At 38.0% G+C, this 142461-nt stretch overlaps 10 protein-coding genes across 14 annotated transcripts; 3 read left to right on the top strand and 7 right to left on the bottom strand.

Annotated features, from left to right (window-relative positions):
• Positions 1 to 20769: 20769 nt before the first annotated feature.
• si:ch211-76l23.4 (uncharacterized) lies at positions 20770 to 24269 on the bottom strand. The gene is made up of 5 exons (XM_017453074.3): positions 24119 to 24269; positions 22108 to 22211; positions 21874 to 22003; positions 21285 to 21524; positions 20770 to 21185 (listed from the first exon to the last, which is right to left on the bottom strand). The coding sequence occupies exons 2-4, from the start codon at positions 22208 to 22210 to the stop codon at positions 21320 to 21322; spliced, it is 438 nt and encodes a 145-aa protein (XP_017308563.1). The 5' UTR covers position 22211; positions 24119 to 24269; the 3' UTR covers positions 20770 to 21185; positions 21285 to 21319.
• A 941-nt stretch (positions 24270 to 25210) lies between these two features.
• On the top strand, positions 25211 to 52694 carry flr (fleer). 4 transcript variants are annotated; one of them, XM_017453060.3, is made up of 19 exons: positions 25211 to 25399; positions 25580 to 25645; positions 31299 to 31508; positions 34035 to 34091; positions 35201 to 35336; positions 36802 to 36906; positions 37311 to 37439; positions 37936 to 37985; positions 41190 to 41342; positions 41547 to 41612; positions 41792 to 41845; positions 42931 to 42984; positions 43686 to 43756; positions 43865 to 44075; positions 45707 to 45778; positions 48041 to 48144; positions 48905 to 48983; positions 51279 to 51408; positions 52242 to 52694. In XM_017453060.3, exons 1-19 carry the CDS (start codon positions 25346 to 25348, stop codon positions 52376 to 52378), a joined length of 1938 nt encoding a protein of 645 aa, XP_017308549.1. In that variant the 5' UTR covers positions 25211 to 25345; the 3' UTR covers positions 52379 to 52694. The 4 variants fall into 4 exon arrangements, with proteins under 4 accessions (XP_017308549.1, XP_017308539.1, XP_017308531.1 ...); XM_017453050.3 differs by having other exon boundaries at positions 43680 to 43756; XM_017453042.3 differs by having other exon boundaries at positions 42931 to 42996.
• A 1598-nt stretch (positions 52695 to 54292) lies between these two features.
• Positions 54293 to 59949, bottom strand: c2h16orf89 (chromosome 2 C16orf89 homolog). The gene is made up of 8 exons (XM_017453103.3): positions 59388 to 59949; positions 58678 to 58830; positions 57344 to 57494; positions 57139 to 57256; positions 56884 to 57046; positions 55064 to 55168; positions 54879 to 54956; positions 54293 to 54632 (listed from the first exon to the last, which is right to left on the bottom strand). Exons 1-8 carry the CDS (start codon positions 59557 to 59559, stop codon positions 54529 to 54531), a joined length of 1044 nt encoding a protein of 347 aa, XP_017308592.1. The 5' UTR covers positions 59560 to 59949; the 3' UTR covers positions 54293 to 54528.
• A 3358-nt stretch (positions 59950 to 63307) lies between these two features.
• On the top strand, positions 63308 to 69448 carry alg1 (ALG1 chitobiosyldiphosphodolichol beta-mannosyltransferase). Its single transcript, XM_017453087.3, has 13 exons — positions 63308 to 63610; positions 64244 to 64321; positions 64423 to 64526; positions 64604 to 64752; positions 64870 to 64959; positions 65348 to 65458; positions 65792 to 65910; positions 65997 to 66035; positions 66124 to 66183; positions 66272 to 66382; positions 68403 to 68517; positions 68669 to 68744; positions 68830 to 69448. The coding sequence occupies exons 1-13, from the start codon at positions 63337 to 63339 to the stop codon at positions 68965 to 68967; spliced, it is 1464 nt and encodes a 487-aa protein (XP_017308576.1). The 5' UTR covers positions 63308 to 63336; the 3' UTR covers positions 68968 to 69448.
• On the bottom strand, positions 69141 to 72796 carry eef2kmt (eukaryotic elongation factor 2 lysine methyltransferase). The gene is made up of 8 exons (XM_017453115.2): positions 72564 to 72796; positions 72425 to 72484; positions 72228 to 72308; positions 72033 to 72134; positions 71253 to 71386; positions 69752 to 70002; positions 69433 to 69576; positions 69141 to 69282 (listed from the first exon to the last, which is right to left on the bottom strand). Exons 1-8 carry the CDS (start codon positions 72645 to 72647, stop codon positions 69176 to 69178), a joined length of 963 nt encoding a protein of 320 aa, XP_017308604.1. The 5' UTR covers positions 72648 to 72796; the 3' UTR covers positions 69141 to 69175.
• Positions 72797 to 75824: 3028 nt separating this feature from the next.
• On the bottom strand, positions 75825 to 80927 carry noa1 (nitric oxide associated 1). Its single transcript, XM_017483648.3, has 7 exons — positions 79568 to 80927; positions 78066 to 78230; positions 77706 to 77914; positions 77494 to 77625; positions 77156 to 77272; positions 76795 to 76912; positions 75825 to 76631 (listed from the first exon to the last, which is right to left on the bottom strand). The coding sequence occupies exons 1-7, from the start codon at positions 80811 to 80813 to the stop codon at positions 76417 to 76419; spliced, it is 2202 nt and encodes a 733-aa protein (XP_017339137.1). The 5' UTR covers positions 80814 to 80927; the 3' UTR covers positions 75825 to 76416.
• A 343-nt stretch (positions 80928 to 81270) lies between these two features.
• Positions 81271 to 92386, top strand: polr2b (RNA polymerase II subunit B). The gene is made up of 25 exons (XM_017492029.2): positions 81271 to 81421; positions 82128 to 82200; positions 82313 to 82463; positions 82587 to 82699; positions 83149 to 83368; positions 83451 to 83609; positions 83699 to 83863; positions 84341 to 84537; positions 85096 to 85215; positions 85306 to 85492; positions 85719 to 85862; positions 85976 to 86115; positions 86298 to 86409; positions 86496 to 86650; positions 86799 to 86997; positions 87093 to 87261; positions 87392 to 87488; positions 88488 to 88582; positions 89449 to 89699; positions 89793 to 89882; positions 90169 to 90276; positions 90373 to 90486; positions 90628 to 90788; positions 91013 to 91208; positions 92119 to 92386. The coding sequence occupies exons 1-25, from the start codon at positions 81403 to 81405 to the stop codon at positions 92206 to 92208; spliced, it is 3525 nt and encodes a 1174-aa protein (XP_017347518.1). The 5' UTR covers positions 81271 to 81402; the 3' UTR covers positions 92209 to 92386.
• Positions 92387 to 94337: 1951 nt separating this feature from the next.
• igfbp7 (insulin-like growth factor binding protein 7) lies at positions 94338 to 102886 on the bottom strand. The gene is made up of 5 exons (XM_017492053.3): positions 102394 to 102886; positions 100625 to 100734; positions 98994 to 99101; positions 97815 to 97941; positions 94338 to 95016 (listed from the first exon to the last, which is right to left on the bottom strand). Exons 1-5 carry the CDS (start codon positions 102824 to 102826, stop codon positions 94994 to 94996), a joined length of 801 nt encoding a protein of 266 aa, XP_017347542.1. The 5' UTR covers positions 102827 to 102886; the 3' UTR covers positions 94338 to 94993.
• A 173-nt stretch (positions 102887 to 103059) lies between these two features.
• On the bottom strand, positions 103060 to 116432 carry LOC108278588 (cytochrome c oxidase assembly protein COX18, mitochondrial). 2 transcript variants are annotated; one of them, XM_017492036.3, is made up of 7 exons: positions 116275 to 116432; positions 114826 to 115225; positions 110606 to 110706; positions 109988 to 110154; positions 109423 to 109538; positions 108562 to 108669; positions 103060 to 105691 (listed from the first exon to the last, which is right to left on the bottom strand). In XM_017492036.3, the coding sequence occupies exons 1-7, from the start codon at positions 116292 to 116294 to the stop codon at positions 105524 to 105526; spliced, it is 1080 nt and encodes a 359-aa protein (XP_017347525.1). In that variant the 5' UTR covers positions 116295 to 116432; the 3' UTR covers positions 103060 to 105523. The 2 variants fall into 2 exon arrangements, with proteins under 2 accessions (XP_017347525.1, XP_017347534.1); XM_017492045.3 differs by lacking the exon at positions 108562 to 108669.
• Positions 116433 to 119805: 3373 nt separating this feature from the next.
• cpxm1b (carboxypeptidase X (M14 family), member 1b) lies at positions 119806 to 141719 on the bottom strand. Its single transcript, XM_017484896.3, has 14 exons — positions 141301 to 141719; positions 140280 to 140402; positions 138492 to 138601; positions 136742 to 136881; positions 136298 to 136382; positions 134316 to 134466; positions 128511 to 128599; positions 126243 to 126366; positions 123242 to 123438; positions 122870 to 123049; positions 122439 to 122733; positions 121834 to 121973; positions 120905 to 121007; positions 119806 to 120289 (listed from the first exon to the last, which is right to left on the bottom strand). The coding sequence occupies exons 1-14, from the start codon at positions 141626 to 141628 to the stop codon at positions 119994 to 119996; spliced, it is 2361 nt and encodes a 786-aa protein (XP_017340385.1). The 5' UTR covers positions 141629 to 141719; the 3' UTR covers positions 119806 to 119993.
• Between the last annotated feature and the right edge of the window lie 742 nt (positions 141720 to 142461).

Below are 142461 nucleotides of genomic sequence, written 5' to 3'. Positions count from 1 at the left end.
CATAAATTGTTCCTGCAAGCTTTCCAGACTCTGATATACCTCTTCCTCTGCACCTGAATCAGACCGAGTTCCAATAATGGTCATGGCAAATAAACTAGCAGGTGACTCAGCTCTGACACCAAGACTTAATGAAACACTCACCTTGACTCCGGCAAAGCCGACATTAACACCTAGAGTGTGTCATTCAGAGGAGATTATTATTCCATCAAATGTGCTTATGCGAGAACTTCCACATATACACGAGACTACACACACACACACACACACACACACACACACACACACACACACACACACAAACACACAAACCCATGCTAGCTCATCCTCAAGGCCCCCCTCGGCAGGAAGCATCTGCTTGGCTCAGAGCTGCAGGTGCTAAAATATGACATGAGCCACCTGGCAGCCTGAAGTACACATACAGTGGCCACCATATTGGCTCATGATATTAAACACCTGCTGGATTGACTCAGTTAGAGGACATTATCTATTGCTGCTATTCTAAATCCATCCCATTTCCAACAATACAAATATCACGGGGAAACCAAGTAATAAGAAAACACTTGGGTGTTATTGTGTAGTAAATCCTCTGTGATAAATTATACACGTCACTCAGATGTAACAAAGTTGGCCTTCCTTCCACATAGCTACAATAAACATACTTGAACTTTGTTGTCCTGTTTTAAAGGAGCTGTTTATTACTTTCAAAACATTCTGCTGTCTGTGAGCTGAATTAGAATCACAGTTAGAAGGGTAAAGTTTGTAAGCAGACTTTGTGTTGGCTCAACCCAGCCTGCTAAACACAGTTAAAGAGCTGATTACGAGCTAAATACACCTGATTAAGTGATGAGACAGTGTTTTCTTGTTATTGAATTTAGAATGATAAAACATTAAATGGTTAAATGTACTTTCAACTTCAATAGCATTGTGTATAAAACTTATTAATATGTTAAAGGTTAAAACATTATCGTCTTGAAGCTGATGACAGACATCATCTTTAAACTTCTTTAAATCATGACCCTGCACTAAGTTGGCAGTTTAAACACATAGTAAACAAGTAACTGAGTCTACGTGCTGGAGCTGAGGTCAGAAGTGCAAACATGCGTCCCGTGGGAAGACCAGATGGCTTTCTGGGTTCACACATGTCACTAATGGCAGTGTCCACGATCTCAGCACATGACTATGCCCACATTCTGTGTAGGAGGCACTGAGGCCTGGCTACCTGTGTAACCCATACGCTCCTGTACTGGAACAGTGTGTTTCAGCACCAACATAGTAACTGTAAAGCGAGAGCACAGCAGGAATGTTGTAGAGAGCTAAATAAAAAACAAGAGTGTACAGTATATTACCTCATCGTTCACTACATACCAACGTTCATGTGTTTGGAAAATCTTATTTCTGTAGTGCTTTTGAATCCTCGAATCTGGTTGGTCAGAAGGCATGCATTCATCATTTTGTAGACCAGATGTTCCATGTGAACGTTAAGAAAATATGTGTAATTAAGATTAGCAATTTTTAAAGTTTTACATTTGACCTCAGAAGGGGTTCTTGCGTTTGTATTTTTAAATGATGAACAATCCCAGACAAAAGAAAAAATAATAAAACAAGTAAAAGGTTAATTAGGTTTGCCAAAGCTAGCTGCTCAGTAGGAAACTAGCAGTGTTGTTTTTGTTGCCTTATTTTACAAAGATCAATAACAATTTGGAGAAAAAATATCCACCATGCTTTTCCGAGTAAAATTCCCCCTGGTTCACGCTAATGCACAGTTCCCATATGCCGCTCACACAGCTCAGCATCCTCCCATCAGCATCTAATCGGCTTCTGCTCAGCTTGTGCTGTAATTAAAGAAGCCAGACGGAGACCAATAAAAGAGGATAAAGGCGAAGAACTGCACTCCAACTCCAGGCCAGAGAATGTAATGAAAAGGCAGAATGCTAATCACTGAGGTGTGAAAGCATCTCTGGGCTGAGGCAGAGCCCGATCTCGCTGCCAAAAAAGAAAAAAACTCCAGCGACTCCTGCTTCAGATCCGTGACTGGGTTATGAAAGTGTGTGAACGTGTGCCACAGGGCTGTTGACAAGGCAGACAGGTAGCCATATGTATCAGTGTCCTTCAACTAAAATTTGCTAATTAGCTAAAGTGCAGCTTGTTCTGGTTCCAAATAATGTATTCACAAATAATATTTATACTCAAATTTTATATTCATGTGCTCTGTTTTCTGAATATATTATTACTTAGGAGATATCCCATCAAATCAGCTTCTCACACATTTTTTAAAACTGAGTGTGCTATTTATTTATTTATTTATTTATTTATTTATTATACCACAGCGCTACTGAATACTCGATTCCGATTGGTCAGAAGAGGTTGATTAATTTTATATAACAGCAGCTCTGATAGTGAGTTTACTGTATAATAGTACGCTTGTTCTAATACGTTGTCATTTCTATAGTAACAGCTCATTAGGTTAAGCAGATTAAAAATGATGTTTTCTTTAAGGAGATGTTTATTTAACATTTATGGAAGGAGTCTCCAGTGTCAGTGTTTGTCTTTACCAAGAGACGGCAAAGTGTAAACACCTCTATCCTGAACAGTGTCGGAAATGAGCTGTTTTTATAGAAACTATGACATATTACAATGAGCGCATTAATATAAACATGTGATTCACAGTTGCATTACTGTCAGAGCTGTCAATCCACACCTTCTGACCAATCAGAATGGAGAATTCATCAGCATTAGTGGAATAAGACAAAAATAGCAACTGGCAAAGGACATAGTTGCATCTGAATGAACACTGTGCCCTCAGACTGTGTTTGGTTTTAATTTTTTATGCAGACTAATGGCACAGACAGAAGAAATCCCACACCAGTCTCTGTCTGTGTCTGGCAGCCAATTTAATGAACAAAGATTAATTTAAACTGCTGCACGCTAACTTAATGTGCTGCATGGAATTATTAGAACAACTTCAAGATGTTTACTACACAAACCCTGGTCTTTCTTACCTTTACCAACCAGTGTGTTTGTCTAATGTGTATAAATATATGATATATGATCGGAAGGTCAGGGGTTCAGGTTGCCACTGTTGGTCCCTTGAGCAATGCCCTTAACCCTCTCTGCTCCAGGGGCACTGTATCATGGCTGACCCTGCTCTCTGACCCCAGCTTCCTGGAATGCTGGGGCATGCAAAGAAAAGAATTTCACTGTACTGTATGATCAATAAAGACTCTTTATCTCATTATCATTATCATTAAAGTGGCGAATGCTGACTGACAGGTGCAGCACGCTCCCTCAGTGGGACAGATTTTATTTTCCGTCTGTGTTTTTTTTTTTTTCCCAGGCAGAACCCGTTGATTGAGCTCCATGACCCCCTGCCTCAATCCAAAAATGAATCAGTACACACTGTCTTCTGTGTTTCTTTCTGTAACTGGAAAAGGTCGCTTGAAATTGCATCAGCGGCGTGGCTACATCTGTTGGTCTCTGAGAATATTAGATCATCTTCTCTATGTGATATTGCCTGATTTACTGCAGGGTCCGAAAAAATCTGAGTCCATGATAAAAATTAATTCATTATTTGTTGAATCCTATCATTTATTGAATATTTATTGATTTATGGAGAAATTGATTAAATTGAAATATACTGTATGTCAGACTATCCTGCTTGTAGAGCATTTGTTTAATTTCTAGTATTATTTTAAGTGTTAATTATTGTTGTCCTTACTGCTGTGTAAATATACAGTTAATAATACCATACATTTTGTAACAACATGATTTAATGATGTAATAAGCACTGTATTAAAACCTGTCTTACCTGACTGTGTTCACCTGTTCTGTGTTTTACCCTTGATTATTTTGTCTATTTAAACTTGGATGTTTCAAAGTCTTAATGAATTTTTCTCATGCATTTATGCGTCTTGCTGCTTATTTATTTATCTTGTTCTTCACCCCCCCCCCCCCCACACACACACACACACACACACCTGTTTTCCACTGTTTTACAATTGTGAACTTTGTCAACAATACCTAATAAGTACTGCGCTGAGTTTACGTACATGCATCCTGCCTCATCTAACTACACATCAAACATATTCACTATGGACCACAACCAAACTGTATGTCACACTGCTCTCCATCTAAATTTAGCTTTTTGTTTGAGGAATTACACAGTATGATATCAGAACTGTGTTGTGTATTTCAGGTGTTTATCAAGTCTGACTCAGAATGAGCTCCATCTAAACACCAGGATTAGCTGAGCATCTCTCTTTGAGCCTCCTGCTGTTCTGTGGCATCACTAAAGTTCTGTCATAATGAGTTATGGAGGCATCGCCTGCAGATCCTGATCTTTCACACACACACTGATTCATATTTTTCCCAACACCCAGCACTGCAAATGTGGAGATGTTTATAGATGATTTTTAAACACATCTTTGAAATTGGTAGCCATGGATGCACAACAAATCCCAGCAGGAAGCATACTTCCCACTGTCCAGCCAAATCAAGAACAGAACTGACCCTACTGTTTCTGCATCTAAGAAGATTTTGAGCAAGTACCCTTCATTGCAGAACCAAAAGTCCAGGGGGTGGAGTTTGACCTGATTCAGTCCCTCCCACCTCAGGGGTACAGTTAGACCTGATCCAGCTTCCCTTACATGGATAGCAGAAACAGTCCTGATGTAGCTTCTCCTACCTGGGATATGGAGTTAGACCTGATCCAGCTCCTCCTACTGAGGAAGTGGGGTCATTCCTGATAAAGCTTGGTACCTGAGCAAAATTGAACCAAAATCCAGGGGATGGAGACAACTCAGCAAGTTTCAGGCTGGATAAATGTGTTGTCAAGTGTGTAGTTCTGTGTTGTAGAGCGGCTCATAGGTTAGGGGTTAAGGCTTAGGGTTTTATCAAAAGTTAGATCAGGTCTAGCTCCAGCCCCTGGACTTTTGATTGTCGAGGTGAGGATGATCTCTTTTGAAGTCCTGATTCATAGTCATTTTGTCAAATGAAACATCATAAATTACAGAGAAGAGTGGGAAAATGGTGTCCACTATGCATTTTGGATTACATCCATAACTTCCCAATCTCATCCTGTGGCTTCCATTCCAATATTTTCCTGTGGGTTTGGGAAATGAATAAAAATATCACTCCACCCACAAAACATACACATTTTGTAACCTTAAGGTTCCTCCGAGGAAACATTTAAACGGAGTGTTTCTCCATCAAAAAGAATTCCAAGTAGAACCCTCTTAGGAGACCAAGAACCCTTCATTACCCAATGAAGCCTTAAAGAACCATTCATGAAAACAATTTTTTTCTAAGATTCTACCAAATAACTAGCACTCAAGGTATTAAAGTGCACCTATTATGGTTTTTCAAATATTACCTTTCATGTAGTGTGTTATGTAGCTGTTTGTGAATGTAAAAAGTCTGCGAAGTTTCAAAAATTTAAGCACACAACAAACGGAGTTATTGACTCACAAAAGAAGGAAGCGATTCTGAACAGCTGAAATGAGTCATTAGTAATTCCAGACTTACTTTCTGCACAAACTTACGTAGGTTTGCCTCTGGCCTTCATTAGCTGCTCGCAAACAGATAGAGCTGAAACTTGTCATGGTAGTGGGCATTTCCTTTTTGAAATACTCTGACAGTGGTAGACCAATCACAACAGACTGGGACATCTGACCAATCAGAGCAGAGTATGCTCTCTGAAAGGAGAAGTTTAGAATGAATTCTTTAGAACAGATCATTTAACGAGTCATTTTTGATACTGGGAGAAAAAAGCTAATGCTGCAATTTAAATTATGAGTACATTAAAGTGTATTTTGACCTTGGATGCATGTAAATCTGTTATATGAGACCTTTAAAACAAAGTTAGGCACGTTTCAAAACCATAATAGGTGCGCTTTAAGAGGAAGATACTTCCCAATTATTTGGAGTTTGTAAAAGGGATCTTCAAGGAGTCTTCATTTAAGAGTTGGTAGCTTCTATTTGTTATGAGAGTCCTTTCTGATTAGAAGCAGCTTATTGTAGGGTTCTTTCTTTTGAGGTACACTCCTTTGAGTGTTCCTTGGTTGTCCCTTTTTGCATGGGACATGTAAGGATTGCATGTACAACTCTACAACCCTTCCTATAAAAAATACAAGCTATGAGTCCTTAATTCTTCCAGCGAACAGTTAAAGAATCCTTGAAGAACCCTCTTTTCTCCAAATTCTTGGTAAGTATTATCTTAATACCACCTAAGCAAAAGAACCCTTAATTATCCAAGGTGCCCTTAATGAACACTTTTTTCTAAGAGTACAAAGATGTTAAGATGTTTTAGATATTAAAAAGAAAAATGCAAGATCAATTATTTGGAGTTTCTTCCAGACACTCACCCAGTTAATACATGCACTCTTAGATAGGGTTCATTGGATAATTAAGTGTTCTTAGCTTCCAGAAAAGGGTTCTAATTGTGTTATTTTTTTATTTAATCATGCTGTGTATGTACTATCTTTCCACTTAATGTTCTTATATGCCTAGTATAAATATCTGTTTTTTGTTTTTTTTTTAATGTCAGTGCATTTGTATACTGGTTTATTATACTTCATTATTTTTTGCATTATTACACTATTTGCTTTTATTTATAACTAGCCATAACTTAGTTTTGTGTTTATTTATTTTTTTTTCATTTTGTGTTTGGTTTAAGTCTGGGTAATGAATTGTCATGTCTACTTCGTAACAGACACAATTATCAACTAGTTACACAAATCCTAACTGTTATAGGAACGTTTTTAATCCTATTTTAAAGGGGTCCTAACTTTTATTTTTATAACACATATATAACACATCTCCAAAAATGCAAACACATCTTCTTGGTTTCCAATCCTTCACCGTGAGGTCCTGTCGTGGTACAGAATCAGTTTACACCGAACGGACAGGAGCAAGTGCTACTGGAAAATTGGAAACAGGCAGAGCAGATAAGCAGACTGAATCTCTGTGGCCTCTTGGGGCTAAAAATCTATTAGCAATGCCAGGAAGTTAAGTACAAGCCTCCTCGGTGAATGCTCCGAAGCACTGGCAGCATTTTTAATGAAACATTTGAAATCTTAGCCAATTTGTTTGTACTTTCACCTTGACTTTCTCTCTTGGTTATTTCGTTATAAGATTCCTTGCGGCAGGTTTTAACATGACGTGTTATATTTCAAGTTCAGAAGACCTAAAATGTGTCTAAAAGATCTTCTCTGTGTCAAATTAATCACTTCCTCACTTCCCTGTGTCGCTTAGTTCAAGCTTCATTACTGACACGTATAAGGACGTATTGATTCTGTCAGGTGGCAAATGTTTTTAGAGGACTAGCCGAGGAATTATATTTTCTATGCAGTCAGCCTTTTAAAAAAGGAGAATATAAAACCGAAGTCTAGAACATTGAACTATTAGACATAAAGACAACGGCAGTTTCAATTATGCAGTTTTTTCCCATCAAGTTTGATGGATTTCCAACATGTTGTTTTTTGTTTTGTTTTTTTTCATTTTTACTACAGCGGAGATACACCTTCTTTTTACAGCATTTATAGTGGTTTATAAGAAGACTGTAGGGTATGTACTGTATAACAAATAGCTATTGTTTTGGTTTTTAATAAAATTTAGTTTAGGTATAATTATATTTGTAATACTTCCATACTTCTATATTTTTAACCTTATTCCATATTTTTTTCTAAAGAAAAGACAATACAGGAAGCAATACATAGACAAATATATTAGGATAAGAACCAAAAAGTAACAAATAAGAACACAGCATCAATAGTCATTGATTTTCATGATGAGATATTATGTGCCAATTTTTCTTATGATGTAAAATTGATTTAAAGTTTTGTTGTAAAGAACCAGAAGACTAATAAAACGTTTTATGCAATGGTTGGTGATTGGTGAATTCTGCCAACTTTTTGATGTTTTTTATACTATATTGAGTTGCTGCGACACCGAGGACACATAGGGTTTCTTTAGCTTAGTGGTGATAAAAACACTCCATATTTTTACACAACATTTGATAAATGTAATTAAATATTGAACTGTTTTTGGCTCACAGTGCAAGCAAGCGCCTCACACCAACGCACAAGGTCATAGACATCACACTATCTTGCTGTCGATGAGGGTTTTTTTTTAAAAGCTGCCATGACACCTTTCTATTTCCATTTCTCCATTCCATCCATATCTGATTTGTTGCCTCATTTTTATCTTGCTATGACTGCGAATGTAAACAATACGATGACTGGAAGTATGTAACAAGCATCCACTATGAAGCAGATAGAAAATGGTGGATACTGAGGTTAAAATAAACAGTTTACAGTTTGAGTTTACTTTTTCCAATACTATTTAGCGGACAATATATGCACTCTGTAGTGTAGTTTTGGCACAATTCCTTCCTCAGTCATAAAACTCTCCATAATCTCTGGGAAAAGTCAGTACAACTGTGTACTGCAGATTAATCTCTTGCTTTCACAGCATTAAATAGTAATGAAAGAATTCTTGCTCAAGTTTTTTGAAACAGCACCAGGTTATAAAAGGCTAATTTTGGTAAGACATCTTGCTTGTATAATTGGGTGTCAGTTTCATGAATATTAATGACTTGTAGAATGTCAAGGAATCGGCCTGGGGGTATAGGAGAAGCCTGAAAAGTACTTTTTTAAATATATATTTATATATATATATATTTTCAGAGTAAAAATCACTTGACATGTTTCTTAGACCACAGTCAGAGTGGAATGTCCTAGCCAATCACATTAAAGCATACAAATAAAAAGATATATCACCTTTAATATGTATTATTGAAGATTTTTGTGTTACAAACTCTTATAAGGTACTATCTACTATATCCCTGTCCTGTCATTGTTTTGTTATAACTCTGTGTTCATCTGTTTTGTATTAGCCCTTATTAAGTTTCTTTATTTATACCATGCTGTTTGTGTTGCGAAGTTGGGGGAGGGGGGGGGGAGGGGGGGGGGGTGTTATGGTGGCAGTATCACTAAGTAATGCTATAATCAAACAAACTCGAATATTCAGTTTGAGTAGGACTTCCACATAGAAAACTGTTCATAGAGTTCATTTCCAAAGTTGTTAATTCAGGCCCCCAGTGCAGTTATATACCCCAGGCAACTCATAATGCCTGGTCTCACCTGTCAATCAAGGCAGCTGATTTTTTACCCTTTCCCACACACCGTGCCATGCTAAGATGTCAGTGTATCAGGAGAAAGACTTCAGGGATAACCTTTATTTCCAGAGAGAGAGGATTGTGCCTGCCGTGTATTTTTGATAACAGATACCCCATCGTTCACGGCAGACGAGTTTCCATCAGCGCGAGAAGAAGCAGCAGTCAGTTTTGGAGTGATATGACAGGCGCCTAGCCACTCGCCTGAGCCCAAGGGAGGCTGTGCTGCTACTCTCTGACAAACCCGGTAAGTAGCAGCGGGATGCCAATGGGATGATGGAGAAAGGGCTGTGCTATCTCACAACGGGATCAGAGCCAGGTTTTAGACAAAAAGACTTTACTCAGCTCAGGGACAGCAATGAGTCAAAAATGAACTACATCTGGAATGAGATTGTTAAATCGACTTTTACAGGGAGCATTGAACTACAGCGAATTAACTCAGCAGAAGTTTTAGTCAAACAGCATTACTTTAGACTGCATTACTAAACAGTAGTTTATTATTATAATGTCTCCGTGGTGCATCGGTGTCAGAATATCTGACAATTTGTATAATATTCAAGCAATAAATAAATGATCGCGAAAAACATTATAGCTGTAGATCTTCGCAGTCGATGTTATTCATGATAACACAACCTTGTGTGTCCTATTGCATTTATACAACAGTTTGCATCACAAGGGGAAAATGTCAAGCAAAGAAAAAATGAGCATTGTTTCTAATTTCTGCGTTTTTTAATTTCTACATTCCTTTCCCCACAAAAAGTAGTTCCACCATGTGGTTTGTTGCTAAGCAACAAAGTATTGTAGAAGTGCAAATAAATACATTTGTTGAGCCTGTAAACTAACGGCTAGTCTGGAAGCTCCATTAGCCGTCTGCTCAGCTCGTAACAGATAATATGGTAACGTGTTTTGTAACATGTTGTTTACCAGTGAATGAAAGTGTATTGCTCTTATTTGGCACTTTTGTCCAAATCTGCCCAAACTAGGCTGAGTTGTATGTATGTCTTTTAGAGTGCTTTTTAAAATCTTTTCTAATTTTCATGGTTTGTGAAACAGCTTGGAGTAATCGTGACAGTTACTTAGCTTGGAATCAGTAAAATGTTACAGATTTAGTGGGGAGAAAATGTAGAGCGTGCAGGAATGCGTTTCAACTTGTTTATATGCCAAAATTTATTGACAACACATAAGTGATAAAAGGTTTTGCTGACATAAAACATAACTGTAAATGACTAAAACTGTAAATTAATAAAAGGTATACCATTTCATTCCTTAATATAAAAAAAATGTATTTATGGTTGTGATTTAAGAGTTAAAAAACAAGTTCTGTTACAGGAAATATTCAACTGTGGGGTGATAACCTTAACTCCTTCACATTAGACTGCATCATTTCTTAGGAATTCTAAGAGGAGAATGTAATTCTTGATCTATGGATATATTTCTATAACACACACACACACACACACACACACACACACACACACACACACACACACACACACACACAACTGCCATCAGGCTTTTCTGTGATTGCTTCCATAAATATAGTTTATAATGTGCATCACTGAATTGAGTGTGAATTAGTTCAGAGGATGTTGCAGATTTATGCCTTGTGTCAAATGGTGCTACATTTTCGAAATCACCACAGAGACGTTTCAGTCACGAAAAATTTGCTTATTCCTAATTATTCCTAATTTACCGTACTGTGCAAAAGTTTTAGGATCAAGAAATGCTGTAGAGCAAAGATGCCTTCAAAATAATGAAATTAAATGTTTCTACATTTTAAAAAAAACACCATACAGAGCAGTAAACAGTAGTAAATAAAACAAAATCAATATCTGGTGTGACCAAAAAAAAAAAAATAGTAGTCTCAGGTAGAATTTGTGCAGTTTTATAAGGAAATGAGCTGTAGCTTTTATTGAACATCTCACTGAATCAGCCACGGTTCTTCTGGAGACTTTAACTGTTACACTCGTTTCTTATTTTTGCAGCAAAACCCAGCAGCCTTCATTGTGCTTTTTGTCTGAAAAGTGTTCTCTTACATAATTTGCTGTTTCTTTAATGACATACAAACATTTTCTGTAACATTTAATTTTGTACTGGAAAACTAATGTTTGGAAATCAAAAACAGTATTTTGTACTGACTTGATAATGTAGAAATCATAAGATAAAAAATCCATAACAAAGTTTGTACAAAAAAAATAGGGTGCCTAAAACTTTTGCACAGTACTGTATATCATAATAATGTGATATACTGTATATACAGTTCATGCATTAAATGAAGCAAAAGCAAAACTAACAAACATTAAATGAATAGATTACACCTGTCACGACTTCCCCTTTAAGCAGCATGCTGAAGAGCATGTGAATGCATGCTGCTGTGCACGGTGCCCGAGCACCTGCTTTCCATTGTTGACAGTAGTGACATTTGGACACGTGTGTTTGTTTATGTTTCTGTCATGTCTCCTCCCTGTTCTGTCATTGGCTGGGATTTTCACGTGTGTCTGAATCGCCCTCAGCTCTGAGCATTTACGACAATGATCATGTCCGCTTATATACGGCGCGCCTCCCAGCACGCAACGCGGAATATTACAGTAGCTTAGTTTAGTGTCCTTACGATAGTCATAGTCATAGTCATAGTCATAGTCCATGTTTAGAATCATAGTCTTAGTTCATGTGCTATTTCATGTTTAGGTTCATTTGTTAAGTTGACGCTGGTTTCTCCACTACCAGTCCCTCGCTGTTGTTTATGTTCCATGTTTGGTATATCGACCCTGTATCCCGTGACCACGACTTTGATTCCTGCCTTGCCTCGTTTATGCCTGTTTGCCGATCGCCTGAACCTTGCATGTTACTGGATTACGTTTGTGGATCACGTTTTGGATTTGTCTGCCTGTCTCTCTCTTAAATAAAACTGTTCATACTGCGATTGCATCCTACCTTATCTCCGTTACTTCACGATACGTGACAACACCGGGCATCTTCAATCTTATCCACAAAGAGCTGGTGTGGCTCCATGTTTTTTGTTTATCCAACTGACATAGGAGACATGCTTAATATCCAAGATTGACTAATTAAACAAAGATAATTATGCGTGACTCTTGTTTCGACTCTGTTCTGCAGCCACACCAGCCCTTTTAAGATTGAAGATCTGAGCTTATATAAATCAATACAGAGTCCTTTTAGTGTCTGAAGGCAGTTTTATGTTTTACAGAATATTATTAATATATAGAATATAAATATTAATATGACATTTTACTACCACAGTGCTGTGGATTCTCAAATCTGGATTGGTCAGAAGGTGTTGATTTTCCTATAGTTTTTTGTTTTTTGTATTGTAACAATTTATTCAGGCTTTTGTATGGTGGATGCACTATATTAGGTTTTAACAATGAAAAACATATAACTGTAGCACTGATGAGGTTTTCTGTACAGACATGTTTATTTAACATTTATATAAGGAGTCTCCAGTGTCAGTGCTTTGTAACAGTCAGAGATAAAGCTGTAAATTTATGTGTAGTCTTATGACATGGCGAAGGTCTTCAGGTCAGTTGCGGTTTCCCAGTAACTAAATTGTTTCAAGAATGTTCCACAACATTGAATGTAACAATAAAAGGATTCAAAACTATAACATATCACTTTTAAATAAAGAAAGAATTGTAATCATTGGCAAATTGTTGCGTTATAAAAGGAATAAAATGCCTTGGGATGTTCTGGCATAGATTATGTTTGTTCTAAAATAGCACATCCAAAAGTGTATGAATTATAGATTAAAACATAGAAATAGTTCTAATTTTCAAAACTTGAATTCTTTCATTGAGGAAACATAAAAATTAAAATGAAAGAAAATAAATTTTTGTAGCAATTTTTCTAACAATATTACAGTAATAAAATTTCAGTGTGGTTTCTTTTCTTCTTTTTTTGCAATTTCATTCGAATTTTTCTTTTTAATTTTGAACTTTAGGTCTTCCTTACGATACACTTTTTACCTCAAACCACCTTTATGAGACAACTGAGAAGTAAAAGCAGCATATACTTTTTATGCATATATTAATCATTTTATGTAAAACATACTGCTTTTGGATGCAAAAATGAAAAAATCACTGAGTACCAGTGTCTATGGAGTATTTATTAAAAGTAGTAGTAGCTAGGCTATCGAGTGGAGCAACAGGTAATGATGCAAGAGTCCAAGAGAGCAAAACTTTCTTGCTCTCCGGGTGTGAGGAGCATATTCTCTCTACCCTGTCAATCACAACAACACCAGTCAATCACAAGTTCATGCACGTGGAAGAGGGCAAATTCCTTTAGTGTGTTACGCAGCCCTGTGATGCAGCATGACCAGCAGTTAGAAGAGATGTAGGGGTTGGTTACTTTTCACGATTCTGGGTTGCTAGCTGTCATATTATAGAGGAGAGCTGGCTGGTGGGTTGGAACTGGCCATAAACAAGTAAATGTAGTATGTAATGTAGTATGTAATTTTTGTTCAATTGAATATCATACAAAATGGCACATAATTAGCTTATCAAATGTACAACATTTACTGTATATGTCTTTATAAAGTCAATCTGCAATGATGGAGACACTTCAGCTTCCCCTCATGTCACTTCCCCTCACAACTGCTTTGCCGTTCACCTTTCTGTTATGTGGCATTTTGGTGTCACCTTTTTGTTTCTGAAACGCAATGTCAAACATCTCAAAAGAAAAGAGGACTCTCACAGAATATTAACAAGACCGCTAAGATGTGAAAATATCATGATGTGACAGGTTATAAATACTGAGGTGCAACTGCTCTTACCAATATTTCTAAATCTTATGACAGCTAAAGTGTCTTAAATATGCATACTTCAGATAAATCATTTAAAACATTAATTAAACAGTATTTTTCTGTCTCTTCCAGCACATTATAATTACACCCTACCTTCAATTCTAATCATTAAAATGCTTTAGAAATCATATTAAAAAAATAATTAATGCCTGAATATCAATCTTGAAACATCTTTTAGATGATTTGTCTATTATAAGTTATGAAAAATGCTTATTTTAGTTTATTCACTCTATGAAATGTTAGTTAATCACCCCTATGAAATAGTCCCTGTGGAATGTTCAACAGGAAGTTGCATCATCCAGATTTCCTGAAGATTATGTGAAGAAGAAATGTATGCTCTCTCATTCTTTTTACTATATTTTCAATGATATTGTGATATTGGCTTTAAGTGAGATTATTTTGCTTTGAACCTACAACTCTGTTACCTAATATATATATATATATATATATATATATATATATATATATATATATATATATATATATATATATATATGCCACCCCAGTGGCAACGTCTTGTAGTCTGATTACCCCTGTCTTGCTTACATTTAATAACAGTATTCCTGTTTCCTTTACTCAGGGAACCAATTTCCCCTTATGTCTTGCTCTAAATTGTTTCTCCTAATGTGCGGGCTAGCAGACTTTCACTTAACATCACGTCAAACGGCGCTAATCCTTAGAAAACAGAATGACATTGTAGAAGTCGAGAGCTGTGAAACACACTGGGGTGGGGGGAGTGGGTCTGGGACCACTTAATCGCCTTTTCTATCTCTCTTTTATTCGATTAATCCTCGCCACAGCTGTTTGAGACACAGTTCGCTTGTCTAATGGACGTCCTTCCCTGCTGTGAGCTGTAATTGAAAAATGAAGGTTCACACCCTGTTCTTCCTGGCTGCCGTGTGTAGGGCAAATAAACTGTTCTCAAACTGCTGCTTGTCTGTTTATGTTTTGTTTCAAAAGTGATGATTTTTTTTTTGTCTGAAAATAGAATTAGCACAGATGTGGTGTCTGAAATCTGTTTGTTTAGTTTGTGTGTGTGAAGTATGACAGAAAACAGACAAAAAGGAAAGTCGCAAAGTTAAAATCTGTCATAGCAGCCATTTTGAAGCCTTTCTTTCTTTATCTGTCACTCTGAAACACTGTTACTATTTTTCTTTCCCCTAATTCTTTTGACTTTTACTTTCTACATTACAAAAAAAAAATCCTTTACGTAATCCATTTTCAGTGGAATAATATATTTGTAACATCACAAGGCTTTTTAACAGATGTGACAAGAATGAGATCTGTATCTCATCAATGCAATCTGCATTGAATTCTGGCAGCTAGTGATTATCATGCTAGCTATCATTTTATCATGCTAGTTATTATATTATCATGCTAGCTAACATTTTATCATGTTAGCTATTATATTATCATGCTAGCTAACATTTGAGAGATTAGGAATAAAACTATTGGTAGATAGCCTTATCTAATGTTTTCCCATGTTCCTATATTTCCATTCAGTTTAAGTTTATTTAATCATTAGGGAGGCATTTAATGAGTATTTGTGGAAGGAGTCTCCAGTGTCAGCACTTTGTAACAGTTTTTGTAATATGACAAGCTGCATTTTTTTGTCCTATTAACTTCAAGAGAGAGAGAGAAAACAGATAGGCTGGTGAAGGAACTGTTTATAGCTGCTATAACGTAAGTGAGACCAGGTACGAACTTGTCTCCTGGCTGTTCCACAACATTAAATGCAACTATAAACAGATAAATCTAGCATGTGTTGTATGTTTCAGGAGTAAAATAATCAACTGTCGGGTGGTAACAGTAACTCTGCTTCATACACCACCCCACTGTTGTGCTTTTCTGTGACATTTTTTAATGTGCAAATGGTACTGATCTAAGCAACATCAGTAGCTTCTATTACTTTCTTATAAACTGGCAAAATTAAACTTGTATAAAACTAAAGGAGCGAAAGTAAGACATCAAACTTGGCTGAACAACTACAATTTCCGAAAGAGGTCCACTGTGTCCAAAAGATTTTTGACCAAAGTGTTCACTGTTTAGTTACGCAAACAAGCCATTTTTGTAGAATATGTATTTTAAATTAAAATGCATACTCATGCACTTCCTCTCACTGGATTCTATTCGAAAGCATTATTGCTTGTCTGTGTATTGCCTATTTTTCAGCAAATGATATTTTTCAAAACCCTTCACATGAACCCCTCTGTAATTGCAGCTCTTGTTTTTAGACAAATTATAATTATAAGTTATAATTAGAGTGTCGAATTAACCTCTAAATGATCAATTGCTCAGAGTAAACTGTAACTGCTTTTTTAAAAAATATAAAATATGCTTACAAATGTTAGTACAGGAACAGTTATGTCAATAAGAGCCAAATCAATTTGCATTAATCTGCTCCCTTGCAGGGGGGAAAATCTATGCAGATTATTTAAACTTCATTAAACGAATGCGTTTCATATTATAGAGCTAGTCAGTAATGGATGAGGCTCGTTTTTATGCAACAGATTCATTTTTGAATTCTCTTTGCATGCGATATTAAAATATTACAAACACAAACAAGTAATTAAATGCAGCTGGGTTTGTGCAATAAAAAATAATGCCACTTCAGTTAAGCATTCTTTACTTACAAAGATTTCCTTTTCATACAGTGCATTCAGAAAACATTGTGGTCATTTTTCTTTATTCTTTTTTGTTTGTCTAACAATAAAAAATAAAATAACTTACTCAGTAATTTGTTGTGTGTGTTTTTTTTATTGAAATCTACAGTAACTCTGCTTCATACACCACCCCACTGTTGTGCTTTATTGTGATGTTTTGTGCAAATGGTATTACTGATCTAAATAATATCTTTTTTAGACATTCAGTAGCTATAAGCTTCCATTATTTTCTTATAAACTGGCAAAATTAAACTTGTAGCTCCTATACAAAATTAAAGGAATGAACATTAGACATCAAACTTGGCTGAACGACTACAATTTCCGTAAGAGGGCCACTGTGGCCAGTTTGTTACAGTCTGAACCCATCTTGGGTTGATGCCACAAGCTTGTCACAGGCTGAATAGGGAACCATGCTGTAATGCTATTTTCAGGTCTCTCCAGATCTTTAATCAGGTCTCTGGCTGGGCCGCTCATTCACATACTCATCTTAACGTTATTCATAGCTGTATATTTTTCCGTCATTATCATGTTGGAATCTAATGTCCTACCTGCCCTAGAGCATGTTTCTTGTTCACTCAAGTCCCTGTACTTTGATCTGCTGCAGTCTCAGCTGGTGAAAAACATATCCACAGCATGATACTACAACCACCATGTTTCACAGTAGAAATGTAATGCCTGGTATTCAGGGAAAAGTGTTCAACATTGGTTTTATCAGATCATAGATTCTTGTTTGTCGTGGCCTGAGAGTACTTTTGGTATTTTGTATAATGTCAAATGAGCTGTGATGAGGGCTTTTACCTGAGAAGTGCCTTCCGTCCGTCTTCTCTTCCAGACATGCTGCAGAAAAGGTTGTCCTTTTGGCAGGTTCTCACATCTCCACACAGGACCTCTGCCATTCCATCAGAGGGAACTTTCTTCATAGCCACTTCCGTGACTAAATTCCATATTCCTGTTTACTCTAGGAAAATACTGGATGGTTTAGCACTTGTTCCTTTTAAGAATTATGGAGGCCACTATGTTCTTCAGGACCTTCAAAACTGCAGAAAATTTTTAACCTTTTCCCAGATCTGGGCCTTGACACATTTGATATAAAAGTTTTATTGGCAAAAATACAAGGAATTAAATGGGAAAACAGGCAAAAAGTTCAATAACAATGAATCAAGTAGAGCCAAAATGACCAATCCAAAAGGGAAACCCAAGAAAGCAAATATTGATAAAGAGCTGGTGATTCTAGGAGTTTAGGTTCATGGTGATCTGAGAGTTTGTAACAGTGGGATGTACTCTAGCACAAGCCTGATTGTCATCTGGAAAGGTTCAGATTGGATTATTTGTCAGAATACAAAAAAGTGTTACTACAGGGAACTGAATTCTTTCTGAATACACAATAGATATATCCACGTTCTGAATTCTGTGTAATTATTCTACTGTGAGAGCCAGATTAACATCCAAAATGCTTATTTTTGGGGATTTTTACAGCATTGGATTTCAACAATACTTAATTATTTTAATGCATTTTACTGTCATGCAGTAATGTAGAAATGTCTCCCATAATTCATCGCACTATTCCTCTTTGGCAGTCTCAGCAAGTTGGAAAACTGCCAATTTCCTTGGATTAAATCCTTCCAGCTTTAAGAGCTTGTTAAATCTTTAATCAGGATCGGCGCTTTTATCGAGACCGAGTCAAGCCTCAATTAAGGCCTGTCGCTCTTCTTCTGCTACATGTTTCTCCTCAGATTTAGAGAAGTGACTGCAATGTGGACCGAGTTATGTAAGGATTTAAGAAAGAAACAGTTGCTCTGGCAGCTGACAGTGATGAATTACCTCATGCTTAAGTAATTCTGTGAGCGTGTTGTCTTTCTCAGAGTTATGAAGAGTTACAATCCGCCCACCCCCACCTCCACCAGCCTAAAACAAAACTTCTGAAACTTAATATGAAAGTGGATATTTATAAGTGATATTTACAATGCTGTTCAAAGGTTTGGAACAATGTACTGCTGGAGGTCTGATTGGTCAGATGTTGATTAATTTACTATAACAGCAGCTCTGACAGTAGTGCAGCTGCAGATCACAGGTTTATATTAATGCGCTTGTATATTAATACCTTATCGTTTCTATAGTAATGGTTCATTCACAAGGACTTGTACGGTTGATGCTCCAGATAACCGTGTTAAATACTATGTTTTTTGTGATTGATGATATGGCAAGGTTGTCTATGAGGAGATGTTTATTTAACATTTATGGAAGGAGTCCCCAGTGTGAAAAAACAGCCTGCCAAGGGGCAGATTATTTAAAGCTGCTATAACATAAATGAGAACAGGAACTTAACTTATTCTGAGGGATGTTCTGCAACAATAAGTGCAGCTTCAGATGGAAAGAATTTACATGTTGCTGTGGTGTAAGAGGAATAAAACACTTCAAGTAATTGAAAGAAAAGCTGACTAGCAAAGAGAATGATTTTTGTGTGGAAAACGGAGCTAAAATACTAAATCGAATATGTAAAGTACCTTCTTAATTCTGGTTTGCTATTACTTAGGGCTGCATCGTAAAAACTGGTATTGCATTTCTTGGGAAACACAAAGGATCTGAATAAATCTAAGGAAAAAATCTCTCATGTTTATAATTTTGGGATGAATTGCAACAAACAAATAATGATAACATGAGGATTTCAGGGTTTCGGGGGGTTTTTTTCCCCCATGATTGGGATATTTATTATGATATTTATGTATTTGTTAGCTTGTTGAATAATATGTAATGGAATCCTGTTTAAATTATAAAATGTCTTTTTATTAAATGATTAAACAGTTCCTGACACTCCTGAGTTATGAAACCTAGGAAGCCGGGCTAATCTGATTCATCCTCGTAATTTTCTGGTGGGTTTAAATCATGTCATAGCCTTGAACTGATCGCTGTACTATAAGTAACTCACTCACAATGATGGGATAACAAACATCCCCACACCATGTTAAAGGTCCGGATGTGTTGGCCATGACTCCTGCTTTATCATTTATAGAGACAAAGATGACAAAGCTGTTGATCTCCCCCTGGTGGTGGTGGTGGTTTAGTGGTGGATGACTTGTATACCAAACTCTCAAATTCAGTTTGTTTTTAGTTGTGCTGGATGAAACCCAGTGCTGTAGTTCTTACTGGTATGTAAAACCTTGTCAAAGTAATGACAAGAACTTACACGTGAGCTTTTGAAGACAGGGTTCAGTTAGGATTTTGGACGTTGAGGAAGCTTCGTTCATGTGCCAACAATATGGACACAGCCCCACTCAATTCATGTGTTATTGATAAGTTTCATAGCATTGTCTCTGTATCTCAATTCTGAAGGTCTCTAGTTTGTGTCATGATGTACTGGAACCAAACAGTTTTCTGTTCTTGGAATGTGTTGTTTTGAGCATTCCTGATCACCCCGCCTTTTGCCCTCACTCACTCTCTCTTGGTTCTTCTTCTTTGTCTCTGGTAGAATAGACATCTTTAGTTCTTATATCACTCGAACCTATGTAAAATATGTTTTGATTTTATCTGTGACTTGCTCCAATTGACATTTATCATTCTTTATCATTATTTCTGTGTGTATATACACTATGCTTTCTGAATATTAAATCTAAGAAGCTTTCACTGAATGATGGTGTCGGTGGGACTTCTTCCTGGTACCAGACGAGAGGAAATCCGCCAGAGCAGGGTTCAAATTCTGGTTCTGTGACTGGTATTGGGCATGAAGTTAACAGTTATTAAATGGACTTCTCAATATTTTTATATAGAAATCTGCTCAAAACAAGTTTTCTTGCCTAATTCAACCCATAAATTTCAGATTTCTATTAAGTGGAATGTTAATCAGCTGAAGACATTACACTCTACATTATTACTGTAAATTTAAATGAATGCAATTGTTGGCAATTTGCCGTGATGTATAAGGAATATGAAACATGGTGCAGAATGCTGTTACAGGAAACTAATCAACTTTGGTGACTCTTTGGTAGCATCACATCACGCCAAAATTGATTATTTTCCTATAACAGCACGACCCAAAATGTTTTATTAGCATCACCATCACATAGCAAATGTCTCATGGTACATTCTCTTTTCATAAAACATCACTCACAGATCATACATCATACATGCAAATGTTAGATTTTATTCGTAGCTTAGATCAGCTCATGAGCCAAAAGAAATAAAGAGATATGTGCTAGATATGATATGTCCTGATTACAATGGGTCATGGCACCAAATCCATATGCATTTAATCCAGTAGTGAAAGATAAAATTCTATATAATGATAGGTGTGTGTGTGTGTGTGTGTGTGTGTGTGTGTGTGTGTGTGTGTGTGTGTGTGTGTATGTACAGCATAATCAATATTTCAAATCCAATGAATCTATGAATCTAGATCTATAATTAGCCTAGATGTGTATGTACTGTATATTTGCTATTTTCTTACAAATTGTTGCAACCCGAAACCACAAAACGGGGGCGATTTGGCTTGTTCAGCATTTTGTGTATTACTTGTTTCCCAGCAACATGCAGTTACAAGATGCTAAAAAGAAGAAGAAGAAAAGAAAAATGCTACGTAAGTGCATACTGTGGTGTTTGTTTTATATAGATATATTTCTATGTATGATTTTGCAGAGAGTACCAGCTCTAAAGGAAAGTTCTGGAAGCTCAACAGCTTCATGAAGCTGGAGTTCGAGTCTTGATGGGTCTCCTTCGCACTGGAATGACAGGCGGAGTGGCAGCGGCATTGGCTTTTTCTGTCTTCAGCTCATCAATGAAGGTCTCGATAGGAGTGAACTTATCGGTCAGCTCGCCAAGGTGGGCCTTCAAGGCATTGAACTCCTTGTACAAGTCATCCAAAGCCTCAGACAGAGGCTGGATCCTGGAAAAACAAAAGGAAAAAGAAAAAAACAAAAATGTAACTGATATGACCACTAGCGAGTGTAAATATCCTTGACTTGTATACAAACCATACTAAGTTAACCATCCAGGAAGTTCCTGATTGAGCATGTGGCATTTCCAGTAGCCATAATGACACGGTCTGCTCTGAAATAAATCCAGGAACTTGAGTTCCAGGCTTTGCTGCAAACCCCAAACTAGCAATTTTCATTCCGAATATAGATTTTTCTCTACTCAGAGAATGTTTATGGTCTGCTAACTTGATGATGGGATGATGGAAAGTAAAGAGGTGATGGGGGGGGGGGGGGGGGCACAACTTGACATCACGCTACCTGGAGTAATCAGGCAGCAAGGTCTGGTGGTCATTCTGCAGAAGGTTCTTCACTTGGTTCAAGATATCAAATCTCCAGTCATCCAGAACTTGAGTCAAATTCGCCACACCTCGTATGTTCACTTTCTCAGCTGGAAAGGCATTTTAATTAAATTAAATGATAAAAGGTCATGTCAATGTTTTGGGGTTTTTTGTCCTACATATTTGTCGTTCTTGATTACAGAAAGTAACTCACATCCATCACGATAGTTCCATTCTTTACTAGCAGGGCGTTTCTTTTGGCCGAACACAACAACCACGGCTAGAGCGAGGAGGAGCAAGCTCACCCTGAATCCCATCCTGGCAAGCAAAACATAAAAACACAAAAATGGGTGGAGGAACATAAACTCTGAGATGTTTAGATGTTTCTATCCCACTGCAGGAACATTCCGTACCCACATCCTTATCCCAGATCCCATTTGGAATAAAGTGGCTATTGCTTTCTGGATAAGTGCATTAAGATGAACATAAACAGCAAATGTATGTATTTCCATACATTTTATCAAAGTCTCCCAAGAGTTCATTAGGTCCATATGAACCACCTTAAATTTACCTTCAAAATCAACTGCCTTACAAATAATCAGTAATCTTCACATCTATAGCCTGAAATAGCTGCATAGATATATGCTCTAATTGAACTACCTTAAAAATATTACATAACCAGTTTATATGTTTACTATATTTTGAGATGTTTTGTCTCAAATTCACATTTTCAACATTTTCGAGCTGTAAATAGTTCCATAAATTTACTACTTTAAAAATCCTGTGTAATCTTTACTTTTACAGCTTTCAATTTTGGCTTAATAAATTTACTCTAGAGATGAACTGATATAAGAATCATGAAAATTAACTTTTCCAACATTGTTGAGCTCTAAATGGCTCCATAATTTTACTTTGGAGATCTTTTTTTTTTTTTTTTTTTTTTTAAAAAGATCTTTTGAAAAATTTTGAGATTACCTTTAAAAAAAATTCTTTAATCCTTAAATAATCTTTACTTTTACATCTTGACTTCTGTCTCAAATCTTTATCTTTCCATCTTGAAGTGCTTCTCAAATTCACTTTACCAACATTGTTGAGCTCTGGCTCCATAATTTTACTTTTACAGATCAGCTGCCTTAAAAATTCTGTTTAATCTTTACTTTTCCATCTTTAAGCTTTATTTCAAATTTTCAATTTTCCTTTATATTTACATAATGAGTTCTGTCCCAAATTCATGTTTTACAATTTATTGATCTCTAAATGGCTCCATGAATTTACTCTGAAGAATAACAGCCTTCAAAACTCTGCACAATCTTTATCTTTCCATCTTGAAATTTTGCTTCAAATTCACTTTTCCAACATTTTTTTTTATCTCTAAATGGCTCCACAGGTTTACTCTACAGAACAGCAGTCATATAAATCCTGCATAATCTGTACTTTTAGATCTTTTAAATTCCGTCTCAAATTTGAGCGGTAATTGGCTCCAAAAATTTGTTTTGCGGATGAACTAGCTTCAAATCCCAACATTTCTAAACTCTAAATACTTTCATAACCAATTCTGGACAATAACTGACTTAAAAAATGTGCATAATCTTTACTTCTACATCTTTCAATTCTGTCTCAAATTCACTTTATTTCTATGTTTGACCTCTAAATCACTTTATAATTTATTCTAGGCTTTAACTTTCTTAAAAATCCTGCATAATCTTTACGTTACATCTTTAAATTTAGTCTCATATTCAATTATTTTTCCTTTTTTTTATTTTTTTTTTAGCTGTAATAGGGTTTTTAAAAAATCCTGCATAATCTTTCCTAGTAACTTTTAAGCTTTGTCTAAGAAAATATTATTTCCCCTTTCTGAATGCCTCCAAAATTTAACTTAAATCATAAATTGTATGTTTAAAAACAACATAAATTAACTGTGTTAAACTGTGTTCTGCATAATTGTTACTTTCACATCTTCAAATTTGGTCTCAAATTCATGGGTTGTTTTGTTTTTTGTTTTTGAGCTGTAATTGGCTCCATAACTTTACTCTAGAGATCTTAAAAGCTCAACATTTTTACCTATTGCTCCATAACCTCACACTGGAGCTCAAATACCTCAGAATCCTGCATGTGCACACCACATTTAACTCTCAGCCCGTATAAAGCACATAGATATATTTAAAAAAAAATTATGAATTGCAATATTCATGTGCATAATAATAAGCTAAAAGAATTACAAATACCTGTTAGTAAGTATGGCTGTGTGCTCTCAGTAGTGCGCCTCAGTAGTGTCCAGACAGAGTCTCCAGCCTCAGTACATAGCACACGCTTTAGAAAGCACTGAATATACAAAACACACACCCTCTCATTTCCTTTCCATCATCTGAGCTGCCACACACACACACACACACACACACACACACACACACACACACACACACACACACACACATAAGCAAGTATAAGCAAGTCGTTGTGATTTGTATTGGATTTTCACCTGCAGGTTCATAACATTCTTCAAGTGAAAATAAAAAGTTCAAGTTGTGGCAGATAGAGGCCATGAAAAGAGAAAGGTTGTTTTTTTGTTGTTTTTTTTAAATGGAGTAAGTAAACAAAAACAGCTAAAAATGCACAATGATGTAGCATAATATAGATATATATGGTGTTATGTGTTACTTGCCTTTTTTTTTTTTTTTTTTTACATTTACTCATTTCACAGTGAAAAAAAAAAAAATTCCATCAGTAGAAAAATGTTTTCATTTTTTTCATTATGTATTCAGTCCTGTATGCAAATTAGACTAAATTGTCACAAAAATGTCACAAAAACTTATTTCATTAAAATTTTTTTGAGTTTCACAGAACAATTAATCAGAATATAGTTGTTGTTGTTGTTGTTGTTGTTGTATTTATTTATTCAAATTTTACATCATTATGTCATTATTATTATTGTTGTTATTACTAATAATGTTTATATTAATATATTTATTATTATACAATTATTATAGTAATTATTTGTTAGTAATTCTTATTTTTTGACAATTAATTAAACATATAGTTCTATTGTTATTTTATTAATTCATTAATTTATTTTAAAAAAGCTATAAAAGCATGACGTATGATAATGAAGCAGTGTTTTGCTTATTATCAGTCTTTTGCATAATGAACTTCAACATCAAATATAAAAAACACGTTTAAAAACGAACAGAAAATATGTATAAAATCTATATTTGTAACATAAAACTTTAATATATTTACACGATTTATTTTATGTACAGCAAAAAAAAAAGCTATAGGGCTTTTAATGCGCAAACCGGAAGTGATTTCCGGTTCCGGTACTGTTGCTAAGTAACGGAATCTTGTATGTCGCTGTACAGGCTATGATGCTGCTTAGCATCTAAGTAGCTCGTGAGAGATAATTTCGTGCTATAATTGTATTTATTTTAATTAATAAATGAATAAAGTGTTTAGACATGATGCTGACTCCGATTAAAGACGGCGAATTCACCGCTACGGTTTATAAACTGGTGAGTTTTTGCTAACTTTAAGGCTTGTTAGCTTAGCTACCTCGCGCGCTACGATAATGTCACAACACTGTTTTACACGCCATTAATAAGTATTTTATTGTGTTGTGTATTTTTCTCTAATATTTGTGTGGTTTTTTTTTAAATAAAGCGTGTATTATTTATTATTAATTTTATTTGAAGATTAAAGATGGACGTTATGGAGACGCTATACACATCCTCAGCAATGAACTTCAAAAACACATAAAGGTAAGTCACATTTCTTTCTTTCTCAGTGTTTGGTTATATTAGGATAATTAATGTTGTAATTGGAAATAATTTATAATAACCGATACATTATATTATATTACGCACTGATTTCTCACGAGCCATCTAGATGCACGTGACCACAGATGTTTGCACCCCCCTGTTTTTTTTTTTTTTTTTTTTTTTCACGTGTCTTGAAAACTGTGAAAACTTGTCAGATGTGCACATTTACAAGTGTTTAGTTGTGTTCATGGGGGAAATGATTGTATTATCATAAAAAAAGTAATAAATGTGCGTCTTAACACCGGCCCATTCTTTCAGTTATCTAATCAGACAATCATGTGGCAGAAGCAGTGCATAAAATCATACAGATATGGGTCAAGAGCTTCCATTAATGTTCAGGTCAGAATGGGGAAGACATGTGATCTAAGTGACGGACGGTGGCATAGTTATTGGTACCCGTTTGAGTATTTCAGATACTGATGTATTCCCGGGATTTTAAAACATAAAAGTCTCTAGAGTTCACACAGAATGGTGTGAAAAACAACAAAAACAAACCACTCAGTGAGTGTCAGTTCTGTTGTTGATGATAGAGGTCAGAAGAGAATAGCCAGATTGTTTGAGCTGAAGGGAAGGGTACATTTATTCAAATAACCACTATTTACAACAGCAGTGAGCAGAAAAGCATCTCAGAACATGTCAAACAGTGAGGCAGATGAGCAACAACAGCAGAAGCCCACATCTTGCTCCTTGACACATTGCCTAAATGTAAATATTTAAAATCAGTAAACTTGCAGTCTGTACATGCTGTGAGTGTTCTATAATAATCATAATAATACACTTTATTTTATAGAGCGCCCTTAAAAGCAGCTTCTCAAAGCGCTGTACACAAAATAAGCAGTACACTGAAAAAATAAAAAAAATTTAAAAGATAATAATAATAATAATAATAATAATAATATAAGTAGACCTCAGCAGTCAAATGCAAGTTTAAAAAAGTATGTCTTGAATTGAGCGTTAGAAATGCCAAAGGTCTGAGCTTCCCTAAGTTCAAGAGGAAGAGAGTTCCAAAGGGATGTAGCATAGACAGATATGTAATGAGGAGCCAAGTCATGTAATGCTTTGTATGTCAGCATCATAATTTTAAAATCGACACGGAACCAGACCAGGAGCCAGGAGTCAGTGGAGGGACTCCAAAGCAGGAGTAATATGATTGTATTTCCTGGTGGAGTGTTCTATGACTGTTCCCTAGAGCTGTGAGTGTTCTATGACTGTTCCCTAGAGATGTGAGTGTTCTATGACTGTTCTCTAGAGCTGTTAGTGTTCTATGACTGTTCTCTAGAGCTGCGAGTGTACTGTGACTGTTCCCTGGAGCTGTGACTGTTCTATGACTGTTCTCTAAAGCTGTGAGCATTCTCTGACTGTTCTCATCATGCTGCTAGTGTTCTAAGACTGTTCCCTGGAGCTCTTAGTGTTCTATGACTGTTCCCTAGAGCTGTGAGTGTTCCGTGACTGTTCCCTAGAGCCATGAGTATTCTGACTGTTCTCTAGAGCTGTGAGTGTTATATGACTGTTCCCTAGAGCTGTGAGTGTACTATGACTGTTTCCTAGAGCTGTGAGTGTTCCGTGACTGTTCTCTAGAGCTCTGGGTGTTCCGTGACTGTTCTCTAGAGCTCTGGGTGTTCTATGACTGTTCTCTAGAGCTCTGCGTGTTCTATGACTGTTCTCTAGAGCTGTGAGTGTTCTGTGACTGTTCTCTAGAGCTGTAAGTGTTCTATGACTGTTCTCTAGAGCTGTGAGTGTTCTATGACTGTTCTCTAGATCTGTATGTGTTCCGTGACTGTTCCCTAGAGCTGTGAGTGTACTATGACTGTTCCCTAGATCTGTGAGTGTTCCGTGACTGTTCCCTAGAGATGTGAGCGTACTATGACTGTTCCCTAGAGCTGTGAGTGTACTATGACTGTTCCCTAGAGCTGTGAGTGTTCCGTGACTGTTCTCGTCATGCTGCTAGTGTTCTATGACTGTTCCCTAGAGCTGTGAGTGAACTATGGCTGTTCCCTAGAGCTGTGACTGTTCTATGACTGTTCTCTATAGCTGTGAGTGTTCCGTGACTGTTCCCTAGAGCTGTCAGTGTTCCGTGACTGTTCCCTAGAGCTGTGAGTGTACTATGACTGTTCTCTAGAGCTGTGAGTGTTCTATGACTGTTTTCTAGAGCTGTGAGTATTCTATGACTGTTATCGTCATGCTGCTAGTGTTCTAAGACTGTTCCCTGGAGCTCTTAGTGTTCTGTGACTGTTCCCTAGAGCTGTGAGTGTTCCGTGACTGTTCCCTAGAGCTGTTAGTGTTTTGACTTTTCTCTAGAGCTGTGAGTGTTCTATGACTGTTATCTAGAGCTGTGAGTGTTCTATGACTGTTCTCTAGAGCTGTGAGTGTTCTATGACTTCCCTAGAGCTGTGAGTGTTCTGACTCTTCTCTAGAGCTGTGAGTGTTCTATGACTGTTCCCTAGAGCTGTCAGTGTTCTATGACTGTTCCCTAGAGCTGTGAGTGTTGTATGACTGTTCCCTAGAGCTGTGAGTGTTCTGACTGTTCTCTAGAGCTGTCAGTGTTCTATGACTGTTATCTAGAGCTGTGAGTGATCTATGACTGTTCTCTAGAGCTGTGAGTGTTCTATGACTGTTTTCTAGAGCTGTGAGTGTTCTATGACTGTTCTCTAGAGCTGTGAGTGTTCTATGACTTCCCTAGAGCTGTGAGTGTTCTGACTGTTCTCTAGAGCTGTGAGTGTTCTATGACTGTTCCCTAGAGCTGTGAGTGTTCTGACTGTTCTCTAGAGCTGTCAGTGTTCTATGACTGTTCCCTAAAGCTGTGAGTGTTCTATGACTGTTCCCTAGAGCTGTGAGTATTCTGACTGTTCTCTAGAGCTGTCAGTGTTCTATGACTGTTATCTAGAGCTGTGAGTGATCTATGACTGTTCTCTATAGCTGTGAGTGTTCTATGACTGTTTTCTAGAGCTGTGAGTATTCTATGACTGTTATTGTCATGCTGCTAGTGTTCTAAGACTGTTCCCTGGAGCTCTTAGTGTTCTGTGACTGTTCCCTAGAGCTGTGAGTGTTCCGTGACTGTTCCCTAGAGCTGTTAGTGTTCCGTGACTGTTCTCTAGAGCTGTGAGTGTTCTGACTGTTCTCTAGAGCTGTGAGTGTTCTATGACTGTTATCTAGAGCTGTGAGTGTTCTATGACTGTTCTCTAGAGCTGTGAGTGTTCTATGACTTCCCTAGAGCTGTGTGTTCTGACTGTTCTCTAGAGCTGTGAGTGTTCTATGACTGTTCTCTAGAGCTGTCAGTGTTCTATGACTTCCCTAGAGCTGTGAGTGTTCTGACTGTTCTCTAGAGCTGTGAGTGTTATATGACTGTTCCCTAGAGCTGTGAGTGTACTATGACTGTTTCCTAGAGCTGTGAGTGTTCCGTGACTGTTCTCTAGAGCTCTGGGTGTTCCGTGACTGTTCTCTAGAGCTCTGGGTGTTCTATGACTGTTCTCTAGAGCTCTGCGTGTTCTATGACTGTTCTCTAGAGCTGTGAGTGTTCTGTGACTGTTCTCTAGAGCTGTAAGTGTTCTATGACTGTTCTCTAGAGCTGTGAGTGTTCTATGACTGTTCTCTAGAGCTGTGAGTGTTCTATGACTGTTCTCTAGAGCTGTGAGTGTTCTATGACTGTTCTCTAGAGCTGTGAGTGTTCTATGACTGTTCTCTAGAGCTGTGAGTGTTCTATGACTGTTCTCTAGAGCTGTGAGTGTTCTATGACTTCCCTAGAGCTGTGAGTGTTCTGACTGTTCTCTAGAGCTGTGAGTGTTCTATGACTGTTCCCTAGAGCTGTGAGTGTTCTGACTGTTCTCTAGAGCTGTCAGTGTTCTATGACTGTTCCCTAAAGCTGTGAGTGTTCTATGACTGTTCCCTAGAGCTGTGAGTGTTCTGACTGTTCTCTAGAGCTGTCAGTGTTCTATGACTGTTATCTAGAGCTGTGAGTGATCTATGACTGTTCTCTATAGCTGTGAGTGTTCTATGACTGTTTTCTAGAGCTGTGAGTATTCTATGACTGTTATTGTCATGCTGCTAGTGTTCTAAGACTGTTCCCTGGAGCTCTTAGTGTTCTGTGACTGTTCCCTAGAGCTGTGAGTGTTCCGTGACTGTTCCCTAGAGCTGTGAGTGTTCTGACTGTTCTCTAGAGCTGTGAGTGTTCTGACTGTTCTCTAGAGCTGTGAGTGTTCTATGACTGTTATCTAGAGCTGTGAGTGTTCTATGACTGTTCTCTAGAGCTGTGAGTGTTCTATGACTTCCCTAGAGCTGTGTGTTCTGACTGTTCTCTAGAGCTGTGAGTGTTCTATGACTGTTCTCTAGAGCTGTTAGTGTTCTATGACTTCCCTAGAGCTGTGAGTGTTCTGACTGTTCTCTAGAGCTGTGAGTGTTATATGACTGTTCTCTAGAGCTGTGAGTGTTCTATGACTGTTCCCTAGAGCTGTGAGTGTACTATGACTGTTTCCTAGAGCTGTGAGTGTTCCGTGACTGTTCTCTAGAGCTCTGGGTGTTCCGTGACTGTTCTCTAGAGCTCTGGGTGTTCTGTGACTGTTCTCTAGAGCTCTGCGTGTTCTATGACTGTTCTCTAGAGCTGTGAGTGTTCTGTGACTGTTCTCTAGAGCTGTAAGTGTTCTATGACTGTTCTCTAGAGCTGTGAGTGTTCTATGACTGTTCTCTAGAGCTGTGAGTGTTCTATGACTGTTCTCTAGAGCTGTGAGTGTTCTATGACTGTTCTCTAGAGCTGTGAGTGTTCTATGACTGTTCTCTAGAGCTGTGAGTGTTCTATGACTGTTCTCTAGAGCTGTGACTGATCTGTGACTGTTCTCTAGAGCTGTGACTGATCTGTGACTGTTCTCTAGAGCTGTGAGTGTTATATGACTGTTCTCTAGAGCTGTGAGTGTTCTATGACTGTTCTCTAGAGCTGTGAGTGTTCTATGACTGTTCCCTAGAGCTGTGAGTGTACTATGACTGTTTCCTAGAGCTGTGAGTGTCCCGTGACTGTTCTCTAGAGCTCTGGGTGTTCCGTGACTGTTCTCTAGAGCTCTGGGTGTTCTATGACTGTTCTCTAGAGCTCTGCGTGTTCTATGACTGTTCTCTAGAGCTGTGAGTGTTCTGTGACTGTTCTCTAGAGCTGTAAGTGTTCTGTGACTGTTCTCTAGAGCTGTGAGTGTTCTATGACTGTTCTCTAGAGCTGTGAGTGTTCTATGACTGTTCTCTAGAGCTGTGAGTGTTCTATGACTGTTCTCTAGAGCTGTGAGTGTTCTATGACTGTTCTCTAGAGCTGTGAGTGTTCTATGACTGTTCTCTAGAGCTGTGAGTGTTCTATGACTGTTCTCTAGAGCTGTGACTGATCTGTGACTGTTCTCTAGAGCTGTGACTGATCTGTGACTGTTCTCTAGAGCTGTGACTGATCTGTGAGTGCTCTCTATAGCTGTGAGTGATCTATGGCTGTTCTCTAGAGCTGTGAGTATTCTATGACTGTTCTCAAGAGCTGTGACTGATCTGTGACTGTTCTCGTCATGTTGTGAGTGTTCTATGACTGTTCCCGACATGCTGTGACTGTTCTTCTGCTGTGTTATTTCTTTTGCAGTCCAGAGCCGCTCTGTCTCTCCTGGGTTACTGCTATTATCATGTGCAGGACTTCACCAATGCAGCAGATTGTTACGAGCAACTCATTCAGCTGCACCCAGAGGTGGAAGACTACAAACTGTACTACGCCCAGTCCCTGTACGGAGGGTGTGCTTTCCAGGACGCAATGAAAGCCACTTTTCTTCTGGACAGCCCTACAAGTCACACAAAGGTCATATGATCCACCCTAATGCAGGAGAAAAATGTCTCTCAAAATGTTCTTACAGTGAATCTGGGGTTTATAAATGAAACCCACTGTTATAGTTAAGGTATTGTAGATGCTTAACAACATCTGTCAACTCCAGAATGGTTGATGATGGTTAAAGTGATTTAGATGTACAGCTGTGAAAGTGATCCACTAGAAAATATAAACTGAAATTAGGCTTTATTTTGATTTCTAGTTCCAGATTTCCAGTTCGATTTTTGGTTTCCATTTCCAGAAATACATTTGTTGTCCAGAAACCAGAAAAACAGTTCCAATATTTGCCATTTGTTACAGGATCTGATGTCCAATATGATTTTTTATTTCTTCTGATATCCGTTCCGCTGGTATCATCTTGGCCCTGATACTGCTTATTATTAGATCAGTGCCGTCTCTATTTATGATGCTTCTTTTAACAGTTTATAAGCAATGCTACAAACTGTAATGCCTTTTTCATAAATAATTATAACGATGTGTATAATGCCTTACAAATACATTATAACATGTGAAGGTATTCGTAAGTGTCACTCTGTAATTGATGTAAATATGACTGCAGTTATAAACTGATCGACACAAAACAGAAAGCAAATGGTACGTGATTTTAAAAAAAAATCCATGAGTCTTTTCTATTCCAGACAAAACAGAATTGATTCAAGTATCTGTTTAAATTATATATATACAGTATCTCACAAAAGTGAGCACACCCCTCACATTTTTGTAAATATTTGATTATATCTTTTCATGTGACAACACTGAAGAAATGACACTTTGCTACAATGTAAAGTAGTGAGTGTACAGCTTGTGTAACAGTGTAAATTTGCTGCCCCCTCAAAATAACTCAACACACAGCCATTAATGTCTAAACCGCTGGCAACAAAAGTGAGTACACCCCTAAGTGAAAATGTCCAAATTGGGCCCAATGTGTCAATATTTTGTGTGGCCACCATTATTTTCCAGCACTGCCTTAACCCTCTTGGGCATGGAGTTCACCAGAGCTTCACAGGTTGCCACTGGAGTCCTCTTCCACTCCTCCATGACGACATCACGGAGCTGGTGGATGTTAGAGACCTTGTGCTCCTCCACCTTCCGTTTGAGGATGCCCCACAGATGCTCAATAGGGTTTAGGTCTGGAGACATGCTTGGCCAGTCCATCACCTTCACCCTCAGCTTCTTTAGCAAGGCAAAAGTCATTATCATGCTGGAATACTGCCCTGTGGCCCAGTCTCCGAAGGGAGGTGATCATGCTCTGCTTCAGTATGTCACAGTACATGTTGGCATTCATGTCTCCCTCAATGAACTGTAGCTCCCCAGTGCCGGCAGCACTCATGCAGCCCCAGACCATGACACTCCCACCACCATGCTTGACTGTAGGCAAGACACACTTGTCTTTGTACTCCTCGCCTGGTTGCCGCCACACACGCTTGACACCATCTGAACCAAATAAGTTTATCTTGGTCTCATCAGACCACAGGACACGGTTCCAGTAATCCATGTCCTTAGTCTGCTTGTCTTCAGCAAACTGTTTACAGCTTTCTTGTGCATCATCTTTAGAAGAGGCTTCCTTCTTGGACGACAGCCATGCAGACCAATTTGATGCAGTGTGCGGCGTATGGTCTGAGCACTGACAGGCTGACCCCCCACCCCTTCAACCTCTGCAGCAATGCTGGCAGCACTCATACCTCTATTTCCCAAAGACAACCTCTGGATATGACGCTGAGTACGTGCACTCAACTTCTTTGGTTGACCATACCGAGGCCAGTTCTGAGTGGAACCTGTCCTGTTAAACCGCTGTATGGTCTTGGCCACCGTGCTGCAGCTCAGTGTCAGGGTCTTGGCAATCTTCTTATAGCCTAGGCCATCTTTATGTAGAGCAACAATTCTTTTTTTCAGATCCTCAGAGAGTTCTTTGCCATGAGGTGCTATGTTGAACTTCCAGTGACCAGTATGAGGGAGTGTGAGAGTGATGACATCAAATTTAACACACCTGCTCCCCATTCACACCTGAGACCTTGTAACACTAACAAGTCACATGACACCGGGGAGGGAAAATGGCTAATTGGGCCCAATTTGGACATTTTCACTTAGGGGTGTACTCACTTTTGTTGCCAGCGGTTTAGACATTAATGGCTGTGTGTTGAGTTATTTTGAGGGGACAGCAAATTTACACTGTTACACAAGCTGTACACTCACTACTTTACATTGTAGCAAAGTGTCATTTCTTCAGTGTTTTCACATGAAAAAATTTAATCAAATATTTACAAAAATGTGAGGGGTGTGCTCACTTGAGATATTGTGTGTGTGTGTGTGTGTGTGTGTATATATGTGTGTGTATGTGTGTGTATATATATATATATATATATATATATATATATATATATATATATATATATATATATATATATATATATATATATATATAATATTTTACAGCCAGAATATTAAATCATTGACACAGTGCTAATTTAGATTCCTCAATCCGTTCTCGGTCACCCACAGATGATAAAACTTCAAGCTGCTATAAAGTACGGAGAGGAAGACTTTCCAGCCGCAATGGTGAGTTCATGTTTCTAAAGCTAACAACTTTAAATGCCACAGCAACAGTGTTTTCTGTCAACGTTTGTTTTGTTCCTTCTTTACAAAATGGACAACTCTGATTTCAATGAACAGTCCAGCATCTCCCAATCTGTGTGTTTCCACAGACAAGAATTTTGACTGTTTTGATGCAAACAGCTGTTACCGAACTTTTTTTACCACAGCAAGTTTGAATTCTGGAATCTGATTAGTCAGGAGGTGTTGATGCACTTGTTCTAATTCGTTATCATTTTTATAGCAAAAAAAGTGCTGACATTTTCTGTAAGAAGATGTTTATTTAACATTTATGGAAGGAGTCTCTAGTGTCAGCAGGTAAAACTGTAACTTTATGTTTTTTGACATCCTCAAGACAGTCGCGTTTACGTTTTGGAGTTTCTCAGTAATGTGACAAGGAGTGGTTTTTTGTTTTGTCTTATTAATTTGGAGAGAGAAAAAAAGAAGGAATGAGTGTTTATAGCTGCTTTACCATAAGCGAGAATAGGAACTAATTTGTTTCTAATTAAATGTAAGTATAAATGGAAAGGAAGTATGCCGTGACATTCTTTAATAAATTAAATTGTATAATTGTTGGCCATTTGTTGTGGAATAAGGGGAATAAAACACTTTGTAACACTGTTATAGGAAAATAATCAACTTCAGGGTGATAGCTTCATTGCACCACCTCATCCCATCATTGATAATTTTCTTTTAACAGCGTTTCTTTAAGTGATGTATTCCTGATTTCAACAAGTAATTACAGTTACCTGGAGGTTTTGTTGTATCCATACACCATAAGAGCCGCACAACTGCTCTGGAAATAGTATAATAACCGCCGCACTACACGGACTACACTTAAGTTTGCATTAAAAGTGTGTTTGGAATTGGTTTGAAATGTAAACATTCTTGTCCATCATCTGTAGAGATGTAAAAGTAATATTAATGTTCTATTTATACTAACTATTTCCTCTTTCGCTGTTAAGATATGCTGTTATACTGTTGTGTCGTCTCTGGTTTACTGACCACTACATGCAGCTGGAAGTAGCTGATTTGTTGTTTTGGCAAAAATAAAAGTACAAAAAAAATCGTTCCAGGCTTTGGTGGAGCAGTTGCCCATGGATGACCCGGACACTGAAGTGGATCAAGGCTGCTTGCTGTATAAGCTCGGAGAATACGAGAAGGCCTGCGCCAAGTTTACAGGCACCATGCAAGTGCTGGGATACCAGCCAGGTGAACAAGCCAGAGCTTTTTTATTCTTACACACACACACACACGCACACATACACACACATATACACACACACACATACTCACACACACACGCACTCATACACACACATATACACACACACACATACTCACACACACACGCACTCATACACACACATATACACACACACACATACTCACACACACACACACACACACACACACACACACACACACACACACACACACACACACACACAAACACTTCAGTCCACACACTCAGTCAGTTTTATTTGAATGGTTAAAACGACTTACACAGTGAAGATGTTATATATATTCTTTATATAATGAACACATCTTTAAATAATGAACACATATATATAAGGAATAAAACACTCTGTGTCACGATGTTTTAAGAAAATAATCCACATCAAGGTAGTGTGATGAAGCTGAGGTCCTGCTACCAGCCTGAACTTGATTATTTCCCCCTAACAACACATCCTGAAATTTTTTATTTCTTTTACACTACAGCGTTAAGATTAAAGAAGGACACATTATACTTTCTATCCGTTAATAATTACGTTTAATGTGAAATGAGTCAGTGCCTTTTCTTACTTATGTTACAGCAGCTTTAAACAGTCATTCCCTCAGTGGCCTCTCTGATAAGGCATCGGAAAGTTACAGCTTTAAAGAAACGTCTCCAATAACAGCACCTCTTAAGGTTCTGGGATTTTATTCCTCTTACACCACAGTGATTTGCCAATAATTAATGTTTTATTTATTAAAGAATGTCACATTGTCCTTTTTTTAATCTCTTTATAGTTACACTATAGTTACACCATTATAGAGTGCTGAACCTGGAGACTTCACCATAACAACAATTGTTTGATTGAAGGTTTTAATTTATCTATATGTTGCGTCCCTGCTTTAGGTGTTACTTCACAAAGGATAACATATTTGAATGAGCATGTTAATAGAAACAGTGATTTGTAGTCAGAGTTCTGTGCTGTGGTATAATATATTTAAAAATAATTCAGATGCCCCTTTATTAATTAAGATAACTATTCATATCTTAATCTTGAGGTAGTGCAACACACTAATTGTTATGATTGACTTGTTATGAATTCACATCTGTCGTCCTCATTTTGTTGAAAGGGTACGCAAACGTTTGCACTCAAATGCACTGTATATGTACAATTTTAGCACCAAGACACTAAAGAGTGGTATTTAATAGTATGTTTGGCCACATATTTTCTCTGCGAGGGAATCGATGTTTTTATATGTATATATATATATATATATATATATATATATATATATATATTTCCATACGAACAGGAAAAGTGATATGACATGAAATGGTATGTTTACGTTGGCAGGACAAGCCAGCGGCCCTCAGGGTAGTAATTTAGTATTTTTATGGATGTGGTTGTGGTACGGGAGATCTTCATCTTTCACAGTGTTTCATCTGTTTTTCTCATTTCAGATTTGGCCTACAACATCGCTCTCTGTCACTACAGCCTCAAGCAGTACGCTGCAGCGCTCAAGTACATCCGGGAGATCATCGAGCGCGGGATAAGGGAGCACCCAGGTTTACATCCATTCCCCTTCTTGCTTTAAAAATAAGTGGTTGGTTCTTCCACATGGGTGTAACCTTTATTTTCCGTTCCAGCATGAAGCTCTGGGCTTGGCTCTGCTTCTCCAATGAAGTCATTTTTCAAAAATGAGCTTATATAACCGAGATTATGTTCAGGCCAATTTAACCTCAGAAGAAAAACATGATTTCAGTCCCAGATGTCTTTATTCACCTTTATTCACCTAATAGAAATTGCCTGTATTACCAGCAATTAAGATGCAGATAATTGATTAGAATAGATTTTTTTTTTTTTTCAAAAACCGTTGAAATGAAACCTGACCCAAGAAGCACACTGAACAGAAAAGGGTTTATATTCTATTTCTTAATACTCAGCTCTGTGGGGGGTTTTTTATGCACAGAACTCGGAGTCGGCATGACAACCGAAGGGATTGAAGTAAAAAGTGTGGGAAACACGCTCGTGCTGCACGAAACGGCCTTGATCGAAGCCTTTAACCTGAAAGCAGCCATCGAATACCAGCTGAAGAAGTGTGAGTACAAACTACGGACAAAATAACACCGCACTTGTTCTTGAATTCTGATTTCTAATTGGTTAGAAGGTCCTGTATGGTAGCGCATTCAGTGGTATCGCCAAATACCGATTCGTTGTCTTAAGAATAAAACTGAAGTATCATCAAATATTAATAAATTTGTAGCCTTATGAGTTGCAATCACATCATATTCTGGGGAAGCAGATTTCAGTGGTATTGTCAAATATGGAATTGTTGCCCTATGCATCGAAATGGTATCATATTGTATTGTAGCAGATACATTGGTATCGCCAGACATCGAATCACTGACTTAAGAATCAAAATTGTATCATACAAAATTAAGTGGTATCATCAAATATGGAATTGTTTCCTTATGAATGCAAATCGTATCATATCGTGTGGGAGCTTGAGGGTTATACCCCTGTTATAAAACATACAGCTTGTGAATAAAATGAATTTGAGTCACTTGATTTTGTCCTGTTTTTGACCTCTACAGATGATGATGCTCAGGAAGCGCTGACTGATATGCCACCCAGGTCAGAAGAGGTACTTGTCATTTATTATTTTTTCCACGCACTTTTCCATATTTTTGACCTCCGTCTCCATCAGTAACTTGAATAACTTTGCATGTTGAGCTTGTCTTTGCAAGCAGAAGCTCTCAGATCAGCCACATGCCTGTCAGCAGAGAGATTTTTCCTTTTTTTCCAGCAGGCGTGCTCGCTCATGTATGCGACCTTTTTTCTGAGTTCATCAATGAACCTTTTTGGTTTCTGAACAGTGAAATCATGGTAGAATGACTCGAGTTGAAGGTTTTACACACTCACTGGTGTGGAATGAAGGTTCCTCTGTGAATCTGATGGGAGTTTAAGGCTTGTTGGCTGTGGATAACACACATACACACTCGCTTGTGTAAACTGATGAAAAGCTGCAGAGACATGCTTTCTTTCCCATCACCTGGGGAGAAATAATAAACTCAAACACTGGCCCCTTGACTTATGCAAGCTCTCGTCCCAGCCCTGCGGGAAACGTAGTTAGGAGTACTGAGATGTGTCCAGCCGAGTTAGACCCAAGAAAATCAACGAATTGCAACATAAACGCCAAATGTTTATGTGTACGGGTTTGTCTAGAGGTTACAACATTACACGAACAATTATCCGTATTAGGTGAATTTTTATTCATGATTATTTAAAGCTAATTATTGTAAACAAGCAAATATGTGAACATTTTGTTTACAACAGAAGGTTCGTTTGTGCAAAAGAACTAAGTGGATTGGAAGTTAAAGCGGTGTGTTTAGTTTTTTGCTTCCCTCTAGTGCCAAACAGCGATATGGTTACTGTGAAATATGTTTATTATAGGTACAAACTGCGATTTCTCTTGGGAATTATTAACATAGCTTCGTACCATGCATCACATTTCACGTCTATAGTAATTTGAGAAACCCCAGAATAGCAATGTTATATAGCAACGTTAGACATTATACTATTCGGAAATAATATTTTGTTTTAAGAAATATTTTTTTAAATATAGCTGAATATGTTTTAGGCAATATTTTTAAAATACAGCCTATGCCTGTTTTGACAAATATTATTTAAGGAAATATTGTAAAACTATAGCCTGCGTTTGTTTTAAGAAATATATTTTTAAAAAATATATAGCCTTTGTTTGAATTAAGAAATATTGTTTAAAGAAATATTTAAAAATCTATCCAATGTTTGTTTTAACAGGGTTTATACAAGGTGCTTGAAGTACTTAAATTTGGCTTTTTTGAAATTTAAGCCCCTCCAATTTAAACTTGGCCCCTCCAACCAGCATTCATCACTATTATGTTATAGATAATCTGACACCAACCAAAAATGTCAATGTAAACTTTTGTATTTATTTCAAATGTTCACATTAGTACAATTTTCAAACTATAAATGCAAAGAACACTAAAAACTTAAATAAATAACTTCAGGTCAAAAGACCATTAAAAGTTGTGAATAAAAATATAGAGCAAAATATAAATATATAGAACGCTAAAGCATTGCAAAACACTTAAAATAAAAACAATATAAACATAGTACAAACTATATATCTAAAAACTGTTTGTTTGTTTTTTTTGTTTGTTTGTTTTGTTTTGTTTTCTTGGAGAACTAAACCTACATTATAAGGCCAGTGCTCATCAACACCCTTTAAGCATTAAAGATTCTACAAATGCTGCTTACAGGCCTTGGCTAGCGCAAATGCTGTGTTGTCTTATTGAAGGCGGAGACATGATTTCTGTGAGCATGTGCTATGTGATGAATATTTGCAGTGCTGTGGTTTAATGTGAATGGCAGAGAGAGACAACGTTAATAATTGTCTCTCGACTCGGTCACAGCAGGCAGAGTTGGACCCGTGCTCCAGACTGGAGTCTCCACTCCGGAGACCAGAGTATTTTTCATCAGTTACAGAAAACAGTTGTCATTATCCGATCCACTTACCACTGTCTTGTCCTGACAGAAAAGTCCTCTTCATTTTCCTTCACTGGTGTTGTTTTTTGAAAATATCACCGCCGAAAAGTCGATGGGAATGACCTTGGGCCCCTTTCAGGAGGTTTCTGACTGTCATCTTATTGCAAGTCATCCATTGTCACTTCTGTTACCACATTTTTGAGACATTGCAGTGGAGCAAAATATGTCCGCTCTTGAGGGCACCTAACGGCCTGGGGCCCCAAGCAATTGCCTGTTCACAAGCTGCACCCCTGGACATATCTAGCGACTTTTTGGACAAACCTTTACTTTCTGTAGAAGAGAGTGGCCAGTACTGCCCCGAGAGAGATGGTCCTATGAGGTCCTATGCTGCAATGTAAATTATGAGAAAATTAAAGTGTTTTTGAGTTTGGATGCATGTAAACCTCAAAAACGAATATGGGCACATTTAAAAAGCATAACAACTTTAATCAGTTCAGTCACTATTTCATACTCGTTGTCAGTCACTTGGAGTATATTGACATTATGGTGAAGATGCCTGGGAAATGCACATTTAGTACATCATGGCTGGGAAATGGTTCTATATCAAAATAGGTTGTGTTTTTATTATGATTAATAATATATATTTTTTGGAATTTAAAAAATAGAAATAAAGAATATGTTTGATGGCATCTCTTGTATAGTCCTTGAAAACAAAAAAAAAATAGTGCTTGAAAAATCCTTGAAAGCCCTGGAATTTCATTATGAAGCATCTGTATGAACCCTGTTTTAAAAAATATTGGTTCAAGAAATATTTTTTTTAAATATAGCCTACGCTTGCTTTAAGAAGTACTTAAGAAATATACCTTGTATTTGTTTGAAGAAATATTGCTTTAAGTACCAAGTTTCCAAACCAAATAATTTAATACTTTAACTGCTACTGCAATGTTATATGGAATTTGAATAGCTGTATTTCTTCATTTCAACCTTACATATTTCTGGCCCTGAAATTAGCCTGCCCACAGCTGTACCAGAGCTGATCAGCTTTGCTGCTTATTTAGTTATTTATTTATTTATTTATTATACAAGCATATGCAGTTTCAGCATAAGTGGTTGAGATGAGGTGGGGGAAGGGAAAAAATATGTTCAGTGCAACATTACAAATTGCTATTTTAATGATATCTTGTGAACATTTCTCTTGCAAATCTGCAGAGAGAACAAATGGTGAAATGTGTGAAATTTGATTGAGATGATAATACTATCTTCGACAAATTAGCCAGATCCTTCACATTAGCATTAATGCTTCATTTTCTGATCACAGGAGCTTGACCCCGTCACACTTCACAACCAGGCGCTCATGAACATGGACACCAAGCCGACAGAAGGCTTCGAGAAGCTCGCTTTCCTCCTGCAGCAGAGCCCTTTTCCTCCCTCCACCTTCGGCAACCTGCTCCTGCTCTACTGTAAATATGAGGTGTTACTCATTTGCAAGTTTTAGCTTTAATAATTCACTTGATTTATTTATTGCTTTCTCCGTGAGCTGAATTTTGGGTGGTTATGTAATACCCTGAGGAAGGATTTTATATAGAGAACTAACCTATTTCTGCTGTGAATTTGAGTCTGTGCTGTGTTTAAATATTCCTTTTTTTATTTTTTTTTTTTTTTTTTTTACTTGCAGTATTTCGACATGGCTGCTGATGTGATGGCTGAAAATGCACACCTCACCTACAAGTTTCTTTCGCCAGTAAGAAAAATGTTTAAGCATTTAATGTTAAAGATTATTTAAGGAGGCTATAAATATGAAAACATATTCAGTGCTAATGATGTAGAATTCAGTGCTTAATTTTTATTATGACTGACTGTCAGTGTGTTGCTTTTGTTTGTTTGTTTGTTTGTTTGTTTGTTTGTTTGTTTCTGCTTCAGTACCTGTATGAGTTTCTGGATGCCATGCTGACGAGTCAAACCGCTCCAGAGGAGGTAACACTCATCTTCACCCTTATAGTTGGACTCATTCTTAATATGCGATAAAAACATTACACTGAAAAAAAATATATAAGTAAAAAAATATCTTGAATATAGACAAATCGTGATCTGTTGAGTTTAATGTTGTATTCATTCCTGTAATACAAAGGTCAGGATCTAAGAGTTCTAATATTGGGATTAAAACAAATGTAAAAATCATTATTATTATTATTATTATTATTATTATTATTATTATTATTATTATGATTATTATTTTCCACTTGAGATGATTGTTGTTGATGTTTTTTGTTGCTCTGTGAAGCATACAAATAAAAAAAGACTATTTTACCTCACATGATCTTCATGAGAAGGGACTTTGTTAATCTACTTCCAGAAATATTGTTTAAATCAGTGGTTCTGAAAAGTTTTGTAGCCAAGGACCCATTTAACTGTGAAATTACATTCATGGCATTTGACGGACGCCCTTATCCAGAGCGACCTACATTTATCTCATTTATATATCTGAGTTGAGGGTTAAAGGTCTTGCTCAAGGGCCCAACAGTGGCAGCTTGGCAGTGCTGGGGTTTGAACTCATGATGCTCCAATCAGTAGCCCAACAACTTAACCACTGAGCTACCATTGCCCATAAATAAGTTCCAAAGACTCCCTGACTATGGATTTATTTCACGAACGTTATTTTAAATTTGTCAAATAGTAAGCAATATTGTGGAGCTTTCTACTCCTGAACTTTACTTTGATAGAACACATTGAGTTGACTTTTGGTCTGGGTTAGGTCTGACTAACCCCCACCCCCCACCCCCCACTCCCTCGGCCCCAAACCGTATGGATTTATGCCATATTTAGTTTTTTAGTTGACTTTGGTGCTTGGACCCCTAAAAATAATAACTTTGTTAATAGTTGCTTTTGATTTACACCACAAAAAATCACAGACTCCACCGGCTATGCTTCACAGCTGTGCCTCGGGTGTCCTCAAACCCCAATTTGAGAAGTACAAATCTGGGTTCCTTCCCTTTCTTGTTCTGTACAGTTATTTAGCGTGCATTAGCAAAACTAGAGCTTTTGCGTGTCTTCTCCTTCAGGCGTTTCGGAAGTTAGACGACATGGCGGGAAAACTGACGGAGCAGTTACGCAAGGTCACCAAACAGGTTATATTTTTTTCCCCACTTACCTTACGATGAACAAAGGCATTAAGTAAGGAGTAAAATACAGCAGGAGTGCTGTTGTAGGAAAATAATCAACGACATGAAGCAGAGTTACTGTTACCACCACAGAGATTTTTTTCCCATAACATTATATCACAAAATCTTCTACCTATTACACCACAGCAATTTGTATATGATTAGAATTTTTTGTTTATTAAAGAACATTTTGTACTTTTTATCCGTTTATAGTTACATTTAACAAGTTAGCTCTTATCATTTACATTATAGCAGCTATAAACAGTTGTTCCCTCATCAGCCTGTCTTTTTTTTTTTCTCTAGTCAACAAGACAAAATTCTAAGTAAATAAGCAAAAAAAAAAAAAAAAAAAAAAAAAAACCTTGACACTGGAGACTCCTTCCAGAAATGTTACATAAATGTCTCCTTACAGCAAAGTTCCACATCAATGATTATCGTTTTTTGTTTATCTTTTAAAACACATGTTTTTAAATCTGTTTTATAAGACTTAGATGTGTAGTAACTGTTGTACAAGAAACAATAAAGTGTTAGAATAAGAGCATTAAGTACAAACACCTTCTGAATCCAGAATTCAACACTGCTGGGGTATAAATGGATTTTATTGAATAATAACACAAAAAAAACCACTAAAAGCCATTTTGTCCTTGAAGGTGCAGGAGTCACGACGCACACGGGACGACGAAGGTCTAAAAAAAGCAGTCGAGGATTATGATCAGCTTCTGGAGGAGTGCGTGTTTATTCCCTCCTTACTTGCTAATGCTAAAAACTGGCTACACTGAATTGGATCTAATTGTTCCTGAGCTCCACTATGAGTTATGCGGTTATTTTTTTGCAGATACATCCCTGTGCTCATGGCACAGGCTAAGATTTACTGGAACCGCGAGAACTACAACATGGTGGAGAAGATCTTCCGCAAGTCGGTGGAGTTCTGTAATGAGCATGACATGTGGAAGCTGAACGTAGCGCACGTGCTCTTCATGCAGGAGAACAAATACAAAGAAGCGATCGGATTCTACGAGCCCATCGTCAAGAAGCACTACGATAATGTAAGTGTGGTGTGATCAAAAAAGAATTGACTAATTTGCAAATTTTACCGGCAAATGTTAAACATTTAAAAGCTACTTTGAAAAATAATATACTGTACGTACACTACCAGTCAAAAGTTTGTACCCCCTAGGTTGAACAGATGTCTTAAAGATGTTAAAATTTCAGTTATTATTCAAAAGTAACAAATAAAAAATATATTAATAGCAAAACTGAAGACCTTTAAGAGTAATACCGTTGATAAAGATATTGTTATACATAACATATTTAGGGCCCTCTGAATTTCTTTTCCTTTTTTTTTTCTTTTTTTTTCTTTTTTTTATTTTTTTTTTTTTTTTTTTACAAATTTTTAGTTCAGAAAAGGCTTTTTTATACATAAAACATTTCTGACCATATGAAATGGTTTTTAACTTTTTCAAATTCCATTTTCTGTATTTCCATTTTTAGATTTTTATCTACTTTTAATGTAAGCAATTGAAATCAACCTATGAAGGGACATATTAATTTTTCCATAAAATTTTTCCATTTTCTGTTTTTTAGTTTTCTGTCTTTTATTTTAAACTTCTTTTTTTTTTTTTTTAGTTGTAAGAAAACATTCAGCAAAGACCCGTTTTTATACGTAAAATATTTAGGGCACAATGATATCTGTTTTGTTTTTGATTATTTTCTTTGCTAATTCCGTTATACTTTTTGTTTTCATGTTTCTCTTTTTTATTTTAATTTTAAGATTTTTATTTTATTTTTGTGCATAAAACATTTTTTTTTTCAAAATGACATTTTTTCTGTTTTCAGTTTTCTCTCTTTTTTAAATTTTCATTTGGAGATTTTTTTTTTTTTTTTAGCTATTTTTTATGTAAGAAATCATCCAGCAGTGGCTCGGGCACTAAGAGAGTAAATTTATAATAATTTCACCTGAATGTGTTTCTGACATCTGAAATAAAATTTTACATCTTGATTCCTTGATGTTTTCTGTGGGGTAGGCATCATCATATCCTAGATGTTTTTATGTCAATTTTATATATATATATATATATATATATATATATATATATATATATATATATATATATATATATATATATATATATATATATATATATATATGACACACAAGGTTAAGTCAAATTAAATCTTTGCTTTTTTTTTTTTTAAATGTTTTTTGTCACACATAGGTGTCACTAAATTGTATTCCGTGTGTGTGTTCTAGCGATTCTTCGCTTTTTTGATCTAATTTATGTTGCACTTTTAAGGTTTTCATTTGACTCACCCTTGTATATTTATATACAGCATACTTGGCAGTTATGTTTAACTAAGAAATTACATTAACATAAATAATGAACAGGAATTAAAGCATGGCCGTAAACCAGGTGTAAGATTTGCATTGAATTTGTGTTTGTTTGTTTTCGCTCACTAGCTGGAACAGTGTAACATTCAGGAGTGTCCCTGCAAAAGAAAGCCTTCGGTAAAATGCGTGCTAGCATGTGAACCGTTTGACTGCATGGGACGTTCAGTGTGGTGTTGGAAGCTTGCCGTGTCCATATGGATGTCATTTGACTGTGTTTTATCGATCCTCATCCTCCGACTGAATAAGCAGCCATGTTATCTTTTTTCTTTTTTTGTTTCAATCTCACAGATCCTCAACGTGAGTGCGATCGTCCTGGCTAACCTGTGTGTGTCATACATCATGACGAGCCAAAATGAAGAGGTAAGGACTGTCTTGTATTAGCATTGTATTTGAAGCTGTTGTGTTGTGGTCATTTACATTTATTCATTTAGAAGATGAATTTATCCAAAGCGATTTACAAATGAGGAAATACAAGCAAAGCGATATATCAAGCAGAGAACAATACAAGTAGTGCTACTATACAAGAGCTTTTAATTGAGTTCTAGAAAAGCAAAGTGCACAGAGTAGAGGTGTTAATGCCAGAGTAGGTGTTTTTTTTTTTTCTTTTTTTTTTTTTAAGATAATGTGGTGCTGGCATTTTTGGGGTTATTTAGGTGTTCACAGAAGAGGTGTGTCTTTAGCTGTTTTTTGAAGATGGTGACCGATTCTGCGGTCCGGATTGAGGTTGGAAGTTCATTCCATCACTGAGGGACAGATAGTGTGAAGGTTCTGGAAAGGGACCATGAGCCATGCTGAGTAAACACTACTAATTGTCGGTCATTGATTGATCGCAGATTGCTTGAGGGAGCGTAAGCCTTCAGGAGAGTGTTGAAGTAGGAGGGTGCTGTTCCAGACAAGATCTTGTACATGAGCATCAAAGCCTTGAATTTGATGCGGGCGGCTACAGGAAGCCAGTGGAGGGAGATGAAGAGGGGTATGACATGGGTCATTTGGGGCTGGTTGAAGACGAAGCGTGCTGCTGCATTCTGAATCATCTGAAGTGTTTTGATGGAGCTGGCTGGGAGGCCCGAGAGTAGTGCATTGCAGTAGTCCAGTTTTGAGATAACAAGAGCCTGGACTAGTTTCTGCGTTTCCTGTTCAGTGAGGTAGGGTCTGATTTTCTTGATGTTGTACAGAATGAACCTACAGGACCGTGCAGTTGAAATGTGGTCTGTAAAGGTCAGGCCGTCATCAAGAATCACCCCAAGGTTCCTGGCTGCCCTGGTTGGCTTGAGTGTGGTTGAGCCGAGCTGTACAGTGAGGTTGTGGTTGAGTGATGGGCAGGTTGGGATGATGAGAAGCTCAAATTTTGCCAAGTTGAGCTTAAAGTGGTGTTCCCTCATCCAGTCCGAGATGTCAGACAGGTAAGTAGAGATAATAATAATAATAATAATAATAATAATAATAATGATTATATTATTATTATGTACCTTTTATACACTTAAGATGCAGCTCAATGTGATTTACAGTGTTAAAAAAAACAGAGAAAGAAAGAGAGGTAGTTAAAAATTATATAGTAAAATAAGCAAATAATGAAAACAACAAATAATAGCAGTGACAGAAAAAAGAACATAGTAAAGATACAAAATATAAAGAATATAACAAAAAGTGTCAAAACAAAAGGGAATAAAAGTAATGTGAAAGTAGCATTCCAGTAAAAGTATGAAGAATAACAGATACTAATAGATTAAATGAAAAATAAAATTATATATACATATGGAGCAACAAATAGCAGCAATAACATAAAAAGAAAATCATAATTTTTTCAAATGATTTAATTTAAAAGAACATGGCATTAAAAGTAAGGCAAATAATAAAAGCTGGTTAAATGCTAAAGTAAAAAAAATACACGTCTAATTAGTTTTAAAATTGTGGATGTAACAAATATTAGTAGTGACAGAAAAATAACAAAATAATAAAAGTATAAAATGCAGCAAATAATAGCATTAAAAACATAATGTAATAAAAATCCGTTAAAAATTGAACAAAAGTACAATTAATAATATGTAAAATATAAAATTAATGTAAAAGGAATGTGCCAGTAGAAGGCTTGCAAATAGTAAAAGCTAGTACCAATAGCAAACTGAAAAAACATATTGTTTTACTGTGTTTATTTATTTTATTATTTTTTATATCAGTGATAGATTTTTATTGATTGGTTATTGGTACGTTCCAGATCTTTGGTACATATCAACAAATTTAGCTTTTTAGGTTTCATATATGGAATATGGCTACCATTAACAATATTAAGAAACAAGTTGGAAGATTCAGCGAGATATATGAAGGTGTTCTAACATTAAGAGATTATAAACACTAGCCGTAAAATTTTACAGTGAACTGTAACAGCATTGTCAATTTTCAAAATGAAAGTGTTATTCTCTTCAGGGGAGGCATCACCACATATTAACTGTGGAGGTGGCAATAATTTTGCAACCAGAAAGAAAATTCTGTATACTGTTGTACAGCTTCCCCAGCTTTATATGTTTAAATGAAAAGCTTTGTTATTATTTATGTTGTGATTTTCTTGATGGCTACCAATAATTCTTGGCGGTTATGTGTGTACTCTATGGTGTGTGTCTAAAGGCAGAGGAGCTGATGAGGAAAATCGAGAAAGAGGAAGAGCAGATTTCATACAACGACCCAGACAAGAAGGTGTTTCATCTGTGCATCGTCAACCTCGTGATCGGGTAATGCATAGGGTTTTATAACAGCTTAAAACCACATTGTGTAATGTTTAAAAGTCATTCTGGTAACTACAGTAACAATCAGAACACTTTACATATTTCATGGTATTGACATGACATATAGTAGGTCTGGGTAGGTGTTTTTTGTTGTTGTTGTTGTTTGTTTTTTTAAATTCAGGCTTATGTTGACCCTTTACTTAAAGGTGCAATAAGTGATTTTTTAACATTTATTACTAACATAAATAACCTGAAAAATTTGTAGAACATGATACAAAATAATAATTTCACCAATGGCCTCATCACAAGTGTATTATGTAGCTGAGAAAACTTATTTTTTAAAAAGCCCTTAACTCCACTCACCATCTTTATTTGGGTCTCATATTAAGCAACATAAGCATAATACAGTACAAGTCTAATTGGCTACTGTATGTTTGGGGGAGGAGCTTTGTGTACATGGGTGTGAATTGGAGGTGGGGTTAAGGAGTACCAAAAAAAAATCATACATTGTTGTTGTATTTCACCTACTTAACCACTAGAGGTCCAGTATTGACAAATTCACCTTTAAATGACGGCTCACCTACTGTATGTGGATTAAGAGGGTGGTTTAAGGGGCGGTGAGAAAGTGGAGGCTTCTTAAAAACAACCAACAACAAACAATGCAATTTATTGGTTCAGTTTTGTACCAGACCTATAACACATATACTAAAGAAGAATGCATATATGTTGTTACATTTCATTTTAAACCATGCCATTGTTCCTGCAGGACCCTGTATTGCGCTAAAGGCAACTACGACTTTGGTATTTCTCGCGTGATCAAGAGCCTGGAGCCGTACAACAAGAAGGTGCTGCATATTTAATGTCTTTCTTTGCCCGATATTTCCTCCACATCCACCAGTGTTCAGCGCTCTCATAATCACTTGCTGCTGAATGGGATATTTATTTTTATTGTGCCAAAACGGAAGAATGCTCTGCCACGAACAGCTGAACAAACACAGTGCTTTTGTTCTCAGAGCCGTGCTGAGATAAATGCAGACTCACGAATGCACAGTTTAGCTCAGTTCTGTCACTGTGTGAATAAGATACACATACAGTCCCCTCCGAAACTATTGAAATGGCAAGACCAATTAATTTGTTCATTTTTAAATGAGAAGAGAGAATGTCAGCTTTTATTTTCTGGTATTTATATGTAGACGTGTTAAATGACAATGAACACTGCACATTTTGTATCAGACCACCCAATTTGTAGGTGAGCAAAAATATTGGAACATACGATTGACAGGTGTTTCTTGTTACCCAGGTATGTCCTATTATATTGATTGTTCAAACAATAAGTAGCTCTGAACATATACTCTTTCCTACAGTTTCAACTGTGAAGACTGTATTTGTTGTTAAAAAGCCAACATGAAGATCAGAGAGCTGTCTATGGGAGAAAAGCGAGCCATTTTGAAGCTGAGAAAAGAAGGAAAATCGATCAGAGGCATTGCACAAACATTGGGCGCGGCCAATACAACAATTTGGAATGCCGAATGGGTCGGCCAAGGAAAACAACAACAGCTGATGACAGAAACATTGTGAGAGCTGTGAAGAAAAACATAAAAACAACAGTCACCAACAACCTCCACAGGGCAGGGATCAAAGAATCACAATCCACCGTTCGAAGAGGACTTGGAGAGCAGAAATATAGAGGATACACAACAAGACGCAAACCACTCATCAGCAGTAAGAATCAGAAGTCCAGAATTGAATTCGCAAAGAAATACAGAGCTGAGCCACAAAAGTTCTGGAACCAAGATTAACCTCTACAAAAGTGATGGAAAAGCCAAAGTGTGGAGAAAGAAAGGATCTGCTCATGATCCAAAACATACATGCTCATCTGTGAAACCTGGTGAAGGTAGTGTCAGGGCTTGGGCTTGTATGGCTGCTTCTGGAACAGACTCACTGTCTTTATTGATGATGTAACTCATGATGCTCACAGCAGAATAACCAGAAGTTTACAGGAACATTTTCTCTGCCAATTTACAGAGAAATGCATCCAAATTAACTGGGAGGAACTTCATCATGCAGCAAGACAGTGATCCAAAACACACTGCTAGTTAAACAAAGGACTTAATCAGGGGGAAAAGTGGTTTTAAACTGGCCAAGTCAATCACCAGACCTTAACCCAGTTGAGCAGAATTTCACTTCCCAAAGAGGAGACTGAATGGAGACCCCCCCCCCCCCCCCCCCCCCACACACACACACACACAAAACAAACAATAACTGAAAGAGGCTTTGGTAAAAGCCTGGAAAAGCAACGCAAAAGAAGAAACCAACAATTTGATGATGTCCGTGAGTCACAGGTTTGATGCAGTTATTGCAGGCGAAGGATATGCAATCAAATATTAATTGTTATTTACTTTCATTTACTTCAAGACATATCTGTTCCTTTACTTTTACTCACCTAAAAATTGGGTGGTCTGATACAAAAGGTTCTGTTTTATGTCATTTAATACATCTAGATGTAAATACCAGGAAATAAAAGCTGAAATCCTTAACTCTCATCTCATTTTCATCTTTTGAGCTCAAACCCAAATGTCTTAGGTGTATAGTACAAACAAATAAATTGGCCTTGCTGTTCCAGTAGTTTTGGAGGGGACTGTATTAAGATACATTAAAGATCTCGTGTGTGTAATGTATTAATTATGCAACAACTATAGTTAGCTGATACGATCTAGGACTGCTGTAATGTAAGTATGGTTAGTGTGTGCATCACATGAGCAGCTTTTTACAAAAAAAAAAAAACTGTGGAAGCAGCCTTGTACATCATTTCTCCTATAGAGACGACAGGTTATTCTTATTAGTATATTTAATCAATGGGTTTATTTAAGTAGCATTTCCTGACTTTTGATTTATCAGGTCAATCTTTTCTTAAAGGGAACCCCTCGGTTGTAAGGTGATACAAGAACCCTTTGAGCGTATATTTCCTTATCCTGGTGCCTGATTTGATTAATTAGGTTCTCTTCTTCATTAAGGATGCGTTCATTATCAAACACATTTCAAAGCATCAACAGTAAGAAGATCGTGATCGTAATCGTGAATGTAAGATTTTGAATGCAAGAATGTGGTGGCTAATCCGTTACGTGTTGCATGAATTTCAGCTTGGTACAGACACATGGTTCTACATTAAGAGATGCTTCCTATCCCTGCTGGAGAACATGGCCAAACACATGATCATGCTGAGGGACACCGTGGTGCAGGACTGCATCCAGTTCCTGGAACACTGTGAGCGTAAGTGTTAAAAGACCAGTTCAAATAAAAATAAATAAGTAAATAAAAGTTTGTTTTGGGATCTTGGTTTAAAATAAGTAATGTCTGTAGCTAATTCATTAGTGAGGAAAGATGCTATAAAAAAAAAAAAAACAATGTCTTTGAGCTGTCTCATAGCTTTGAGCTGTTGTTTATTTAGCAACTAGTTATAATGCAAATGACGCATACATAACACATGAATAGACTGCTAGCTAATCAGCTAGAGAAACCAATCCATTCCACTAAGCCAGCTATGCACTCTACATTAGTTACATATACAGTAACATGACTGTAATCTTGTAAATATTCGATATGTAAGCAATAAATCATTGTGTGTCATGCTGTTATAGGAAAATAATCAACAATGGTTGGATGTGATGAAGCTGAGTTCATCTTACCACTATGAAGTTGATTATGTTCCAATAACAGCCTGTTTTATTCCTCTTCCACCATAGTAATCTGCAAATGTCGCATTATTTATTAAATAATGATGCATCATACATTTTTCATTTGTTACTGAGAAACCGAAAACTGCTTTGTCCTGTGGTGGAGAAATTAAAATGACAGTTTTAGCGCTGACTCCTTCCATAAATGTTAAATAAACATCTGTTTACGAGAGAAACGTTACCATATCAACAAATTTGTGAATTAGGTGTTCCTTTAGAAATTATGATGTATTACAACGAGCGTCTTAATATAACCAAAGGTAACAAATCAACCAATCAGAACGAAGAATTCATCAATGTAGGGTTTTGGGGGTTTTTTAAGTAGATTTTCTCAGGAAGGTTAATTATGTTTCCTTTTTCTGCCCAAAGTGTACGGGAAAGACGTCCCGGCTGTCATCGAGCAGCCTCTAGAGGAGGAACGCACACACATCGGAAAAAATACGGTGACATATGAGGCTCGCATGTTGAAGGCTCTGTTCTATGAAGTCATCGGATGGAACGACTAGCGACTATTACTGAACCGATACTGGGTCACGTTTAACACTAAACACAGACATTCTTAAGCTATTTTTCTAATTTCCTGTAATATGATGTGAAGTCGTGTTTGGGAAGAAATCCGAAATATTCCAGTAATTCCACATTCATTTGTTTCAATGATCAATCATGTTGTTTTCTATAAAATGTTTCTCCTTAGGATTCTCAACATTATCACTGTCTTTCTTCTACTACAAGAAAAATATTTATTGATATATAACACTTACTACTTCATAAAAAAAGAATAAATATTTTTTTTTTCTACAGAATAAACACGTTTATTATTTCTGAATGTATTCATTTGTTGTTTTATATATACACACACACACAGGTGTGTCACAAAAAATTTTAATATCATGGAAACACGCCCGCACAAATATATATACGCACAGTCATGTGAAAAAATAAATACACCGAATGGAAATGAACTTTTTGGACATTTTTGGTCAAGCAAACATTTGATCATCTTTGTAACAGTGCCTGTTAATGAAGTTGATATACTTGAACAAAACCACAAGGAAAACTTGCTTTTCCAATCGTTTAATCATTAGAAATATCAACAGATGTGATTTTATTCTGTGGAAAAAGTAAGTATGCCCTTGGCCTCAGAAGCTAGTATTGCCCCCTTTAGCGGAAATAACTTCTTGTAGGCATTTTGCATAACTGTCCATCAGGCTTGCTGGAATTTTTGACCACTCTTCCATGCAATATTCTTTCATTTGCAAAATGTTTGAGGATTTTCTTGCATATACTGCCCCTTTCAAATCCCCCAACAACATTTCAATGGGATTCAAATCCGGGTTTTGACTAGGCCACTTCATTACCCTCCATTTCTTCTTTTTGAGCCATTGCTTAGTGGATTTGCTACTGTGCTTAGGATCATTATCCTGTTGAAAGTTTCACTTTCAGTTCAACTTCAACTTTCAGACAGATGGCTTCACATTATCTTCAAACACTCTTTGATATGCTATGATGGATTGGCACCCTGTCCAGGGTGTACCCTGCCTTGTGCCCGATGCTCCCTGGGATTGGCTCCAGGTTCCCCCGCGACCCTGATGAAGGAGTAAGCGGTAGAAGATGGATGGATGGATGGACTCTTTGCTATGATGCAGAATTCATATTTGAATCAATGAATGCAAGCTGTCCAGTCCCTGAGGCAGCGAAGCAACCTCAAACCATAACATTTCCACCACTGTGCTTCACAGTTGGTATGAGGTGCTTCTCCTGAAAAGCTGTATTTGGTCAGCGCCAAACTTGCCTGCTGTTACTGTGGCGAAACAACTCTCACTTTGATTCGTCTGTCCAGAGCACATTATTCCAAAATGCCTGGTCTTTGCCTGTATGCTCTTTGGTAAACTGTAGTCTTGCAAAGGCTTTTTCCTTGCACTCCTGCTATGCAGGTCAAATTTATGCAATATCTTTCTGATTGTAGAAGCATGCACTTTGACTCCAACAGTTGTAAGATTTACTAGCAGATCCTGTGTGTGATGAAATTTTGGGGTTCTTGACAACTTCTTTTTGCATCAGATGGTCTGCTCTTGAGCTGAATTTGCTGGGACGGCCAGTCCTGGACAAATTGGCAGTTGTTTGAAATTTGCACCATTTGTAGATGATTTTCCTTACAGTGGAATTATGTATTTCAAATAATTTGAGATCTTTTTAAATCCCTTGCCAAACTCATTGGCATTCACAACAAGGCCTTACAGAACTCTTTAGATCTTAACATGATGACACCACACACCTCAATAACAAAGGCAACACCAGACACTAGATATGAGAGGGGTATAAATAAGACAGATTCCAAGCAGGTTCCAATCAGTGGTAACCAATCTTGAACACCTGATTCTAATTTTATGGAGTTGAAGGTGTGATAAATGTAGGGGTGTACTTACTTTTTCCATGTGATTGATCTGTTTTTTGTTCATTTAAATTGTGAAAATTACTACAAAATGTCCGTTTTATGTGTCAGTGTATCCCCTTTATTAATAGGCATTGTTTCAAAGAGGATGAAATGTTTGCTTGTCCAAATATGTCAAGAAAGCCAATAATTTCCATGGGATGTACTTATTTTTTCAATTGACTGTGTATATGTGTGTGTGTGTGTGTGTGTGTGTTTGTGTGTTTACACCAGTGGTCGTTTTGTAGTGTCTTGCTCAGACAGGTAAAAGTTGAGGTAACCGCCCAGCGCGCTCATGGCCACGCCTGTCGTGTGACTCGAGCATCCATCTGCAATAAGACAGCATTATTGTTTCGTTTACTGAAAGAAATAATTAAAATAAAAAAAAGTTATTAAAATAAAATTATTTGCAAGAAGGAGTTGTAACAGCAAAATACAAATTTTAAAAAATTACTGAATGATATTTTTAAAATCGGCCGAATCACTGTTAATCATATTCAAAATGATTTTTGATATTCATGAATAAATACACTAAAACCATAGATTGTAATGATTTGTCGAAACGTCATCGTCACCTTTCAGAGTTTTCTCCCTTCTCTTCACTCGCTTGTGCACTGCATCCAAATATTCCTCAAACATTTGTGAGTCGTCCTCTGAGAGGGAGAGAAATGCTGGTTTGTCAGACTGTTTTACTGTAATGTTTAGATTATATTCTAAATTACAATTAGGCGTGTAAGTTAATATCAGTTGACGCACTCACCATCTTTCCCGAAACAGCCCAGCTTTTTGTCCTGCCAGGCCAGAATGTGCTGCAGCCAGGTGGCTTTATAAAAGTCAGAGAATCCAGCCAGCCCACATAAAAGAACTACAAAACAAAGTCAGTGTTTACTTTTATTTAAAACAAACAAACAAAAAAACATAAAAAACACACAGGTGGTCATGTTATAGAAAAACCCGCAAAAAGCGTAAACTCCTCTGGCCTGAAGATGATGGAAAACGTCAAATTACAGCTTTAAAAGTGCTGACACTGGAGACTCATAAACATTAAATGAAAACGTTACACGAAAAAACAACATGTTTTTAACTTGTTCATTATTAGCCTTAGATTATGTGGAGTATAAAGTCAGAGTTGCGCAGTTGTGCACAAAGGTTTATATATACCCCTTGTAGAATCTGTAAAATCTTAATACTGTTAACAAAATAAGAGAGATCATAATAATCGTCATGTTGTTTTTTTATTTAGTTTTGCCCTGAATAAGCTATTTCACATAACAAATGTTTACATACAGTCCACAAGACAATAGCTGAATTCATCAAAATTACCCCGTTCAAAAGTTAACATACGCTTGATTCTTAATACTGTGTGTCGTTACCTGGATGATCAACGACTGTTTTTATGTGTTGTGATAGTTGTTCATGAGTCTCTTGTTTGTCCTGAGCAGTTAAACTGCCCAGTGTTCTTCAGAAAAATCCTCCAGGTCCTGCACATTCTTGACTTTTCCAGCATCTCCTGCATATTTGACCCCTTTCCAGCAGTGACTATATGATGTTCAGATCCATCTTTTCACATTGAGGACAACTGAGGGACTCGTACAGAACTTACTACTGATGTCTATTACAAAAGGTGCAAACAAGCCAGGGGGTGAAAACTTTAAACAAAATACTAACAATTTACACCAATCATCCTGTTCAAAAGTTTACATCCCCTTTTATTCAGGACAGTACTAAATAAAAAAATAACATGGGATCTTTATGATCCCTCTTATTTTGTTAAAAGTATTAAGATTTTGCAAATTCTACAAGGGGTATGTAAACTTTTGGGCAAAACTGTATATTAGATGTGATTTGGATGAGAATATTTGTGTATTTATGTTTTTTTTTTAATGTGGATTTATTCTGACATTTTATGAGACCATGTATATACAAATATTATAACTGAACCTACGGATGTCTTTTCATCTGACGTTTTAGATAGTTTACTAAACTAAACTGGTGGCTATAATCTTCTCATACTTGTTAGCAAAAAAAAAAAACTTAAAAAACTAGGTTTAGACACCAAACATCTCAGTATACGGGGATAATTTCATTATTAAAGACATGATAGTTCCACTACAACTCCGACTGGGACTAAACGCCCCTCAACTCGGAAACTCGGGATGGTCTCCGCAACCCCGAGTTCAAGTGACAACAAATCAACATGGCTGCTCACAGCAGAAACAACAAACACAGCAGCACTTCTTCCCTTTAAATGAGTTATACTGCACATATACGTATACGCTTGTTAAATCTGTAACACTGATTCTGACTGTACAGTTCATTGTTTTGAGGAGGTAAATATGCATCACTCATTAGCTAGCTGGCTAGATTTTTGCTAACATAAGACGAGCCAGGGGTTTTATTCCCCGCTTTGTAACTTGAACACACAGAGGTTGAAAATGACACCATTCCAAGCTGTATCTTCAAACTTCCAAAGTAAGCTGAACACACCTTTAAAGTTTAGATACCAGGCTTGTTTGGAACTTATATCTGAGATCTAAGGATGTACAATGTATAATACATGAATTATGAATCAGTACTAACTGTTCTCAATGAAGATATCTTGTGTTTGCTCAGTGATGCCCTTAATGCTGATCTCCTGGTTGCTCTTCATCATGTTTGAGCAGAAAATCCTCTGATAGTGTTCCACAGTGATGTTGACCTGCGAGAGCCTCACTTCCCCCTTCAGCATCCTGGTACATCCTTTCTAATAATAATAATAATAATAATAATAATAATAATAATAATAATAAATTGATTGATTGAAATGCAACATAGCTGCATGCACAGCATCATTACCATGGTCCCGATCATGAAGTAGAGCAGCTGGTGAGACAGAGAATAATGTGGACACCCAAATCGCGTCATAGTGTCCCTGCAGGCCTTCGTGACGATGCACGGTGTCCCGTTGTCTTTCCTTCGAATTGAAACGGTCACGATATGACAAGCATTGTTTTTTGAGGGTTTTTTTCCCCCCATTTTAAAGGAAGTTTTTTTTTCTTACCAGGTTCCCAGAAGCAGCGTCATGCACTTATCCCCGAGCTGCTCGTCGTAACACTCAACAGATCTTGGCGACGCGTACGTGAGGGACGGGTCTGTGGAGATCCATTCACGAGGCAAGGACCAGAAAGATGCTGACAAGACGGGTTCAAACTCTGTAGGGGATTTACAGTCGAGGGCAAAATTAAAACCTGTACTGGATGTAGATGAGGCACATTATACATGATGATTCAAATTTAATGCTAACAGTTGGAGAACTGATTACTTTTCTTTGATGGCATCCTAATTTAAGTTCTCATTCTCCAGCATCAGTCTTGCATCATGAAGATACTTGGTATAAATAAAAATTTTTAAAAAACATACTGTAGATGCTTTGGGGCTGTTTTTGTGGCTGGTGGTTCGAGGATTGTTGTGACGGGCTGCTGCACAAAAGATGATACTATGAATTCCACTCTCCTAGCATTTCAGTCATGTGATTTTTCTGTCACGGTTACCATGTTTGGCACCGTGTTTCTGGCTTCACGTCACACGTGGGTGTGGCTACATGGTACAGTTTTTGGATTTGAACCCTCTTAACAAACTGAGGTCTGAATTCAAGAGCAAAAGCTAAAAATATAAAGGCTTGAAATGTTGAAATGCATGGAGGAGGGTGTCCAGACTTTATTAGAGAAACATTACAGAAAGAAGCTCGGTGCTGTTATTCTCTCTCCAGCAAATGATTCACCGGATATTAAACTTGGGAGTGCTAATCATGTCAACAAATGTTTTGCCGGAAAGAAATAAGAACACTGTTTATGACTAAAAAAAAACCCAGAGTGTTTAAATAAAATGACAGAGCTTCTCTTTTTCTCTTTTTGTCATTATTTTGCACTTAAAGGTAGGATTAGTCAAGTTTATTTCAAAGTTATGTCAAGTAGGTGGATTTGATATTTTAATGATTTTAATGTTCAGCAGCTCTGACCCCAGGATCTACAGCATCTATTAAATGACTGACAGGAAGCCAATCCAAACACAAACAAGCATTCTGGAGCAGAATTCAGCTTCCCAAACAGATTTGATTTTCTGACCTGTTAATATACTTGTCCTGAAGCCATGGCTTAAACATGTTTCATCATGTTCTACATATCTTCCAGGTTAAGAAATAAGAATAATTAAGAAATAATAGTTTTTAAAAACAATCAACTAATGCACCTTCAATATGATTTGTCTGTTTCAGTTATGTTGTATGTTGTGTTCTGGCAAAAACATTTAATTATATATATGTGTAATCATGAGAAATATTTAACTGGAGCTCCATTTTCCAGAAGGTTTGTCTTTTTTTTGTTGTTGTTGTTTTACCTTTGTAATATTTAGGATCCATCTCCTGAAGAGATGCGACAGCAAGAGCCAAACTCCTGTCCAGTTTTTTTACCAGAGACATAGCGATGGAGCGCTGAGAGAAGTTTAGAGAATCTGAATTGGTCTGAGATTTCATTGCTTCCTGTAACTGGGCTAAAGAAAAATAAATCATAAAAAAGCTGAGAAATGTAAGGATTCTTCATGAAGGCAGGATGACAGAATGCAGGTTATTGTTACTGACGTCAGGAAAGATGGCTGATACGGTGTTGTAATATTGTTATCATGATATTTGTAATAATACAAACTCAAGTTCAAGTGATGAAAAAATAGAGACTGGTGAGAGATCTACTGTATGGAAATGGTAGCTTGTACAACAGCATAATCTGAATATAACTATAAATGGTTAAAAATTATGATGGGTTGTTCTTTAATAAATACAAATAATAAGTGCAGAAACAATGGCTGTAGTAGCCTATAAGAGTAAACACTTCAGGACATGTTATAGGGAAATAATCAACTTAAGTGTGGTACCAATAACACTGAAGTGTTTTATTTCTTTGAAATTGGGATGGTTTTGAGGGTAACCTGGCAGTTAGAAGAAAATGATCATAAAGCATGAATGAGAATTTTTTTTTTTTTTTTTTTTTTGTAACCTGGTTAAACTGCGCCAGAAACTTAATGAATGAATTAAAGTGTGTTGAAGAGCTCACCTTGTAGGATGACATAACCAGTAACACCATCCAGATTCATGTTCCTGCTCTGCTGCTCAAAAAAATTCACTCCTTTAGACAAACTGTCCAAAATGTCATCTATAACCTCCTGGTGCGCAAAGCGCAGCCTGGCGACTATGAGGAGGGTCACGAGCGCGCGCATCTTTCCCATACTCAATAATAATAACAATAATAATAATGATAATAATACAGAAGCTGTAAAATGATGACTCCGGATCGTGGGTGAGGTTTTTCTTTATTAAGAAAAGAATAAATGTGAGTAGAGTGCAGAGTATCTCAAAGTCTAGACCTCCAGTCTGGAATGTGCGCGAGGCAGTGGGGTAGTGGGCGTGGCTAGGAGGCTAAGAGTCACGTAGATTAGGCAGACAAATGCAAACGCAAAAACGGATGCGTTCGTCATCGAAAAATAGCTACATTTACACTTTACATTTATTCCTCGGAGTTCCAGCAATGCCTACTGTTTTCCCCTGGATTAAAGGGGAGTAGTTAAGGTTGGACCTCTAGTGGTGAAGTAGGTGAAGTACAACAACATTATATATAATGTGACATTATGGGATGAAATGCTAGTTGTTGTTTTTTGTTGTTTTTTTTGTAAATATCTGTTTATGGGCTAAATATTTAAATCCCAGATTATATATATTTTTTAAATCCTTGATTGTGGGGTAAAGAATGTCTGTTAATCCCTTATTATTGGACGTGTGTGTGTATATATATATATATATATATATATATATATATATATATATATATATATATATATATATATAATTATTTTTATTATTATTATTATTTTATTTTATTTTTTTTATCGACCGGATTCAAAACCAAAAATTATGGGATAAAGGAATTTTTTTTTATCTATGATTATTAGAAAGATGTTTTTATGATTCCTGATTATGGACTAAATTAGTTTTTGTATGAATAATTATGAGCTAAAGAATGCTGATTATCTGGTTTAGGTATGTTGGGAGGTGGGGCCGAACCAAAACATGAACTTGGTACAAAATGTTTTAACTAAAAAAAAATACATAAATGTTAAGTTCTTTGTCCGATACCAGTCACAGAACCAGAAGTTGGACCCTGCACTCGTTAAACCGTAGCCAATGAAGACAGAGATGTAGTAAGGTTGAGTCTTTTACTGTTCGTTCTGCTTCAAAGACATTGCTTCTATGAACTTTCTTAGCGGATTGGCCTGGATAGTTTTCAGCTCTGCTTGCCTTATTTACCTCGTTCTTTTACATACCAACCAGGAAGTGACGTCACCACGTGACACAAACGGATGAAACGATTTGAACAAATTATTTGGTAAACTGTAAAGCAGTTATTAACTTTTATAATTAACTAGATTATTGCCAAAAAACTAAAATTCAAGAAATGAAATGCCTTAAGGCAACACAAAGAGAGAGAGAGAAAAAATCCTTATATTATACAATTTATAATAATTATAAATACATTGTGCATGAGGATATAAAATAAAATAAGATATTCGTGACGGCCATGATTTTTATTTTCATGATATATTATTTGAAGAGTGAACGAACAATGCATGATGGCACAGGCCATTGCAGCTGGGCTTTGCAATGTTTCTATTTAAATCTTTGGAATGTTTGTGTTTAGATGCTTGGAATGTTTCTTTTCAGAAAACTTTCAAGCAAACTGGAGATCACACGCGCGACTTTTACATTGCGATTTTTCCTGCAACACTTGGATTATTCCTGCACCACCTCTTGGATTATTCCTGCAAAACCGCTTGATTTATTCCTGCACCACCTCTTGGATTATTCCTGCAAAACCGCTTGGATTATTCCTGCACCACCGATTGGATTATTCTTGCACCACCTCTGCATCGTGAACGATGAACTTCGCGGGAGAAGAGTGGAAGCCCCAGGAGGAAGACCTTCAACTCGGATGGAGCGGACTGTACAACCCCTGGAACGTTTAGTTTCCGAGTTTTCTCGTTTTCAGTGAAACCGCGTTATTACAATAAAGTGTCACATTCGCACTAAACAGGCAGAAGCGCGATCAGGAATATTATTAACAGCGTTAGGAGGGGTTTGGTAAAAGCCATGTGTTCGTTGTTGTTCGGTTAATCGTTTTACATCCATGATAATTAGCCTAAAGTTAGCGGGTTTGTCAGAAAAGTTTGATAATGTGAAATAATTTATATAATAGTAAATAGAGGAGGACCTGCAGCTAAGCTAACTAACTGTTAGCATTAGCACATCGCTGTTGTGTATATGTATAATGTATATATGTATATATTTATACGTTTTTAGGATTAAGTAGTTTACTATTAAGCAATAACACACAACAGACAAAGGTACTACATCCCCCCACAAATTGGTCTATAGTCTATTAATCCCCTTATATAACAGCAATTTACCAAACAGAACAGTGTTTAATTTATCAATGAACAAACTCTCACAATTTAATAGTGGTTTATAGGTCTGAAAGTGTAACCGAGACTCATTCCATAAATGTTAAATAAATATCTACTAACCAACAAAAAATCATGTTTACGATTATGAGGTTTAGTTTGTGAAACAATTAATTTTTAAATCCATTTATTATTAGTCTCAGATTAAGTGTCAGATTAAGTCCCTTTGTATAAACTTTTACTATAGAAACAATAACATATTAGAAGGAGCACATTAATATTAACCTATTGTACAATTTACAGCCAGAACTAACTTATCTAAGATTAAATAAAATAATACAAACCTTCCTTCAGTCAGAGTCGTGTAGTATGAAGTGTACTTATATCTGTAAATAATAATATAGATATTAATGTGTAGGTTAATAAATGTATAGGTTAATATAGGTTTATAATAGCTGCATTGGATTTATTTGTGGGTTTTGTTTTGTTTTTGCTTTTTAATAATCAATAAACTATCTTTTTTTTGTTCAACACTCATGTCTCAAGTGTCTTTTCTTAGAACACACTGTAAGCATTTCTCATGGGTTTCACATACACTTACAATGTAGAAATTCTCCTTCAGTTGAAACCTTGGTGTTCAGAAGTAATTACACAGTTTTCTTCACACAAGCAAATACACTCTTGCCAACAGTCTGAACCTGTTACATCTGTATAATTAATAATCTCGGGTTTTTTATCATGCCAAATAATCTGATAATAGATTAATCTCAATGTGCAATTTTGCTGTTAGGATTGACTAGTATGAGGGAGTGTGAGAGCGATGACACCCAATTTAACACACCTGCTCCCCATTCACACCTGAGACCTTGTAACACTAACAAGTCACATGACACCAGGGAGGGAAAATAGCTAATTGGACCCAATTTGGACATTTTCACTTAGGGGTGTACTCACGTTTGTTGCCAGCGGTTTAGACATGAATGGCTGTGTGTTGAGTTATTTTGAGGGGACAGCAAATTTACACTGTTATACAAGCTGTACACTCACTACTTTACATTGTAGCAAAGTGTCATTTCTTCAGTGTTGTCACATGAAAAGATATAATCAAATATTTACAAAAATGTGAGGGGTGTACTCACTTTTGTGAGATACTGTATATATCTATTATAATATCTAAAGACGTCTATTCTACCAGAGGCGAAGAAGAAGAACCGAGAGAGAGAGAGAGAGAGAGAGAGAGAGAGAGGCGTGGTGATTAGGAATGCTCAACACACCACATACCAAGAACATAAAACTTTTTGTTTCCGGTACAGAATACCTTCAGAATTGTGACAGAGACAATGCTATGAAACTTATCACTAAACAAACTTTATTGCTTTTAGACTTAAAGCATATTAATTAAACCACATTTACATAAATGTATACTGATTTATCTTAATGTTTAAATTTTAAAGTTTAAACACAACAGCAAATCTGACACTAAAAAAGGCACCGCGGTCTCTTTAAATCATCTGCAACGTCACTCCTGACGTCACAGACAGGAACACAACAATGGCGGATGCCAATGCGGCTGTCCTGCTTGTGACAGTGTCGCTGGTCCTGCTGGGGCTCGTGGCCGGTCTGAGCTGGTCCTGGGCGCTGCTGCCGGTCGGCGTGGTCGTGTTTATTTTCATCCTGGCGCGCGGCCTGAAGTCACGCGACGAATTCGCTCACCTGAACGTGTGCGTGCTCGTTCTCGGGGATGTGGGACGTAGCCCGCGCATGCAGTATCACGCGCTGTCTCTCAGCAAGCACGGCTACAATGTCACCTTTATCGGCTTTCTCGGTAATAAATAAATAAATAAATACATAAAAAGGAGGAAAAGAAAGAAAGCTGATTTTATTTCTGTAATATTTAGCATGTCATGCAGAGTAAACAGACCAGCGCACGCGCTAATCAAATAGTCTCGATTTTATGATTGTTTACTCGTTAAAGCTGCGGTCTGTAATTTTTTTTGTAAGTGTTTTTCCACTTTTTAAAATGTCTTTATAATCTTGTTTCCTTTTCTTAGTGTAAATCAACTCATACAAAAATGTTGCAAAGTACACCTTTTGAGATGTACACGTATCCAGGCTGGGAATAAGCTCCGCCCCTGGCCAAAACAGCTGGGATTTTTTTTTACCTTTGAAAAACTAGGTTTATGTAATGAGAAGAGTGTCCGGTGTCAAAACAATTACACATTGAAATCAACTAGTTTTATCAGTATTATCACTATGGACACAAAGTATATTTTGATATTTGAGAATATATTTAGCAAGCAATGTACAACTGTACCTGATTTGAAGGGACATAAATAATTATTAATGATGTAAATTCCGCTAACAGAAACGCAGCAAATATAAAGGAAATATGCCTGATGTGCTATAATTTTTATATTCTAAAATAACTACATACCTGACTGATGCGTTGTCTTGACAGGTACTAAACCTCACCAGGACATTCTCGAGGATGACCGGATCGACATCCTTCCCATTTTGGAGCATAAAGGCCTCCCATGTACTATAGCTCCTGGGAATTGACTACTTCTTCATTTATTTAACATAAAAATAGACCGTGCATTTTAATTATTGATATATTTATTTATTGATTGCTTTCAGTCGGCCCCAAAATCCTCAGATATGTCACAAAGGTGATCTCGCAGTCTCTGCAGCTGCTTTACGTCTTAATGAAGCTGGACGATCAGGCATTTATTCTTCTACAGGTATTTACTTCTGATTAATCATCTGACGTTGTGTTGAAGGTTTCTGTAGCTTCACGTTTGCGTTTCTTCTGATCTAGAATCCTCCCGGACTGCCGAGCATCGCAGTGACGTGGCTGGCGAGTCGAATGATAGGAGCTCAGTTTGTCATTGACTGGCACAATTATGGTTATTCCATCATGGCGCTTAGTCACGGCGAGAAGCATCCGATCGTCATGGTGGCGAAATGGTACTGGAGGCTCCTTACAGAAAATTTCACCATATCGACAATTTATTGATTTTCTTTATTAAATAACACATTTTTTGAAAAAAAAATGTAAGTACTACATTTACCTTTTTTTGCCAGGTATGAGAGAATTTTCGGACGTTTTGCCGATCACAACCTTTGCGTCACCGATGCGATGAGACGTGATCTTCTGAAGAACTGGAACATTCGGTAGGTGTATAACTCTTCTGAAATTATTTTTAGTGCACTTCACATGGCACAACAGAATAAATATAAATAATCCACACTTCTATTACTTATGCAAATCGGAAATGCCCCATCCCATCTCTTGCTAAACTAATGCTACATGGTCTGTATTTGCTGACACTGACACATGAGTTATAAGTTCAGCTTAACACAGTTCTTTAACAAGGCTTTAAGCATTAAAAAAAGAAAAATAATTTTAAAAGCATGAATAATATTTAATAAAATTGTGACTTTAATTGGAAACATGCTTTTAACTATAGAAACATTTTGTTCTTCAAGCTTCCCAAAGTCCATAACTTGCCTTTTAAGGTTAATCAGTTATCACAATCTTGTATGTTTTTTTCCCCCCCAGGGCATCAACTTTATATGACAAGCCGCCTTCCATATTCCGAGAAACGCCTTTGAAGCTTCGCCATGAGCTCTTCATTCGCATGGCCAGCGCGTACCCACAATTTAGAGCATGGTGAATATTTATTTAGTTTTACTTATGGAACCTTTAAAGTGCCTGGACTACAATCCGGCTTATGACGGTTTAAAGGTTTAAAAGATGTAGCTCTCGCTGATCTTCTGGGTGAAATGTTTTTTTTTTTTTTCTTTAAAAAAAAAAAAAAAGGACCTTGTTGCTTGCTGTAACGCCCCCTGGCTGCAGTGGTGAATGTTCAGATGACGTATTTTCGAGCAAAGCAATACAGATTTGTTTATTAGTAACTGCTCAGAGTGAGTGTTTGTGTATTTTTTTTTTTTTTATTGGATAAATTTCAAGCCTTTTGGGGTGATCACATTTTATTTGTGGCAGTTCCGAAAGCAAGGAGGACATGGAGCTGACTGCATTTACAGAACGAAACACTAAAACCGGGGAGGTTATGCTTGGTGCTGGGCGACCTGCTCTTCTGATCAGCAGCACCAGCTGGACCGGTCAGCTCTGTATTACAGTTCCCTATAATGCTATAATATTAACATATTTTTAAAAAATTCATTAACAGTTTTACTCTCTTCAACAGAGGATGAAGATTTCTCGGTTCTTTTAAAAGCACTCGAAGGTTAGGGGTAATGCTGTTCATTTCCTGTACCATCTTTCTTGCAAAAACAAAAGCCATACAATCTGAATGACTTGTCCTCTTTCAACAGATTATGAAGGGTTTGTACAAGCAGGAGAACATCTTCCAGCGCTCGTCTGCGCCATCACAGGTTTCTGCTATCGAGATGGATGATGATGATGATGATTTTCAATATGTAGATGTAGAGTTTGTTCATTTCCTTCCTGTTGTAACTCCAGGTAAAGGTCCTCAGAAGGAATATTATCAGAAGATCATCAACTCTAAAGAATTTCAACACGTTAAGATCTGCACTCCGTGGATGGAAGCGGAGGATTATCCTGTTCTGCTGGGTGAGAACGCGACCGTCAGTGATTTATACGGTTAAGATCACTTCAGTGCCAGTGTAGTGATTGTGATGTTCCCACTGCCGAGCAGAAATCACCCTGTAGAATATTCATTCTTACAATAACAAAGAACACACTTCACTTAACAGCCATGGTGGATGTGGCTCAGCTGGAATAATTGATTCTGGAACTGAGTGCGCGCAGCATGGAAGTTCATGTCCATCAACAGTACCCTCCTTTTAGATCAGTCAGTGCATTTAAATGGACAACAATAATCCACTATTAACCCGATTAAGACAATACTGTGATTAAGAAATTACCATGTAAACAGCAATTTTTAATGACCTTACTCTGATTAAGGTCATACTCGAAGTAAGCACTAATCGAATTAAGACATGTGGAGTACTCCTGTTTTAGTCGCATTCTCGATGTGTATTACAGACATGTAAACACCTTAATCACATCATTAACGTCGTGTGAGAGTTTTCACTGCATTTTCCACGATCACACACGGCAGTGCTCAACATTTTACGGTGAACAAGAGAGCATGGCTGCGTCCCAAACCGTGTACTTGCCTACTATAGGCCTGAAGTGGGGAAAATACATGTATCTCGGCTACTATATAGACGGTAATTACGCAGTTTGGGACGCAGCCCACTGCTTCAAGCAGTCGTCTATTTGCACGTACGACCTGACAAATAATTAACTGCACTTAAAGCGTTCATAAAAAAATTAAATAAAAACACCCAAAACTGTATACTGTACTATAACGAAGACGAACTGTATGTTGATACGTGAAATTCTGGAGGGACGTCGGACGGCGTGGCGCGGTGACGTAATGATGTGTGCCGTTAATCTAATTATGTTCTATAACATGTAAAATGGGTACATGAGAGGAGTATTTTAAAAACGACTCATGTAAACACCTTAATCACAATATTATCTTACTCAGAGTAAGGTCAATAATTAGATTACCGCTGTCCATGTAAACATGGTCACTGACACTCCATCCTTGGACTACGATGTCTACAGGAGCTAAGCAGTATTTGCTTGTTATTAAATAAGCTGACTTGAATGACAACTAAGTGCCTTCATTGACGTAAACAAGCCTAAATATAGACAGTTAAACAAAACAAGGTGACCTTTAAGAAGACATTGTTATTGTTTGAACAACTCAGTGGTTGAACAACTAGATGGTAGATAGCTAGCTCAACACTACAGCTACAACTTGTATGACTTTTATGTCATCAAGGTTCATTTTGTCAGTGTTGCTGTTTACAAACGTAGCAGATCAACAGTGTTGCTATCAATGCTGTTTGACAGCTACTCTAATATTCTTCACACATCCATGTAAGGTGCTTGTATCATTTCGTTAAACATCAATTACATTGTAATTAGCTTTATTTACTTTTAAATATTTTGACCAAGTATTGATGTTCAGTCCTTACAGGATTTCGATGAGGTTTTTTGTTATTGTTGCAGCCAAACATGTTTGATTTTCAAAGTTTGTGATGCAATTTGCAGAGTTTTTTGTGCGTTTTTGCGGAAAACTACTTTAATTGACGAAATCGCAGTTGCACGAAATCACATCTTTCGCGACGATGTTTTTTGTTAAAACCTGGACCCTTGCTTCTTCCTACTCATGGCTGGTGTCTTATTTTTCTTTCTCCAATTGAATATGTGAGTATCTGTTTCTATGTTAAGTGTCAAGGTAATAGGCAAAATTTAGCTGTACTTATGTTTGACGGACGTGAATCGAAGAGGGCTTTGGCTGAATATGCGTTGTGATGACATCACATGATGCGTCTTGGCCCAAATCTGTGGTAATTTTGAAAAATTGTAAGCTCCTCAGAGTATCGCAGAGTAAGCTTGATTTTGCGTTCATTTCTGCGATCGCAAAATGGTGAAATCCTGGAGGGAATGATATTTCAATAGTGGTTCAGTGATTTAGGTTGATCAGAAGGTCATGAGTTCAAATCCCAGTCTGCATTGTTGAAAAGGGGTTGACGTCACGCGCGGTTAACAGGTTCTGCCGATCTCGGTGTCTGCTTGCACAAGTCATCAAGTGGTCTGGACCTGCCCATGAAGGTGGTCGACATGTTCGGGTGTTGTCTTCCTGTCTGCGCAATACACTTCCAGTGGTGAGTTTTCCCACCAGTTTCCTCTACACAAACTCCTATTGGCAAATTGCTGTGGAACTAAGAAGAATGAAACATGTTGTCTTGCTATCACACCATGTCACCATTCCTTCTTTTTCATATATTCTCAATAATCCTGATCGTGTGTTTGAAGTTTGGACGAGCTTGTAAAACACGAGGAGAACGGCCTGATCTTCAGAGACTCGTCCGAGCTGTCTGAGCAGCTGAAGGTGAAAGACACAAGACTCCTTTTGAGGAATAAAAAAATCCTTAAGAAATTATACACCATTTTAACAGTGTGTTACATCTGTACAGATGCTGTTCTCGGACTTCCCTGACGACCAGGAGAAGCTTAGTGTCTACCGAAGGAACCTCAGAGAGAGCGGCGAGCAACGCTGGGATGAAAACTGGGACCAGAACATCCTGCCGCTGTTTAAGGAACACTGTGACTGAGCAGTAGCAGAATTACTAACGATAATCATCATCATCATAATAATAATACTAATAATATGAGGAAGTCACAGGGATTTGTACAGGGTAAACATTTATGTTCTCTTTTTTGGTGTCGTTCCAGCAATTCCATTGGACAAAACTTGAAGCAAAAAAAAGAGCACACTTTGTGTAAATACGATGTAAATAAGCACTTTATTACATTTTGCATTCAGTCAGCAGCGTGCACGTTGATGATTTCTATCGAAGAAACTCTGTCGTACAGGAAAACTTGCGTGACGGGATTCGTAACAATGACGTGTTTTAACCCAGCCTTTTCTGTACCAAAAAAAGAAGAAGCCATCACTATTAACGTTAATGTTACTGATACTATCTTGACGAAAGCCTGTCAGTGTTGTTCAGTCATTATCGCTGTTACATTATGTTGTGTTATGAAATGGATGAAATACTGACATTAAAAAAACTCACCCAGTTCCTTCTTGAAGCAGGTGTAGGTTCCTGGGTTGCGTATCGTCGAGGAGATGTAAACCTCCGGAGGCTTTTTCTGAATCTTTAAAAGTTTCGCTAGAAGTCTCACCAGACAGACGACGATCTCAGGATCATACACCACGTCTGTATTTTTTTTTTAAATAATAAAAAAGAAATACGATACGATAGAATCCAGATTAGTTGAAGTATATACAGTATATTATGTATATTTTTTAAAATACACCTTCAAATTCTAATCTCAAACCCATTTTTCCTCAAGAATAAGGGATTAGAAAGAAGGTCTTAATTTAATAAGTACCTGCTGCTATGATGGTCTGCGCTCCAAATCTCTGCAGCTCTTCGTCTCGTGCGTGTTCCCAGTCTAGTTCCCCCACACACACAGACACGCTGGTGCCGTCCTCCTCGTTTAAACCGTTGTGCTGGACATTATTCTGAAGTCTCTGGAGCACACTTTGATGGCAGTCAGTGAAAATGTATTTTTTGGGCTTGCAGGCATGACACACTGCTACACCGGTGAGTCCTGCTCCACTGCCCAACTCCAGCACCGTCCTGTAGCAGAGTGGCACAAGGATGTGATTATATTACTGTAGATTAGCACAATAATCATCTGGATCGTTCTGGATTTTGTTAGTTTTAAGTCTGAGAGAGACGTGTGCCGTGAGCTGCAGAGGCGTGTCACATAATCGCAACGATTAAAATGAATCAATGTTTCAGTGATGATTGGCATGCTCTATGTTCTAATATCAGCTACGGCAGAACCTAAAGAAAGAGCCGAAGTAAGAAACAGCTGATGTAGGGAAGTAAGATTCATCACATGGAAGAAACAAAGAAAACAAAAGAAAGACGGAAGGGGCAGGGGAAAAAATTAAGAAAAACAGGAAGGAACAAAATGATGGATGTAGGGAAATATGATTAAACAGGATCAGTGGGTGGTTAGGGGATGGATGGAGTAAATGGGAAAAAAAATAATGTAGGAAAATAAGATTTCACAGTTGGTGGGCTGCAAAAACGTGAAAGAAAAAAGCAAGAATGGTTGCAAAAAAAAGGATGGATGTAGAGAAATAAGACTGAACAGATGATGGGAAGAAAAAGAAAGATAGAAAGCAAGCATGAAACAGCAAATAAACGATAGATGGTGGGAAATATGACTGAACAGATGATGGGCAGGTGGTTAGGTAGGTAGAAAAAAGAATAGAATAAATATGTACATTTCATAGTTGGGCTAAAAAAAGTGAAAGAAAAAAAGACTGATGGGAAAAGGGATGGATGTAGGGAAAAAAGAACAGATTACAGGGAGAAAGAAAGAAAGAATTGCTGAAAGGAAAGAATATTGGACAGTGTTTAAAGAATGTGAAAAGGGGAATAAAAGGAAAATGGTGAAAGCAAGAAAGACAATGAACAATGAATTGATGTAAGAATGAACAGATGGTGTGCAGAAATTAAAAGAAAAACTAATTTTGGGCAGCTAGTGGGGTGAAAGAATGAAAGAGCAAAAAAATGAAAAAGTCAGAGTGAAAGACTGGATGATCTGATGTAGGGAAATACACTGAACAGATGGTGGGTTAAAGGAATGAAAGTCTAGGGAGATAAGAATGAATGTGAGGGGAATGAATAAAATAAGAAAATGCAAGTAAGCATGAAAACGGGAACGAGTGAGCAAAAGAGTGATGGAAAGAAAGGAAGCAAGACAGATATAAAAAGAAAGAAAGGAACTCTCTCTGCTGACACACTGCCCGTGCTGGTGGATTATTTTGCGTGTCTGTGTGTGTGTCTGGAGAGAGAGAGAGAGAGAGATGTACCTTCCAGTGAAGATGTGTGTGTTTTCCAGCGCCCATTCGGCGAGGTAGAGAGCAGCTTCCCATGTGACGAGCCCGGTGGTGCCCTCGGAGATCATCGCTACATTCTCTTCCAAACTCACCGGCTCTCCTGAAGGCTGAATTACAATTATTACCTGATCATAACCTGAAAACAGGGGTTGTGATGTCATAACATGACTTTTAACAATCGCTACACATTCAGTTGTAATGTCTGTGTAGGCAGCCCTCTCATATGGAGAAGAGTGCTGAGGAAACATGAAATGCCTTGCTCTTATAATCAGCAAGGGATTGTGGTGGTGTTTTTTTAAGAATTAAACTCGCATCAGAAATTAATGTTAAGTCCCCATTGAATTGTTTCACTTTACTTAGCTGGTTGCAGCAGTGCTGCACTGAAATGCAATCACTATCCAATCACAGCCTTAAATCACAGCTGCGATCTGTGAATGAGGAACTATTAACTGGTGTATAACTGGAAAGTGATGCCGTACAGCGTACGTCTGTGATTAGACAGTGACTGCATTTCAGTGTAGCGTCACAGCAACATGCTGATTAAAAGTGAAATGCATGTCAACCTGGAATTTACATTAATTTCTGTTTTTAATCATTTAAAAAGCACTCATTTGCTGATTGTTTTTCACGTAACAGAAGTACACTGAAGGTTTTGCTTTTTAATGTAGCACATAGTCCTGTGTATTGCATTTCATGTTTTTTTCCACCAGTGTGATTGTTTTTCTGTCTGGCTCGGAATCCATACATACTTACCAGGAAATACGTTTTATAACACGCTGTCTCCTCTGCAGCGCCCAACACCTCAGCTAGCGCATCATACAGCTCATCCAAAGGCTCGGAAGCAGTCGACTCATACTACAAAATAAAATATGACACAAATTAAAACTTTGTTTTTCTATTTTAAAACCTTCCTCTGGTAGAATAAAAGAAAGCAGAACTCTGACTTACCCTTTTTATTAGTTCGGATAGGAAGAGCCTCCTGTATTTCACTGATGGTGGAGTTTTATGACATACTGGATGAAGACACGTCTAAAAATAAACCAACAACAACAACAAAAAATACTAGCGACTTTAAAATATAGGTTTTACTACTTAAGAAAAGTGGATAAACTTTCAAACCCAAGCATTCGTCTGTCAAAGATTACCTTTTTTAAAATGTCCAAAATGACTTCTGATGGTGAGTTTTGGAGTTCAGTTTCTAAATACTAAAACATAATTTAAATATTTAAATATATTTAAAATAGTTTACTGACGTAAAAAGTTAAATCAAAGAAACACCTTTACCCTCCATGGAAACGTGTGTAAACGGCACATGGCGAAAAATGACAACTGGAAAAGACACGGGACATCAACGGTCTTAATGCTCATTCCTCTTATTTTTAAAATGCTGTATAATGTAATATTTTATCTTTCAAAAATTCAGATGCAAAGTAATTTCCGTTTATAATCTTTACCACACAAAGACCACGTCTTATTTTACTTCCCTGTATTCAAATAATCCCGCCTCCTGTGTTCGGATTGGCTAGTAATATTCCGCTTCCTTCGCCGTGATTGGATATAAAATATGATAGACGCCATATTGGTCGCTCCAATGAGTTAACGTGTCCGCCATATTGGAAGGGGCCATAATCAATTGCAAGTCAATGCAAATGAATAATAAAATGCGGGATTGGTTTGATTAAAAACACGTTTTGTTTGGATTTTGATTTGTTATAACAGAGCCATACACTCCTGCATATCCCACGTGAGGTAAGTTTAACGAAATCGACATGCAGTCTGCATTTTTGATTGAAGTCAAACTGCCAGCAAAGTAGTGGGATGTTGGGTAAATGACCAGTTGGACAGAAATGATCATAAACCAAGAATCTAAATTAGATCTATATGAAAATTGAGAAACCAAAAAATAAAAAAGTCACCTGAACCAAATTCCAAGCTACAAGAGTTTGTTCCCAATGACAAAAAAAATTGCAATTTAACTTGTGTTGAGATGAAAATCTGCATTTTCCACATTCCAGACATAATGATTAAACAAAATCCAGATCAGTTATTCTGACAATTTGTTAGTATGTAATGACTAACATGGAACATAGCAGATTAAGTACAGCCACACCTGGTATTAAGTAGTATGATGTGGTATAGTTATACCCATCCACAAGTTTGGTGGTTGACGAGCACAGAAACAATTCATATGTTAATTAGCATTAATACTTACTGACAATAATTAGCATAGTATACTGCAGTATAATGTAGTATATAGAAAAGTATAGTATTTGTTGCAGTGCATCATATAACATGGTAGACAGGGTCTAGAGATTTATGAATAGGGGGCTAAGCCTCTTTTAGGGGGGTCTGGGCATACATTTTTCTACTGATATATATTTTAGAGTAACAATGGGTGTAAAATCTATAGAAATAAGATTATTTTTGGTCAAGATATACCTGTCATAATTTGTTTTAGAGACTGATCTAATATGATTTACTTAAATTATAACAAAATAAAGAAATTAAAGTCCACTTTGTCCTAATCTATCCAACACCAAGAAATGTTTGTGTTGAGATCTTTGGAATGTTTATTTTCAAAAAACTTTCAAGCAAACTCTAGATCACACATGCAACCTTTACCCTGTGATTATTCCTGCAACACTTGGATTATTCTTGCACCACCTCTGGGATTATTCCTGCACCACCGCTTGGATTATTCCTGTACCACCGCTTGGATTGTTCTTGCACCACCGCTTGGATTATTCCTGCCCCACCTCTGGGATTATTCCTGGACCATCTCTGCATCGTCAGTGATGAACTTCGCGGGAGAAGAGGCGATGGAGCTCCAGAAAGAAGAGCCTCAGCCCAGATGGAGTGAACTGTATGACCCCTGGAACGGTGACTTACCAAGTGTGAGGAGTCTATCTCCTTTAAGACCAACTACTGTGAGATGACTATCTCCTTTAAAAAGAGCATCCACTGTGACGAGCCCATTCCCTTCTCTTACTCCTGCATCCATTCCTCGCGTCAGTGTCAACATAACTGACTGTGTGGTTGGTCAACCTTATGTTATAGGCCCTGTGTTGATTCCCACCCAAAGCAAGAGGAGGAGGAGGGATGAAGAGAACAATGAAGAAGCCACTCCTAGTAGAAGGCAGCATGTGAATCCTGATGTGGAGGAGGAAATTATCAGGAGGCCCATCCGAATTCGTTCTAGTTTAATTCCAATATATATGAGAGAGATATAATCTTCAAAACCTTGTATTCATCACCTCACACTCACCACCTCGTCATAAAATGTGTAGGAAGTATTAGTGGTAAGTATTTTACACCTATATTCAAGCATTAGTCTTTTATTATTATTATTATTAGTAGTAGTAGTAGTAGTAGTATTGTTAGTATTATTAGTGTCATTGTTAATTGTTTAATTTGTGCTAAGTATTTCACCTTTAGTGAAATAGTTGCAGTAGTCACTTGCAGTAGTCTTTTTTTTAATTATTTGTATTTAACCCCTAGACTTCAGCATTAGTCTTTTTTTTTTTTTTTTTTTAAATAAAGTATTATTAATAGTGTATATTAATTACATTTATGTGGTTGTAATTAGTGCTGAAATATGGTGTATTCATGTAAATATGTATATATTAAGTTTTTAAGATTAAGCAGCTTTTTGTGTCCTGAGCTGTTAGTCATCGTTTACACCATGCTGCCTGTGTGTGAGTCTGCAGCAAGTGTGTGAGTGAGCAGTTGAACTGTTACTGTAATAATGTTCAGCATCATTAATAAAGCCAAGATAAAATGTTTAAACAGTAAACTGTGTCATGTGTGGATAAAACATTCTCACATTTTCGCTGACCTGGATCGTGCACTTTTCCCACAGCAGCTCACTCTGTGACCTCCGCTGTTTTTCAGGTGTTTTATTCATAGAAATGCATTTTTCACCATCGTGTAGTGACGTCACTGACGGGGCTGATCCACAGTGATGTCACAGACCCGACTAATCCATAATCAAATTTGTTGTCGATTATTTTAATCATAAATTATCATCGATTTTATCGATTAGTTGTTGCAGCCCTAGTAGGGTTAAGCCTAATCACAACTGTAGTATAGTGTGGTATAGTGCAGTATAGCACAGTATAGTGTGGTACAGTTATTTCTAAGCACATCTGTCCTGTTTAAGCAGCCGATAATCTGATCACGTTATTATTTTATATGCAAGTCATCTTATTATTTGCAAAATCATTAGCACAGTATTGCAAAGTTATGGTATAGTAGTATTGTGTTGCATAGTATAGTGTGGTAGTATAGTATTGCGTTGCATAGTATACTTAAAGCCCAAATAAATTAGAATTTATACTTTAAATGCAGGTACAAATATTGTTATTGGCAAATTAGTGTAGTATTCCACAGTGTACTATAGTATAATGTAGTATAGGGTAATATAGTAGGTATATTATGTATTATAAAAGTACTGACAATATGTACAATATATATATTTTTATGTATATTGATGTAAGTTATTATATAGTCGACATCATATTGTCATATTACCCAACCACATGAAGCTCTTATTTACATATGTTTAATATGAATGCTAAAAAACAGATGAATAAATCATACATTCAATAATTCCATTGTATAGAAACAGCATACAATGCAGACATATTTAATTTACATCCTATAATTACAATCAGTTCACCAACTCAATACAATACAATGTAATCAATACAACCTCCGTTAATACAAACATACACGTTTAATATGTATTAATATTTGACATACATGTTCATTTTTCCTTCAGATTCAAAGAATTATTCAACATCAGGTTGTTTATCACTCTGGCATCTGTGCTAATTTCATGACATGAACTTAAAATGTTAAAATAACAGTTTGTCAAAACCACATTTCACTCACACTTCAAACAACATGGTGATATAATGAACCTCCCCTACATTAGGCACTAATATAGCGCAATAGTAAATATGGGGGGGTGCTAAATTTCGCACTCAGTCATATCAGACGTATATGTGGATTATCGTTTAGTACGTCATCACACAGCATGGTCCTCTCACAACCCTGTTAAGCATCTTTGCACTGCAGTGTAAACAATTATTATTACTATTATTTTAATTAGTTATTATTTTTATTGAAAGACTCATTATTTCATCTTCTGTCTCTGGCCAGAAGGATTCGCATCCAGCAGGGCTTGGGGTTTTTTTGTCCTGTAGGCAAGAGATTTGCGAATTCGAGGCCCCTTCACATTGACGATATGTGGGAGGAGAGGCGGGTCTCGTAAACAAAGTCCTGTCTCATTGGGGGCGTGGCCTCTCAGCAGGAGGCGTTCCGACTCCGCCGCTGTTACAGCGATCCAACCTAAGCAGAGTTTAACACCTTCTTTAGTACGTTGTGGAGATGTCCCAAACACACCAGTGACTTATACATACCATTTAAACATTAACCTACTGCAGTGCATTGTGGGAATTTTATTTAGTGATTCAGTGATTATTTTTGGTTATATGTTGTTATAGTGCAGTACCTGCTGAGGATAGTTTGATGTCAGTCACCGCTGTGTCCAGTCCTCGGCCCTTGAGCTCAAAGTCTTGAGACACGAAAGTTGGAAACACCTTCATTCGTTCCTCTCCACCTGTTGGCACCTTAACAGGAAATGGAGAAACAGTAAAAACTATCGAGCTACGTTCCAAACAGCATGTGAAGACAAAAATATTAATGTTGATAGAAAAAAAAAAAAGAAAGGCTGATGAAGGAACGACTGTTTGTAGCTGCTGTGACACAAGTGATAACAAGAACTAACTTCTTTGCCGGACGACCCACAACGTTAAATCTAACTATAAATGGAGAAAAAGTGTGACATGTCATCCTCTCTAACTGTAACTTACAGCGAGTAGCGTTTTCCCGGCATGTTTCTGGTACGTGGAGTCGGCTTTGTCCAAACTAGTGATGTGGACTGGGATTTGAGACGAAGCCAAGACGGTAAACCAGCACGGCTGATTTCCCTGGAGAAGACAGCATGGAGATTATTTATTATCTACATAGATTTAGCATATTTTAATCATGATTAATTCTGAGAATTTTCACTTCAGTAAATGTTTTGTCATGTTTCATTATTTATATCTTGTTACTGGTTTGTTTTAAGATTTTATCTCTTTCTAACTTCTGCCGGAAAGTCATCATACTGTAGTTCATCAGTGCTGTTTAATAAAGCAAAGAACCTCACTTCCAGATAATCAATCCGTGCCAACGCTCCGAGGAACAACACCATTCCCGGCTTCAGTATAAACGTCCTGGGTGTGATGGCGTGCGTCGGCAGCACAAGCTTCACTTCCTGTTCGTTCAGCAGGCTGAGAATCTGGTGATTAAACGGCTAAATTGAAGCATTTTTACACAAAGCTACATTCAGCTCAAGTAACACTGTGTCATCTTACTCACATCACGTTCTTTCATGATGCCCGGTGTGTCGTAGAACCAGTGAGCATCTTTAATTTCGTTGTATGTAAATTCAGCCTCGGGTTCTTCCTCAGAGCTCGGTCCGCCCACGTTGTCTTCATTCAGGTCCTCGCTGAAGCTGAGGCTGTCTGGGTCGAACTCCACAAGGTCTTTTCTAGAAGACTGCACCCGGAACGTTCTCCCGACACGACCTGCGATCAAATAAACACAACTTTCGTCCCATTTTCATTCTTGCTTATAAGATAAGGGAATGTGTCATAAATCTGAATAACACTTTGTGGATACACATAATCGATAATCGTTCAGCATGTTCTACCAAAACCGTTTCCTGCTCCAGCTCACCGATCAAGTAGCCCTGTTTACGGAAATGCTGGATTCTCCTGAGCTCTTCGGGATCGAGATCGTCCTCGGTCTGTTGCGCCGCCAGTCGTAGTCGCTCTGCACGTCTAAACAGCCGGTACGGCGTCGGGTTGATGATGGGGAACTTCAGGAGGTTCAGTGTTGTCCCTAAAAAGAAAAAAATGAAAGAATATGTTTTCATTTAAACATTTAGCAAATCAAATTCAGTAATCTTTTATTCTAAAATCACTGTCTTTTATCCACACAGACTAATGTACTACCATACCAATTTATTCAAACTATGAAAAAAATATGTAGAATTTATTTATTAAATGAAAATAATTTAATTATTTGATTTTTTGGGCATGTTTTCAGCAAAAATCCAATACTACAGTTGACACTAAAATATATATTATAATCTTCACTTTTATTGCTAACCATCTACATGAGCTAACAACAATGCTGACAGCTTTTTAAAAACTACTATGCATAAATGTTAGTTTGCCAATTAGTTAAAATACCATAAATTATAGGGGTGTTTCTGAAAGTAATTATGATGATTCAGACATATTTATTCATATTTCATACTCATAAATTGTTATAATCTATACTAGCTAACCTAAGCTAAATTGATAGGATTGATAGACTGTAATTAATATTTACTAGGACACCTAGTCAGTTATCCAACATGAGGTAAACTGTAGGGGTGTTTCTGACAGAAATTATAATTATTCTTCATACTCAAATTGTCATAATCTTCACTGAGAACACTAGCCAGCTAGCTAACCTAAGCTAACTTGGGAGGATTGTTAGAATGCAAAAAATATTTACTAGGACACCTAGCATGCTAGCTAAGATGAGGTAAACTCATTTCTGAAAGGAATTTTCAATCATATTCCATACATTTTCAAAAATTTACATTGCTAAGCTAACTTGACAAGATTTCTGAGGATTTTTAAGTCATATTAAAAAATTATAAAGGATCTTTACAACCAATGCTAGCCTGCTAGCTAACACGATGTAAACTGGAGATATTTCTAACAAGAATTTTCATAAAATGTTAATAGTTTTTACTGACAATTTTAGCCAGTTAGCTACCGTGAGGTAAATTTGTGACAGGAATATTCTTTCATACTTATACATATTTATATCATCACCGCTAAGCTAGATAGGTGATAGGATTTATGAAAGGATTTTAAGTTTCCTCTGAGGCCATATTTTATATTTATTATGTTCATAATTCTATTTTAAAACCTTCTTACAAGCTTGTCCAGTTTAGAACAAAATGGCAGTGAGCCGTTTGAGAGCTGAAAGAGTCTAGTCTTGTTGGTGAGATGAGTCAAATGAATCAAATTCACTCAAACGTTCACTATTTTTAGTACAATCAGACAGAGTTCATCTCATGCATTCAGTTTGCCAAATACATTGGGAATTTTTTCCTCCCCAAAATCAGATTTTTTTTTACTCTTCAATACAACCTCACCATGCAATGATTCATGCCTTACCAGGCCATGGGGATATTGTGGCTTTATGGATCACATCAGATGCTCTGGATTTGCAGTAATCAGACTCCAGAAGAGTGTTAAACAATGTGGACTTGCCAGCATTAGCAGTACCAACCAAATACACGTCTCCTTTATACTTCCATGATGCCTGAAGCTTTGTGATCAGGTTCTCGATCCCGTATCCCGTTTTAGCACTTATCAGATGAACATCCTTGGACTCTCGGGTGGGAATTCCAGCATCGGTGCAATGCTGGGCCAGCTGCCTCCTGATCCTCTGCAGGTAATTCTGGGAATCTCCAGGCAGCAGGTCCACTTTATTCCCTAAAATAACGATGTGCTTGTTTTTGCCGACGAGCTGTGGCAGGTCAGGTACGATTGAGTCTGGAAGATCGAGGAGATCCACAAGGAGTAGCACCAAAGCTTTCTCATATTTGATTCTACTCACAATTTTCCTGTACTCTTCCTTCGACATGGTGACGTTCAAAGCCTTCTGGTGGTGTGTGAGCAGAAAACAACGCTGACATATCGCTTTCTTGAGTTTCTCTTCTTCGATTAATTGCTTATATTTCTCACTAGGAAGGTAACCAGGAACGTCAGGAGCCATGCAGTGCATTGCAGCACCACAGCCTGAGCAGGAGATGTCACTGATCGGCATCTCAGCATCTGGCGTTCCGTAGATCTTCTGCTCCTGCTTAATCTTCTTCTTCTTCTTTGATCGTTCAAGTGGAAACCCTTCATCATGGAATTCAATGCAATCCTCCAGGTTCATGTTCTGATCTCCAACATCTTTTAAAGATCTCAGCTGCAGCTCCAGAGCTTTTTGCTGCAGTTCTGTTATAGTCTTTCTAGGTGGCTTGTCCTCTTTTGCTTTCATGGAGTCTGTGATCTGAAGCTGTTCAGGAAAAGGATCTTCTCCGTGGTCCATGGATTCACAATAGTCCAGGAAGACAAATTCTTCATCTTTGTCAGGTTCAACAGATGAGTAGGTCTCTGATGTTGCTTTACGCCTCTTTTGAGATTTCTCCTCAGTGCTGTGAAATCTTAACGCCCCATTCATAGATGTCCAGTTCTTAAATATATAAAAAGTTTGCTGCTTTTTTTCGGAAACCAGGTCAAAGTAAAGTGTGGACTGAGAGAAATGCCTCCATTCTAAGCCTCTATACTGTTGATCTGTCGTTGTTAAAACACATTTTAAACGCCTAGAAGCAGGAAATCTGAATACGGGCACTTGTAATAGCCTAAACATGGTTTTTAGAAATCCTCTATAATTTGTATAAACATTTACAACCTTGAAAAGCTTCAATACACGTGAAACAACCAGCTATGTTTTTTCTCTGTCGCAGGAAAATTGCGTCACAGGAGGGCGTTCTATAAAAAAAGAGCTCTTTCTTCAGGACAAACTATAAAAGATAAAAAGCTATCAGTTTACAAAAGCTATACACAGCGAAAAAAGTAAGAAGGATGGCAGAAATACAACTTGCAAACACATAAAAAAAACAAACATAATTACATATGGAAAATAAAAATAGAATATGTGACATTCATAATAACGTTTCATAATAAAATTTCATAACACGTTTTTAGGATTTTCTTGTAATTCGTTAATCTAAAATTGAGGCAAAATCTATTGAGAAAATATTAAATAAGAGTATCATTGCGAAAACCTAACTTCCGGCCTAACGTGCGAATCCCGGAAATTACGTATATTTTATGCTCTACATACCCAGTCCCCGTAGTTCAGTGAAGTTTCTAAATAGAGCGCGTTTTAAGCGCCGAGACGCCACTGTAGAGTTCACTCTTCATATTTATTTAAAGGATTACTACACCGAAACACGATGTATGACCAAGACGAAGGTGTGTTTATATCAATATGTTGATATTGTTTGTATTTTTTATACTTCATAACGAAACACCAGTTAGTTATGATGCTTTAACACAGTGTATTTTTCTTCGCAAGCTAACAATATAGCGCTTCTTTTATGTTCCAACCGATTCCGTACAAGCCTCGCCTCCTGTACTACGATTGGCTATCTTTGTCCCAAATCCTGCGTGACGATTGGATAAAGATTTCACTGTCCAATCAGTGACTCATTTTTACGCTGGTCTAGCCAATCATCATTAAGGAGGCAGGATCTGTCGGAATACGGGTGTTTACAGTAAAATACCGCTAGCTTGAGCGAAATTAGCATTTATGTTTATTGAACTAGTTGCAACGTTAGACATTTTTATAGAAATTAAAAGCTATTTTTCAACACTTTCCTTTTGAGTTTCACTTCCGTATTATTTTCGCGCTATTGTTAGCATTTAGTCTAAAATACAGGTAAATACTAATAACAGTCTTATTTTGTAGGTGTACACTGTGAAAAATGGCAGTGTAGTATATGAAGTGCACTCTATAGTGTATAGAGAGTCGTTTAGGATGCAGGCTTTGTGTTTACTTGTTCGTGTATTAGGCTGCAGTTTGCAATTTTTAAAATGTTTTTCTTTCAGCATGCGAGCAGAAATAAAGCTATCCTTCTTATTCCATGCTGTTATTTGTATTTTTATTCTCTTGCTACAGATATTCAGTATGACGAGGATGATGATGAGATCACTCCTGATCTGTGGCAGGAAGCCTGCTGGATTGTTATCAGGTTAAAGCTCACAATTCCTCTGCTTTCTTTCTGAATATGACATTTAGGGTTTTGAGGGTAACGTACCACCCGGTTGCATGGAAAAGTGCTCTTACTAATGCTTCCCCCCCAGCTCTTACTTTGATGAGAAAGGTTTGGTGCGGCAGCAGCTGGACTCATTCGATGAGTTCATTCAGATGTCTGTGCAGAGGATCGTGGAGGATGCACCACCCATTGACCTGCAGGCCGAGGCACAGCACGCCTCCGGAGAGGTGGAGGAACCGGTGAGCTCTTTCTTTGTGTCTCATACACACACACACTTTTGCAAAAAAAAAAAAAAAAAAAAGCAGCACTGTTGTTCTCCCTTTACATAGTGCTTAATGAAGCTTTTTGTTTTCTCTCTGCAGCCTCGCTACTTGCTGAAGTTCGAGCAGATCTACCTGTCCAAGCCGACACACTGGGAAAGAGACGGCGCTCCGTCACCCATGATGCCCAACGAAGCACGACTTCGAAACCTCACGTCAGTGTAGCCGTGTGACACCTGGATATGTCTCATGGAAATAATTTTTAAAACCGAGATAGAAAATACGCTGCTGCGTAAAGACAGGATGATATTATTAGAAATTCTTTTCATTTGTATTATAGTGTGTTTTGAGTAAAAAGGAAGGATTTCTTTAGTGTCATCACGTGTGTGATGAGTTTCAAGCCCCCCCCCCCCCCCTTCATTTTGACTGACAAGCAAATAGGTGAAAAGAGTTTGTTTACAAGTAACAGGGGGTGGAGAGGATGTATATTTAATAAGGTTTCTTAAGAAATGAGTTTATGTAATAACATTTCTGAGTAATAGTGGACGATTAAACTTTCCATATAAATACAGGGGGTAAGGATGATGTGTGTTTCAAAACATTTTTAAGTCATAGCTAATTTCAAAATAATAATTGCACTAGTAATGTGTGTGTGTGTGTTCAGGTACTCTGCTCCTTTATACGTGGATATCACCAAGACGATCATAAAGGAGGGAGAGGAGCAGCAGCAGACTCAGCACCAGAAAACCTTCATTGGCAAAATTCCCATCATGCTCCGGTCCACCTACTGCCTGCTGAGCGGCCTGACAGACCGTGATCTGTGCGAGCTGAACGAGTGTCCTCTCGACCCGGGCGGCTACTTCATAATCAACGGCTCTGAGAAGGTCGGGCGGGTTTTGCTGGTGTGGGTAGCGTGTATGTGGAAACCGCATGTCGCTGAGCGTACTGTGTGTGTTTGTGCTGTAGGTGCTGATCGCCCAGGAGAAAATGGCCACGAATACAGTGTACGTGTTCGCCAAGAAGGACTCAAAGTACGCCTACACAGGCGAGTGCAGGTCCTGTTTGGAGAACTCCTCCAGACCCACCAGCACCATCTGGGTCAGCATGATGGCCAGAGGTGGACAGGTACCATCATCGCACAGCCATTCATTCATTTAACGTGGTGTCCTTCTGGTGTTGGCATTAATCCACTCTCGCTTATTTTTTTTTTCTAGGGAGTGAAGAAGAGCGCGATCGGTCAGAGGATCGTCTCCACCTTGCCATACATCAGACAAGAAGTTCCCATCATCATCGTGTTCCGAGCACTGGGCTTCGTGTCCGACAGGGACATCCTGGAACACATCATCTACGACTTTGACGATCCCGAGATGATGGAAATGGTAAAACCCGTGCCTGGTGGATTAGAGCTTAGATTCTGAGAAAGGTCAAAGGGTATACACGTCACTGTTAAATTCCAGCATAGTGCTCGTACTGCATACAGCATACTGTGCAAGAGTTGCCAAAATGAGTACGACAGCGGCTCTTCGCTAGGCTACGTGTCGAATACGTGAGGAGTAACACACGACAGACTGTGCTGTTACACTAAACTATTCACACCTCCTGACCAATCAGATTCAAAGAATTACCTTTTATTTCATCTGTTCACGTTAAGCGTCTGCCGTACAAGCCCGTGTGATTAAGCTGTTGCTATAAAAACGGTAACATATTAGAACGCACTAATATAAACCTGTGAACTGAAACTGAACTAGAGCCACTGTTACAGAAAAATTTATTAATACGTCTGAGCATTCAAGTTTTTTTTGGGTGAGGACATGACGTTATTTTTTTAAATTATTATTATCATTGTTTATTTTTAGGTTAAGCCGTCTCTTGACGAGGCATTCGTGATCCAAGAGCAGAACGTGGCTCTGAACTTCATTGGGTCCAGGGGGGCCAAACCCGGAGTCACTAAAGAGAGAAGGATAAAATATGCCAAGGAGGTGCTGCAGAAGGAGGTGCTGCCTCATGTCGGCGTGTCCGACTTCTGCGAGACCAAGAAGGCGTACTTTTTAGGGTGAGATTACTTCTAAAGAAAAAAAAAATTATGTTCATCTTAAATCTTGTTTATGGTTCCATATTACTTTTTACTAGTAGATTTATACTTGCACTATATGACAGGAAACCGTTATAGATGTTAAAATGTGTTTATTTATTCACAGGTATTCAATTAATTATTATTATTATCATCATCATCGTCATCATCTGAAGAAATGAAAGAATAAAGAATAGAATAAACACATTTAAAAAAAATTGAACTCACGTCACTTCACTGATTAGTGAAATAAATAATTTACACACATGCATGCGATTGGACGCAAAATAGATCTCCTACTGGAGCCACTTTTATTAAACGGCCATTTTGTTTTCATAAACAACTTTGTTTTGCTACCGTATTTTTTGATGCATTGATCGAAAGTCTTGAGATTAGAACTCCCAAAAGTCTGGACACTAAATGCTTAAAAAGATTAGATGCAGTTCACTCTCTCTCACTCTCTCTCTCTCTCTCTCTCTCTCTCTCTCTCTCTCTCTCTCTCTCTCTCTCTCTCTCTCTCTGTGTCTGTCTCTCTCTCAGTTATATGGTGCACAGACTCCTGCTGGCGGCTCTGGGCAGAAGAGAGCTGGACGACAGAGATCATTACGGCAACAAGAGGCTGGATCTGGCCGGGCCACTACTGGCGTTCCTATTCCGAGGGTGAGAACGTTGAATGTCTGTCTTGTCTTCGTTTCTTTGTTTATCGTACTTGGTTATTAAAGCATGCGCTGTACCGATGCACCACAACAGGATGTTCAAGAACCTGCTGAAGGAGATCAGGATCTATGCTCAGAAGTTCATCGACCGTGGGAAAGACTTCAACCTGGAGCTGGCCATCAAAACGCGCATCATCTCCGACGGCCTGAAGTATTCGCTGGCCACGGGGAACTGGGGCGACGTCAAAAAAGCCCATCAGGCTCGAGCTGGAGTGTCTCAGGTGATCATAATCATAGCACATGTATACATAAATAAACAGTATAATAGACGTATATTTAATGATTATTTATTTATTTTTTAAGTCAAATCATGAGCTTCAAGATTTATTTATTTATTTATTTATTTATTTATTTATTTAAAACATTCTATGTTCATTTTTAGGAAACGAGCAGCACATTTTTAACCATTTTATTTGGTCCAATTTTTTGCAACGTCTTGCTCTTCAGGTGTTGAACAGACTGACGTTCGCCTCGACGCTTTCTCACCTCCGGCGCGTGAACTCTCCCATCGGCCGAGACGGCAAGCTGGCCAAGCCAAGGCAGCTCCATAACACTCTGTGGGGTATGGTGTGTCCCGCCGAGACGCCTGAGGTACTAACGAGCAAATGAATAAAATTCTTAGTAAAAACAAAATGGAAGACAGATATCCCGACACATAGTGTTAACATAATCGAAAGATGCCTTAAGTGTGTTTGTGTGTACAGGGCCATGCTGTAGGTCTGGTGAAGAACTTGGCGCTGATGGCGTACATCTCCGTGGGTTCTCAGCCATCCCCCATCCTGGAGTTCTTGGAGGAGTGGAGCATGGAGAACCTAGAGGAGATCTCACCTGCTGCTATTGCGGAGTCAGTTTCCCCAAAATATGCCTTTATCTGATTTGATGTTTATTAAAATAAACAACACAAGTGTGTTAGTGTCATTGTGTGGCCAATGTGTGATTTTATTTCTTTTTTCTTTTTTTTTTCTTTTTTTTACCCTCTCTCTCTCTCTCTCTCTCTCTCTCTCTCTCTCTCTCTCTCTCATCCAGCGCTACAAAGATCTTTGTGAACGGCTGCTGGGTGGGAATCCACAAAGACCCGGAGCAGCTGATGAACACACTGAGGAAGCTCAGGAGGCAGATGGACATCATTGTGTCTGAGGTAAAAGAGGGACAATTTGTAACTTAAACAAACGGGGAAAAAGCATCTTGGAAACGCAACCTATCTCACAAACTTCCTCCACTCAGGTGTCGATGATCCGTGACATCCGAGAGCGAGAGATCCGGATTTACACGGACGCTGGGCGGATCTGTCGTCCACTGCTCATCGTTGAGAAGCAGAAGCTCTTGCTGAAGAGACGCCACATTGATCAGCTCAAAGAGCGAGAGTACAACAACTACAGGTATGCAGGCGTCCGTGCTACAACATGGCCGCCAAAATGCGTAACATAATGTCAGGGACGAGACCACATCGTCCCATATATTCTAAGGTTTGATTTGAGGTGCATCCTTATAGTAGTGGCTTTAGTAAGTTATTGTGTGTGTGTTTAGCTGGCAGGATCTGGTGGCGAGCGGCGTAGTAGAGTACATCGATACTCTGGAGGAGGAGACTGTGATGTTGGCCATGACCCCGGATGACCTCCAGGAGAAGGGCGTAGCCTACTGTTCCACCTACACTCACTGTGAGATCCATCCATCTATGATCCTGGGAGTGTGTGCATCCATCATTCCCTTCCCTGATCACAATCAGGTACACACACACACACACACACACACACACACACACACGTTATTATCTTCCTCCTCTGCACTCATGATAGACACTGTGTGTTTGTGTGTGACCAGTCTCCCAGGAACACTTACCAGTCTGCTATGGGGAAGCAGGCTATGGGTGTGTACATCACCAACTTCCACGTGCGTATGGACACTCTGGCTCATGTGCTGTATTACCCGCAGAAGCCTCTGGTCACAACACGCTCCATGGAGTACCTGCGTTTCAGAGAGCTGCCAGCAGGTGACGACAGACAGCCATAATCACCTAGTGTCTCTGTAATTGATAGGGGAGAGAGTGTATGCTCCTCCCACCCAGATATCTGCCATGCATCGATTTTATACTGAATATTAACAAGCATTTTCCCTTCTAGGCATCAACTCTATCGTGGCCATTGCCTCATACACGGGTTACAATCAAGAGGACTCCGTCATCATGAACCGTTCGGCCGTGGATCGAGGCTTCTTCAGGTACCTCTTTCTTCTTTTCCTTGCATACTTATAAAATATTATAAGTAGAGATCCACCGCTGTATCGGCCGATAAAGGCTATTTTTCCCACTATGGGCCATCAGCCGATAGTTTAAAAACATCCGATGATTAGTTCCGATTATATCCTGTCAATCAAAAGAGGGTGGGAAAACACATCTATTTCTTGTTGTGTGTAAAGGTGATGTCTCTTGTGTGGAATGACGACAAAACTGCAGTTTGTAATCTCTGTAAACTCTGCACTGCTAAAATTTTACACCGGAAGTGAGCATTAGCGAATTTTGCCCTGCTGCTTGAGCTGAATTAAAGCGCCAGTACACCGTTGAAAGATTTAAATGAAGAAGAGTTGATAAAAAGTAAATATTGCACAGAAAAATATATTTGTAGAGTAGTATATTTCATATGCAGATAATGTTTATAAATAAGTTGATATTATATATTACCTGTTTTGATGTCGGTGATGAAGTAGATATACTTTTGTTTGTGGTGAGTGAATGTGAGACTAACAGGAGTTTTTTAGAATTCAGTCAATGTTAATATGAATTAATAACGTTCAATAAGTTAAGAAATCTTACTTGAATCTTCAGAATTTAGTTCATGTGTTAATGTTAATTAGAGTAATGTGTGTTCTGTTTGAGACCAGTTACTGTGAAACAACTTGTTGAAATGGAGAGAATAAAGTTTTTATTTGCATTTCTTTCAGAATTTAGGAATTCATTATTATTAATTTATAAGAAGGCATAAAAGGCAGAACTATCGGTTATCGGTATCGGCCAATATCACTCTGAATAATCGGTTATCAGTATTAGCTGAGAAATTTAGTATCGGTGCATCTCTACTTATAAGTACTTTATAAATGTTTTATAAGCTTTCAGCATTATAGTTCAAAGTGCAAACGTGTCTAGTTCACTCAACAAAACAAACAAAAAAAAAAAGTAGAAAACTAGAAGATGAAGTGAATGAATAAATGTGGTGTTTTTAGGTCAGTCTTTTACCGCTCCTATAAAGAGCAGGAGTCGAAGAAAGGCTTCGACCAGGAGGAGATTTTTGAGAAACCGAAGCGTGAGGAGTGTCAAGGTGAGTCACGGATTAAAATCGGGTTCCGTAGTTACCTTGTTTAGGCTTTAACCTGTTGTAGTTAGCAAAGACAGTAGAGGTGTATTATGGAAGAATGCCAGTTATGTTCATTTTTGTCCAAAAGACTGTGTGTGTGTGTGTGTGTGTGTGTGTGTGTGTATGTATGTATGTATATAATTTATATATACTACCGGTCAAAATTTTGGAGACACTCTGAAATGTTTCCGATGATCTTAAAAATCTTTTGATCTGAAGGTGTATGATTAAATGTTTAAAATCGGTGTTGTAGACAAAAAAATAATTGTCAACATATTCATTTCTTTCATAAGAAAACTAACATTTTATTTACAAAAAAAATGGGTGTTTTTAAATGGATGGACTTGGAGCGAAATATTCTGAACAGTAGCCGATAAGTGTCCAGTATAGGTGGGAACTCCTTTAATATTGTTTAAAAAGCATCTCGGGGGGGATTCCTCAAGAAATTGGTTGAGAAAATGGCAATAATACATTTCTGGAAATTCTAGGCCAAAAGGGAGTCTACTCTGAAGATATTAAAACACTAAATTATTTTTTATTTATTTAGGATTTTTTATCACAACATAATTCCCATAGCTCTATTTGTGTTATTCCAGAGTTTTGATGACTTTATTAATATTTTTAAATGTTTGTGTGGGGGAATAAGTATATAAAGAATGAGCGTGTCTAAACTTTGGACTAGTAGTGTATAAGAGATATTTTAAAACTCCATCCAGCTGCTTGTTGCAGACCTGATACCCACAGTACTATTCTGCCATACTTTATCATGACCTTGCTCATATTATTATGGTTACCGCTATAAACTAACATAAACTGTCCGTCTCTCTCAGGAATGCGCCATGCCATCTACGATAAGCTGGATGACGACGGCCTGATAGCACCAGGCGTGCGCGTGTCCGGTGAGGACGTGATCATCGGAAAGACGGTCACGCTACCCGAAAACGATGACGAGCTGGACAGCACGAACCGGCGCTACACAAAGAGAGACTGCAGCACGTTCCTGCGCACCAGCGAAACCGGCATCGTCGACCAGGTCATGGTCACGCTCAACCAGGAGGGCTACAAGTTCTGCAAGATCCGGGTGGGTGTGGCCTTTATGCATGCGATGCTGAAAGTCACTCATGACTGCGAGTCTATATGTGATCATTTTGTCTTGTCGGTTTGTTTTCTGCAGGTGCGCTCGGTTCGAATCCCTCAGATCGGAGACAAGTTCGCCAGTCGACACGGACAGAAGGGAACCTGCGGGATTCAGTACAGGCAGGAGGTGAGGGTGTCGTGTGTCCTCTGTGCTTCCACACAACAGATAGCATGAAATTAAGCTACGAAGCTGCACCAGATGCAAACGAGCAGAATTTCCAGATTTCTGCTCGTTTGCTTAATTACGTACATTTTGGACTGAACCACTTAGACCAAGATGAGTGCCCTCCAAAATGGTTCAGTCCCATTGAACTGACTGTTTCTAAGACCACACATGATGAGAAATGACAGTTTGTATAGACTTGCATTAATGCAAGTTTATTAAAGGTACTACTACGGATATGTCTGTGCAGGACATGCCATTCACATGTGAAGGAATTACACCAGACATCATCATCAACCCCCACGCTATCCCGTCCAGAATGACAGTCGGTCACTTGATCGAGTGTCTGCAGGGAAAGGTATACATGCATTCACAGCATCCTGAGCACTGAATTATATATTAGATTTGTATTTGTTAGAGATGGCCTAAATGTCTGAATCTTTTTTTACGCCAGGTTTCTGCGAATAAAGGGGAGATTGGTGACGCCACGCCATTTAACGACGCTGTGAACGTGCAGAAAGTGTCTAACCTGCTGTCTGAGTACGGCTACCACCTCAGAGGAAACGAGGTAAGCAGGATACGTCCAAAGTGTAATATGTCTGATCCAGTATCGCACATTGCCTTCTGACCGTTTGGGGTTTTTTTGGTGTGTTATTCTCACGAGAGGTTTCTTGTTTGCGCCCACACCATGCTGTCTTCTTTCCCGTAGGTGCTGTATAACGGTTTCACGGGTCGCAAGCTGACCTCTCAGATCTTCCTCGGCCCCACTTACTACCAGCGCCTCAAACACATGGTGGATGACAAGATCCATTCAAGGGCACGGGGTCCTGTCCAGATCCTCAACAGGCAGCCTATGGAGGGCAGATCACGGTGAGACTACTACTTCAACTTGTACTATACATACTCCTTTACAAATGGTCACTGGGATAAGGAAGCGGATGGAAATAAATTATTTATTAAACTATATCTTGAGTATGTTGTATGATTGTTAGTGTATGCTCATACACAGACACATTTCTGAAAAGAGCTCTGATGTGGCAATGTGTTAGCAGTTTAAAGATGTTGGTATACTGAATTGTTTGTGTGTTGTACAGAGATGGGGGTCTGCGTTTCGGAGAGATGGAGCGAGATTGTCAGATCGCTCATGGTGCAGCTCAGTTCCTGAAGGAGCGGCTGTTTGAGGCATCGGATCCCTACCAGGTGCACGTGTGTAACCTGTGCGGCCTCATGGCCATCGCCAACACGCGCACACACACCTATGAGTGCAGGGGCTGCCGCAACAAGACTCAGGTAGGAGCCATTACACATTTACATTCTTTTATTAGGGGTCCAAGCACCAAATGTGTGTAGGCACCCTATTGTTATTCGAACTTCTTCTTCTGGTTAAGAACTGTCTGGTAAAAAGTTGTGTAATTTGGCACACTGATTGGGGAGGGTCTAAGGAACATTCTTACCAAATTTGCGCCAAGTTCTGCTAACACTCTAGCGTTACCATCGGGTCAAATTTGCATTAATTTGGAAGTACATTTATGGTTATAACTTTTGAACTGTGTGTTCAACATTTAAAAGCCAGACATCACTGGATTCCCTGGGTCGAGATTCCCTGGGTCCCTGGGCACCCTAGGACGTCAATTTCCAAAATTAGATTTTCCACCATCTTGGATTTTGTCCAAAACTGTTTTTTTTCATTACTCCTACAAATTTTGTTCACTCATCACCAAATTTGCCACACGTCATCTTCAAACTAAACCTCGCAAAACTTATGAAAAGAATTTTGAGTACTCCAAACCGTTTGCCTGTAACCGGACCCGAGTCTTACGGGGAAGCGGTCAAACAGGATGTAGGGCTGTATCTCAGCAACGACTTTGTGCTCTGACACCAACTTTGGTAGGCATTTTCAGGACCCTGTCAAAATTCGCACTTACTGGTTAGAAATTACAATAACAAGCTAAAATGCTTACATTTAAGTGCCATTTTTAGTGAAACTTAAAATCGCTTTTGAATTCGTTTGCCTAAAGTTCTCTCCTGTGATTGATTGGGCAACAACTGTAGAGTGTCTGTGAATGTGCGGCTCACCGAGTCTGGGTGCTTGGACCCTCGAAAATGCTGCTTGCAGTTTTAATTATATTTATTTTCATCTTCTTATGATCTGTTATTCAGCAGTTGTATCAGCGAATAACCTGTTGTCTCCGTGTTTTAGATCTCGCTGGTGCGGCTGCCGTACGCTTGCAAGCTTCTGTTTCAGGAGCTCATGTCTATGAGCATCGCCCCACGCATGATGACCACCTAAACACTGCACCACTGAATCATGGGAAACAGGAAAAGCCAGGTTAAGGTGCTTTTCCCGATCAGAACTGCAGCACAGTCTGCCCAGGCTTGATTCTGTTAGTAATTTTGTTGTTATCGTTTCGTATGCAAAATGGTTGTTGTTTTTTTGTAAAATGGATTAAATAAAGTTCTTTTCCTTTTGTTTTTGTTGCTTGTTAATTTTTCTACGTAACCACGTTGCTACTGCACATGGGAAAAAAAAATCCCCCTCACCGTCAGAAAAATTAATTATTTTTTTTTAATTAAGTTGAGAAGTCTAGTGAAATTATTGGCACCCCTAATGAATTCTTTTCCCTCTCAGTCTCCAGAAACTCTTTCAGCTGTTGACTAATTATGAGGTTTCACAGATTTAAAGTGTGGTGTTAATTTAATCGTCCCTGCCCCAATCAGAGATTTAGGTGGGGAAAATGGATATGTAAAATACATAAGCAGTTAAAATATAACATTAAACATATTCAGTGCTGTAAGAAAAAACCTGAGACGTCTGAGAATTTTCCAGAAAGAAGAGGAGCTCTAGTGCAGCTCTACTGATCTGTAAAATGAGGCAGATTATTGTAAATATTTCTGAAAGAGTTCAGCGTGAGAACAGTACTCTTTGTCTGGGCCTGCAGCTACACACTCTTCCTGATCTGACTTATCGCAGCAAGAACACATTAGCCACGCATGGATTGAGTCCAGGAAGCCTTGAGAACTGAACTTTCAGTCTTCGGAAGTCAGGAAACACAGATGTAATTAAATAATGAGTATGAATAATGCTTAGAATAATATTTATTGTCTTAGAAATGGCCTTAATAAAACTTTTGATTTTAGACTAGTCACCAAATATTTTTGTGTTTGTTTGAGCCTAGAAGAGATTTAAGGACTTGATTATATCTTTGAATAATGAATGTTATACGAATGATGGAGTTAGATTAAGCATAGCTCATGAAATAAATAATCATTTATGATAAAATGTGTCATTTATATAATCATGAGGGAAGTATTTAGGATGATTGATTTTGAACATTTAATACGAGGAAATATTTAACGGTTTAGGTCTATTATGAATATTAATATATTGATATAATAAAGGATCTCTGACCTCTAGTGTTATACACCCAGAAAAAGAGATGCTAAAGGCTACCTTGTTGCTTGGGTGATGTTTGTTTTCCTTTTATTGTAAAAATTATTTAAAAATAATTGGTTGTACAGGTGGAAGGATCAGAAATAAAAAAGATTCTCTGCCTCAAATAAAGTGGCTTTATCAAAAATGCCCTTTTTAAAATATTATTTATTTGTTTGTTTGTTTGTAAAATAAACCAGCACTGGGGTTAATGTGGTCCATGAGAGTAAACAGGTTGACAATGCCTTGTCTAGGTTTTGCATTTTGTACCTGAAGTGTGCATGTTTCATTTAGGAAGAAATAAGTATAGGAAGTATAGGAATTATACTCCACTTTACACACACAAAAATGTACCTTATGTTTAGGCCTTGTAAACTCTAGGCTGAGCTTCAAACCTTCACTGTCTAACTGAAACACACACTGACGTGTTGCGTACCAGTACAGATTGATACTCTCTCCTCAGGATCCTGCCTCACAACTGTGTAGGATTTAGAACAGTGGTGTTCGGGATAAACTCCAGTTAAGTTCATGTGAGGCTTCATGGCTCTTTGTGAAAGCTGCTGCCTTTCATTACTCAGGTTGATGCTTTGATCCTGGTCTTGCTTCTTTGTTGCTTATCAGACATCAGGGCTGCTTTCAGATGATAAATGTGCGCCAAAAAAAAAAAAAAACACCACCACCTGCTTTCAGCAAGTTCCACTAGTGGCACATAGTGCCATGTTCCTCTAGTGGGGTTAGTGATGGTGTGAGTGGTGCTGGTGCTCAGGGTTTGTGTCCCTGCTGTGGCTGAGAGTCTGCATGAAGAAATGTGTGTGGTTATGCTAATCTGGATAACACTTTAAATAGTTTAGTAATGTACTTTTAAAAGCTATATACAGCTACTAATGTTTCAGATCAGGATGAAAAAGGTAGTGAGAAAGCAGCATTGATACAAAAAATGCTCATCAGCTAATGATCAGAGACAATGCACAAATTGCTCTTAAACCATGTCACATCATAAACTCTTTATTTGTAGGTGAAAATATGACATTTAAACAAGTGCAGTAGTTGATGGTAATTGTGTGTAAAATTATGTTTAAATCTTTAATAGAAAAAAAATTTCAGCTTTCAGACCATTTCTCTCTTTATCTCTCTCGCTTTCTCTTTGAGCTCCAGCTCTGAAAACAACTTTCATGCTCTGGCCTTTTGCGCATACAGCTTAACAAATTTTAAGTAACATAAAACATGGTAGACGTTTGTGTTACACCCCTCACGTCACATCATTCTTACTTTGGAATATAATCGCTGGATCTCCTGGTCTCCAAAAGACTTAAACGTGGCGAGTACATGATGTACACGAAGACAAAGGGAATACACATACATTTGATCTAGGAACAAGAAAAAATGAGCCTGGAGATTTATATATCTCGATCTCAATCTCCTGATCGGTGTAGTCAAAACTTACTGAGAAAAGGATAGGGATAAAACAGGATGCCTGTTCTCGTGTGTTAGTGAGTGCGTGTGTGTGTGTGTGTGTGTGTGTGTGTGTGTGTATGTGTGTGTTTGTGTGTGTGTGTGTGTTAAAGTAGTGTAAATATGTTCTGTGTCTGATCCCAGTCCTGATGTTGCAGGATGTGGTGGTGTCAGGGGTGAACACACACCCTTCTTACAGCTTATCATCCAGGACCACTACACACACACACACACACAAAAAAAAAAAGGAGAGAACATGATCAGCCTCATACTGGTTGTTACGATCAAAGAGGTTGTGTCCTATTTTTATGTATTTCTAGTTACATTCAATAACAACTTCCTGTTATGACTTACGTTATAGCAGTGATGATCATCCGAGGGGTATTCCAGAAAGCAGGTTATGTGACTTACCTGGGTAAGTTTACTCGAGGTTAACGGATAGCCTCAACTTTCGGTTCCAAAAACGTAGGTAACTTTCAGGGTATGCAAGTTGCCATAGCAACTTACTCGCCGAACATAACCTGGTCCAAAACTTGAGGTTATCTTTTAACTCTGAGTAAACTTTCCTGGGTAAGGGTTAGCCTAACCCTAGCTACCTCTCATGATATAAGTGGCTTGGTAAAATGTATGTGTAGCATATTAGTACTTAGACTGGAATACCCCCGGGTAAGACTGCATGCCCATATCCTGTACATGAAAAGCGTACATATGAGTACAATAATTACTTTTGCAACTGCAAATCGAATGTGCCGTTTCTCCAATCTGTCACATTTCATCATGGTTTTCTTTGGAATGAAGCCAAGGTGTGGCTGCTGCTTGGTTGGAATGAAAACCTGCACCCACACTGGCCCTTTGCAGCACTTTGCAGACTGGAAACCCTGCTCTAGACACTTTATTTGTGGAATTGCAATAAAGTCTTTCGTCACACTTTGAAACGTGTCAGTCTCATCCATCTCCAGCCCACACCACCCTTCCAACCAACCCACAACCTTAATATCAATCTTGTTCTTATGTTCGAGAAACCCCAAATCTCAAACCTCCTGTCTTGATGACCTTTAAAGTTACAGCTTTACCTCAGGCTGTTTTTACAAAGCTCTGACACTGGAAACAAATGTCTCCTGTCAAACGCATCACTTCAAACAATTACACATCTTCTTAACCGAATATGTGGTGTGTATTATAGGATATAAAGTGTAATCAATGTGTGTAACTACAAAGTTTACTAATGTCTGGATATGTTAATAAGGTATAATCTGGTGTGTATAGCCAACAGTTAGAATTATTAGTGGGAAGCATTATCTAAATCCATAGTATACTTGTTGATCAAGTTATATTCTAAGTGTGTATTGAGTTAGATGAATTCTGTGTCTTACTGAAAAGTAGGCCGTATTGATTTCCGTGTCAGTCCGTACCTCTCTGCACAGCGAGCATAATCTAAAACTATAAAAACACTTTCTAACAAGTGACATTCTAAGTGTGTACATTGAGAACCTTGTGTTTGTCTAAAGCAATGTCACTATGTGGCAATAAAAAAAAGCAATTAGACACATACCAGAACTGGTTTTTCAAACAAAGCCCCCTAAGCTTGCAAATCAGTGTCAAAAGAAAAGTTAAGACTTCCAGGAGGAAGAGACTTCCAAGAGGCTGAGACTATAGGGTGAATTATGGGACAAAGTAAAAAACCCTGGTCTGGTAAAACTTTTAAAGAAAATATAACTGACAACGCATGCACCACATATATAAGGTATCATATGGATATGAATAATTAGTTAAGGCAATGGAGATTGGGTGTTTCTGGAAATAAAAGGTGAATGCCCCGCCTAGGGATAATTTTACTGCTTCAGAGAGGTATATAAAGACATGTTTGTGTATGTATAATTCGGACCTTCTGCAGACTGTCTCACTTTATTGTTTCAATAAAGTTTATTTACTTTTTGATATCTACTAACCCTCTGTCTCTGAAGTTTTTGACTTAGGCTAGAAAGATTGTTTTCCACGACAGTATCTGCTGTACACATCCCTGTGAATGAGCAGTTACTATAGAAATAAATGTATTCAAATGTGTTTAATATCAACCTGTCATCTGCTTTATCATCTGAGATGATGATCTAGAAACTTGTGACCAATCAGAATACAGAATTCAACACCACTTTAGTATAATATGATGTGAAAGAGTGTACCTGCTGGTTGTTTATTGGTTAAATTGCAACACGTGACCTGTAGCTAGCAGAAGACAAAGTAATATGAAATATTGCTTAGTAAAATAGCAAAAAGGTATAATCTTTAATAAATATTATATAAATCACATGCGTGTGCCTTATAATTTGTGAAGTTATTTGGATTAAGTAAAAGACACAGACTGAAGCAGATCTCTATGTAATCGGTGACACTAAACCAACATACATCTAATCAGATTGTTCAGGGACGTGTAGTTTTTGCAGGCAGCAGTTTGGCGTGTTCAGACACGAGCAAAAATGCTCACGCGCCAACACACACACACACACACACACACAGTGGTGGTCTGATTTAAGGATAACACAATATAGGTCAATGATGGGTTTGTGTTTCACTCAGCTCCAGTTCTGCAATCCTTTCTTTTCTTTTTCTTACTGTACTGATTAATTTTCTATACCAGTATTGCAGCTGCACGTCACGGGTTTATCTGAATGCACATGTTCTAATACCTATCGTTTCTACAGTAACAGTTTTATTTAAAGGTTTCTGTAAGTAGATGCTTAAAATTTATGGAAGGAGTCTCCAGTGTTGGTGCTTTATATTAGTCAGAGGTAAAGTGGTACCTTTTCAACGTCACAATAGAGGAGATTATGCTTTGCGGTTTCTCTGTAACATGACAAGCTCTGTTTTTTTCCTATCTAGTTAACTTCAAGAGATAAAAATGAGAAGCTGGTGAGGGAATGACTGTTTATAGCTGCTATAACGTAAGTGAGAAGTGGACTGGTTTAGTTGATGGGTAACATTAATGGTATACTAATAATTAAAGCCCGGCACCTCACCCTTTTTGGAGGGAATGTCGTTGACTGAGTCGACCACGTGGATGGTGCCTGTGGCTGAGGCTTCACCCATGGCGTTATTGACATGACACTCGTAAGTGCCTGCTGTATCCTTGGTCAGTGGAAAGATCTGAAACACACAGTTATCCATCTTCAATACATACCATATTTTGCCTTTCTTCATCATGTGTTCGAAAAAGACTGCTGATGTAGGAATACACTTTTTTCATTTCAAAACCTTCAAAGGAAAAATAGATCCGAGCTCAAAATTCGCACATTCTAACAAAACATTTTCACATTCAAACACCCTCGCATTCACTACTTTACCCCTCACATTCAAGCAATACACTCACAAAACATTCAGCTTCACTACTTTAGCTCTTTCATTCATATAATACATTTGCACTAAACAGTCTCAAATGTACTACTTTACCACTCACATTCGCACACACTCACATTCACACCACTTACATTTCCACAAAACTCTCAAAATGCTTTCACAATCACGTATTATTATTATTATCATTATTATACATTCATATAAACCCACACATTTTGCTACTTTACCTTTTTCATTCACACAAAACACACTCCCATTTACACAAGTCATAACTTTGCAATTATACAAAAAGCATTCACACAAAATATCGTAAATCATTCACACTCGCTATTTTTTATATTTCACAAACAAGTCTTGAATTCACATATTGAACTTGTGTGGTGGTTAATGTGAAAGTGTTTTCTCATTTTCTGCATAGGAGAACAGAAGTCTGGGTAATTGCGGCAGCAACAGAAATGATAAGAACTAAAATAAAACAGACTTTTGTGGAGATCAGTATGTGTCATGGCATCAACTGTGGACAAATTTAAAACCACAGGAAAATCATATGCAACATGACTTAAAACAGACCCAGGTTGTACGTCAACAGGAAGCCATTTTTTTTTTCAAATGCATTGTTTCTAGCCCAGTAAATAAGGCTAAAACAGGAAATCCTCCAGACATCACTGCTCATAAACAATAAATAAGGAATTTCTTCTATATAAAAATACATGGCAAACATGTTTCCTTCCTAATGTTCAACAATTGAAAATTTGATCAGTATAAGATTTGTTGTATAATCCACAACAATTATGATTGATTATCAACGTTGTAGGAAATGATACAGACTAATATAGACTCACCAGCACCCATCCGGTGACCTCGTGCTTCTCGGGGCCTCCCCTCATCTGGATGGCGAGGTTGTCTTGGTCTCCTGGGAGCAGCTGAGACTTCTTGTTATTGTCCGTGATCTATGAAATGATGTGTATGATGTATCATTCTTTAACAGATTTTTAAAAAAATGCAGGCAGTTGTTGTGGTTTAACAGGAATAAAACACTCGCTGTTATAGGAAATTAATCAACTTTGAGGTGACTCGGATTCACCCTGGTGTTGACTGTTTTCCTAGAACAGCACATCCTGGAGTGTTTATTTATTTATCTCACTGAATAAAGCTTCCTTTACATCTCCTGATCCATATATTTGTGCACTTCCACCATAAAATTGGCAAATTAATCATAATAACTGTCTGTGTTGTTTTTAATGAAATAAGTAAATACAAATGTAATGTTTTTTTCTTCTATTTGTGACCTGTTACGCAGGAATTGTCTTAAAGCTCTCTCCGTTGTTTGTTTATTGCCACAGATACACTCTATTTTGTTTTGGCTGATCACTAAAATGCCTCCTCATTCAGGACACCTCCAGAAAACTGGGCAATACATCACTGAGGATGTGTGTGTGTGTGTGTTTTGTCGAAAAGGATGCATACCATTATGAATAACGCCATATGGAAACAATACAGCCGGAAAACAAGGGAGGAATTCGGGAGAGGAAGCATAACATCAAACAGCTCTCAAAGCTGTATAACTTCAGAGCAAACATCCTCAACAGAAATCACTCGGCTCTTAGAGTAAAACCTTGACTTCCTGTTCACTAACATCCCCAATATACAGGCTGACATATACAAATGACTGAGCAAACATCCTAATGATAAAACTAGCATTATACAGAACGCGCTAATCCACAGATACATATTTTCAAGGTCTAAACTAGCATTAGAGTAAACAGGGACATTTTAAACTAGCATTAGATTCAATAGGCTCATTTTAAACTAGCATTACAGTAAACATGCTAAGCATAAACTAGCACTTTAAACTAGCACATCATTTAACAATAAGGGGTGAAGTAGTGTTAATATAAATAATTTGTCCACTGTTTTTATTTTATCCCAGGTAGTAATTTGATGTTGGCCAAATCTTCATGATCGTCCAGTGAAATGCTCTCCCTACTGTCTATGTCCAGCCTCTGGGGGGCGGGCCTTGCTCTACAGTAGCAGCTTGGTGGCAGTAAACATGGTTTGTCACTGTTTTTGGCTGGCTGTCTTACCGCACACTATTCCCTTCAAAACGTTTCCCTCTTCCTCAGACTAAGCAAGAACACGATTCTGAGTAAAAGTTAAACTCTTCGTAGTTATCTATATTTAGCTAGCGCTATCGATATTACTGTCAGGTTTGTTTATATTTGGCGAGAGTTTGGCATATTTCAAACACTATTGTTTTTTGTCAATATTGTTAAGTCAGTCAAACAATTCAACATGTCATCACTCTGACTTCAGAAGGAAACACGTCAACATACCGAACCAATTCACTGCCGACAGTAAAGTTGGCAAAATGTCTGTTGGCCCCAAAAAATTTATGTTGGTCCATTGTCATTTATTTGTAATGTTTATTTTAGTTTTTTTCTAGAGACCTACTGGGTGTGTTTAAGGATGTTACCTTCCTCCAGGTGAGCACCGGGGTGGGGACGCCGATGGCCTCGCAGCTGAGGAATATCTGAGCACCGGTGACGTTCCAGACCTCACCCGGACCCGTAACGATCACAGGAGCTGAGAGAGGAGAGAAAAAAAAGTGTGAAATCTAAAAAATCTGTTGTGACACGCAGGTCATGTGGTGTGTGTTTATTCATGAATCCTAATACCATCTGAAAGGATGTAATATCAGACATTTCTGCTCAGGGATACGGACTTTGAGCTGGCTTGCTCTGTGTGTGTGTGTGTGTGTGTGAGTGAGTGAGACATAACACTTGGGCGGCTGTAGCTCAGGTGGTAGAGCGGGTTGTCCACTAATCTTAGGGTTGGCAATTCGATTCGTGGCCCACATGACTCCAAATGCCAAAGTGTCCTTGGGCAAGACACTGAACCCCAAGTTGCTCCCGATGGCAAGTTAGAGCCTTGCATGGCAGCTCTGCTACCATTGGTGTATGAGTGTGTATGTGAATGGGTGAATGAGACACAATGTAAAGCACTTTGGATAAAAGCACTATATAAGTGCAGACCGTTACATTAGCCCTCTTAACCTTTTCTATGGCACTGATGTCAATCACTGTGACTCATTTCTGTGCAATCTGCTGAATTTGTAAATTCAGGACTGTCCACTGTGGACAGAATATTGTGATTATATTGTGATCAGTTGACCAATCTGAGCTGAGAATCATGCATACATTAAAAAAAATTATTTTGCACACCTTGAGGGACAGGGACAGAGAATGTAGCAAGGGAGGGATCGACTGTTTGTAGTCCTGGAGCCTTAGAGACTCTCTGATGAGGATAGAGCTCAAATGTTTAATTTTCTTTCAATTATTACAAATCTGGCTCTCACTCTGGACTAAATAAAGAGAGGGAACTTCCAATGTCTGTTTACTGAAGAAGCTACTCATAACTGTGTTCAGAAAATGTTCTAAATCAGGAGTTAGAATGCGAGAAGGCGTGGCCATTTTTTAAAATTATTTTTAAAACAATTTTTACCCATTTGGGTTTTTTGAAAATCCAATTTTATATTTTATTTTAAATAATCTTATTTAATTAAAACAATAAAAACGCACCAAATATATTTCACAGCTATATCATTTCATGAATAAATAATTGTGATGATTTTAAATTTAAAAAGTAAAAAAATAAAAAAAAAAAATAAAGAGTGTGTGTGTGTGGGGGGAGGGGGTGTTGGGGGAATCACAGTGTAAATTTTATAACATTTGTAACTAATAACAAAGTTTAGGTTTTTTTCATTCTAACATTTTTGCTGAATTTTTACATTAAATGTTTTTTTTTATTTTTCTTAGTCCTGAGTTAATTTTAATAACTTAATTTCAATTAAAGATTTTCTGTCTGAATTTCTATCAAGTGATTTAATAGCTCTACTTTTAAAGGTTAAGATAAAGTAAAAAGAAAAAAAAAGAAAAAAACAAATTAAACGAAAAAGGCTCATGAAATATATATATATATATATATATATATATATATATATATATATATATATATATATATATATATATATATTAAATGATCATCTTAATTAAAAACTCTCCTTTTATAGAAATGTCTTTAAAAGTTAAATAAAAAGTGCAATGAAATGAAAGAAAGGAAAAAAAAACACATTGACAATAAAACACGAGTTACATGTCACCGATAACACTTTTTAATGAATATTTTCTTATGTAGGTTATTATCTACACTCACTCCACTGCTCATTAGTTTTGGCCCCCTCACCTTTGGTACACTTGCCCTTGTTGTGGACTTTAATGCCGGTTTTGCCCTGACGCTCGGCGGACGCACTGGCCGCTCGCAGCTCACACACACTCCTGTACTCCACACCGTCCGAGCCGCACACCTCGTAGTTACCGTTTTTGCACACGCACACTCCCGGCTCGGTCTTCTTCTTCAGCTTTTTCTTGTCCTCCTGGGCTTTAACGCACTCGAGACCGCTCGCGCACCGTGTAACCGCAGCACCGCGCGCCCCGCACGGCTCTCCCGGTCCGGCGGCGCACAGCTCGCAGCAGCCGCACGCGTCCATCACCCGGAACGCGCAGCCCGTAGAGGGCAGCGCGGCGCACGAGCTCGGGTCACAGGGCCCGCAGGAGCGTAGGGCGTGCGTGACAGTAGCGGCGGTCAGCGCCGGGAGAATTATAACCCACAGCATCATGAGACAGAGAACCTGAACACGAGCGCGTCGCTGCACTGATTCTGGGGGTATTGATGGAGTTGAGACCTAGAGCCAGAGTTAACTCCGCCCCCCGTAGACAAGCCCACTTTCAACATCGTTCCAAATTTACACAGCTACATGAAGGACCTACTGTGGATATTAAAAGTCTACACACCGCTGTTAAAATGGCAGAGTTTTTGTGAAGTAAAAGAATGACACTAAGATAAATCATGTCAGAACTTTTCCCACATTCATTGTGACATTACAAAGTATACAAATAAATTCAAATACAATCAGAAACTTTTTGTGAAAAAAAGGGGAAAAAAAACCCCAAACCAAAAACATACAATATCCTAGTTGCATAAGTGTGCACATCCCTAAACTAATACTTTGTTGAACTACCTTTTGATTTTATTACACCGCTCTGTATTTTTGGCTAAGAGTCGATCAGTGTGATACATCTTGACCTGGCAATATTTTCCCACTCTTTCTTGCAAAAACATTCTACACCTTTCAAATTGTATGGGCATCTCCTGTGCACAGCCTGCTTCAGGTCACCTCATAGATTTTTAGTTCGGATTCAGGTCTGTGCTCTGGCTAGATCATTCAAAACATTGATCATCTTCTGGTAAAGCCGTTCCTTTGTTGATTTGGATGTTTGCTTTGGGTCGTTGTCGAGCTGAAAGGTGAAATTCCTTTTCATCTTTAGCTTACTAGCAGACACCTGAAGGGTTTGCACGAATATCAGCTGGTATTTGTAGTTATTCATGATTCCCTCCACCTTGAAAAAAAGCCCCAGTTTTGGCTGAAGAAAAGCCGCCCTAAAGCATGATGCTGCCACCACCATGCTTCACCGTGGGTATGGTGTACCTTTGTTGACGTGCTTTCTTAAGCACTAAACAAACCTTTTGTAATTATGGAATTATTATACCTTTTGGAATTGGCCTCATCAGACCAGAACACAGTTCTCCACGTGGTTTGGCATGATTTAGTTGGGCTTGGATGTTTGTTTTTTTTGTGAGAGAGGGCTTCCGTCTAACCACCCTACCCCATATCCCAGACATGTGAAGAATATGAAAGGATGTTGTCAGATGCAGAGAGTAATCAGTACTTGGCAGATATTCCTACAGCACCTTTAATGTTGCCGTTGGTCCCTTGGCAGCCTCCCTGGTAAGATTTTTCTTGTCCTTTTATACAGTTTGGAGAAATGTCCTGTTCAAGGTTATGGCACTGTGGTGCTCCATTTTCTCCACTTGTTGATGAGGGCCTTCAGAGTTCCATAGCACATCTAATGTTTTGGACATTTTTTAAACTTAAACTATCTTTCAACAAGTGAGATAATGTACATGCTTTGTCAGTTCTTTGCAGACCATGGCCTCAGCAGTCAGATGAAACCAAAAAGATGTGGAAAGAAATTCAGAAACAGCTGATCATTATTTGGGGTTAATCGGAATAATTTTCTTAATTTTCCCTAAAAAATAGAAAATATCATATTTATGAAATGAGCGCAGCCTGAACTCGGGAACTTTTCCTCCCATTTTTCATCCAACTTTCGAATTTCAATAACATGATAATTTTTGGTCATTTGGCATGTTCATTTTCTAGGCAAAATAAACGTCTTGTCAGTGATAATGCAAAAATACCCCCCCCCCAAAAAAAAACAAACAAACAAAAAACAAACAAACAAAAAAACAACAAAACAACAACAACACTGTCCCGAAAAAAACCCACTTGATGGCATGCTGCCTTCCTGTCCTCCTTGGATGTTTGTGCATACAAGTTTGGAGGTTGTGATTACACACTTTTATATGGTTGACTGCAATGATTACTGTTATAGACACGCCCCCTGTCATAGCGTTTAAGTGCATTCACCCCATACTTACGATACTGAGTAATTAACACAACTTGAAACCACTTCGTAATCACGACATCCGAACTCGTACACACGAACTTCCTAGGAGGAATTGAAGGTAGCACAAATTTCAAATTTGAAAATGAATTTCACGTTTAAGTATCTATGATTTCAATTCAACAATTCCAAATTAATTACAAGTATAATGCATTTCTGAAGAGGATTCAATCTCTCTATTAATTCATAATTTTGGATTCAACTTCAAAACAACATCTGGAAGGGTGAAAATTGTGAAAAGTTACAGAAGATCATGGATGTGGGATTCTGTCCAGCCAAGATTTACAGGAGGAAAAATGTTTCTCTCATGTTTTAATATAGCAGATAACAAAAAACATTTTAACATGATCCTAACCTCTGAAAACATTTTAGCTCATTTATTATTTATTATTATCTTATCTATCCATCCATCTACGATGAATTTAAAAATGAAAATTTATTCCCAAAATGCAAAACAAAAAGTTTAGATAAAGTTTAAAATTAAAACTTAGATAAACTAAAAAAAAAACTTTTCAAAATCCTTTTCCACTGATAATTTTCACAACTAAAGCAAAAGAAAGAAGAGGACAGTGAAGAGAAGAGAGTTTACCCCCACACAAAGTTAACAGGATGGTTTAGGAGTCTTTTATAAATATTTCTACCTCCACACCAAAACTATGCATTCCAGAAATTCTTGTCTTTATGTTTACAGTTTGCTTTTCACAAACGTCCTCCAAGTTGTCCCGGAGAAGAGGAGATAGATGGTGAACGACATTCTGCCAAATCTGACCAGTGATGTTTTGTTTAGTTTATTTAATGTATTTAGCCACGAAGGCAGCAGCGATGTCCCTGTAGGGAGTGTGAGAGTCCGAGTGCGAAGGTGGGATTCGGCAGAGAGCGCGGAAACGTGGAGAACGTAGGAGGAGGTTGTGACCTAGACCGATGCAGCTGGAACTGAACCAATACAGTGCCATGGACTAGAGTAGAAAAAGAAAGAGGGAGAAAGAGAAACAGATTTAAAAAAAATACATTTTACAAGTAAAAAAGTGCCTGGATAATCCTACATTCACACGAGCAAGCGACAAAGCGACTGGCGATCATTAATTTCTACGTACCTGAGCAACATGGAGCTGCGATTCAGCGACAAAATGACATTTAAATAGAAATGTTCTCAATTCTTTGGAAATTAAAAAAGTCAAACGAATGATTCCACAGACCAATCCTATGGTGCGCGTGGTCTGACATTTCTTCAGTTCCACACTCACAACTTTAGTTCCTACATCTTCTTCTAAGTATAGAAGAAATTGTGGTTCATCAGTCCCTCAAGGATTTTGTGATCGTAGAAATTAATGCAAAATCAATCAAACTACGTAATATATTTGGAGGAGCTTGCGATTTTTCAAAAATCCACAGATTTGGATCAAGACGCGTCATGTGACGTTATCACAACGCACATTCAGTCAAAGCCCTCATCGATTCACGTGCGTCAGACACGAGTACAGCTTAAAGATCTCATTTACCTACAAACATCACTGTGAAAGAACAATTTCGTGCGATTCAAGTCGTTTTCAAGTTAAATCACAAATTTAACACAGAATCAAGCATTTTTGTCTGCAATAATCACAAAAAAACTCAGCAGTCCTGTACAGAATGTTTCATGTTATCAGGTCACATACGATATCTAATTAGAGCATACAATAATAAAGAAAAATAAAGCTCGGAAGGACGAATCAGAGATCAGTGGTGCTTCGGGTGAGTGTCCATAGCTAGTACAGTTAGCTTGAACTGGCCACGCCCCTAAAAAGTAACTACAACAGCAGTCACTTTTGGGAGCGTGGCCAGTTCAAGCTAACTGACTACAACCCATAAGAGACAAACTACAAGCTACACTTGTTACTTGGTCATGTGAACGCAGCAGGGTAAGACATGATTCCAAAAAAAACAAAAAAATTAAACCCAGATTATCTCAAACTGATTAGAACGAATAACACTCATCAAAAGGACGTAAGAAAGAATGTATTCTGATATAAAGCAAACATCCTGCTAACTAACAGGCTAATTCACAGTTAGCATTCAAGAAATTAACACATTCAGCTAGAACAGGCTACACTGGTGCAAAATACGACAACTAGTTCTACGTAGTAATGCGCTAACTTTACGCCGAGTTGTCAACGTCTACGGTTTGGTCCTAGGGTTTTTTCCCACGTTTTTTAACCAGGAGGTGCCTGAAAATGACAAATGTATATTTTTACGTAGATTTTATTTCACATGAATGAACTCAAAACATTCTCCATTTACATTCACGGCATCTTTTGAAGCAAGAGATTACTAATGTGAAATGGAGGAAAGGGGGCGGGGTTAATATCATAGAGATCGAAACATCTTCGCGATTGTCAGTCATCCCAGATTTATATGCCGAGCTGCTGTTTTTTGATTTTTACTGAGGTGGTGGTGGTGGGGCACTCTTTTTTGCGTATTTTTGAGTAATAACTCGTAGCAGCGGAGAACGGCGTTAAAAGTTTGTACGCAAAACGCGTAAAATACGATAGGACTGATTTTGTTAAAACTGCGGACATTCTTAAAAACACACTAACGGCACTAACTAAACATGATGTCTAGCGTTTGCGAATGTGACACAAACCTGAGACGAGTGTTGATATTTGTTGCTGACTTTGGCCGCTACACGACTGAACGCTTTAGTCATAACACGAAAGTAGAACGATAACGTAACCTAGAATATAGACAAATGTTTCAGGTGTATCAGACATATCGCATGCCTTCTCCCAGGTACGAGATCTTTCTCCTGCTTTCTCGAGAAGGGGAAATCAGTCTGAGCATCTCTGCTTGTACTCGCCTCTGTTATGTAACAGTACTTATGATTTGTGATGAAGACATAACAGTGTCAGCAAAGATGAAACAGAAAGACAGATAGATAGGAGGAAGTGTGGTGCACAGGGGTTTGATGCATAGGGCTTTGATACCCAAGCATCTGGCATCCATGTTAGATATTTTTTAAAGAATGCATTATAATATAACATTTAATAAACATTGCAGTATGATGTCACTGGTAATAAAAGATGCACTGATCCTGATATAATGTCAATATCAAAGCTCCGCATATCGACTGATACATGAACTACTGAAACTACTGATACTGAAACTCATACGATTTTTTTCGATAGTGAAGCACTGACATAAAAATTGTATGGTTTTAGGAAACATAGAACTGACATTGCAGTAAAATAACAAAAAACCCAAATACTCCTGAGGTGCGCTTGGTGGTCGTGTAAAAATGATCTACAATTGCCTCATAATTATACGTACGTAACAAATGTAAAACGTGTTGTTATTTAACACATTAAAACACGTAATCGTTGATACGTTAATAAGTATTCTGTAAGACATCTAACATTTTACACGTTCTGAAAAAGTCTCCAGTGTCAAAGGTAAAGGTTTCCTGTTTATATCTACTTAATAGCTAATGTAAGAGATTGTTTCATGGGCGTTCCAGAATATTAAATGTAACTATAAATAGATTATGATGTATAAGTTTTATTTTGCACCAAAATATATTTGATGCATCTCCATGTTTTTACTTTAATAAAGAAATAATTCACCATTTCTGCTTACTTGAGATTTCTTTCAGCGATTACAAAGAATGACTCAGCTACTTTGTGTAAAAATATGGAAACTGTCAGTCATCACCACATCGGTTCACAGTGGTTCGGACCAAAATCCATCCGATTTCTTATTCGTTATAGCATTGCTACATCCTTTATTGTCCTCCACACACACACACACACACACACACACACACACACACACACACACACGACTGATCACTCACTGAAGGGACGGTGGCGGCTAAAGGAATCATGACTAGAGAGAGTCCTCTGATGAAGTTGGTCACGTACTTCTGGAACTTTGACTGTTCGAGCTTGCTCAGGGCATATACCTGCCAAAAACCACGACAAACACACGCGTGCATGTGACATCAGAGCATTTTATTCATAATTACATACTATAAAACCATAATACTTGTACAAACACCTAAACATTCAAAACTAATAAATACAAACCCTGTTCATTTCATGTATCATATTTGTATATGATACAGTGTATAGTTTGATGTCATAACCATTTTTATCTTCACAAATTTTTGTTTTCTATTTTATTTTTGTTAACATCTTTAATGTTCCAAGTTAAACACACACTGACATTTACTATGCTATGGCAATAAAAAAAAGAGACAAAAACAGGAATAGGGAACTCCCACCCTTCTTTGAGCTCTATTGTTTATTGAAAGTGTGTGTGTGTGTGTGTGTGTGTGTGTGTGTGTGTGTGTGTGTGTGTGTGTGTGAGTGTGTGTGAGTGTGTGTGAGTGTGTGAGAGAGAGAGAGAGAGAGAGAGAGAGAGAGAGAGAGAGAGATCTCCTCTTGTCCCTATGAGACACTTTTTCCTCCATTACAGAAAAACACAAAGGAAGACAACACCCCCCAAAAAACCCTTCAAAAAACTATTAAACAATGACATTAAAAGAAAATAATAATTATATAATTATAATAAATACATGATTAAATTCACAATAAATCATGACCTTAATGGTTTATAATTTAGAAGTATAAATCTAAGAAATCTATATAGCAATCATTATATTGATACACACACACACACACACACACACACACACCCTTGATGTGGTTCTCACCTCAGTGATGAGCAGGTTGATGAGACCCAGAGACACGGGGATGATCCAGGTGGAGTCCGGTACCGTGAGGTCCGGAAACCAGAGAGTGCCACCTGCTGCCAGCTCATGCTGCAATCCTACACACACAACACACACACACTCATATGTTTAGATTTCATTCCTACAAATCTCAAAGAATGGCAAAAAATTTGAAAAGCCCTAAGCACACTTATACACAGAATTAGGTTCAGTATTTAAAATGGCCGAGTGGACGAAAGCGGAATGTTCCAGATGTTAGTCAAGGTTTAGCCTGACAAGAAAAGTAAGCCGAGCTACAAGAAATCACTAGGCATTGTAGTGCCTCAATTTTACAGTGGTGCATTATGGGTAAATGCACAATCCAAGGAATACAATTTATCCTCAGATAATTTGGCCAAGACTACAAAATGGCCGCCGTGGTGAAAAGGCATATGTGAGAAAGATGAAAAAGATGGGGGGGGGGGATTATTGCCACCCACTGTACTTTAAATTGAAGGAAATTTATTATACTTTACGCCACAGATAAATCCCAGAGGAGGTGATTTACCAGACAGGATGTGTTCCAAACCCACGCTGATGTTACGCAGGGCGAGAGAGACGCACACCCACATGGGCAACTGCACCCAGACTAGCAAACTGGCCTTGAACGGGTGGCAGTTGTCCCTCACGTACAGCTCAGACACGATCCGCCGCAGATTCTTCTTAAAATGGTACCTGTATAGCAACAAAATCTGAAATATAACTTGTTCACGAAATGCAGTATAAATCTAAATGTATTTTATGCACAATTCATTCATTTTATGCACAATATTTCTGATCGGACGTTCTGACCTGATTTGAATTCTCATGGTTAACCTCAGTTAGCTAAACACTACATGCGAAAGTAATTATTAGCTAGCATTAGTTCTTATGGTTGAATTTAGTTATTCGATTTATATAATGCAACCTGACAGACAGTGTAGGTAATTACTAGCTAGCATTCTGATAGTTACATTTATGTAGCAAACACAGCACAGCCTGACAGACTGCGTAATTACTACCTAGAATGAGTTAGAAGCTCGCTAACATGACCTGACAGACAGTGCAATTTATAATACCTAGCTAACTATGTTAGCCAGTTTACTCTTTGATTTAAAAGCTAATCATATTCAAAATTGCTGCTTACCTGCACGTTTTCTCGGACCAGCCCTTCTCCTTGGCCCTGATGGAGATCTCATAGCGTAGCCGTTGTGCTAAATCTGTTATTTCCTTCTGCAAGGCTTCGATCTGGCTGAGAAAAAGACGATCCTGTAGTTATTCGCGACCTATATTACTGATCCGGAATCAGCTCACAAGTACCCACTTCTAGTGCAAAGACAGCGATAAAATACAAAAATATCACTGATCTGAATTCAGCTCAATGACATGTTTATTAGAGCGCTTGCTAAGTCACAAAACACTTAGCCAAGCACTGATCCCAGATCAGCACTACCAGCTCAACGATATAAAATGACATCAATTTTATGACAACAGCAACTGTACTTTCTTTAATAATATGAAAGAATGTATTACAATGTCCAAGAAAAGATCTACAAGGCGAAAAAAAAACAGATTAACAGCATTATCCTGAGAAATGTGACCCATGACTCTTGAGCGCTTTTTGAACGATGGCCAAGAGCGAGAGATTAAAAACAGCAACGGTGGCGTGGGAAAATAGAAGAGCTTCTGGGAACAGCATGATTGTGAGAACACAGGCATAAACACAGATTCTTCTGTGAAGCATTTTATGATGCATGAAAAAAAAAAAAAAATCAAGAAAGAGTCTTGAACACAAACAGTGCAGATGTGTAGGACAAGAAGGAGATAAACCTCTTATTCACAGATGGTCAGAGCTGTGAGCTTGACCTGTTTACTTCACTCAAGCACAGATATTCATAAACATGCGAGGGAGGGAAAGAAACAATTTTCTACAAAACATGGAGGATGACATCGCTAAATACAGTGAACGAGTCAAATTAGAGAGAGGTACAAAAAATGTCCAAAACATTAGATGTGCTATGGAACTCTGAAGGCCCTCATCAACAAGTGGAGAAAATGGAGCACCACAGTGCCATAACCTTGAACAGGACATTTCTCCAAACTGTATAAAAGGACAAGAAAAATCTTACCAGGGAGGCTGCCAAGGGACCAACGGCAACATTAAAGGTGCTGTAGGAATATCTGCCAAGTACTGATTACTCTCTGCATCTGACAACATCCTTTCATATTCTTCACATGTCTGGGATATGGGGTAGGGTGGTTAGACGGAAGCCCTCTCTCACAAAAACAAAACAAAACATCCAAGCCCAACTAAATCATGCCAAACCACGTGGAGAACTGTGTTCTGGTCTGATGAGGCCAATTCCAAAAGATATAATAATTCCATAATTACAAAAGGTTTGTTTGGTGCATAAGAAAGCACGTCACCAAAGGAACACCGTACCCACGGTGAAGCATGGTGGTGGCAGCATCATGCTTTAGGGCGGCTTTTCTTCAGCCAGAACTGGGGCTTTTTTTCAAGGTGGAGGGAATCATGAATAACTACAAATACCAGCTGATATTCGTGCAAACCCTTCAGGTGTCTGCTAGTAAGCTAAAGATGAAAAGGAATTTCACCTTTCAGCTCGACAACGACCCAAAGCAAACATCCAAATCAACAAAGGAACGGCTTTACCAGAAGATGATCAATGTTTTGAATGATCTAGCCAGAGCACAGACCTGAATCCGAACTAAAAATCTATGAGGTGACCTGAAGCAGGCTGTGCACAGGAGATGCCCATACAATTTGAAAGATGTAGAATGTTTTTGCAAGAAAGAGTGGGAAAATATTGCCAGGTCAAGATGTATCACACTGATCAACTCTTAGCCAAAAAGACAAAGCAGTGTAATAAAATCTACCGCCACAGTGCCTCTGTAGAAGGTGGTGGTAGTCTGGCTCTCTTCAGTTTCCTGGGGAAGTGGAGACGTTGTTGTGCCTTCTTGACTGTAGAGTTTGTGTTGAGAGACCATGTGAGGTCATCAGAGAGGTGCACACCAAGAAATTTGGTGCTCCTATGCTAAAATCCTGCGATCCTACTAAAATCTACAACCATCTTTTTTTTTTTTGTTCTACATTAAGAGACAGGTTGTTTTCACTGCACCATCTCACCAGTTTCTCCACTTCCTCTCTGTATGATGTTTCATCATTTTCACTGATAAGGCCCACCATAAGCGAAATTGATATGATTGGATTCAGACTTGGCAGAACAGTCATGGGAGAGCAGCGTGAACAGAAGTGGGCTGAGTACACAGCCCTGGGGGGCACCTGTGCTCAGCATGATGGTGCCTGATGTTCTGCTGCCAATGCACACTATCTGTGGTCTCTCTGTCAGAAAGTCGAGAATCCAATTACAGATTGAGGTGTCAAGGCCCAGGAGGAGGAATTTCTTATAAAGTGCCCTTAGTGTCCTTAGTGTCCAGGTGTGATAGAGCTGAGTGCAGCGAGTGTGAGATGATGTCGTCGGTGGAGAGGTTGGGGCGGTATGCAAACTGGAGTGGGTCCAGTGAGGCAGTGAGGACGGATTTGATGCATCTCATGACTAGTCGTTTGAAGCACTTCACCATAATAGGAGTCAGTGCCACAGGGCGATAATCATTTAGACATGTCACAGTTGACTTCTTTAGCACTGGGATGATGGTATTTTTTTTTTTAAAGCTTATGGGGACTACAGCTTGGCTCAGGGAGAGGTTGAAAATGTCTATGAGGACATCTGCCAGCTGATTAGCACAGTCCTTGAGCATGCACCCTGGTATGCTATCTGGGCTTGCAGCTTTGTGTGGGTTAACTCTGGACAGGATGCTTCTCACGTCAGCCGAGTCCAGACAGAGTACCTGCTCCTTGGGGGGAGTGGTACTTACATGCTGGTTTGTCATTTAGAGCTTCAAACCGTGTATAGCAGTTGCTGAGCGTGTCAGGAAGGTGTGTGTCACTAACATTGGCCTGTGGTGTAATTCTGTAGTCTGTTAATGCCTGGATGCCCTGCTACATGTGCCTGGTGTCTCTGGTATCACAGAAGTTTTTGGTAATCCTCTGTGCATACTGGTGTTTAGCTTTCTTGATGGCCCAGGAAAGCTCAGCCCTTACTTTCCTGAGAGCCACTCCATCTGACCGACCTGAAGGCAGTGTCTCGTACCCTCAGCAGGGTGCGGACTTAACCCTTAAAGCTTAACTCAGCCACAGCTTCTGGTTGGCTCGTGTGGTGGTGTGCTTCACAACAGTGATCTCATCAATGCACTTCTCTATGTACTCAGTCACAGAGTCAGTGTATTCATCTATGCATGTGTGCTAGTCATAGGTAGCTGCTTCCTTGTACATGTTCCAGTCTCTGCTTTCCAAGCAGTCCTGCAGGGCTGAAATGGCTCCTTCTAATGAAATGGCCAGATTCTTATGGTTCTGTGAGTTGGCTTGGAGCATTTCCGCAGTGGTTTGTACACTGGGAGTAGTATAACACAAAGATGATCTGAGAAGCCAAGGAGGGGGTGGGGTATGGCCTTGTATGCCGCACAGATGTTGGTGTAAACTAAATCCAGCATATTATCTCCTCTTGTGGCAAAGTTCACATGCTGTTAGAACTTGGGCACTACAGACTTTAGGTTGGCATGGTTAAAGTTGCCGGCGACAATGAGAAAACCATCAGGATGGGCTGTTTATTGCTCACTAATGGCACCGTAGAAAAGGATATTAAGATATATGCAGTTATTATGCATGCAACATTTGTTTTCTTTCTTTTATAAAGCTGATCCTAATTTCCTTTCTTTTTTTGTGCTACTGTAACTAAATAAAAGCTCACCTCCAAGTAGAAATGAGAACTCTAGAAATGAGAAAAACAGGATTTAACAAAAAGACAAAATTGAGATTATGTTACTAATATAGTGTGCGTGTCTTGTGATATCTTTAAGCAAAGTAATGAGCTCGAGATCTGTCACGGTTACATTTAAAAGTGCAATTGTGATTTTATTTCTTTCTTTCTCGTACAAATATCCTAGAAAATACGTAAAAACGTGATAAGAAATAATGGTTTAAGCAGTGTCCTGAGCAGAAGTTTATTAAGGTGCTGAGTAAAAAATGTTTGGAAAACTGACTCCTGGTTGGAATGCTTGTTTGTGTTTGGATACGCCTCTCGTCAGTCATTTAATACATGACAGGCCACTGTAGATCTTGGGGGCAGAGCTACAGTGTACTTTTAACCAAAATAAATTGTTGATCACAATTCTATCAAAATACCAACAGAAATCTTTTTGAAACCTGTTTTGACCAATGCGTAAAAAATGCATCATGCAGGTCGAGATCCTATAAAGCAAGTGTTTAGTAAGTACACGAGACAAGACCTTTGCGATGATAGCGGCCTGGTAGATGGCGAGCGGCAGAGTGACGACAGTGCGCAGTGCCAGCGTAGTGCAGATGATCCCCGCCCACCACGGCAGCATCGTCGTCTGCTGGCTGGAGATCAGGAGCTGCTCGGTGAAGTGGACAGGAGCAGAATCCGCCACGCTCTCGTACCACCCGGAACTGGTCGTGCTCACACGCCGCACACAGTGCAGGTACAAAGCTGGCACGAGCGTGACGCCTCTGGAGCTGAGAGAGGGAGCAGGTCGGGGTGTTGAGTCTGTCCTGAACACGACCTGGGAGATGCATCTCACCTGGGGGTTTCTTGTCCTCTGGATGCCATGGAAACCTGACCTTAAAGATCCAGGAATGGAGAGTTTCAACCATGCCATGGTCGAGAGCCTGAGAGAAACATGACAAATATATGGCGTTAAAACAAAACTAACATGACAGGCCATTAATAAGAGGAGAACTGCAACAAATAATCGAGAAACATGACAAAAAGATTAAATACTACTACTACTACTACTAATAATAATAATTGTCTGAGACAAATTTCTTTATCACTTAGGTGGTCTAGGTTATAAAGCACACTATACCATGCACTACATTACATCACCATAAGTAGCTAAACTAAATCAATAACAGTATTTAAACTAGTTGATAAACACTATGGTTTAATTTTATTTAACATCAACAACATATATATTTTTAAAAATATTTTTGCTATTTAGTAGGGCTGAACAAAATGACAATATAATAATGATACTACGATCAATTATATGTTAATATATTTTACTGAAACATTTGAAATATATTGTGATTAATATACAAAAATATATATCTTTATATATTAACTTATTGACAAATTGAGTGGAAGCAGCTAATTAGATACAAATCCTAAAATATTGAAATGTTCATCTGTTAAATTTCTTTTCCTTTTCAGGGTTAAACAAGCATATTTATATAATAATAATAATAATAATAATAATAATAATAATAATAAGGCTTTCATTAAACTGAACATTAAATAAATCATCAAGCAGTTTGTGACAAATATCGACCCACCCCTTGTTTTTAAAACTTTTATTTTAATCAATTAATCAGAAAGAATGTTCATAAGATTAACTGATTATGCAAATGGTTGATATTTTGATAAAACAAGAAATTCGATAAGAATAAAATACAATAAAATACTCTAGCACAAATACATCGTTTTAATAAGCAACGCAGCTTGGTTATTATTATTTATTTACAATTACAAAACTAAAAGGCAAAGTGCATCTTGCAAACTCAGTGAGATTCACAGACAGCCTGTTAACCCAAACCTCACACTCCAAATACATTCTTCTCCCTGAAATATCTCTAATATTTAAAACAAGCGCCGTCCAGAATGAACTGAGCTAGCTCTAAAATGCTGACTACGCTAAACAAACCGGAGCAATCCTCACCTTCCGACGTTATTCCACATCTTATACAAAACACGAGATCATATTCTCTAATAATTTAATAAACAGCACATTATTATCTACCAACAGTTGACACTTTAGCCCGGTAAATGTCAGTGCAGCATGACAGGTCGGCGCACAGATATGACGCAATTTGTGTGAGCCTACTTACATTACTGACGCTTCCGCTTTGTTCTACTGTTGTTATAGTGAGAGGACGAACTTCCAATCAAAAAAGGCGCGTGTGATGCATTAGCCAACCCTAGAGCAGGAGGCGGGGAAAATGTCTTCTTTTCATTTATTGACAATTTGATTTAATTTAATGTAACTTTTATACAGCCATAGCGTTCATGCGAATGATTCAAGCGACTAATATTAGTGTACAGAACATTTTTAATCGTTTGTGTAAATATAGACAGTGTTAAAATAAATAAATAAAATAAGAACACATCGCCACCTGCTGGACACAAACATTCTTTCATTGGTTACGTAAATTTATTGACAATATTTCATCACTGTCTATCATCGTTGTAGGCTAGATATGTAATTTTACATTTTAAGAAACATAATTTATTCTATGAATAATTCTATGTAATATATAAACTTGGACTTGTTTTTTTTATGTCCTACAAGTATAAGAAAAACATTTTTGTTGTTTGAAATCTAAATTCTAATTGGTCAGCTGGTCTTATACAATTGTTTTTTATATTTTTAATTCATTAGACCTTATCATTTCCATTTTAGTCTACATGTATGGATGAAAAAATAATGATGTATAATGGTTGATATGGCAAGGTTTAATAAATGTTAAATAAACGTCTCCTTACAGAAAACGTTTATTTAACGTTTATGGAAGGAGTCTCCTGCATCAGTGCTTTGCAACAGTCAAGTAAAGCTGTAACTTTAAATCATCACTTATTTGAATAAATTACTTTAACAGAGGGGAAAAAATTAACTGTGAGGGAGCGAATGCTATAGCTGCTATAACTTTTTTTGCGCAGAGGTTCCACAACATTAAATGTAACCATAAATTGAGTGTGACATAAGTATGACATGTCATTCTTTAATTAATAAAAGTTTAAATTGTTGACAAATCGCTGTGGTGTAATAGGCATACAGAAATAGGTTGTGCAATAGAAAAGTAATCAACTGATTTTCCAATAACATTTTATTGTAATCAGCCAATTGTGTGGCAGCAGTGCAGTGCATAACATCATACAGATATGGCCAGCAGCTTTGGGTAAAGTTCACATCAACCATCAGAATGGGCAAAAATGTGATCTCAGTGACTTTGACCTTGGCATGGTTGTTGGTGCCAGATGGGCTGGTTTAAGTATTTGTATAACTGCTGATCTCCTAAGATTTTCACGCACAACAGTCTCTAGAGTTTATTCAGAATGGTGCAATAAAGAAAAAACATCCAGTGTGCAGCAGTTCTGTGGAGGAAAAACCTTGCTGATAAGGTCAACAGAGAATGGCCAGACTTGTTTCAGCAAACATAAAGGCTACAGTAACTCAGATAAGCACTCTGTACAATAGCGATAACACTGAGGTGAATGGGCTACAACAGAAGAAGACAATGTCTGGTTCCACTTCTGTCAGCCAAGAATAGAAAGCTAAGGCTGTAGTGGGCACAGGTTACCAAAACTGGACAGCTGAACACTGGAAAAATGTAGCCTGGTCACAGATGGTAGGATCAGAATTTGGCACCAACAAGCCAAATTCATGGACCCAACCTGCCTTGTGTCAACAGTCCAGGCTGGTGGCAGCCTACACAAACACTAATGCTAGACAGCGTTAAGCCTGATTTATACTCAAAGCGTCCACAATAGCGCGATGGATCGCGCGGTAAAAAAAACAACAAAACAAAACAAAAAACAATAATAAACGTCATCGCGAAATGGGCGGTCCAGCGAACTTGACGCGCGGAGCCGGATCCGGAAATTGAATGACTTCGAGGTGACTCTTACCGAAAGGTACGATTGTACAGGCATCTCTATGATACATCCATGCGGGACCATAGAGATAGCCAGATGGCACAGAATTCATGGAAAGGTTTTAAAAATAGGGATTTCGATTCGCTTTGTATATACTGCTGAAAGAATAAAGCCAAAGCTGGAAGTTTTTTTTTTTTTTTTTTTTTTGGGGGGGTGAACCATGTTTTCATTCATCAGTGTCTTCACAAATAAACACAGTAACTACACTACACTATGAGGCACAGTGATTAAACCTCATTCTGCTGTCTTTATACATAGAGACATTTACACTGATGGGTGAACATACAGAGTGATCATTCGGTCATAACTTTCTTTTGTCTCTATACATAAAGAGACATTTACACTGATGGACGAACATAATAATCACCTGATTTTGAAAATGTGAGAAATTGCAGGAAGCTCCCACTTTTTGCTTGTCTACAGTAATTGCTAACATTTAAAAATGAACCTACAATAAATAATAAGTCTATTTAATGAAAGCAAAGGTCCATGTTTAATAAAAATCTTAATGAAAGGAATAAAATAATAATAAAAAATATCGAGGTCGTCCAATTTAGTTTTATACATGTTTTCATATGTATAGCTATATTTTGTTGTAATGTAGAGTGATGATCTCAAGGTTTACTGTGTTTTATGTTATTCTTAGCTATTTTTTCATATGGGTTTTAGGGAAGATTACTGAAAACATCAAAAAAACATAATTCCTCCTCAATATTCAGCAAGTCCACGCGAGACGCCATGTTTGTAAGCGTTGCTATGGTTGCTCGACAAACTACTTCTTCTCTCAGCTACTTCCTGTTGGTTTATAGGACGATTACTCAGAGTCGCCCCCTTTCGTTTCAAAGAATATTACAACCGCGTGCGCGTCAAGTATAAAGGAGGTGCGCACGCAGTCAGTGGAGTCTCACGCTGCGGATCCAGGAGAAAGCATAAGCAAGGCGTTAGCTCCATGAGGATAAACTTGATGGTCCACAAGCATCTGGAGCTTTTCTTTTAAGAAATCTTTCAATATTATTTTGCTCTAGACACACATCATCACACGATAATTATTAGGATAAAAAAACAAAACAAAACACGCGAATATGTTACGCATACTGATGTTCACGTGCTGCTGACAGGTCAGCGAGGGGGCGGGAATTATACATAGGCTATATAAATTATTGTTATGAGTGTGTCGGTCTGTCTTATTTCTGTGTCATCATTTCAGACATTTCTCACATATATTAAGTGTTTTATACACATTTTAGAAACGTTTGAAGGATTTTCACACGGCACCCCTGCTCTCATCAGACAGCACACCAGAGTGGGAAACTCTGCTATAGACCATAGAGGCTAGTTAACTGCCGAAATAAAATAGGAATTAAGAATAAACAAAGAAAGTGACATTTATCTGTTCTCAGTGTTCTTCTGGTGAGGTTGAATTCTACATGAAATATTTGTAAATGGTTAAACAATTCAATAAGTCAAACAAAAATACTTCACAAACAGAACAAATAATTCTTACAAGAAATAATGCACAACTGTGACTTTGTGAGCGCTCAAACTTTAATTTTATTCTTTAAAAACATCAGTTCCAGACTGAAAAAGAATGAGATAAAACATTTGATTGATAACGTGCTGCTTATGAACACTGCAATCCTTAATTACAGGGAATGTAACATTTATCCCAAATCTAATTCATAACACAAAAGTGTCCTGTATCTGCCCTGCAAAACAGGTCAAAGGTTAACGTGTTTTCCTGACCACGCGCTGCTGTGCAGTCCGCTGTCGGTTGTTGGCACCCGCTTTGTGCAGATACAGCTGGCGCAGTCGGAGCTGCAGCCCTTTGGGGATCTTTCCCCCCTTGGCGAGGATCTCACGCAGCCTCTGCTTGGGCGTTTTGGATAATTGGAAGTCGCAGATGGTGGGGTAGTACTCGTATTCCACCCTGCAGGAGCGCGTGACCGGCACGTATCCCTCCGCCAGCACAGTCACCGTGTAGTCCCCAGGGTTCAGCAGGCGCCAGTAATCCCCCTCAGATGCTGGAGATATAAAACGATTATAAAAATGCTGGATTCCGGTCAGAAGGTGTTGATTAATTTTCTATAAGAGCAGCTCTGACAGTAGTGCAATTACAAATCACAGATTTATATTAGTGTGCTGGTTCTAATATTATCATTTCCATAGAAGCTCTTTTTTCTTTTCTGGTAGGCTATTATTCCTCGGATACGAGATTACAGAGCATAATGATGTCATTTTATGCAAATATACAAAGATTTGCATGTGTTTACAAAATGTTAAATGTGTTTTGGGTATGATAGACTTGTAGAACAGCACTGGTTAAAGTAGTAAATGACATTCCTTTCTGTTTATATACTCACAGTTTTTATTAGCCCATTGTGAAGTCTTGCCTTCTTTCAAATCATCAGTTCAGCCTTCATATCTCTTTTTTTTTGTTTCTGATATGTCCTTTGTGTAGGCTATTTCTCTTGCTTTTGATTGCAGATTATTTGTCTGTATAATTTTGGGCTCTTTTGTCTGTTTTAGGACTACGATTGTGTCCAATGTTTATTCCAAAATAAACTCTGCACTTGGATCGTACCTTTGTTACTAGAAAAATGTCTAAGTTCAAGTTCGCTCTGTTCGATTTCCCTCACCAGATCTGATGTGATGGTCGATGTCGTCCACCTTAACGATGGCGTCTGAGATTCCAGCCTTGGTGTCTTTGTCTTTTATGACTCCTTTAATGCCTCGGTGGACCTGTGAAGTATAAAAATGTCAAAATGTAAAATCTTTACTAAACATGAAACTAATGTTAACTATAATTTTTCCACAATAAAATTATATGCCTAACTCAGTCTTTTTAATGAACATACATTGCTAAGGTAATTGTTTTTAGTCCTGAGAGTAACAAATAAGTTAGAAATACCTAGTTAGGATAATAATTAATTATTTATTATAAATAAGACATGGAGCAACATTGAAATATACATAAAACCTTATGTGCTTGGCTTGATCTCTAATGAATATGAACACAGCCTTGTCACAAAATGGAGGCTAAGACAGAAGTTTAAACAGGCAGAGGTCAAAACAAGGTTTGGCAGAGAGCCAAAGTCAAAAAAACAAGAACAAAATCAAAACCAGAAAATCTAACACGATATCAAGGCTTGGTATCGACAAAGAGCTAGTTAACTGAGCATATACTTAGCAAAGACATTGTGTGAACCATCTATAAAGGAGTGGTGTGGGTGAACGTGCAATTGGAAACAGGTGTCTCTAATTAGAATTCAGGTGAACTGTTTGTGTGTGAATTTGGGCGTTGTAGTCTTCATCGGCCATGTTTGTAGTTCGTGGTGCATTCTGGGGAATGGAGTCACTGGTTTGCTGTGATATGAGAAGACTAAAGAAGAAGATGCCTGTTCAGGATGTTTAGTCCTGAGAATAACAAATGTATTAGAAATGTTTTGCGTTTATAAGTCTCAATAAATAGTGATGGTAGTGTCAGTTCCATTCCCTCTGCCATCAGAAATAAATAAAAATTATAATAATGCCTCATACTGATCAGGAAATAAGGAGAAGATATCACCTGCTCCATGTAGACCAGCAGCGACTCTCTGTTGTTCTCCCACTCAAGAGGCAGCTCGCTGGCGTGAGGGAATTTATCACACGACAGCTCTACCGTCACCTCAAAGCAGTTCGTGTGCAGGTAGCTGAAGTCGTTCATGCCTGTAGAATGATAAAAATCACAGCCGTTAAATTATTCAGCTAGAGACACTTCTGGAACATGGCAGACTTTCGGATAATTCAAGGATAATTTTGCACCTTCAGTAGTTTATCAGAACAATGCAGAATTACAGATTATTTATTCCACTTTAAAGTGGCTGTATGTGAGTTTATGTGATTTAGAGAAATGGAGACCTCTCTGCAACTTGTTAAATCTTACACTTTAAGGAGCATTAAGGTTCTGTTAACAAGCTTTATTTCCCTTAAATAAGTTTATTTAATTATTATGATAATTATGCTGAAGTTTTCTGGAAGGAGTCTCTGGTGTCAGCACTTTGTAACAGTGAGACATTGTCAGGATAGAGGTGTTTACACATCTAACCTACTTCATTTGACATTAGAATTTTAACAGGAAGTGTTAAACAGCCTATACTAGAAAACAGCCTATACTGTTTTCTAGATACCCACTGCCGGGCACCGTGTGCCAGTTAGCGCCGTTGACAATGTTGTTTTGCCTAGTGAAGTCCTTGTTGTGGCATGGCCGGCGGTCTGGACTGGACATGACATGGTTGGTGCTGGCGTAGACGCTGGCGAGCCAGCGGAAGAAGCTGTCGTCCGGGGTGGGGGTGTGTTCGCGAGGAGCCCAGTCTCGCGCCATGTCGAACGGGTATGTGACCACCAGTTCACCGCCATGCAGGTTGGCGCTCAGTACGAAGGGGATCGACTGCATCCAGCTGATAACCGCACGTGTCTCCGAGGCCACCTTCAGCAGTCCAATAGTAAAAAACAACAACACAATGTCACTGAGGTGACACAACATGTTTTATTCCCTTACTTTAAGGTCACTACCAGTGATACAAGTTTTACAACATGTTCATAGGCTATTAATTCTTACTCACCAAAGCATCCTTCGATGTGTACTGTTTAGGAATAGGGATGTAATGGTTGATGAGTTTCGACTTGTCCGTCTCCAGCTCCATGGCATCCCACATCACAGAGTTCAGATTGGCGAAGTTATTGTTCATGTCGTAGCCTTTATAGCTGAAACGACCTAGAGCCCAGCCAGCTAGCTCGGATCCCTGAAGACCAAACAGCACACGCTAATCCAAATGCACACTAAAAAACACGGGCCGAGTTTCCTGTCAGCATCATGAAGTTAGGATAAAGTTAGTGGCCATGAGTTACCTTCATCTGAACACAATTTTTTTTAAAAATAAAGCAAATAATGCAGATGTGTATATTGAGATTCAGGATTGTGGGACTGACTGCACCTTCTTGTAGGCCATCTCGTAGCCGTCAGGGTTCATGGAGGGCAGTAGGTGGATACGAGTCTCCTTAACTAGATGGACTATGCGCTGGTTGCCCTGTTTGTACTCCTGACAGATGTACTGCATCAGGTTCAGCAGCAGCTCTCGGCCCAGAGCCTCGTTTCCGTGCATCCCTGCCACATAGCGGAACTCCGGCTCGCCTGTAGGGGGCAACAGAGCACTTTTACTATTTACACACCTGCACAATCTACTTCAGAACGGTTTGAGTGTGTAACACTTAATCTGAGATAGCATGGTGTTTTGTGCTGCTGTGATTAGTAGAGTCATACAAAAGTTTTTTCTTTGGAAACCTATTATTATTATTATTATTATTATTATTATTATTATTATTATTATTATTATTATTATTATTATTTTAAACACTAATGCAAAGGGCATAGAATAAACTTCTAAGACAAAATTTATTTTAAAAATAATTAGAATGCCAAGACTTCTGCACAGTATTGTCCTAGCAAAGTAACTTTAACAAGTTTAACATAAAATGTACAAAGTTTTTTTTTTTTTCTTTTTTTTTAAGTTTAATATTTATTTATTTAAGATTTTTTTTTTTTTTTGTGTTTCATGCTTTGTAAAAAGACTTTGGGTGTTATAAATAAATAAATAACAAATAAATATCTTTTATTTGGGTTTCTATTACATAAAAAAAACAATACATTTTAATAAATGTCAAATATTTATAGTGTTTATTGTTATATAAAAAACAAATATTTATCAAATAAATACATTTTAATTGTCTTTGTGAAGCACCTTTAATTATTTAGTATTTAATATTTGTTTGCCAGGTAAATTAAGGTGCCTGCAAATCTTTCCTTTTGTAATATTCATTATATATGATTATATTTAAAATAAAACTAACATTGTGAGGTTGCCATAGCAACAAGGAGCCAAGAAACATGTTGGCAAAGGTGAATGTACCTCCCTTTGTCAATATAATCCACCATATTAATGTTTTATTTATATTATGTATAAAACAGATTTTTAAATAGTAGCATTTAAGACCCCAAATCACACTTCAGTTTGTCCATCTGGGAGAACCCTGAAAGGTTATGTGTAGAACTCTAAAACATAGTGGTTTCTTCGTATCTAAGAATGAATATTATCTGATAGCTAGGTTGAAAAGTGCGACGCTACATCGGATCAGTAAAAAAATAGAGAGAATGAGGTAACAAAGGTTTTAAGTAGAACCTCTTTAGGAACTACGAAAGAAATCCGAAAGCTACAAAAAACATTTTGTCTGGAAGAATGTAGTGTTACTATTTGAAACCTGAACAAATAGAAATAAAAGGGGTCTCATCAAGCGTAACAACACAGAGTGATGTCACAAGTGATATTTGCATATGCAAATGATAGAGAGGTGTCTTAAAATCACTGCATATAATTTGACTGGAATGTTGTTTCAGCCCTCAACTACTGAAACGCTGAAACCTGAAAATTTCACAGGAGAAGCTAACAGCTACATTACGGTAAACGAACAGATGTGAGACTAATGAAACACGACCTCAGTGCCCCCCTCCCTCTCCCTCTTCCTCTCCCTCTCTCTAATACGCATCTCTCTCTACTCTGTCTTTTAAGTCTCCACTAACAAAGGGGTCTGAAATCTGGCACCTTCCCTAAAACAGCGCTGCACTGCATCAAAATGCACCCACACACGGCTCATAAAATGGGGAAATCCATGAAACTGGTAACATAAACACTCAAAATGAGGTTTTGAAAAGATTTCAAAGAACTAAAATATACAATTTTGGACCACTTCAAGTCATTTCTCCCTCTAATACTGTAGAAGTAGGAAATAAGTAGAAATACTTAATATGAAAATACCAGATTTTGTCAGTCTCACAGCTAACATTTTCTTTAGTATTGATTAGCAATCATATCTTGAGTATTCCTGACAGAAATTGAGAGTTTACATCTTAAATATATCTATCTGAATCTGACAGGCAGCTTAGCTAAATTTTTTAAGCTAGCTAGCTCTGTTATTCAGTTCACTCTTTACTATAAAATCTAACAGACAGTGTATAAAACTGGCTAGCTATCTATAGTTAGTTTATTTAGTTTTCTCATCTTGCTCTTAGGTATGAGTGCTAATGTGATAACACAAAGCGTAGCTGTGTTTTAGCAAGTGATTCAGATTAAAAAAACAAAACTATGAGCATAAATAAACCACAAACAAATTCGTACCTGTTCTGCACATAATTCTATAGATAGTTGTTCATTAGCAGGAAATACAGTCACACACTTCACCTTCTTGCAGCTTTTCAAAATGGCTGTACTGTGTAACTCTTCAGCTATCTGAGCTGGAACTCAGATTTTGCTGCATCTATACATGATGAAGCTTGTGTTAAACAAATACAGATTTGGCTGTGAAATGTTTCTAGAACAAGCCGAGTCTGTGCTGAACCTCAAAAGAGCTTTTTATGAAGGTGAAGGTCTCCTCTCTGCCCTTGAGGTTTGGAGAACTGTTCACCCATTCAGCATGGAGTCTTTCAGATCCCCCTTCCAGGAAGGAATCCAAGCCCGGCTCTGTGTTAACCTTTGACCTTGGCTCTGATTGCAGGATTCTTCAATGTTTTATATGAAAAGCATATCACACAAAGTGAAGAACCTGTCAACTTGATATATCATTGCACTGTTGAATTCTCAGTTCTGATTGTTTAGGAGGTGTTGATTCATTTTCTATAACAGCAGCTCTGACAATAGTGGTTTATATTAATATGCTTGTTCTAATACGTTATCGTTTCTATAGTAACAGCTCATTCACAGGAATGTTGTACGTAATCGTTGATTATGTTAAGTTGATAAATTGATGTTTATTTAACATTTATGGAAGGAGTCTCCAGTGTCAGTGCTTTGTAACAGTCCACCTTAGATTCTTATATTATATTTAAAAATGATGTTTTTTTTGACAATTTACAGTGAACACAGATGTGACCAGGTTCTCTCTCACCCAACTCGTGTTTGCCCGGGTTATCAGAGATCTCCATCACGTACAGTTTCAGGCCCATGTAGCTCTTCCCGATGCTGTAGATGCGTGTGATGTCTGGACAAGCCTTGTTCACTGACCTCATTAGCTAGAAAAGATCAGTACAATAACGTGAATGATGTCACAGGTAGTTAAATCTTCCAGTCTGCGAAGGTTAGAAGAAAAAAAACAACAACAACACGAATTAATAACCGACCGAGACACTGTATCACGGTACATGCTAAAATAAAATGCGATATAACACTAAGGTGGTAACTACACTTCTAGAATCTATAACCCTTCATAAATACTCTGTCCATCTATAGTACTTCTTAACTGCTGTATCCAGCAACCATCTATTGTGCTTTCTAAACGCTTCATCCTTCCATCTATAACACTTCTTAAATGTTTCATCCCTTTGTAGAGATCCTTAAATGCTTTCTCCATCCATTTATAGAACTTTCTATCAGCTCCATCCATCCATCCATCCATTCACCCATCCATCCATCTACCCATCCATCTGCCTGCTAACTTCTCCAACCATCCATCCATTCTTCCATTTTTAAGCCTAACTGCTTCATCCATCCATCCAGCCATGCACCCACCTCTTAAATGCAGCATCTGTCCATCCATCCAAAAATCCATCCATCCATAATTATTTTTAAAAAATGCATTTGCATTACTTTACTGTCATATCACACACATCTACAGGACATAACCTTTTTTTTTGAATAGTTCATTTAACATTTAACAATAGTTAATGACGTAATTATTTCAGATCAGATTATACTGTCATGTTGATAATTCGTCACACCAACAGTTCTTATCCAGAACACCTCCTAAAGATGGGAATTTTGCAGAAAGTTGTTCCTATTCTTTCTTTCTAAGCCAAAATTGAAATATATTGACATAAACATTAACGCTAGTGTTGACCACTGTTCCCTGCTGGTTGGTGGTTATTTTCAGAGTACAGCATGAGAATAAATAAGAGCTTGGAGTAATATTTGTTTTCTGGTGAGTGTGGTGAACCTCAGAACCCAGTCAGACACCAGGAACCTGAGCGGCTCTGCCAAAGCACTCGCTTCAATCCAACCAAATGTGACAAGTAGGCAAGAAGAATCACTTGGAAATATTCAAGCATTTGAGAGTACTTTGCCATTATATTATATATAGACACAAATTTTAAATTTGCATTTGATGAGATTTATACCACAGCGTGGCTGAATGCTTGAATGTGATTGGTCAGAAGGTGTGCATTATTTTTGTATCACAGCACAGGTAGTTCCAGCTGTAACATAAACAACAGGTTAATATTAATGCGCTTCTTCTAACATATTATCTTTTTTTATGGTAACAGCTCATATGCACATATGAGCATACGTTGGATGCACATACTATGACTAATACTACACATATATTAAAAACACATGTTGTTGTTAACAAAGTAAAACATATAATTGTTGATGTGGGGACTTTTTTCTGTCTATTTAACATTTATGGAAGGAATCTCGCTTGTAAGTGCTTCATAACAATCATGGTGCTTTGCGATGTTCATCAGTACAGGAAAAATCTTCAGGACAGAAGATTTTAGGCTTTCTGTAAACAGTGCCTTTTTGAGAGAGAGTGAGACTGGTAAAGGAATCACTGTTTATCTGTGAGAACAGAAACAAACTAGTCTCTCATATGTTCCACAACATTAGCTCTAACTATAAACTATGAGACATCTTGTCAATCCATCCATCCATTTTCTACCGCTTACTCCTTTTCAGGGTCACAGGGCACCTGGAGCCTATATCCCAGGGAACATCGGGTACAAGGCAGGGTGCCAATCCATCGCAGGGCACAATCACACACTCATTCATACACTATGGACACTTTGGACATGCCAATCAGCCTACCATGCAGGTCTTTGGACTGGGGAAAGAAACTGGAGTACCTGGAGGAAACCCCCGCAGCACGGGGAGAACATGCAAACTCCACACATACATGGCCCTGGTGGGACTCAAACCCCAGACCCTGGAGGTGTGACACGAACATGCTAACCACTAAGCCACCGTGGGCTGTGAGAAATTTTGTACATTAGTTAATCATTGGCAAAGTGGTTTAAATGGTATGTGGTATAACACACTCCAGCCCGTGCTGTTATATGAAAATAATGCATATAAATAATACCTCCCCACACCCCGGCCATGCCTTATATTTTCATATGTCAGCATCAAGACTGCTACTGTACCTCAAGATGTCAGAACTTACCTTTCTCATTTCCTTGTAATTGTGATGTCTGAAGTCCAGTTTGTCGTGTGTTCTTTCTTCCACTTGCCATTGGTAAAAGCTATTTGGGTCTAAGAGAGAGCGGTTTAACAATATCACCATTTATCCTTATTTCAAACAAAGTTTATAGGAATTAGAAAAAGGAATCACCTATTGTAACCCTTAGGCCCGCTGTAAGCTTTTCTCATAAGGCCAGGATTTTTAACTTTTAAAGCTGATAAAAAACACAACGAGAAGAATCTAATAATAATAACATTCTGGGTATATACAAAAACAAACAAACAAACAATCAATAAATAAACAAACAAACAAACAAATAAAACAAATATATAAAATCTACAAAAAACTACTTAAAAACTAAGTAAAACTAGTTTACTTTAAAACTAACTAAATAAGGAAGTAAACAAACAAACACAAAAGACAAAAGAAAACAAAAGAAACAACTAAAACCAAACAAAACTATGTGGAAACAAATAACAAATAAAAACAAATAAAATAAATAGAAAATTAAAACAAAATAAATCAATAGAAAACAAATGAATAAATAAATAAAAACAAGCTAATTAACTAACTAACTAAATACATTAATTAAACAAAGAAATAATATCAAACAAAACTAACAAAGAAACTAATTAAAACAAACTAAACTACATAGAAACAAACAAATCAGTAAAGGCATAAAAATAAATAAACAGAACACAAAGAAACAAATAAAAGCAACTAACCAAATAAAACAAACAAACAAATAAATATATAAATAAAACAAGAAAGGAACAAATAAAAACGATATAAAACAAACAAATCAATAAAAACATAATAAATAAAACAAATAAATAAACAAAAGAAAAATAAACAAATCTACATAGAAACAAACAACTAAATAAAAACAAATCAAAACAAACAAATCTACATAGAAACAAACAACTAAATAAAAACAAATCAAATCAAATCAAAACAAATAAATAGAAAATATAAACTAAATAAATGTATAGAAAACAAATAAAAAACAACAAATAAACAAAAATAAATACAAAGCAAGTAATTAACTAACTAAATACATTAAGTAAACAAAAAATAAGGTATCTGAAGCTTGTGTAACAGCATGCCTATTTATAGGCCTACCGTGATCAGGTGACGTGGCAATTAAGCACGTCACATGATATAATAACGGTGCCTGTGAACCACGCTGTCAGCCTCTATTATTTGAAGCGAAGACTCAATTCTCAGGCACGCCCCATTATGACAAAGCTATGCAATGTCTCGTTCCCTTCTCTGGGAATAGGGTTACAAGCATAACCAAGACGTTCCCTTTCTAAGGGAACTCAATGTTGTGTGAAAGCCATGTAGACCTTGACTGTAGAAGGAGTCAACCCTGCTGAGAAACATCCTTGTAAATACTCCAGGACTGTAGCTATTGCACAGTTTACTGGGTCTAGCCGACATTCCTCACACCATGAGACAAAAAGTCCCCACTTGAGTGCATACAATTTCCTCATGGATGGTGCTGTAGCGTTCAACATGGTCTCTACAACCTCAGTTGCGAGACCAGAATCTATGAGCAGACCCACAGTTTCCAGATTTGTGGCAGAGGGTGATAAATCAGCCCTCTGGCTTATGACAGTAGATCCCTGCAGACGGGAATCTCCCAAGGAGTGCCATTTAGCAGGGATATTATCTCTGAGAACCATATTCGAGCTGGCCAATAAGGTGCTACTAGCAGCAGACATACACAGTCTTGGCAAACTCTTGTTAGTACTTGTGGGAGCAGCAAGATCGGGGGAAAAAGCATATAGACATGACCTTGGCCACGTGTGCACCATGGTGTCCAGCCCCATTGGTGTGGGAGGAGTGAGGGCGAACCACAGTGGGCAGTGTGTTGTGTCCTCGGAGGCACACACATCCACTTCTGCTGGGCAGAACCTCCACCATATGGAATCCACCACTTGTGGATGGAGTCTCCAATCCCTGGGTCTCAGCCTCTGCCTCAACACAATGTCAGCCCCCACATTCCAGTTGCCCAGAATGTACATTGCACTCACTGACAAAAACTTTCCCTCCACCCAGAGGAGAATTAGTTGTGCCTGCCTCAGCAGGGGCTGTGAGCATAACCCTCCCTGGTAGTTGATATATGAGATCACCGCTGTGTTGTCTGTCACAACTAACACATGGTGACTTCCCAATTGAGGAAGAAAGAATGAAATGATCTCATGTGCAATGGTATGACGGTGATGGTAAGAAGGCTGCTGCTGCCATAAACCCCATAATGTCTTTCGTGGAGATTGGAGGGGATGCCCAGATCCAGCTTTATCTTGCACATGTTGATAAGATTGACTGTATGCATGTTGGGGATAGAAACACCCTTATCATAATATAATCCGTTATGACCCCTAGAAAAGTTGTCCTCTGCACAGGAGAAAGCATACTTTTCTTGAGGTTCAACCTGAGGCCCAAACTCTTCATGTGGGCCAGAACAACATCTCGATGTTGAATCACCAGTTCCCTGGATTGTGCTAGAATTAACCAGTCACCCAGGTAGTTTAGTACATGGATGTCCTGGAGTCACAAGGGAGCCAGAACGGCATCCATGCACTTTGTGAAGGTGCAAGGGGATAAAGCTAGCCCGAAGGGAGGAACCCTATATTGGTAAGCATTGCCTACTAAAGCAAACCTCAGGAACTTCCTGTGATAGGGGGATATTTCTGTGTGGAAATATGCATCTTTTAACTCTATCGTCACAAACCAGTCCTTGAACTGAATCTGTGGAACAATAACTTTGAGTGTCAGCATCTTGAACCTGTATGTCCGGAGAGTACAGTTCAGGTGATATAGATATAAAATACTCCCATATTTTTTGCAGACCAGGAAAAAATGTCTGTGAAAACCTCCCTACCTCAGGGAACAGGGTACATGATCTATGGCCCCTTTGTCCTAGAGGGATCTTACTTCCTGCGCTAACATCGGACTCTGTGCCTGGCTGTGGCTGTGGCTGTGGCTGCCCGGTCTGCACTCTGAGGCTGCGCCATCTGTGGCTGCACAGATGGCGGCACCTTCTGTACCTTCTGTGAACTCAACACGACTGGGAAGGAACTGGCTGACCTCTGCTGAATGTCAAGCTCACTCAGGTCTGCTTGGTAGGCCTGCAACACTGTCATTGTATACAGTTACCCACAAGCGAGACCTGTTGCTGCATAGGCCTTGCCCACCAACGCCGACGTGGCCTTATATGGCTTGGCCGAATAATCAGACGTCACAAGGTTATAAATACAGCGAGTGTATGGTTTTCCCCAGAACTGTGATATTTCATCATGCACTTCTGGAAAAAACAGGGAGTTTTCTGCAGTGTGAGCGAGATTTATGCTCACTGAGGAGAAAGTGCTCATCCAGCCTGCTATGAGTTACTTCCTCTTCCCCATGCCAGTCTAGGTTTAGTTTTTCAACTGCCATAGTAATCGCTTCAAGCAGCTCTTTATATGCTTGAAACATACTCAAAGAGGATTTTTTTTTTTTTTGTGGTTTTCCAAAGCAGACCTCTCAAGGCTGCCCTGGCGTGCTCCATCCCTAGACACTTCACACAGAAAATGTATCAGCTGCTGTACTATGAAGTCGCAGGTATTCCTTCTACTGGTTGCCATAGTAACATGGGTTGTGCAACTAACATTCCAGTTTTCTTGTTGATGAAATAAAACATTCTGGAGGGAGATGATCTTATAAAAAAAATTCACCAGTGTATACATGCATCATATCCTACGAGATGAAGGAGAAGCGGTGTGTGCTCAGCCATCTACCTGCGGCAAAAGCACAAAAGCCAATTAGCTTAGCTTATGGCCTTAGTGCGTTTAAAGCAAAATAATAATAATGAAACACTCTCACTGCTTGCTGCAACTGAGCAAAATCCCATTGTAGCTCCTATCTCAGTAAGTGAGCGTCACCATCAAGGTGTCGTTCACCATTCACCGGACTACAGCTCTTCGGCCATGGCCTCCGTGTTTTCTGGGTGAAGTGTTCAGCTGGGTGCTGCTTGTTCCCAGGCACCGAAGCAGTGACAAGACGGAATCTTCGCCAAAGATAGGAGCTATACTGGGATTTTTCTCAATTGCAACAAAAAGTGAATGTTTCATTATTATTATTTTTTAGTTTTTTTTGCTTTAAACCCACTAAGGTCCTAAGCTAAGTTAAGCTAAGCTAATTGGTTACTGCCACAATGGTGCTGCATCTGCTAGTGAGCATGGGTGGCCATGGATGACGTGTGCTCATTCTTCTTCACTCCCATTGATAGTCACTGCACCAAGTCGCTCCAAATTTGCATAAAGTTAAACTTTTCTCAACTTTGCTTCGTCGCTGGACATGCCCACATTTGGTCGCTAATGGTCGCCGTCGCACATGTCGCCGGATCTCATTGGAAATGAACGGTCTCCAGTCGCATTGTTGCTGCGAGTCGCCCAATGTGTGAACATACTTTAAGGCTGACGGTGAGATTCATAGGTGCTGTTTTTATATCATGCAACTTAATTGCCACGTCACCTGATCACAGCAGGCCTACAAATAGGCATGATATTACACAAGCTTCAGATACCGATCACGCGTGAGGATGCTTTCCACAGCATGAAGCTCACGCAATGTTGAGTTCCCTTTGAAAGGGGAACTACATAGAAACAAACAAATCAATAAAAACATAAAAAAATAAATATGAATACAATGAAACAAATAAAACTAACCAACTAATGCAACTAACCAACTGTCATGTCATGGCAAACGCATGACTCCATTTCCCAGAATGCACCGCAAACTACAAACATGGCCAACGACTACAACTCCTAATGTAACACACAGACACATCAGCTTCTCATACAAACTAATCACACACACCTGTTCCTGGTCACAATCAACATCACACCACACTACTTAAGAGACTCACACACAATGTCTTTGTGAAGTAATATGTTCAGTTGAGCTTTGCTCTGTTGTGTACCAAGCCTTGATCTAGTGTTTGTTAGTCTGGTTTTTGATTTTGTTTACTCCTTTGACCTTGATTCTCTGCCGTGCCTGTTTTGTACTGTTTGCCTGATCGTGTGACCACTGCCTGTCGTTGTTTAGGTCTTTTGCCTTGCCCTCTGGATATTATACTCTTCATTCAAGCTCGTAACTGCAATTGTCCTAATTCTCATTATGGGACACCAACTAGCAACTAACTAACTAAATTAGCTAACTGACTGACTAGCTAACTATAACTTGCTGTGGCTCAGGTGGTAGATAACTATAACTAGGGGCGGTTGTGGCTCAGGTGGTAGAACAGGTTGTCCACTAATCGTAGGGTTGGCGGTTCGATTCCTGGCCCACATGACTCCACATACCGAAGTGTCCTTGGGCAAGGGACTGAACCCCAAGTTGCTCCCGATGGCAAGTTAGCGCCTTGCATGGCAGCTCTGCTACCATTGGTGTGTGTATGGGTGAATGAGACACAGTGTAAAGCGCTTTGGATAAAAGCGCTATATAAGTGCAGACCATAACTAAATAAAAGTAAACTAATTATTTTTAAAAAAATCTTAATAAATATATAAAGTCAGTCAGTGCATCATTTTCCACACATTATAATAATGAACATATAATAATCAGCTGCATGTGATAGAAAATAGCCCATCATTATAGCTCTAGAAAGGAAAATATTTTTCTGAAAATTCAAGGAAAGGTCTGAGATTTGTAGTCTCACTCCTATACATGAATTCTTACAAATGTCTATTCCTGAGGCTGTTTTAATATTCTTAATCAGTGTAAATTTGTGATTATTACCTGGTAGTGTGCAGCCCAACACTTCTGCCCGCAAGCAGATGGTTCCATTTTTAAACCACGTCTGAGGGTTGATCCGAATGAACCGTGCCACCACAGAGTCGGGGAAGATGGCCAGCACTGGAGTGTCGGTGTCCCGATTCCCCTCAAACACCTGTTAGCATGAAAGACTGCATATGAACCTCTTCAGTTCAACTAGCCCAAATTTCACATGGCTAAGTAACAGCTGGTACAGCATTGTAAATGCAGGGTGGGGCCAAACTGTTGTCCACACATCAGGAAATGTTCAATTTGACTCTGACTTTTGTTTCTTTTAATAGAAACCAAACAGATGAAGGATTTTGATAGTGTTACATTGTTGTGTTAGCATGAAAGATTGTGTTCACCTGGTCATCTAGTCTAGAACTGCATTTGACTCTGTGGTGTTTGTTGTGATGTAGCTAGCCAGGTTTCACCCACAAAAATCTGGTGTTAAGCAAGAAGCAGTGGGCAGGCAAGCCGTTCTTTCCAACAGAGCCACTTAATCAAGCTAACTGCTGCCAGCCACCATGTCCAAATGTGTATCAGGGCCACCAGCATGCTGCCAGGAGAGAGTGTGTCCTGCTGGCTGAATGATGGAGATGATACAGTGCCATGGTGATGCCTGAGCCAATACACATCAGCTAACGAAAGTCTTTAGCTTTGTGTCGAGGAAACTGATTTATCTGTTTGTACACTCACACCCAGTGATTAATAATAAAGACGGAGGTTTAAATGGAAAGGATAGAGATGAAGGAAAACTTGGAAGAGATTTCTCAGCGTTTAAAGACTCTGGATATGTTTCTGGCTATTTAGCTAGCTTATAAAATGCTCCATTCATACATCTACATTTCTTATTATAACACTTACCTATCTTTATGCTTTCTAATTGATCATCCATCCATCCAGAAATGATCTGTCTATCCATAAAGTCATGCATGCCCCAGCATTAAATCCATCCATCCATCCATCCATCCATCCATCTGACATGCTTTCGGAATACTCTTCCCAACCATCAGGATTTCTAACTGCTCCATCTGCTGAACTTTGAAAATGTTTTCTAAATGTGCCATTTATAGCACTTTCTAACTGCTCCAACCCATCCATCCATCCTTCCATCCATCCAGCCATCCATTCAACCATCAGGTTTTCAAATTTCTAAATCAATCCATTTATGTATCCTTCTCTTCGATGCAGCATCCAGCCATATTCAGTGAAATTATCATTTGCTCTATATGCTTCATTTACATGCCTTACAAAATCCTGCATCCATCCATCCTCTCATCCATTCATCCATCACATTTTCTAAATGTTTCATCTCTCCAGCTATAATACTTCATAAATGCTCTGTCCATCAATAGAACTTCTTAACTGCTCTAGCCAGCTATCTTCCAGCCACCCATCCATCCATTGTGCTTTCTAAATGCCTCATCCTTCCATCTGGATCACGTATTATGTCTTCTTATTAAATATTTATTATTAAATATTATTAAATATCCATTTATGGAGCTTCTTAAATGCTTTATATTCATTTATAACACTTTCCATCCATCCATCCATCCATCCATCCATCCATCCATCCATCCATCAGTCCATCCATCCATCTGCCTGCTAACTGCTCCATCTATCCATCCATTAATAACCCTGTTAAATGCTTCATCCATCCCACCTCCTAAATGCAGTATCTGTCCATCCATCCAATCATCTATCCATCCATCATGCTTTTTAAATACTACAACCTTCTATCTATAACACATAAATTATAGAATTTTTTCATTCATATATAGAGCTTCTTAAATGCTTTATCCATCCATTTATAAGCCTGCTAATTGCTTTATCCATCCATCCATCCATCCATCATAGTCCATCAAGTCAGGATTTGCAGACATTGAGAAGTATAATTCTCTATAATGTTGCAGTATAATAATGCAGTGCTTTACCAGGAATTAGAAGTTCATGAAGCTTACCGCCTCTTGTGTCCTGTTCATGCATGGTTTCCAGCTGATGGAGTCGTTACTGAACTGCATCTTGAAGGTTTCAACCCAATTCCAGCTACAGCAGAAAAGTTAGCACACAGTATCAGGTATCAGCAGCAGACGTTGGTATGATTTTCTAACTTTAGTAAATTGAATGCTACACATACACGGATTAAAAAAATATCAGGTGTAATTGTTGATATGGTGACGTTTTCAGGATTTTTCTAAGGAGTCTCCAGTGTTACAGTCAGGGTTAAAGCTGTAGCTTGAATTTTTCCAACAGTTTATGCTTTGAGGTTTTTCAATCCTCCCACCCCATCCTTGCTTATTTTCCCATACAGCACAAACTGGTGTGGTTAATTAATATGCACACAATTAATTAATGTGTGTACAGTATTTTTCTGTGTAATACTGAATGTCTGTATGGTTTGCTACCTCCAGATGGAACTGCGGCCCTGTATGATGACCCCTGTAAAGCGAGTGGCTCTCAAAGCGTCGACCTGAAACCACTGTTTCTTGTCTTCATGTAGTGCACACCAAGCTCCATCATAAATGTCTCCATCCTCAATACCAGACTACACATACAAACCAGGAGACATTATTTAGTGAGAAAGAATGGTATGTTAATTAATCCTAACAACCACAAAACATTCAGTTGGTAGTGTGGAAGATACAATCTATCATTTCTTTATAAGCAGTGGTTCTCAAACTTTATGTAACCACAAATCCTGTAACTATAAAATAAATTCCACAGACCCCCTCAGTGTGGATTTATTTCATGAATATTATTTCAAATAATATTTTTTGAAGCACAGGAGCTGTCTATTCTGGAATTTTCCTCCAGAAGAACACAACAGATCTGTGTTCACTTTGATGCTTGGACCCCTAAATACAGTGGCAAGAAAAAGTATGTGAACCTTTTGGAATTTCATGGTTTTCTGAATAAATTTGTGATATAATGTGATCTGATCTTCATCTAAATCAAGGGTATTGACAAATATGTCTAAAATTAATAACACAAAAAAATTCTGATCTTTCATGTCTTTATTGAGAACAACAAAAAAAAACCTCACAGTGCTTGTGGAAAAACTATGTGAACCCTTGAATTAATGACCTCAGAAAAGATAATTGTAGTCAGGTTTTAGCACACCTGGAGTCTCGTTAAGAAAATTAGTTTGGAGGTGTGGACTACAGCTACTTTGACTGATAAAAACCCCTTAAACTTTTGCTCTGCACAAGAAGTTTGCTCTGCACAATAAGCACACGCTTATGTGAGCCATGCCTCGCCTAAAAGAGCATTCAGAGGATCCACGATCAAGAATTGTTGATTTCCATAAAGCTGGAAAGGGTTCCAAAGTGATTTCAAAGACTTTAGAAATTCACCAGTCTACAGTTGGACAAACATTATACAAATGCAGACACTTTGGAACTGTTGCTACTCTACCAAGAAGTTGGCGCTCTGTCAAAATGACACCAAGAGCACAACAAAGACTCATCAATGAGGTAAAGAAACAACCCCGAATACCAGCCAAAGATTTGAAGGCATCATTGGAACTGGCTAACATCTCTGTTCATGAGTCTACAATCTACGTATCTACGGAAGGAAACCACGAAGGAAGCCACTGCTTACTAAAAAGAACATTGCTGCATGCCTGAAGTTTGCAAAAGAGCACATTGACACGCCACATCGGTATTGGCAAAATGTTTTGTGGACTGATGAAATTAAGATTGAACTATTTATTAATTCTAAAGGTTCACTTACTTTTTCCACTGCCATTTTGAATGGCCTATGGACTCACTTAGAACCACTGTCATATAGATTTCAGGTTTGGTGTATGTCTTTGGGGCATATTTGTATTGACATTGATAATGATATACAATTGTTGACAGTTAGGTGCAAATTTTCCAAAGGTTTGCATGTGTAAAAACTTTAATGACACTCACAAAAATGTGCAAGTGAAGGATTGCATCTTTGACATGAGCTAAATCGCAGTGTTGTCTGGTTGTATGTTTTCTTTAATGATTACATGCACAAATTTATCCATCTGACAAGCATGTATTAAATTTGTGGAAGGACATAAAATTAAATGCATCATAAAATTAAACAAGAGAAAGCAGCTAGTCTGAATTCTTATCTAGTTGATATCTTGAGATTGTCTTGGGATAACATGAGCATTTGTCTTGCCTGGATGTTGAGTCGGCCACGGTGGGGTCCGAGACCACGGCGTTTATATGACGAGGCCTGCAACTGGGCATCTTTAACTCTCAAACTCTCCAAACCCAGGGGAGGGCATCCTGAGAAAACATACACATACACATAGGATGTGCTAGAAACACGGCTTTAATATACAGAACAGGAAGTAGAAAGTATGGAAAACAGACAGCGTGTTGATGAATGATCGAGAGAAGAATTGGAAAAATGTGAACTCATTGGGAGCCAGTGTTTGTTCAACAACTCAGGTATTACAGCAATGAAGAGCAGAAGCACAGAAAAGCATCAACAAAAGAGACAGAGAGAGAATGGAGACCGATGGAGATGGGGAAAAAGATGTGCATGCTTATTTATTTATTTATTTATTAAATATTTGGCTTCCCAACCTTATCTGTAATTGAACAATACTCTAGATTACCCTAGAGAGTCTGGTAATTTAAAACAGCACTGAATTCTTAGTTTGAGTCCAAAAACAAACCCTGACGGTCATAATTAGGTGCGTTTTCATAGCAGGAACATTTGAAGAAGCTCCAGAAACTTTCCAGAACTTAAGAACTTTATTTCACAGAGTTGTGGCTAATGAATGTCACATGAGGTACTGGAAGAATAAAAAAAAAAACATATTGTGGTGATGTCTTCCCGAGTTGCAAGCTATGCTATTAAAGATGTACGTGTACCTCTAAAAAAATCTACTATGCCTTAAACTTCACATCAGATACTTAAACCAAACAGGACATCTAATATATATATAACATCTAACAAACACCTAAACATAAAGGCCACACAGAGCTGACAGAGCCATTCATGATACCACCAGTTAAATAAACTAATTTCGCACAGTTGTGGTTTGGCAGGAAAGGTGCAGGTCGTAATCTGAGATTTAAAGATAACTAATATGAAGTGTGTTGGATTGGAGCCTTCCTGACCCAGCCAAGTGTGTAGCAGTGTGAAAACATGACCGTGTGAATGCCCTCAGAGCCTCACTAAAGAGAACTTTCTTTCATTTTTCACTGTTTTCACACACAGATGGTGGATCGCTTTTCTCTCGCTTCCCTTTCACCTTTGCTTTTCAGATGAAAAATAACCGTAAATGACCCATCCAAAGGAGAATATGAGCCTCTGTGATCCCTGGGAGAGAGGTGGAGAGGTTAGAGGGAAAAAAATGAATTTAGAAAAAAATGTAGACAGAAGAGAAAAAGACACAAGAAGGAACATAATGTAGTTTGCTTAGTTTTTTAGCAAGTGACATTTTTTCATATGATGATGGACGATAAGGACGATGTGCTTCCTTTGAGGGGAAATCCAAACCAATGTCTCAAGCGTCAGTGGTGCAACAAAAATCAGTGCTGGGTGTTTAAGTAAAGGTGTGTCACTAATTTGACTCATTTTCTGCCATTTCACAAGTTAAAGAACCCTGCAAAGCATGTTGAAAGATGATCTTTAAGACTGCTTTCACATATGCAGTGTTTAGTTCAACTTGAATGGAACCCTGTTTCGTTGTTCCCCTCGGTGTGGTACTTTTGCTAGGTGCCGACCAACACTAGCTAACACAGCTAATGAAAACCAAAACAGATTTCCTGTGTTGGATGTAGAGGTGAAAGTGTTAGGAAGGCTAAGCAAAACTAGAGCCAATGCCTTAATACCTAAACTACAGACTCCTAGTGGAGTGTATTCAATATGGTGGCATTGCTCTCAGCAATCCGATTCATACTGTATACCAGTTTACCCAGCACATACGCTCATCTCAGGTCACAGATTTACCTGGAGGTAAGGCTGGCCCTGGCGTTCTTGGTTTGAGTTTCTCAGATTTTGCAGAAATTCTCTTCTTTTGCACCTTTTTGGGCTCCTTTCCAACGCTCCTGAAAGAGCTCCTCGCTAGATTAGCTGTCAAAGGCAAAATAGGCTGATGAGGTTCTTCCTGATTTGCACCATGTGTTTGTGAAATCTTGCCACTTACTTGAATCTAGAACACTGGAGGAAACGTTTAAATGATAACTGTAGACTCTTACAACAGAGAGTTTTCCTCAACCCCAACCCAAGAACCTTTAGTGGGGGCTCAAGTGCAAGGGTGTCCAGAACTCATGTGCTTTTCTTTAATATTTTTACATTTTTTAAATTTTTGTTGAACCTTAAACCTTATGGCTCTACTGATTGAAAAAAATTATCTGTTCAAATGGTTTAAAAGTCAAAGGTGTTGAACACCTCAAGTTTTTCCTCAGGCTTCTCTTTGCTGACCATGATGAGTTAAGAATTCATGCTATTTTTATTCAGGATCGTTTATTAAAATTGGGGTTACAGAGCTTATTGATGTTATGTAAAGAAAGTATATGAAGATTACGCAAGGTATTTGTGTAATATTTGGGTGAGATATATATTATATATAATCCATATCTACCTGGCAAAAGAAAAGACGCAAACGTTGGACAGCAAATATACTTTTGAGGTGAAGGTGTATTCTTTCATATTTGATTTGTCACCAACTTATATTCCTTTATATCTTTCCAGCTATTTTAGATTAAAAAAAAAAAAAAAAAAAAAACTATCGCAGTACAGCTTCACACCTGTATATCATTGCAGCCTGGCCAAAACTGAGCATGACTAATATGTACTTCAGTTTTCCTCATTCACAATAGACTATCTTTCTATCTTACATCATTATACCTCTAGTCAATAATGAATTGCTTACTCACACTACTCTTAATGATGCCTACAAAATGATGCCTGCATAATATACAGATGTACACAATCCAGAAATTATTAACGTCATTTTAGATTATTTTACCTAACTTGTTTGGCCCGTCCTCTTCTCCTTTACCCCACACCCATTTCTCCAGGTTCGGCTTGATCGTCTCTTCCAGATCTTCGGTGCCGAAGTGGACCTTCGTGGGCTTTGGCCTGGTGGAGAAGATCCTCGCAGGAGGTTTTGTAGGAGTGACTTTTCTCTCATTGCTCCTTGTTCTGTGTCTGATCAGCACAGTGGGTCCAGGCAGAGATGCTGTTTGATTTATAGGAGTTGTAGGTGATCTGTTAATGCCACCCAGAATGATTTCAGCTCCCGTGAGCAAACTTAAGCAATATAACATAAATGACTGATGCCATGATGAAACCATGTCTGCACTGTTTGGCTTCCAGACCCAGAGTGCGAAACCTCTGCTAATGTCACAGAAAACCACATTTCTTGGAGTAGAGGGTCTGCAGAATGCACAGTTAGTGAAAAAAAAAGTGAAAAAACAAACAAACCATGCATCACATGCACAGTTATTTCCTTTAATGAGAAATCCACTTGTGTGAGAAGATTTTTCCAAGCCATGACATTTATCTTACATCTACACAAAAATGATATTTTTAACCTATCAGTGTAACAAAATTGTTTATGTTTATCTGTAACTTAACATTCAACATACAACCCATCAACACTCATACCACATTAATATGATATAATGTAATATAACAAACTGAATACTAAATATTATTATTTATTATGCATTTAAGTTTTATTAAGTTATGTGCCATATATGTTATATCAGAGGTTCTCAAACTCTAAACCCCCCCAGCGTCCCCCATCATTCCGCCGCCTATCATTTTATATAGAATGATTATCCATTCTATATAAAATCTATCTATATAACCTATTTATATATAACCTATATATAACCTATTCTATAATCTGTTTTAGATAGATAGATAGATAGATAGATAGATTTTTTTGCGTTTGTGTTTTTGTACTTTTTAAATTACATTTTTTTATCACTTTTATGATTTTTTAAATATTTCAAAAATGTTTCTGAACACTAGAACTACTTTGAACAAGAGAACTAGGCTGTAATAACGTGGATTATTTTACATGTAAAACATGTTGCATTACATTCGTCTCGCGTTCTTAAACCATTCTCATAAGAATGATGTAAATTGGGACGAAGGGCGCGTCTCGTTATCCAAGACA

The sequence above is a fragment of the Ictalurus punctatus genome, chromosome 2 (genome assembly GCF_001660625.3).
Source record: "Ictalurus punctatus breed USDA103 chromosome 2, Coco_2.0, whole genome shotgun sequence".
Taxonomy (NCBI): Eukaryota; Metazoa; Chordata; class Actinopteri; order Siluriformes; family Ictaluridae; genus Ictalurus; species Ictalurus punctatus.
The sequence above is the reverse complement of the archived record's forward strand: the minus strand, read 5'-3'. Positions and strand labels throughout refer to the sequence as shown.

What these genes read in the sequence shown, in the direction of transcription:
- noa1 (XM_017483648.3), bottom strand. Translation starts at nt 80,813, where the DNA reads ATGTTTAGGCTATTACAAGTGCCCGTATTCAGATTTCCTGCTTCTAGG. An exon ending in CACAATATCCCCATGGCCTG is followed by an intron (nt 78,231 to 79,567) that starts GTAAGGCATGAA and finishes TTTTCTTTTTAG; the next exon opens with GGACAACACTGAACCTCCTG. An exon ending in GCATCATGAAAGAACGTGAT is followed by an intron (nt 77,626 to 77,705) that starts GTGAGTAAGATG and finishes TTTAATCACCAG; the next exon opens with ATTCTCAGCCTGCTGAACGA.
- eef2kmt (XM_017453115.2), bottom strand. Translation starts at nt 72,647, where the DNA reads ATGAGCATTAAGACCGTTGATGTCCCGTGTCTTTTCCAGTTGTCATTT. An exon ending in TTTTGGACATTTTAAAAAAG is followed by an intron (nt 72,309 to 72,424) that starts GTAATCTTTGAC and finishes GTTTATTTTTAG; the next exon opens with ACGTGTCTTCATCCAGTATG. An exon ending in ACACACATCTTCACTGGAAG is followed by an intron (nt 70,003 to 71,252) that starts GTACATCTCTCT and finishes ACTCTGCTACAG; the next exon opens with GACGGTGCTGGAGTTGGGCA.
- alg1 (XM_017453087.3), top strand. Translation starts at nt 63,337, where the DNA reads ATGGCGGATGCCAATGCGGCTGTCCTGCTTGTGACAGTGTCGCTGGTC. An exon ending in CAGCAGCACCAGCTGGACCG is followed by an intron (nt 65,911 to 65,996) that starts GTCAGCTCTGTA and finishes TCTCTTCAACAG; the next exon opens with AGGATGAAGATTTCTCGGTT. An exon ending in GGATTATCCTGTTCTGCTGG is followed by an intron (nt 66,383 to 68,402) that starts GTGAGAACGCGA and finishes CGCGGTTAACAG; the next exon opens with GTTCTGCCGATCTCGGTGTC.
- cpxm1b (XM_017484896.3), bottom strand. Translation starts at nt 141,628, where the DNA reads ATGGTTTCATCATGGCATCAGTCATTTATGTTATATTGCTTAAGTTTG. An exon ending in AGGGCCAGCCTTACCTCCAG is followed by an intron (nt 138,602 to 140,279) that starts GTAAATCTGTGA and finishes ATGTTTTCTCAG; the next exon opens with GATGCCCTCCCCTGGGTTTG. An exon ending in GTTGGGCTGCACACTACCAG is followed by an intron (nt 128,600 to 134,315) that starts GTAATAATCACA and finishes GCTCTCTCTTAG; the next exon opens with ACCCAAATAGCTTTTACCAA.
- igfbp7 (XM_017492053.3), bottom strand. Translation starts at nt 102,826, where the DNA reads ATGATGCTGTGGGTTATAATTCTCCCGGCGCTGACCGCCGCTACTGTC. An exon ending in CGGTGCTCACCTGGAGGAAG is followed by an intron (nt 99,102 to 100,624) that starts GTAACATCCTTA and finishes ATCATTTCATAG; the next exon opens with ATCACGGACAATAACAAGAA. An exon ending in AGGTCACCGGATGGGTGCTG is followed by an intron (nt 97,942 to 98,993) that starts GTGAGTCTATAT and finishes TGTGTGTTTCAG; the next exon opens with ATCTTTCCACTGACCAAGGA.
- flr (XM_017453032.3), top strand. Translation starts at nt 25,346, where the DNA reads ATGATGCTGACTCCGATTAAAGACGGCGAATTCACCGCTACGGTTTAT. An exon ending in GCCCTACAAGTCACACAAAG is followed by an intron (nt 31,509 to 34,034) that starts GTCATATGATCC and finishes GGTCACCCACAG; the next exon opens with ATGATAAAACTTCAAGCTGC. An exon ending in CGGGATAAGGGAGCACCCAG is followed by an intron (nt 36,907 to 37,310) that starts GTTTACATCCAT and finishes TTTTATGCACAG; the next exon opens with AACTCGGAGTCGGCATGACA.
- polr2b (XM_017492029.2), top strand. An exon ending in ACAAGTTCTGCAAGATCCGG is followed by an intron (nt 89,700 to 89,792) that starts GTGGGTGTGGCC and finishes TGTTTTCTGCAG; the next exon opens with GTGCGCTCGGTTCGAATCCC. An exon ending in ACCACCTCAGAGGAAACGAG is followed by an intron (nt 90,487 to 90,627) that starts GTAAGCAGGATA and finishes TCTTTCCCGTAG; the next exon opens with GTGCTGTATAACGGTTTCAC.
- c2h16orf89 (XM_017453103.3), bottom strand. Translation starts at nt 59,559, where the DNA reads ATGGGAAAGATGCGCGCGCTCGTGACCCTCCTCATAGTCGCCAGGCTG. An exon ending in AGATATCTTCATTGAGAACA is followed by an intron (nt 55,169 to 56,883) that starts GTTAGTACTGAT and finishes TTTGTTTTGTAG; the next exon opens with TTCTTTTATGTGGGCTGGCT. An exon ending in GGGCTGTTTCGGGAAAGATG is followed by an intron (nt 54,957 to 55,063) that starts GTGAGTGCGTCA and finishes TCTCCCTCTCAG; the next exon opens with AGGACGACTCACAAATGTTT.
- si:ch211-76l23.4 (XM_017453074.3), bottom strand. Translation starts at nt 22,210, where the DNA reads ATGGGATTCAGGGTGAGCTTGCTCCTCCTCGCTCTAGCCGTGGTTGTT. An exon ending in ATGGAACTATCGTGATGGAT is followed by an intron (nt 22,004 to 22,107) that starts GTGAGTTACTTT and finishes ATGCCTTTCCAG; the next exon opens with CTGAGAAAGTGAACATACGA. An exon ending in TTGCTGCCTGATTACTCCAG is followed by an intron (nt 21,525 to 21,873) that starts GTAGCGTGATGT and finishes TTGTTTTTCCAG; the next exon opens with GATCCAGCCTCTGTCTGAGG.
- LOC108278588 (XM_017492036.3), bottom strand. Translation starts at nt 116,294, where the DNA reads ATGTGGAATAACGTCGGAAG. An exon ending in ATGTGGAATAACGTCGGAAG is followed by an intron (nt 115,226 to 116,274) that starts GTGAGGATTGCT and finishes TGTTTCTCTCAG; the next exon opens with GCTCTCGACCATGGCATGGT. An exon ending in TTTGGAACACATCCTGTCTG is followed by an intron (nt 109,539 to 109,987) that starts GTAAATCACCTC and finishes TTGTGTGTGTAG; the next exon opens with GATTGCAGCATGAGCTGGCA.